At 40.4% G+C, this 144179-nt stretch overlaps 2 protein-coding genes across 8 annotated transcripts in view; both read right to left on the bottom strand.

The window, feature by feature from the left end:
- The window catches only part of TRIM14 (tripartite motif containing 14), a 10342-nt gene extending 5073 nt beyond the window's left edge, over positions 1-5269 (bottom strand). Inside the window, exons 1-3 of the mRNA XM_030237583.2 lie at positions 4937-5269; positions 927-1022; positions 1-25 (exon numbers count right to left, since the gene is read on the bottom strand). The exon at positions 1-25 is cut by the window's left edge and continues 209 nt beyond it. Coding sequence (XP_030093443.1) covers positions 1-25; positions 927-1022; positions 4937-5119 — 304 coding nt within the window. The 5' untranslated portion in view covers positions 5120-5269. The remainder of the gene's footprint in view (positions 26-926; positions 1023-4936) is intronic.
- Positions 5270-27509: 22240 nt separating this feature from the next.
- RNF38 (ring finger protein 38) lies at positions 27510-131106 on the bottom strand. 7 transcript variants are annotated; one of them, XM_050986680.1, is made up of 15 exons: positions 69033-69142; positions 66325-66442; positions 66176-66237; positions 65315-65534; positions 64508-64613; positions 51205-51398; positions 46104-46317; positions 43039-43206; positions 38888-39058; positions 37097-37258; positions 34142-34248; positions 32511-32595; positions 30910-31031; positions 30474-30573; positions 27510-28789 (listed from the first exon to the last, which is right to left on the bottom strand). In XM_050986680.1, exons 6-15 carry the CDS (start codon positions 51309-51311, stop codon positions 28727-28729), a joined length of 1299 nt encoding a protein of 432 aa, XP_050842637.1. In that variant the 5' UTR covers positions 51312-51398; positions 64508-64613; positions 65315-65534; positions 66176-66237; positions 66325-66442; positions 69033-69142; the 3' UTR covers positions 27510-28726. The 7 variants fall into 7 exon arrangements, with proteins under 7 accessions (XP_050842637.1, XP_050842633.1, XP_050842634.1 ...); XM_050986676.1 differs by lacking the exon at positions 64508-64613; XM_050986677.1 differs by lacking the exon at positions 64508-64613 and having other exon boundaries at positions 65315-65476.
- Positions 131107-144179: the final 13073 nt, after the last annotated feature.

Here is a 144179-nt window from a genome sequence, read left to right as displayed (position 1 = left end):
GCATTTTGATCATATCAGCATGTGCCTATGGATAAAGTAGAAGAATGTCTCCCCCCTGCTCAACAGACCATAAACATTTCAGACATTTCTCTTTGTGACTTTCAGTGATATGTTTTGGTTGAATTTTACTGATTTTCTCCATCTCTTCAGAAACATGTCTCTACCCCTTAAGGGAGCACAGATATGATCTACCTGCTGATGTCTGGATGGAAAAGAGTGAGGGAAGATTCCAAGATGCCTATTTATGTCAAAAAATCTGTTTTCAGATAGAATTAACAGGGTACCAATTGCAACAAGAAGCAGACCTTGCCCTTCAGCAGCAAGATTTTACTGCTTTTAAAGCAAGCTAGAGACAAGTAACTGGTAGGAAGAGAAAGCCTCCAAAAGAAAGTGGCATCAGACCAAGTCTCTAAAGCTCCCTCAAGCTCTTACTGACATTTCTGTAACAGAAGTGCCTAGCAATGCTCCTTAGAGCAGAAGCGATCTCCTGCTCTATAAATGAGGTGCAGCTTAGCATACATTCCCATTCTTAAGACAGAATCAACAGAACTGTTCTTGTGTTTACTCAACTCTGAATCCAGAAAATTCAATAATGCAGTTCAGTGCATACCATACAAGATACATAAGGGTACCCAGAATAACATAGGCATATGGGGCTACCTACTATTCCTCTGCATAAAAATTTCACCCTTGGTCTTCCAGAGATGTTCAGCCGATCAAGGAATGAGGACCGGGTCTTTGGAGACTCTCCCTCTTCTCTCGCTTTGGTAGTGTAATATATTGTGATGAATACAGGGAATACACTCCTCTCCTGAGAAGTAGAGCAGCCCCCCAACAGATGGCTGGGTCTTTGAATAACTGCAGAGAAAACGAAACGTCTCCCCTTGGAAAATGACCATCCAGTGGAGACAGAAACTACACTTTACCTTCACATCATTTACAGCCTGCTCTATGCTCCTTCTGTTGCCATCTTCTTCCTCTTTTCTCTCTTCTAGATTCTTCAAGGACAATGTCATGAGTTCCTATACAACAACAAAATAAAACACTGTTTCATAATAACATCTGTAAAAACCAGAAACAACTATCCAGCTTGATTTCCATATAGGGGGTACTGAAATACTCTGTTTCAGAATCAGAATATTCTGAATTGGAAGGTGAAACTCTTAAATGAATTGCCTTTTATGAGGCTTATTAAGGCCACTGTAATGATGAACCATAAGGATTTCAGCATTTCACCTGATGGTTATACTGGTAAGGTTTGGACAGCTGGGCAAATTAGCACCACCTTCTTAAGGCACAGGGAAACCCAAAGTGAAAAAAAACCAGACTCATCTTTAAATCTGTGGTGCTGCATATTTCAAGTACGTGCTAATGCATTTAGCAGCTGAAGGGCGACGAAGTACTTTTATTTAGAGGATAAGTGAAAGGCTCCATTTAGACTAAAAATCCAGTGAATGTTGAGGATGCTTCCCAGTGTACAAACGACCGATCAGATACCCCACTATTGCCCCAGTGATGCTGTAGTCTGAATGTCTTCAACAGCTAATAGGGTAACCATGGCTGGTAATCAGTCACAGTATCTGTGACACTTCTCAGATTATGGTGTGCCCAGCACAGCTTAATCAATGTTCTGCTTATATCTCGCTCCAGTTTCTCACCTGCAGCCCTCTGAAATTGTTTGCCCTCTGCCCAGCAGGTGGAACAGTCTTGGTGTGCCTGCTAATGCATTTTTTGTCATTAGTAACAAGAAGGATATAGGCAATGCTGCCCCACAGAGCTCTCTCAGTGCACTGGTACTAAAATACGCCCTCAGTAAATAGGAGGTAAGCTATTACCAGCTGCAGCTGCTATCAGTGTTCTCTTCTGCAGCTAAGACCCAGTCAAGAACACCTGCAGGCACATGTGCCAGGTCACTGCAACAGCCCCAGGGTAGCACAGCATTTAAACTCTGCAGCATGGACAAACAGAGCATGAAGTGTTGCTTCCTGAGCAATGGTTTGCACTTCTGACATGTCGCCTTAGAAAACACCAGCAGGTAGTCATTTGAGTATGACAGAGCCAGAAGAAAAGAGGCTCCCAGCAAAAGCCAGAGACTCTGCATCTGGAAGGCCCTTGGCCCAGAAAAATCCATGCAAGCAGGTAAATGTTCTTGCATAGAGCAAGACACTCATGCTGTTTATTCCAGACGTATTTTCTAGTCTTGTCCCTGAAGAACCAGAAGAGTTCTACACCACTAGAGGATTCAGGAATTCTACCAGGTACCAGCCTTCCTTAGTTTATTTTGCAGCCTAGACTTCATTCCTTTCCTCAAAGACTGACAAAGACTACAGCAAAAAAACCCAATCTTCCTTCTTTGCTAGGAGCACACATCACTTTGTGCACTCACAACAGTGACCATATGCAAATACTTATATTAATTGCAAGCATTTCTGGTTAAGCATTACTTTCTTTACAGAGGTACATGAAAGAGCTGCTTCCTACCAACTGAAGACTGTGCCAGTATCCCATCCCTCTTCACCCTGAGGAATCAACTCCGAAAATTTTCCTTTAGGGATTGCCTGGGTGCTTTAACTCATTCAAGTGAAAACACTGTAAAATCAAGGATTTCTGAGATGACACTCAGAACTCCAGTCAAGCTCACAGGACACATATCAAGTGCAAAGAATGCTGATCCTCTGTGCTGCATTCAGGAGCACAGGGAACATCCTTTTTGATGATTTTAAACAATCTCTGCTCCAGGGATGAAGCAGCTGATGGATCTCGCACAATGGTTTTCATGTCTTCTTAGCACTCAGAGCTAGGATCTGCTGAAAGACCTGTGGAAGATTCTCAGTGCAAGAAGTGCTGCCTGCCTGATGTCACACTACAAGGGCTGTACTGAATGACTGCTCACAGCAAACAAATTCACTAGTCAAAATACCCATCTCTTAGGCTAAAACTATTGATAGCTTGCACCTAAAATCTCTGCGGCCCTAAGCCAGTAGATGTCAGTAGATACCTCCTAGGGACAGAGGGTCACGCGGGAGTACAAGTTTCTACCCCGCTCACTTCCTGATTTAGCAGAAACAAGTCTTTAACAACAGCACATGCTTCCCTCTGTCCATCCGACGCCCAGGGATCAGCACAGTTTGTAGATTTGTGCACTTTGCCTCAGATCAGGCTGCCACTGCACAATACGTGCATCACCCGCCCACTGCCCTCCTGTCGTGAAGGGAATGCAAACACTGTAGTGAGTTCCCACCTGCAAGAGGGACACTTTGGGTGGAAGCACACCGGCAGGCAGGTGCAGTGCTCTGCGTTGCTCAGACGTCTTAAACAGTTTCACCTTTGTGCTGCTGTTTGCAGCAGCCTAGTGCACAGCCCTCTGCCCTTGTAATGCTCTCTAATATCAAGTGGAACAGAATGCTCCAAGAGTTTATCATGACCTGTGTACCGGCTCACAATCTGTGTGAACTTCCAAGCAGGAAGTTCTGTAGGGATTGCTTCTTCCTAGTGTTTTCTGCAGGAAACCTCCTAGTAGCACTCCTATATCACAAAAGGAGTGGGAAGAAACTTTCTGAAGTTGTAGAGAGGAAAAAAAAAAAAAAAAAAAAGGAAAGAAAAAGAAAGAAGAGAAGCTCCTGAACATCAAACCTCTGTGTTACGGTATTTTAAGTCTCCCAGGTTAGCACCACAGCATGCAGGCCTTAGTAAACCTCCTGGCACACTTTCCAAGTAAAACAGCACAAGCAGGAGTATTGTCAAGCTTGCAAAGCTTTCTGAGGGTATCTGGGGAACAGCTACACTGAGATGAAAGAAAAATTCTTAGGAAAGAACCCCTGGGCTGGCTGTGGCTGAGATGGAGTTAATTTTCCTCGTAGCAACCCTTGTGGTGCTGTGTTTCGGATGTGACTATACTGTGAGCGCGCAGAAGACTAGAAGGGGACACAAGCAGGAGATGACTGATCAGAGGTAATCCATACTATATAATATCATTTCTGCAAACTGGAAGAGAGCTGTTTAGTTGGGCTAGCTGTCTTTTGCTCAGGAACTGAATGGTGAGTGTCCACCTTTGCATCACTTTTGTTCTTTTTCTCTTCCCTCCACTTCTTCTTCTATTAAACTTATTTTTATCTCAGTCCATGAATTTTCTTGGTTTTAGTGTTTCTCTTCCCCTGTCCCACTGGAAGGAAGGGGAATAAGCAGGCAGCTGTGCTGTGCTTAGTTGCCTGCTGGGGTTAACCCACAACATCCCAGAGGAGTTATCAGAGGACTGTGCATGGGCAGTCATTGTGATCTAACCAGCTACAACGGTGGGGCCAGGGGGTAAACAGAAATGACCTTTCCCCTTCCCCTGAGGCATCTGTGTTTCGGTCAAAGGTTCTTCTTGCCTGTCAATAAAAACAAATTTCCTGGGACGGCCACACTCCTCTGATTTCCACATACAAGGTCTGAGGATAAAATGCTGCTGCATGTGACCTAACAGTGAAAGTCACTTCCTCCTTGCCCCTTGATTTATACAACTGCTTTGTGGACGCCTGGGTGTGACTGATTGACTCTTTCCTTTTCCTACACGGCCCGCATCCTCGCGCAGTGGCATCAGGCTTACCCTGTCTGTATGGGGACTACAAAGCACTTGTTGAAGCACAGAAAGTACAGAAACTTTGTTCTTAGTTAACACAGTCTACAAACCTTGAACTTCACAAGGTGTTTAGAAGGCAAGCAAAGCAAGGCTAAAGGCTGAAGATCGGCTTAGTACTGTGGCACTGCACTAATACTCACAGATACCACCATCACGCTCTAGCCAAAGAAAACCCAGCGGCACACGTTTCAGAAAGGAGGGGACAAACCGGCTAGACATGAAATCAGGAAGATCTTGTCTCAGCTCCCGGTTTCACCCCCCTCTCCGCGGCACAGGGCCCCGGGCCGGCGGCGCTCCGCGGCGCCTGGCACTCACCTGCGTGCGGCGGACGGCCTGCGGCAGGAGGCAGGCGCGGTGCCCGCGGTGCGCGCCCAGGGCCGGGCAGAGAGCGCACACGCAGCACCTGCAGTCCTCGCAGAACAGCTCCAGCGGCCGCCCGGCATGGACCCCGCACAGCCGCGCCCCCGGCGCTGCGGCCCGCGGCTCCCCCTGCGCCATGCCGGAGGCGGCCGGGAGCCTGGGGAGCAGAAGGATGCGGAGCCGGCAGCCGAGGGAGAGGCGGATACGGGGCAGGCGGGGGCAGGGAGAGGCGGATGCGGGGCAGGCGTGTGGAGGGTGTGCGCAGCGGGCGGCGCGGTCGCTCTTTGGGCAGGCGAGCCGCGACTGTGCCCGTGCCCGTGCCCGTGGCTGTCCCGGTGCCCGTGGCCGTGACTGTGCCGTGCCCGTGCCCGTGGCCCCGCCGCGCCTCTTGCCCTGGTCACTCGCCGCCGGAGCGGGGTCCCGCAGCGCGGCTGTCGGGCAGACAGTGCCGGCAGGAGCTGTGCCCTGCAGAGAGAGAGCCGGTGCCCTGGGAGCTGCCTCCGCCCGGGGCCCGGGCTGGCAAACTGACTAATTTGTGGAATTTCAGCAGCGTCGGTGTGGGGTGGGCTTCAGTGCCATGGCTGAGCAAAACACTTCCCTGATGCAAAAATGTGGAGGGAAAACTGTCTTCAGGGTATGTTCTGTCACTTTCTATTTTTCATGTAGAATTTTGTGCTTTGAATGGTCTCTTTTATAGAAATCAAAACAGAGTGCTCATGCTCTTACAGAGCTTGCACACTTACCTTCACTGGCTGTAACTCTTACCTACACATTCAACCAAATTCATACTAGCTTTTTAATATGCTTTGTTCTTCCTGTGAATAAAAGCAATGCAGAGTACACACACACACACACACAACACATGTGCACACACACAAGATGTGAAAAAATAGAAAGACATTTAAAAACCAAGCATTTTGGTGCAACATGTGGGAGTCAGATTATGTATTAGTACATAAGAATGTGGAGTATTGAGGAACAAGGGCAGTCTTACTGAAATTCATGCATCAGGCAGAATTTCATGCCTGCAAAGACGCTGCTAACACAACCAATGATTTAGAAAGTGCCTTTTGTACATAGAAAAGTCAGGTTTTTTTCTTGGAAAGTGTTTCCTACAGACCTCGGGCTACAGTCGTGAAATCTTAGGGATCATCATTATGTATATCTGTAGATTGTTTTCTCTTTTTCTACCCACGCAAAGAAAAGTGCTAATGCCTGCTTTAATAAAATAAGAGTTTCACATCCTCTTTGATGCAGTTTCATCTGCTCTGGTGCTTGACCAAACTCAGAAAGAAAGGTTTTCCTACTGTCAATCAACATTTTTCTCATTACAACTGGAGCCATGTTGTTTCACTGTGCCCTTCCAAGGGGAGTTTTAATCTCATCTTCTCAATCTGCGCCCATACAGGAGCTGTAGACAGTGCTGAGTTCTCTGACAGAGGCTGAACAATTCCAGTTCTCTGCTTGTGTGCTTTGAAATGCTAAGCTTCAGCTCCACTACTATGTTTGCAGCTTCTGCAGGAGGGTTTGCCTGATGGAGTCTGTGTGTGTCCTGTCCAGAGGAACATGTGTGTTCAGTAAACATTCCTGTGTGACCATTCAGGAGCTCTCTGTCAGTCACACCACCAGAGACTGTAACTGCTGGGACTGAGGCCCCTCCACAGGGGTATCTCCAATGAGCCAAAGGGTCCCTGCCTGACCCCTACACACCCTGCACTCACACAGTCAGATGAGGCTTCCTGAACAGTTCAACCCCAGGTTTCCAGTACCAGAATCTCAGACCTCTGGATTTTATGGCTCAGTAACAGAGTAACAGCTCCAGCTGGTGCCTCAGGTAGGAATCCTGAACAAAGCATTACCCGGACTTTTAGACACTCAGTCTGGGGTCTTCCTGCTGGGTCCTCGGCTCCTGCAGTGCCTCAATGTCCGGTCACCTGGCTGGGTCACATGCCCCCGTGTCCTGTGCTGTGCCAAACATGGGCAGTTCCTGGCCTCTTGCCTCAGGCTCCCAGCCAGATTCAACCAGCAGCTCCCACTGCAGCTGCACCCCGAGCTACCTGCACAGAATGTTCATCCCTTTTTTAGGACTGAGCATGTCTGCTAACATATTAAAAGGGGAAAAGAGAGCTTTCACAGCATTTTACACTGCCCTTACTCACAACATTATTACAAGTAACGGAATTAAGGCTAACATCGGGTAGAAATTATTATCAAGACAAGATCACGAAAGATTCTTGAAACTCATTTATTGTCCATCTTCTTATTCATTCACTACTTGTTGGATATGAGACTGGTATATCCACTTTTTCTAACAAAAATTTTAACAGCAAAATAAGGACACAGAAAGACAGCATATAGTCCCTCCCATTTAGATTCTAATTTTACTTTTTGTGAGAATGTCTTGCTTAGCACTACACTGCAGGTTGTGTATAATTTACTTCTATTCTATTTCAAGTGGGCTGGGCTGATACTATTGTGGATACTTTCTCCATTCCTCTAACCCTTTCTGTATTTTATATATAAAATACTGGGTCAGGTATTCTTTTCCATCCAGAAGGCTGGTCTTAGCTGGAATATAAGTTCCTGACGTAGCTGAGTGGCTTCCAAAGAAACTTTCTGCCAGTGCTTCAGCTTGTGACGGACCATTCCAAACATTCCACAGCACCAAATTTAAGGTTTGTGGGCATTTCAGATAAGTTCATGGGCATATTTTTGTGTCCTGTTCATCCCCTCTGCTTGTCCTGAAGATTGTGGGTGATACAGCTAGATGTAATTTTTTCTGTATTTTCAAGGACTTACACAACCAATTGTTTACATTAGCTGTAAAATGAGCCCCCCTGTCTGATTCAATAGGCTCTGTAGAACTCTGTATCTAGGTTTAACTTGTTTAAGCCAAGGCCTTTTGTGCTCCTCTTGTGCCAGCCCTTTTTATTGAAAAGGCTTCTGCCCAGCCTGGTAGTTGATCTGCTATCACTGGCAAATGCTTACACACAGCCATATGCATCCACAGAGTCTATTTGTAGTCACTGAAAAGGGAAGTAGGCTCATGGTTAGTCATCCTCTCTCTGAGTTTGGTCTGATGCTTGAGAACTTCTGGTAGGCTGGGAAGCTGTCTGTGATCCTTCTTGCAGTGGTATAAATTCCTGGAGCTGCCCATTTTTTTTTCTTTTTTTTTATTTAGCTAGCTGTTGCCTCTGCATCTCCACCTACTTTATTGTGAAACCTTCTAAGCACACAGATTAAATATCTCTTTGGAAGAGCTGGCTTCCCCTCTGTAGACCACATTCCATCACAGTCTTGTGTTGCCTCCCACTTTTCCCACTTTTTCTTCTCTTGAGTAGTCCTTCTCATACATGGTCTCAGGGTCTCTCAAATTTGGCCATTTACTCTGGCCAACCAGAGCCACAACAACACATTCTCTATTATCAGGTAGAGGCATTGGGCTCATTGGATTCAAGGTGTTACATCTCTTTAATATTATCTGCCATTGTGAAGATCAGCTCAAATCTATGTGCCCATTGCAGTATTAGTGCTTGGGCTGCTGACTGTCAGCACTCTCTCCACACCATGTTGGATATGAACTGTTTCAGGATAAGGGGAACAACAAATTTCTAATATTTTTGCTATTGTTGCCACTGACTTTTAGGCTGGTGCTCTTGCTGCAAGTGAAGCTAATTTAAATGAGTAATATGCAAATGGTCTCTGATGGGGTCCTGAATCATGCTTTACCACTCCACTGGTTATTCCTTTACATTCATGTGCATACAGATGGAAGGGTTTTCTATAATCTAGGAGCCCAAGACGAGGAGTAGGCAGACACCAGAGCTCCTTTTATTGCTGTGCAAACTTATTCTTTCTCCAGGGCCTGTGCAATAGACGTTTTGTCTTTGTCCCTCATTTCCTCAGTCAGAGGCTTAGTCAATTCCTCTACCACAGGAATCTATGGCCAGCAAAATCCCACAGCTCTGAGCACACCTGGTACATGCTTTTTGTGACTGGATGTGGGAGCCTAATTATGGCCTCTATTCTTTTTTGACCTGTCGTTCAGCACCGCTTTCCAAAGTAAAGTGTAAATATTTAATTTCTTCTCTGGCACAGCTGAAGTTTGGATGGAGATGCAGGCTATTCCCTCTTTTGGCAATACATAAATGCATACTGTGTAATATATAAACACCCTTGTCACAATTAGCCAATGACCGATCACCTACACATTGTACAAGAACCAATATGCCCAGTAATTTTATACCTTTATTGCAGTTCATTAAGTGCCAAAATTTTCTGCAGATTCAGTGGGTCTAACCTTCTACAGCCTGAAGACCATAACAGAACTTTCAAACCTTTTCATGTTTACAAGGTTGGTTTTTTTTTTAATATACACAGAATTATCACCATTACAAGCAAGTACTAGTCCAGAGGAAATCTCATATGTACAAAAAATAAAGCAGTGTTTCCAGCTGACCTAAACTTTATGCAGAACCTGCTCTTGGTATTTTAAGTTTACCCCAGAACAATCAATTCAAATAGTTTCAACAACACACAGTCTGAAGATGAACATTTCTTTACATGCAGATCTCCCTGAATCCTCCATTTTGAAGAGACACCATGTGCACATAATAGCAATAGAGAGTGAACTGTTCTATGTGGTGTTTTGTATACTCTCCAAAGACATGTTTTGTCTGTGCAGGAATTGCCTCAAAAAAGAACTGTCAGGAGATGGACAGATCACCGTGGAGATCTGCTGTGGATGTGGGTAAAGCCCAGCACAGACTGGGCTCCCTCCCCAAAATGGCCATGGGCAGTGAGAGCTCACCAGGCTCTGTCAGAGCTCTCCCCAGAGCTCCTGATCGGTTGTGGCACTGCACTGGGTGCCCCATGACACGCATCTCTGCCAGTCTGGATGCAGGGATCTGAACCCAACACCTGACTGACTGGTGGAGGGCAGGGCAGTCATTGCTCATTCCTTCGGAATGGCACTTGCCTGTCGCCAGGTCTCTGGTTACAAGTAATTTAATCCTAGTGAAGCAAAAGAGTAAGGGTTCGAGCTGGTGCCTCGAGGAGAAACCCTAACAGAGGATTACCTGGGCTTTTATACCCTCACAGTTTGTACCCCAGAAAGTTTGGGGTCTTCCAGGAGTCTTTGGCTCCTGCTGTGTCTCAGTGTCCAGTCCCCAGGCTGGTGCCACAGGTCCCTGTGCCCCTTCCCGTGCCAAGGGTTGGCAGTTCCTGGTCTCCTGCCTCAGGCTCCCATCCAGAGCTCAGCCTGCAGCTCTCATTGCAACTGCACCCTGAGCTACCTGCACTGAAGGTGTTCCTCAACACATGGCTGGTCTTCATCATCACAAAACCACAAAATGCTGATGGAAGATACTCAGCTCAGGACTCTAGTTTCTTTTCTGGCAAAGGTAATCCCCAGCCTGTTGGTGCCCAGTCTTAATTGCTGCAGTCACTCCATGGGTTGGATAAGCCCAGACACGTCTTGATCTTTGTGAAGTTCATGCTGGTGCTTTCTGCAGCACCTCACAGTCCCTCAGAAGGCTGACTCTGCCTGCCACTTAATCTTTCCTCATCCTCTGCTTCACACCCTCCTTGTCTGTAATGACAGCAAGCCCTGAGGGCATATTCCATCCTCTTGCCCTGATTGCTGATAAGAACATTAAGGCTCATTGGGCTCACCTTCTGTCACAGGGGAATGGCACTAGTACCCAGCTGGCAGTTCAGGTGTTCTAGTCCTTGAATCCAAACTCAAACATAAGGTTGTCTGTAAGGACATTTCAAGGCCTATTGCTTGCAGCATTAGAATTTGCAAATTATTAGTACCTAGGGCACTTCCCATTACAGATGAACAAACTCATTGAGCTAGATTCTCTGTGTTTTCGAGTGTTTTAAATTGTTTACTGTAGAGAAGACAGTTGTGATAAAACTAAATAATGCTTGTGTAAACAGGTGCTGCTGTAATGCACCAAAATGAGATGTAATTTCTTGTAATTTCTCCCCAGTACTTTACTAATGCTGGGGGAAAGTGCTCCTGCACTGTGGTTGTGAGAGGTCTGAAGGTTCTCTTTTCATCAACTCCCACATTCATCTCTCCGGAGGGAATACCTAAAGTCTTTCAAAACAGATTTTAAATGACTCAGAGTGTGCCTCATGCTGTTTTTGCCAAGAAGAATCATCCTCCAGTACAGCAGAGGAGAAAAGAGTTAAATCATGAGAAAACAGGAGTAATAATGTTTTCTTCATTCAGCACAGTCTCAGTGTGAAAGCCAGCTGAGAAAGAGGTGTGGGTAGAGTGTTTTGGTAGGGTCAGAATGGGCCTGAGTCTTCATCTGTTAGAGGTGAAGACTCATCATCTGAGGTGAAATGATACTTTCCTTCTGCTGATTTGGATCTAATCTAAGCCTTCTGCAAAATAGGGGTGCTTTTCTGCAAAATTTCAGTGTTTCTGCAAGTTGGCAGCATACCATACACAGAGACCAGTTTTTTTTTGGATGTAGCATTCTCTACTTCTTTGTACAGAAAATTTGTAATTTTCTAATACAAGCTCTGATTTCATCTTCGTAGGTTTGTGTGAAGTATGAGGGGATAAAGGAGGAAAAGGTGGGTAAATGGGTAAAGGAGGGAAGTCTGTTTTAGCATACAATTTACAGGTCTTGGTGCAGATCTGGACATCTCTGGAGCCATCTACAAAAAACCAACCAACCAACTCAAAACCGAGTGGAACCACCACTTCAGGAAAGACATTGAGGACTGTCACTTGCATGGCACTAACACACCATCCCTACACACTGAACAGCCTTTGGTCACTGCCTCACCGGGGATGAATGTTAAATAAGGTTGAACTGAAGAATCCTGTATCAAAGTAGTCTGTTTTCAGTAGAAGTCACCCTTCCCGCTGGCTTAAGAAGAGAAATAATTTTTACTACAGAGATCTGAGTTTGTCTTGGTTTTGTTTGCCTCAGAGCTACCCATTTCCAGTGGGACCACATAGGGAAGATCTATTTTATTCTGAGTCAAGAGAACCTTCTGGAAACATATGCATACATGTGTGTTTTAAGTATTTTAATTGTATGGCTAGAAAAATATTTTAGCAGTGCTGTGTGAGTTCAGTTTTCATGTTCAAGTATTATTTTTCCTGAAAAACAAATAAAATTTTGAAACTCCTAATTTTACTGGCACTGGATGCTCTCTCTTTTGACATTTTCATTAAGAAACTAAATTAAAGTAGGAATTCTTTGTGGCTTAGCTACCCACTACTTAATTTAAAAAGACAAAAGATCATTTTAGGCGATAAAAAAAAAATCAATGTCTATCTTTATTTCTAATTTTAGCAGAATATATTTTCAAACTCCTTTTCCTTTTCAAATACTTTTCCAAATACACTTTCTGCAGTACTGTGCAAAGGTAGTATGCATTAAAGAAGTGTCAGAATTACTTCAAACTGACATGAAAATTTTGTCTTTCCTTGTAGTATCACTGAGTTGGCTGTGTACTAACAAACCCTTTCAACACACACATTTTAGAGCACTGAAAAGTATCCCAGGTAAAGAGAGGTAAAGAAAAAGTAAGTGCATTTTTTTATGCCTCTGTTTTTAATAGTGACAACAAACCTTGTGTTGCCTGGTCCTCAGAGTTGGGAGTTGGGAGGACCATGAAGTGGGAAGTGACTTTCCATTTACAGACACTGAAATTGTCAGGGACCTGCTGTACCAGTTGACAATTTGCAGGTTTTTTGTGCCCAGACTGGTTTCATCCCAGAAGGATGAAGGAGGTGGTGGATGTCCCACCAGTAGGTTTAGTAGGTGATGAGAGGGGTCCCTGAGTAGGACCCCTCTCATCACCTACTAAACTCTTGGGAGTCTGGAGACGTGCATGCTGAGTGGCATTAGTCAGTGTTAGCACAGTTTACAAGGCCATGAAGGATGACCCAGGGAACTACAGACCTCTTAGTCTAACTTCAGTACCTGAAAAGAAATTTTGGGGAGGATCCTACTGGGTGCTGTTGAAAGGCATTTAAAGGATAATGCAATCATCGGGCACAGCCTGCATAGATTCATAAAGGGAGAGTCCTGTTTAATTAATGTGCTATCCTTCTGTCATGATGTCACCAACTAAACTAGGGGATGAAGGGAAGGCAGTGAATGTAGTTTTTCTGGATTTTAGTGAAGCTCACTGTCCCTCACAGCATCCTTTTGAACACGTTTGTGGCTGTGAGATGTTCAGGTACCCCCTCAGGGGTCAGTGTCAGGAGAATGCTGTTCAGCATCTTTGTCAGCAAGTCGGGACCCTCAGCAAGTTTGCCACTGTCACCAAGCTGTGTGGGGCAGTCAATGCACTGGAGAGAAGGGATGCCACACAGGGGGACAGGCTGGGAAGGCACTGCTCTTAGGTTTTTTACTCACCCGCCTGGTACTGCTGCCTTCCCTCAAGGCTGGGGTCCGACACAATTACTTTCAGATGGTTTACCAGAGGGAGATAAGTTCTTTTTAGGCAGCCCAGATTACAGTTGTTTTCCTGGGTTGTAAGTGCACATTGCTGGCTTGTATCTAGTTTTTCATTTACTGATACCCCCAGGTCCTTTTCTGCAGGGCTGGTCACAACTCATTTATCCCCCAGCCTGTACTGATAGGAAGGATTGCTCCTTGTTTTCCTTTGCTTCTTTGGATGGTTCTTGCTTTCCCTGTTAAACTGTCTTTATCTCCACACACAAGTTTTCCATCTTTTACCCTTCTGACCCTCTACCTTATCCCTCTGGTGTGGGAGTGAGCAACTGCTTTGGCCTTTGCTGATGGCTGGAGTTAAACAAAACACAGGGTAAGGTGCCCTCTGGGAAAAGCCAGCGTGGGCATAAACATGTTCTCCCTGGGTAACCACAGCCTCTAATCCTGCACTATGAATGGATGCTGATTGGATTGCTGTCCTTCCCCAGAATTTCTCACTAATCCAAATCCTTCCCTATCACAGGGGAGCAGTATTGACCTCACACATCTTGAAACCATCCAGAATCAAAGTTTCTCAATGACACACAATTAGCTGTCCATGAGCTTGCACTTCTAGGTTCCTGAGAAGTCTTGGGCTGCACCTGGGCAGGGCACTTGGGCAGACCCTACCTTAACTCGGGTCCCAGAGCTCTCCCAGAGGGGATCAGAGCTCGAGGCAGAGCAGAAAAGGAAAAATGAGCTGCCATTGCTCCCTGTGGCAGAAAGAAAACAGACTCATTGTCATTCTGACACAAGTTCAGGTACTCCTTGATAAGTAACATAGAGAATAGAAATTCTCAGCTGCCCTGAAGTTGCTAAATTGAGCTTAATGAAAAAAAAAGAGATAAAAGGATGTAAAGGTATGCACAAAGGATGATAAATGTAGCTAAGTGTAGGAATCAGTGGAGAAACAGATAAACAGATAGGCCTACAGTGACTTTTTAGCAAGTTATAGAACAGGAAGGTACAGCGCATGCCCGAAGAAAAAGTCTGAGGGAAGGTCACCTTTGAAGCATTTGATATTGAAGCATTCAGGGAATATGACCACCAAAGACCCCAGGACCTTACTTGCCTGCTTTCTAATGCTTCAAATTGTGTTAAATTTTTTTTTTGTTTGATTTCAGTATCAACCTGAGCCATGGTGAGACACTAAAACATGGCCCAGGAGTATTTTTTCCCTGCAAGGTTTAGGGCTAGAACATGTGACAGCTTTGCTCTGTGCTCCAAGCACATCTGCCTCTGTTACAGAAGAAGTTGCTTGCTTTTGAGGGGTGGGAAATATTCTTCATGTGTTAGAGAAGTGCAAATACAGGCTCTTGGTTCTGGGGCAAGCATGCTGGTAATCTGGTTTGGGGAGGTGTGGGAAGCAGAGACAGGGTGCCCAGCAAGGGCAGGAGGGTGGGTGCAAAGGTCTCCTGGGTACAGCCAGAGCAATTGCTGGCAGGGCTGGGGCATCTCGGCACTGCAGAGCCCCAGTGAAGCCCCTAGCAGCTGGGAAGGCTGGGAGCTAAAGGATGGCCCTAGAGAAAATCCCTAGCACTGGATGCTGACCTGCAGGTGCCTGCTTTGTCCTTTCAGTGGCCCTTTGCTGGCACTCTCCAGTATGTCCATATCTCCTTTGTCCTGGGAAGCCCACAGCTGGGCTCATTAACAGCTCCTTGAGCCCTACAGCTGTATGACCCTTTCAGATGCTGCCACCTCAGTATGTGCCATGTCCACTGGCCTCACTGAGCTGCTTCTCTGGCTCCTTGTGCAGAAACAGGCACCAAACACCAAAGTCTCCCAGTTTTCCAAACACCATAAGGTTGGACATATTGGTGGAGACTTGAAAACTTTTCCTTTGAACCCCCAAGCCCCAGTCCATCACCTGGTGAGGGAGGAAGGGCAGAAGATAATAACTTCTGGAGGGGAGGTAGCCCTGCCTGCAACTGCAGCCAGCCACCCTGTCTAGGCAAGGGTTCCCCAAATGCACTCTGACACACCAGCACTTCATGCTCATTCAGGGTGGGTGAGGGTGGAGAGCAGCTCTCTGGCACTAGGCTGACACCTGGGAATACATTCCTAGATGTTCCTTTCCAGCTTTCCCTGAAACTAGTAAGGGCAGAGGCATCCACTGTATGATTCAACAAGACTTTCTCAGCCTGGGCAGGTTGCTGGCAGCACAGCCACCTCAGACAGAGGACAGGAAATTAAAGACAGAAAAGGGGAGAAAGAAGAGTGCTAGGGCTTGGGATTAGCTCCCACCTCCTTTGGGAGGCAGCACACATGCAGGGAATAGGGGCACATTAGCAGCCTCAGCTGCATCCCCCTTCTCTTTCCCTGTTTTGGGATCTGATTAAAAAACCCTCCCCAGCTAAATTTAGAGGGAGATACTGCTCCATCCTGGGCTACCCTGTGTCAGCAGGGGTTGGGTTAACTTTTGGGTATCCCTGAGTGTCCCCAGTCAAGTGTTCAGCATCTCAAAAGAACACCTCTTTGTAAGCCTGCTGCTCCTCATCCCTCTTCTTGCACCTCCCGACAGCATAAGGCACTTCTGTGCTGACAATGGACAAGTGAACGTCTCCTCTTGCACCTGGGCCACTGGTCAAGCCATGGATTTAGCCTTAGCACTGTCTGTCAGAGTTTATCCTTGGCTTGTGCACTGAAAGCTTTCAGAGCAGGAGGAGCACTGTCCCAGACCTCCTGTGACACAATGCACTCAATACTTACATAAAACAGACCAATTCTAATTCAGTGCTTTACTTCAGGTTCAGTGCTGCAAGCAAACACTTTTATTACACAGGCTCTCTGGTCTCCCAGCCACCTTTCAGAGCATGCTACCACAACTGAAAACTAGCTGACAGGAGAGAATTAAAGTGGAACTGGCTCCTTTCCTTCCTCTTCAGTCACATGCTCTTGCTTCCCACACGACACTGCCCCAGCGCCCCTATAGACTTCCTGCTTTTTTGCCTTTGGATGACAGGCAGGAGTTTCAGACCCACCTGCCCCCACCCAGTGCAAGGAGTCCCGCGTCCCCCAAGTGCCTCGTGTGGGCAAACACAGCCTGGAGCACAGGAATCACTCCTCACTGACTGGTGTGAGCTGAGGGCTGAGAAGATGACATTCTGCTATGGGCAACTCCCAGGTTCAAGGCAAACAACTCTCAGCAGAGCCCTCATGATGCTCCTGCTGTCACAGGCAGGAGAGGGATTCTCTAGCACCTGCTGTTCCAAGTCCCAGACAGGATCGAAGCTGCATGTCCAGCATGGAGATGCTCAGATCAAGGAAGACTGGTTTCATGTGGTTTAGTGGGAAGAAAACAGCTAGGAAGAGACAGCAAGTTTCAATGTAAACACACAGTCTAGATATGCAGCTGGGAAAGGGATTGCCACTTATGGACAGGAAGTGTAGAATTCCCGCTTGGCATTCTTATCTATGCATCCCACATGCCCACTCACCCTATTTTGTACTGAGTTAATTTTATTTTCTTCTTTTCTCTTACTTTTTCTCTTACTTCAGCCATGGATTCTTTCTGTGACATCCTGTTTGCCACAGAGAACGCTCTAAATGGCAGTAAGGCAAAAATCTTTTTTTCCCCTGTATTATCTTCTCCCATCTACCTCTATTTATGACAATACTCAGATTTCACTTTCTATTTTTTATTTTGCTTGTTCACCAGGTTATTGATGAACATTAGCATCAAAAACACTCTCCTAGGACAGCCCAGCAAAGGTAGCACTGAAATCCATCTGCACTCATTGGGAACTGAAATTTTCTTAAAATAGTTGCTCTCTCTGTCCTCTGCTTACCCATATTATCCTGGTGATCAGTTCTTTGTAATACTTGCTCAGCACTGCCAATTGCAGAGCAGGTGGTTCTTGCCTGAGTAACAGATGGTTGTCTTTCAGGGGCCAAGGTGCAGCAGCTGAAGATCCTACCCAAAAGGAATGTAACACATCTCCCCAGAAAATTTCCAGGGAAATAGAAACTGGCCCACCAAGCTGTGGCTGATAACAACTGCAGATTTTTGGAAAAAGAGTCCAGGAATACCAGCAGCTAAGTAGGTACCATTTATGTACATCTGACGTTCAAGAGGTGAGTTACTGCGTAAAAATTGAATTATTCTATAATAATAATTTAATTATTACTGTGAAATAATGGTAGCCACAGCTGTATATACATACTTAGCCCTGCTTTACTTGTATTCAAAACCAAACCAATACATCTACACCTCAATTGCCATAATTTATATGCCCTGTCAATGAAATTATGCCATTTATTAACCACTCACATGGAAACCACCCTTTCAAAATAAAATATGCTCCTACACACCACTTTCCTTTTCACAGAGTCTGGCTTTCATGGAAAATGTTGGTGCCTACAGGGCAGAGAGGATGCCAAACAGAAGACTCCCTGTTTGAGGACTGTGCCTTACACAGTTTGCTTGCAGTCCATTTGCAGCCCATTTCTGCCACAGTGACCCTGTCCCTCTGCACAGCCCACCGGGGAGAAAAGCACTCCCAGTCTCATTCCCCTAGCAGCAATGCCAGCAACATCTCTGAGGTGGAAAGGTATTGCCTAATGTAATAATGTCAAGGCTGTGCCACAGAGCTTCAGCAGGACTGTAAAAGATCCAACACTTTCTGCAACAGCCTCCATAGCATCCTCCAGAGCTCAGAGGCTGGTTTCCCCCATCAGTACCATGTGGCAGCAAGGCTGAGCTGTCTGTACAGCTCACAAGGAGCTTTGTCACACTGGCAGCAATATTGTCCTTAGCTCTACAATATTGCCCTCTGTCTGTTCTGTGCTGTCATTGTCACAACAGGCAGGAAACTGGTCCAGTTTGGCAACAAACCATGATCCTCCCACTGCTGAGGGGGAAACACACCATGTGAGGAGGTGGGGGAAGACAAAAGGGAAGGAGGAGGACTGGGAGTGTGTAGAACTCGCGCTGTGTTTGAACGCTTTGTGTTCTGAAAATGCAGCTCTGAGAGGCAGCCAGATGCACAGGGCAGCGGAGGCAATGCCCCGTGCAGAAGGGAATTAGTTGTTGAATTGCTGCCATCTGCAGTTCCCAGGGACACTGGAAGCCTTCTGCTGGTGAATGTACTTTGCCTCATCCAATGGGCACAGAGCAGCAGGGGCTTCTTTTCCCTGGGTACAGTCTTCTGAACCTCTCTTTGGCTCGTTTTTTTCCTCCAGGTCCCAAAACAAGAACTAAATGGAAGTGCATATTTCCATTTCCACTCTCCCACAGAGCCACCTACCTAACAGTCCATGAAATGAAGGCAGAAATTCTAGCCAACAGACTCAGCTCTGAAGCTCAGGGATGCTGTGATCTGTGACACTTGCTGCTGAGATTCCTCCTGGCATCAGATCATGCAAAATCCATCATAAGCAAAATTATGGACTCACTAAAACAATGCCCAGGAAGACCAGAGCCCAGGCGTAGTTGGTATTTCCTTAATCAGCAAATTGTATCCATCATTCAGCAAATCTTGTCTGTGCTCTGAATTTCTCATACCCTGAGAAAGATTTACCAAAGCAGATCATTGTTTCTTTTCTTAATGGATTCTGACAGATTGTACCTTTCAGGTATGGCACTTCAGGTATGGAGTTCTGTCAAAGTAGCACTCCTACCTGCTACCTCAGGATGAATTTAGTGGCTAATCATTCCATATGACCTTTAGTTAACCGGAAGGCTTTAGCTTCTGGCTCTTATCCCTAGCCCTCCCTCCCCACCCCCCCCCCCCCCACCCACCCCCCACAAACTGAAGTCGCACAACAATTCTTTATCTGCATCACTCTTCTTCTATTAGTAAATTGATGGAACTTGACTTGTTGAGGACATTACACAAAAATGAGGGTACACAGAATTATATGACCATACAGAATCATTACTGTGATTGTGTTCCCTGTGACTTCCTCAGCATCTAGTAATGATACTTGTCAGCAAATGTCAAGCCCTACAGAAGTTGTATGGTTTCCTGTCCTTTCATGTCCTTAATGATTGTGCATTGTGGAAGCACATTTGTTTGTTGAATGAGACACCCCATTAAAAACAGACAGATGGTCTGATCAGAGAATTCATTTTAGCATGTTAGTGAGCAACCATCCAAGACCAAAACTGACATCTTTATTTTTTGATGCTGTGTCATTTCTAGTATTCAACTGCATTTACTCCTTTTGTGGCAAACTGATCATTCTCCATGCTGAAGTCTTAAAGGCGAGGTGCAATCACTTCTTTTCATGCTCTGCAACTTCCTTTCCCTGCTCTGTTTCCTTAAATCTGTTCAATGCAATGGAATACGGAGGAAGATGAAAAGCAGTTTGCAGTAGCTAGTTTTTAAATTTGGCCCTGCTCTTCAGGAGGAAAAGACATAAGGCCAAGCAAAATGAAATCATACAGGCACTAAGTGCTCCTGGCCCTGCAGGCTGGACTAGATCTGGGTAGAAAGGAAGTGTATGTTTCAAGAGAATAGTAATAACCTCTGTACACAGAAGGGATATGGTCTCTGATCAACAGCAGGTCAGTAAATTGCAGAGCAAGAGCAAGCTGAGAGAGAGAACCAATAATTCAGGTATTGCAAAAATACGTGTTTTAGCAGTACCAGTATGCATAATTACTTCTTTCAATTAGCATGACTGTTTCATGAATTTTTCCAGAAATACTTCCTTATTACTATGCAAAACTATCACAGCTACTTGCTAAGGATTTTTTTTTTGAAGATGGTAGAACATATAAACATTACAGTCTATGGACCTCATTTCATTACTAGTCTGTTGCACATAAAAAAAAAATATTTCCATTCCTTGTTTTGAGTATAGTTTCCATCTCATTTCTCTTGTTGAACTCACAGATTTATCTTCAGTTTTTAAATAAGACTATATGATGGCCAAAGCTCCTAGTACTCAAATGAGCTGTGAATTGCTTCTTAACTTCTCTCTCCATATTCTTTCCTTAAATGCCTCTCAAAAAACATTCTCCTAGCCTTTCCCTTTGGTGAAAATGATTCTCCTGCACACACAAATCTATGGGAAGAAACAATGAGACAGAGGAACTTGGTAGGCTATCTCCCAGGACATTTACCATAGAGGACTGTGCTGGCTTGGGCATCTGCACAAGGGTTAGCTTTAGACTCTTCTAGTGGTGCCAGGATGAGCCTTTCCAAGATGTCCATTTCAAAATGAAGATTTGCTGAATTTTGTTCCAAATAGAAGTGTGATGGTACCGGAGCTCTTTCACAACTGGAAATCGCACTTTGAGACACACTGATGTGTTAAGTGGCACAGTGCAACCCACTGCAAAGGCCAGCATGTGAGACTGTGTTAGGCAGAACGGGCATTTCAGAACTGATGGCCCACAAATAGAATATTTGTGTGTGTGAAAAAGCACAGGGCTTTGTGGATGCAGCAATTAACAAACTCATAGAATACGATGAGTTGGAAGGGACCTATCAGGAGCATTCTGTGCAACTCCTGGCCCTGCACAGCACCATCCCCAGGAATCACACCATGTGCCCAGGAGTATTGTCCAAACCTTTCTTGAACTCTGTCAGGCTTGGTGCTGTGACCACTTTCCTGGGGAGCCTGCTCCAGTGCTCAAGCCACCCTTTGGGTGAAGAACCTTTTCTGATCATGCAATCTAAATCTCCCCTGACTAAGCTTCATGCCATTTCCTCATGTCCCGTCACTGGTCATGAGAGTCAAGAGATCAGTGCCTGCCCCTTCACTTGTGAGGATGCTGAAAATCACACTGCGGTCTCCCCTCAGTCCTGAACAGCACAAGTGACCCCCAGCTCCTCCTTAAACGGCTTCACCTCCAGACCAGATTCAGTGCCACCCTTTGAGCATTCTCCAAAAGCTCAATGCCTTTTTTATACTGTCATCCAGAACTGCCCCCAGCCCTGGAGGTGAGGCTGCCCCACTGCAGAGCAGAGCAGGACAATCCCCTCCCTTGCCTGGCTGTGATTCTGTGCCTGATGCACCCCAGGACATGCGTGGCCCTTCTGGCTGCCAGGGCACTGCTGGCTCATGTTCAGCTTGTCAGTCAGGACCCCCAGGTCCCCCTTTCCATGGAGCTACTCTCCAGCCTCTAATTCTTGTCTATACACACACACAGTGTTGCCATGTCCCAGGCACAGAATCTGGCACTTTCTCTCACTGAACATCATACCGGTGATGCCTGCCCAGCCCTCTCATTTGTCTAGGTTTCTCAGCAAGGCCTCTGAGGAAGCAGACAGCTTTCCCGATTTAGTGTTTGTAGCGGTTCATGTTTGTTTTAGTTTATTGTTTAATGGCTTGTTCTGTTGTACCCCTGTGTTCTGCCCAAAGTTGGTTCAACCCTGATTTGTACCCTCCCTCAATGCTGTCCCTCACACCTGTCTCCGCCCTCTGTTCCAGCTTCTTCCCTTGCCCGTCAAGGCAACCCAGTCCCTTTTTCCTGCGCCTTCCCTGTCACTCTCCCCTTGGGCCAATCCCTGATTGTGGCACCCCTTTGGAATGCCCCTAAACCTCGACACCCTATTGGCCCATGTGACTTACCCTCTCCTCCCATCAGTCCTGATTGCTCCCAAACCAGCCATGTATTCCCCTCAGTCCTCCCCTGAAGATTCTCCATTGGACAATTGTAACCACGCTCTAAGTCAAGGCTGTTTAAAATCCCGCGCAGAATCGTGCTTGGCGTTCTTACCTTGCTCCTTCACTGGGAAGAAACCCTTCCCTGTGGAACCTCAAGATGAAGAGCCTCCTCTTTTCTCCTTTGCCCACTCCCTGTCACTGTCTCTGTCTGCACCGGAGAGCAAGAGGCTCTTCAGGTTCAGCTGTGGGCAGAACCCAAGCCCTGCCGGATCCCCCCTCTTGGTGCAGCGCCAGAGTTCAAAGAGCTAGCCTGGGCTCCAGAGGGCTGCTTGAGGTGTTGTTGGCAAACTTACTTAGCATCCCTTCCAGTCTCGTGTCCAGGTCATTTCTAAAGCTGTTGAGGAGCACAGGGCTAAAGATGGAGCCCTGTGGAACTCACCAGTGACAGGTCACCAGTCTGATGTCACCCCATTTGCTGTAACCCTTTGCACCTGAACCCCGAGCCAGTTGCTCACCCATCATGTGATGTGTTCATCCTGGTGTGTGTTAGATGTTTTGTCCAGAAAGACAGTAACAGAAAGCTTTACTGAAATCCAAAAAGATTACATAACCCGGCTTCCCTTGGTCAGCTTGCTGTAGAAGCAAGCTTGGGTTCTCTTATGTTGCTGTAGAAGGAAATCAGGTTGGACAAGCAGGACTTTCCTCTCATCAAGCTGTGCTGGCTGTGACTGATGACTGGGTTGTCCTCCAAGTGTTTTTCAGTACTCCCAAATGAATCTTTTCCACAATTTTACTTGGCAGTGAAGTGAGACTTCACTGTAGTTTTAGGAGTCTTCCTTCTTTTCCTTCTTGAAAACTGGGATAACATTCACCAGCTCCCAGTCAGCTGGAACCTCTCCAGATTCCCAAGACTGCTCAAAAACCATGGAGAGGGGCTTTGTGATGACATCAGCTAGCTCTTTGAGGATTCCTGGATGAATCCCATCAGGCCCCATAGATTTGCAGGGATCCAGATGGAGAAGATCCTGCACAAGTCCAGGGTCAAAAAGAAATTGATCTTTCTCACAGTCATGGTCCTCCAGCTCAGGGCACTGAGACTCTCTTGGGGGCCCATCATCCCTGGCCTGTTACCTGTGTTTAAAACAGAGGCAAAGAATGCATTTAACACCTCTGCCTTGCTCCTGTCCCTGTTTGGGAGGTGACCTTTCTCATCCTCTAACAGGCTGATGTTACTTCAACACTGCTTTTTGCAATTAATATATTTGAAAAGACTGTTTTTATTGTCCCCATTTCTGGCCAGCTTCCACTCCAGTTGAGCTTTGGCTACATAAATTTTCTCACTACAGTGGGAAGCAGCATCTCTGCATTCTCCCCATGATACCTGACCTTACTTCCATTGGACATATACCTTAACTTTTTGCCTTCTTTCCAAGAGATGCCTGCTTAGCCAAGCTGGCCTCCTGCCTCACCTGCCTGACTTCCACCTTTTAGGAATTGCCTGTTACTGTGCCCCTAGGTGATGTTTAAAAAGTGACCAGCACTTATGGACCCCAACATCTGCCCAAACATTTTTCCAGAGGATTTTACTTACTAGCTCCCTGAACAGTCTGCTCTCCTCATGTCCAGAGCTGAGGTTTTGCTGGGATTTTCTCTCACATCAACAAAGACTTGAACCACAAAGTGGTCAAGATGGAGCCAATCTCCACCCATGAGATCCTCTCTGTTGACAAGCAGTAGGTCAAGGAGGGAATCTTTCCCATCTGGCTCCCTGTGTTCTGTAAAGCTGTCACCAAGGTTTTTAAGTATTACGACCTGGGTTGTACCAGCTGTGTGATGGCTCCCAGTTGATTTCTGGAAGTTGAAGTCCCCTACAAGGACAAGGGCAGCTGAATTGGAAGTGTACCCCAGTTCCTCAAAGAACCATAGATAAGGGAAAATCCTTATGCTGTTAAATAAATAAATCTACACTTACCAAGGTTAGCAAGGGCTAGAATTTGACAAAAGCTGCACAGCAATGCCACTGCTCCTGAAAAGCCAAGCCTCTCTATTGCACATGTAAGATTAAATAAGAAATGAGGAACTCCATCTTTTCTTAAGCGTGCTGTCATTCCTGAATCAGTTGATAAGCACTGTGGGCATGCAAATCACAAATTTGCAAGGTGAATCAGTTGCAAGGGAATACCACATCTAAAAGTCAGATGGTCATGTGCACCACTGTGTGAGCTGTGGGAGAAGGAGGGTTATAGCAGACACATGAGACAGAGAAACTAGAGCTGTAGGCAGTAGTTCAAAGCAAGAAAGGAAAACAGAATCACAATGGTGTACACAGGATGCAGTATCGGGGGGTAGTGGTATGATTTACTAAAAGTCAGCAACAGAAATTGTCAGCTAATTAATGAGAATGGCAGGAGACCCTCAAGGAGTGGTAACACAGGATTGTGAGCAAAGCCAGCACACGCTGAGGAAGAGACTGAGATGCTGTGACACAAAGGTGGGGAGTAGAGGCCAGAGATCAGGAGAGAGAAGCAGGGCAATTCTGTTCTTCAGCCTAGGACTGGTCATGGCCAAACTACTGATAATGCTGGAAGCTGCTCTGCCGTTTACTCAGGTGCAAAAAATGTGACTTTTTAAGTATCTGAGCTCACAGACTGATTGATACGTGTCTCTTTTCCAACATCTCCCAAACCCAGAAGGTATGTGTGTGAACCTGCATAAAGACTCTCAAAAGCATGAATTAATCTTCAAATATATCTGAGTACCTAGAACACCTGCTAGAGATGCAGCTAAATGTCTTGTGAAAATGAAAACCTCTTACAAAACTACATCTGTCAACTTAGTCATCTTGAAACCAAAATCACACAATTCCTTTTTTCTTTCTTTCTTTTTGGTTTTGTTTTACTATCAGTTTCTTGTGTGACCCTGGCTAATGAAATCATTATAATTCAGGGTGCATCACTTACTACTGTTAGGGCACTGCAAAAGTGTAACACATCTCTTCAGCTGATTCACAGCTGAATATTGCAAATAGTATGCCTAAGAAGCACCTTCATCCCTGCAAAGTTTCTTCAGGCTAAGTAAAAAGGATCTTTAGAACACAAGGCTTTGAGTACGATGAATTCTCACACTCTGAGAAATATGGTACAGCATTTCAGATCAGTTTCTGAGGCACTCTCAACATAAGAATACAGAAAAAGTTGTGTGCTACAGTTAAGGTGGCAAAACACCTACAACACAAGTGGCTGTTGCCAGTAATATTTCAATTTGCATGATGATGCACAGAAATATGCCCAGTAATAAAAGAAAACCATATACTTCTCAGAGAAAGAACAGGACAAAATTGTGTAAGTGTACATCATACATTTATTACCGAACAACGCTCTCAACTCCAAAATTGGGCACAGGGATTAAAAATAAAAATTCATTGCACTACCTAGTAAAGCATTACTAGTAATTCTCATAAAAAATGTACAAATTTTGTTAAAAATTTATCAAGCCTTCAAATGATTTGGTTACAGATATTTATAATACATTTAAAACTACATGTTAAATGATACAATAGCATATGATTTAAAGAAAACACTTAACAAAATATGATTCCAACAAAAACCATAAGCTTTCATAATAATTAGCAAGTCTGAAACACAAGTAGCAAAATGAGGTAACAATGTACCAAAGGAAAAAAACCACAGCTTTTACAAAGGCCCAAAGATAACTCAGTTGAAACTCTTTTCTAAAATTAAAATTAAAACAGTTGGTATGTCTCATCCCAAGTATGATGCACTGTATTAAGAGCTGTGAAGTCACATTCAGAAGCCTCTACAAAATGTTGTACAACACACGGTCTTACTTCTTTTTCTAAAGAAAGACAAAAAATGAGACACTGGAATTATCTGTAGGCCTTGATATCCACCAAAATGTCAAATTAAATTGACAGTTTATGCAAAAAAGCACAGCAGTGCCAATATGATAAAGCATATTGGAGGTTGGATATTTTTGTTTTTTTGGAGAAAAAAAGAGTCATTGGATGGCAGAAAGACAATGAACATAAAAGAAGTGTTGCTGAATTCAGGTGCTGTCAGGCACCATGGCAGCTGTGCATAATACATGGCAGTAAAGAGCTGAACATAAATCCCCTGCCCTTGACAGCCACCACAGAAGATGTGGTTGTAGCCTGTCTGAGCTTCAAAACATAAGCATGTGTGCTCTTTGTACACACTAACCATGAAAAGCAAGTCCCCATTCATCCAAGCAAACCGGAGAACCATTCCAGGAGAGATGAGCCGTAAGAGTGCAACAATTAATTGCAGGATTTCACCAACTTAGACCCTCCATCTCCTAGATCTCCCATTGTCTCACTGAATTTTAGTGGGGGAAAAGGGACATTTCTCCAGTTCCAGAAAGAGAACTACTTTCCCTCAGATTCAGAAGTATGTGTCTTGCTCACTTGTATCAAGTTTAGAAAAAGTACCCTCTTTCCATGCTTTGAACTGAGTACTAAACACAGAAATGTTAGTCATGTTTAAATCTGTACATGGATTTTTTTTCTTTTGCAGTTATATAAAAGAGGCTAAGTTTTGTAAGACATACGTGGCATATGCTTTTTAAACATGATTTTATTTATTAAAAAAATAAATTTTATTACATGTAATTTAACCTGCTAGGTGCTATTGTGAAAAGCCTATTCTTTAGCTCCACTGGAAGAGAGGAAAAAGAAATTCTAGTATTTTGAAGTGGAAGTAACAGCATTTTTGTTTATTTAGTGTTCCTAAGCAAGGACAGGTACAGAAAGCATCACTGTTTTTGAGAACTATCTGCATACCTAAACAGAGGGAAAAACATCTGAAACAGGGCAAAATTGTGCTTTTATTTAGCTGCACCAAGAGCTGAGACTGGTCTGCAAAATCTTCAAAGAGGAAAACAGCATGGAGAACATCTAAGACTGTTTGAAATTTTAACTGATACTAAAGCATAGCAGCATACAAAAGCATCAGAAATTATAAAGAATGAACTTAAAGCTGAGACTGGCAGCAAGTTGTAGCAATACTGGTAATTGTGCCACTTGTACTGCCGCTGCAACTAAAGAAATGACACTGAATTTATGAGAAGAGTTTCCTTGCAAAAAGTGCATCCTTTTAATAACTGTGGTATGTGCAGACCTAAATATTTTGCTAGAACACATCAGAGATGTTAACAGTGTGAACATTACAAAAAAAGCTCATTTTTTCAACGGCCCAAATAAAACGTTATTCAGAGCACTTGAATAGACATTATCCCCTTTTTTCACAGCACTGTTTGGAAAGTATTCCAGATTACTCCTCTAGTGGAGCGTTCTGGAAACCTGATTGCAAAAACCTAAGGAGTTCCTTCTTCCTATTATACTCATCATGAAGTAAGGAAGGGAAAGAAGCAGCATCAGGGCAACTGAATTCTGCAGGTTATGACCAAAACCTACCTCCACTTGTGACAGGGTGAAGAAATATGAACTTTTACTTCACTGAGAAAACACTAAAAAATGTATTTTATTCATGAAGTTGCAGGAATAAAATTGTAACCTTTTACAAGTTATTTTAGTTACATACCAACTTCCTTGCAGATGACAAAGAACCAAAAGCCAATGTTTATAAGCTATAAGATGATGCCCTTAGCAAGTACAATGGGCAAAAGTTAAGAGCTGTTCCACAAGACCAGGACACCCTCAATGTACTTCCTGCTTCCTTTCATGAAAGAAACACATAACTGGTAAACCCAGCTAGAAAAATTAAAAAGGAAAACAGAAAAACATTGATATATTTCAGCAACTGAAAACATTAATATTGCTAAATGTGGTATTGTGACTCTACAGTGAAAAAATAACTTGTAAATCAGCCATTAAAAAATCCAGACTTTGTAACATACGATAAAACACCCAAGGTTACCCATGTATGAAGAATCAATGCATTCTTTAGTGGTACATACTTAAAGCCTCCAGTGAAGGGGAAGCATAACAGCTGTTTGAATAGTAGTAGGTAGAAAGGTCTTTACACCTGTAAGTACGCTGGGGACAAAATACTAAATGTCTGTAATTGCTGCACCCATCGCATTCAGTGTGCAACTGCAAACACAAGGAAAGGAACCAGTGTACAGTACTAGTACTGTTTAAATAACACACAAGATTATACATTGCAGCATAATTATTACTACACACATACGTTCTCAGTACATGCTGGTATATAGGTTCTCAAAAATACAGGCATACCCAGTCACAAGCACACTTCACTCACCCTCTCTCAGGCAAACATACACACCATTCATCCCCACTCACAGTATCTGAAGGCTCTATATAAGGTAGATTGCTATATTGTTTGGAGCTACCACTTTTTTTTTTCCTTTTTCTTTTATATAAAAGCACATGCTAAAAGATCACATCCACAGTAATCTCGCAGCAATACTTGGAATGATCACACAAAACCCAGGGAATGTTAGTGCACACAAAAAAATTAAGCTAAAAAAAATCTTTGGAGTTCCAATCACACTTGTTAGTATAACAATCCTGTAACTGTGAAGACTAGTTATAAGCTTTATAATTGATTAAGTCACACAGTGCAAAGTAAGGTCCATTGACCCTTTTGTGTAAAGGGTAGGCTGGAAGCCACATGGGTAGGTAAGTTCAACAGAGAGTTCATATATACATGTGACCAGGAACACCCAAACCAGATTTGTGCTCTTAGATTGGTCATTCTGAATCACGATGCACTTCTGAAGCATCAGCTCTACAAATCGGGCAGGTACGATTTGCCTGTAAAACCAGAAAGACAAAAGAGGGTTAACCAGACTGACAAATACATTGTTAAAGTAACATGTATGTGACATTGAGATTTGTGACCATGTAAGAGCAATTCAAGAAAAGACAGAATGCTCTTATGGCTTTTCTTGTTTTGTTATGCTTGAATGGTGTGGTGAGTTTGCAAATTCAAAATTACATTTACCAAAAACAATTATGCCTTTTATCTTTAAAGCCAAAGCAAGACAACAAAAAAGGCTCTAGCTAAGTGATGGTGGTTTCATTACTGCAGATTCACAATATTGTATATTGCAGTCAGATGGATGCAACTAACTACCCGTACTGTATGAGGAAGAGAAAACCACCAAAACAAACTGAGACACCTTGGGCTTAAATAAACATTTTGTGTGAGGATGTCATATTGTCACAAACTGTACTGATCAGGAATGACACCATTATTTGTTTATTAACACCACTTTGTTTATTTGGTTATCATCACAGAAAAACATCATATAGACTTGGTCAAAGCTGAAAGCAAACCGGGGAAAAGGGAGGGGCTTTTAGTAAAGGGGAAGGGGAATAAAAAAAATAAAAGAAAGAAAAGATGACCCAACCAAGCAGATATCCAAGTAACACACACCAGCAAGCCTATATTTAGCTCTTTAGTAAAGCACATATTGAAAATATGTCCTGTGACTCACTTATTTTTCTAGCTTCTTTAAAAAGTAAGACATATAAGAAGTAATATTTCTTATGCTACTGGGAGAGTATTTCTGCCTTCTCATCCCCCTTTTCAAATACTGGCTAATTTCATTTTAGCAAATAATGAGAAAAAGCCCCAGAAAAATAAATAACATCTATGAGTCAATACTTTCCTTGCAAAGGTAAGAGTGATGAGAGCTCTTTCCTGTCACAAATTCTCTATTTCACAGTTACCAAAACTGCAAGACCAACCGCTGTACTCCAAGTTTTCTAAGACAATCAGATTTTTCAATGAAAATACAAGTGAAGAGCAGCCTGTAGAAATGTCTGCCATAATCTACTTGTATTTCTTGTTCATCTCACCTTCTGTACATCTGCTATTTAATCAGCGCTCTTACTGGGTGGTCCTGACTCTTGAGCCTTTCTTTTTTGCTCAAATCCTCTTGGATGGGTAAATTATTTTGTAAAACTGTAGTTTCTATATGTATATACTACATTTCTGTATATATGCATACACATAAACGTACATATGTAACCCACTTTATTTGCCCCAGAAACCAACATTAACAGCAAAGTAGGGAAGGAAAATCTGTTGGTACTCCTTCTTGCTAGGCAAGCTACATAAAACAGCTGAAGCCACCATCATCACCAAGCTCTGTATCATACCTCCTATATTATTTACTTTTTCTCAAGTCTTCTTTAATGTTGTGTAATACTCAAATGCACAGTTACTGTTTTAAGCAAATGGAAAACACAGTAAGTGCTGTCAATGAAAACAATTGTATTCATATTCATTTTCCATTGTGCCAAATATTATGAAGAAACAGTCTTCATCAATTATTAGAATAATATCCTAGGCAGTGATTCCATTCTGCTGGCTTTTTAAGTATCAGAAACACAAAACAAGATGAAATGAAGCATAACAGCAAAATATCCCCACCCTCTCCTACAAAACTACATAATCAATTTAATCTAAGATAGGATTACTTTTTCTTACCTTCAGCCATTTATCAACACACTTGGCATGGAACTCGTGGTTACAGGGTAAGACTCTAAGTAGCTGCCTTGACTCAAAATCACACATGCACACCACACATCTGAAAAAGACAAACAATGAAGTTCAAATGTATCTGCTATGTAAGAACAACAAATGTGCAATTCCATACAAAACCTTAGAGGTATGATTGCAACACAGTAGCTGTTTTACTCCTTCAGTAGCTACAGTGATCTACATCTGACAATGGAAACTGAGAATGACTGTGTGGTTCTATAGGTGTTTTGTTGTTTTTTTTTTTTTTTTTTTTAATTTACTATGCTTTCACATCACGTATCAAATATTCTTGGCTCTTCTGACCTTGCTGTGACTGCAAGTGAAAGAAATGAAAATCAAGCCACCTAAATTATGGATTCCTGAAAGAGACCAATATACTTACAATGTCTGCTCTGACTGGTGATTGTTTGGATTGAACCTGTAGGATGGAAGCTGCTCAATGTCTGCTTTTGTTAATCCCCGTGGTTTGGCTTCTCCCAGACGTTCTGCCAAATTCAGCAGTGCCTGCAAAACATGGAAACCAGACATATAAAAATTCACTGATCAAACAGGCTCTGTTTCCATTAGTGTTGGGCACTACCATCCCATCTCACTACACCAGCTGCTAGCACAAAACACCCTTCTATCAATATATGTTTAGAACAATAGATCTCCCACAAAATACAAGCTCCTTGGAAAGTCTTTCAGAGCTTAACCATCTTTGTAATGATGTAAGATATTTTCTCTGGGATTTCAAAACCCACCTCCCAAGGACCCAACTTCCAATTAGTCCTGTGACCGCATGCACAGCTCAATAAATAATTCACTTCTGAGAGATCACCTCACCCTGCTATGAAATTAACAGTGCTGGTAACCAGAAAGAAATTGTCAACTAATTTCCTTCGTTAGAATATGTGAATTTGGTCTTGTGAGAGAAATCATAAATTTAATGGGACAGTTTATGATTCCCATTCCATGTCTTGGGCCAGCTGAATTAAAATATGGAGATTTTTATCCTCAATCTGGAAAACAAATACATATCATCAAACCTTAGGCGCTTTTTGGCTGCTAACTTTTTTTGTTAATTTTCTGTAAGTCAACGATTGCAACTAAAATCCTTTCTTGTATTAAAATTTGCAATCTGTCACGTATTTAACTCACTCTCCTTCATGAGGGGCATAGGAAACAACATCAGTGTGACAGACAATTAATGCAGAGAAAAGACACTATGAAAGCTGCAAATGGTATTGATTTCTTACACTACTGAACCTAGGGCTCAAGTTCTCAGAAGACATTGCTGCTTCTGAACCACCACAGAAGTTACTGAAGAAGCATTCATTGTTAAACTGAAGATGTGCAACTACACAGATATCTTAATGAGAGCACAGCCAAAGAGACGCAGAAGTCAGGGTTAATTATGACTAACTCAAGAGAAATCAAATGGAATCCATTAGCTTCAGAACCAGCAAAGAAACAACAGTTGGAACAGCCCCATAATTATTTAGAACATTTAAGAGGGTTCTGCATCTCTAGATGTGAATTATCAGCCCCTCCAGAGGACAAGAAGAAAAGGCATTAAGGCAATTTTATAAACATTATGTTTAGATTAATTAAGCCTATGATATTAAAACTATTCTGAAAGTTACACTCATAAAACCAGTAACTTACCCTTTTCTTTTGAAAGTGCTTCACTTCTGTTTGGTATTTAAAATCAATTAAATTTTAAAAGGAGAAGAGTAGCAAGGAGAACATAAAAGGTGAACAATTTAATGATTACTAGCCTGGAAAGGTATGTTCTGGGAAAGAGCAATAGACAAGAAAGAAAGCTAAACACTTCTAATATTCAGTATTCCAAAAAAATCTGAAAGGACCATATTTCGACTCTGTCTTCATAGTCACTACATGTATTTGAAAAGCAAAACCAGGATTAAAAGCAAATAAAATAAAATTTTATCTATTGCTTGAGCTAACACCTTTAAAGGTAGTTGTAGTTCACACACCAACCTCATAGTTTTCTACCTCTCCATCTTCAACATCCAACTCAAAGCTGAAAGCTGGTCCAACTGCCGGTGGCACTGGGAGCATTGATCTACCACGAGAGCAAACAAGGATAAGGTTCAGCATCTTGCTGAAGGAAAGCACAGAAACATCTGGCAGAGGTAAAGTAACCTTTCTGATGCCTCTCAAATCAACTTGTTCTCAGAACTGCCAAAAATGTTATGTTTGAAGTCAAGAACAGACATTTGAAGTGAAAGAGTCACAGAAAAATGCTTTTTTGGTTAACTTTCTGATATTGGGAGTGCTGAGGTTTTTAAAACATGTGTGCTCCACTTGATACTTTTAATAACCAAGCTCAGCTTTATTACAAAAAGTAATCTCTTAATTATCACAAACTATGGAGACCTAAAACTGACAAAAATTGACATTCTGCTTTTAAATATGTTTTATTCCCTTAAGCGGATAAAAGACCATCAAAGAGGAATACTAAGTTTAGATCTCCAACACAAAAATTTTGCAACTTCTGCAAGGCTAAAACACGAAGCAAAATAGGATTTGCTACCAGACAAGCCCATCCTGAAGGCAAGCACAAATTCACTTTCTCATGTATTGTGATGTTGGTAAAAGCAGAATCCCTTCAGAATGAGAGATCAGAAAAATATTTATTTTCTGCTTGTATATTCACTAAGTCTTTTTACCCTCCCCCCCAAGATAGTACAATAGGTCAAAACTTCATCCATAGACTTGGAAATCACAAATTCAAAGCAGTAATAAGTAGAATCAGGAATTACTATGCCACATCATGTCCTCAATGAACAGGCAAGAAGCTATGACACTACTCTCAAACTGCAAGACGAAAAGTTGAACAACTTTGCTGAATCAGATTTCTGGTGCCATTTTCATGCCACGTCTGATGTTGCACAGAGAGAATCTACAGATCTGGTGTCAGTGCTTGACTATTTCCTTGTCAATGTCACCTTTGCCACCAGAAACTTAATATTTGTTTTCCAAACATTTAATTCTTGCATCTAATACAGAACACAGAAGACTAATACATCTCATGTCATAAACCCAAGCTTCTCTTCCAGAGAGTCTACCATAACACACTACAGAAAATTCCTAAATGTTAACTGTCCCACATCTTTTCCAGAAATGGCTACTCAGAGGCAGAACAGAAATGTGACAGCTGTGACAGAGGAGCACTTAAGCCAATAAAGAGTAACACATCACAGAAGTCTCCACTCCTGTGTTTTACAATTAAGAACGAAACCAAATTAATTTATTCTGTAAATGAAGACTCCTACAACTTGATCCTACAATGTAACTATGCCTCTGTAAGAGTATCATAGAACTATGATTTAAAATCTGTGGAAGATTTAACCAAGAGTTCAGAAACAAGAGGCTACTGTGTGTCAAAATACCTACAAAACTACACTGGACAAAAACTGTTCACTTGCATTTTTCCTTGCTTAGTGGTGTTGGTCATTAAAAATAGGCTGAAAAGTTTACACAGAAATGGAAGTTTTCCTCTGAGACAGGTGAAATATGCCTGGTGTCTGGTAGAGTCCAACCATAAAAGGTGCCAAGATGCTGACTTCTTAATAGCCTACATGGAAGCAAATGTACTTTTCACTTACAGCACATAAGGTAATAGGCTGGGATGGTAAGGGTGTGGTGGTATTGGCTGCTGGGATCGGTATCTGCTGCGCCCTGTGAGTCTTCGAGGCATAAAAGGTGGGTAAGGCTGCAAGAAAGAAGAAAATAAGCTTCAACTGAAATTTGCAGAACTGGAACTTGTTTCCAGTTCTGGGCTCCCCAGCACAAGACAGACATGGACATACTGGAGAGAGTCCAACAAAGGGTCACTAAGATTGGACTGGAGCATCTCACGTGTGCAAAAAGGCTGAAACAGCTTGAGCCTGTTCAGCCTGGAGAAGAGAGGGCTCAGGGGGATCCTATCAATGTATATAAATACCTGAAGGGAGGGTACAAAGAAGATGGAGCCAGGCTCTTTTCAGTGGTGCCCAGTGGCAGAACCAGAGACATAGGGCACAGACTGAAATACAGGGGGCTCTGTCTGAACATCAGGAAACACTTTATTCAGAGAGTGACTGAGCACTGGCACAGGTTGCCTAGGGAGACAGTGGAGTCTGCCTTCCTGGAGATACTCAAAAGCTGGCTGGACACAGTCCTGCACACGCAGTTTTAGGTGGCCCTGCTTGATCAGATGACCTCCCTTCCAACCTCATTCAGTTTGCGAGCCCATGATTCTACATTTCTATTCTTAATCAATAATGAAATCATGAAATCCACTTTCAATAAAGCATTGTTTTAAAAAAATTCAGCCTCTCCTAAAATCCAACAGAATCTCAGCCTCAATTTGAAATTACTATTCCCATCTATAATATGCAATCCTACCAATTCATGTGAAAAAGTGGTAACATAAACAGAAATCCCTACAAGTTCTTGTGTGTTTAGTCTACAGTCAGTACAGCTTGGGAAACAGGACATCAATTGCTGAACCTCTTCTACATATAAAAGGCTCAGGCACTATTACGCAGGCCTGAGCATAAGCAGTTGAGTAAAAATTATCTTTAAAAATGAGAATAAAAAAAAAATCTCTTTAAAAAACCTCTAACTTTTAAGCAGTGGTATATATTTATATTTAGGCTTAAAGGCTTGAAGCCTTTCAGGTATATGTAGAAGGTTTAATCAGTACAACTTCTGCAGCTGGACGACACATAAGAGAGACATTCAAGCCCAAAGTTTCAATGCATTCTTTCTATGAATAAATCAGGGCGCTTTTTGTCATCTTTTACTAAAATGTTTTTGTATTGTCTAAAACTAATGTTTTTGAATTTTCTACAAAATTAATGTATCCCTATTAAACTAATATTTGAGGGCCTTAAGACTTTTTTTTTTTTAACAAAGAACAGTCTAAGCCTTTACCAACAGGTTTTTCTTCTTACATGTTTTAAATTTAAAAACACGAGAGCTTAACACTCCCACTGACTAACCTAAAATCCCCTAATTTTACAATAGAAACATTATAATTAGGTAGCCATGGTCATACATAAAATTAACTTATGAATATGAATGCATGAACAATACAAAAGAGCCAGGTTCCTTTTGGTTGGAGTCTCAAACTAGACATATGAAATATTAATGTTACTGCTTTGTGAATTCTACAATCCAAAAACCATAATTAGAAACTGTTGTGTTCAATGAATGAAAAAAGAATCAGAAGTGCATCTATTCCATAGCATTACTTTATAAAAGGCCACATGGTTACTTGTAATATGTCTCTATTCCACTCTTTACTGATAAATAACAGAGCTGAAGCATCAGAGGACAAATGCTATGATCTGCAGAAAATGGTTATTATGTTCCTTATCTACTTCAACAACCAAACTTAAAAATTAAGAAGTCTGACTCCAAGCAAAACATGTATGATTAGACTAATTCATCTAACAAGCATACTGAATAAAATACAAGCAGTTTATAGAAGCTTTCAAGCTTTCAAGATGGACTCCAAAGCGTCTCATAGTGCCCGAAAAACTTCATTGGAAATCTGTACACCTTTAGATTAGGAGTAAGTTGATCACTTTTTGAAATGGTGGACATTTACTTGAACCTTTATGAAAACTGCAAGCAACCATTTGACTAGGTTCTGTGATTTCAAGAAGAGTAATTGAAGACAAGGTATCTGTATACTCTGCAGCTGCAGGGCCTAAAATTTAATTATTATTTAAAATTTAAATAACAATGTGCCCCTAAAACCACTGACAACCTGATGTACATGTCAAACAATAAAAAATTTCAGCTAAACTTGGGATCTAGCTATTTCTCCCAGCATCACGGAAAGGAGAGGGGTATTCTAGGTTTTTTAAAGAAGTGACCTGCACAAAACAATCACAACAACAACAACAAAACCATGACACATCTCAGGACTAGTATAACCACAGACTGAAGTACAAGACAAAGATCCTAGAACTATCACCACTGGACACACCACAGAGGCACATGATTCAACAAAATTCAACAAAGACTTTATCCTGCAGCACTTTTAATTTTATTTTGTGCTGCTGCAGTTGAACTGCCTGCTGATCCCCTGAAAGCTGAGTTAAATCAAGCTTTATAACATGGCAATCTTTATAACATATGGTGTAGTCTAAATTATGGAAGCACTCTACAACTGCTTAAAGAGAACTGTTTATAAAGCATTCTGGCTTTCCTGAGCTGTGGAAACTCAACATATGATGAAGAATTAACTAAAAGTGGTAGCAGTTTTTCTGAACTGTACTAACCAATACCTGCAGTAGAAGTCCTGAACTATGTGACAACATGGAAAGTGTTCTAAGTAAATGCTGCTGCACTCTGCAGATAACGTTACTGGAAATAATTTGCTGGTGTCATTAAACTACTCTTAATTTGATTAACTTAAGCTTAAAGAAAATACCACAATATGCAGCTATTCCAATAATTGAGTATGATTGCAAAAGCATGACTTTTCAACAAAATGCACTACAGAATAAAGATCAAGAATATCAATGCAGTGTGAAAGAGAATGTAGCATAGAAAACAACACTTACTACCCCAAATGACACCTCCTGGTGTAATGGATCATGGGCTAAGAACTGAAGAGGAGCTGAGGGAGGCAACGTTGGTGGATGGGCTGAGGGAGGGTATGTAAAACCTCCTACAGGAAGATGTTCTCCAAGCAATTCTACATCATTTTCTATCCTTTGAAGTGGCTACAAAAAAAAACCAGAGATAGTCTTTGTTGCAGTAACAGAGATGAAATTTTTTTCCCCAATAAAGAATTGCAGTCCCAGCTGTATATTCTGTGCTGCCATGATCAATTTTATAGTAACTCTGTGAGCAATTCCTAGGTCATTAACACTACCCAAAAGAGCAAAGACGACACTACACATTTGCTATAAATTCACCTTTTCCAGCTAGCCATGCTTATAGACCAGGAATTTATGCGATCTAGCAAATATAGGAGTGGCTGTAATTTCCTGTATCTTGCATTTTTCAGGACAAATATTTGTTCTCCTTCTTGCCAGGCTGCTCTCACTGTATAACTATGCGAGAGAAAAAAATAAACAACCATAGACAAGAACTGAAATTGTGCCAGAAAAATTGAAAAGTGGAGGGGAATCATGGTGGTTCCAGTAGATGAAACTGATAATGATATCCAGAAAGCAAGCAGATGCTTTCCTAGGAGGGTCATGCAAGCAGTGCTAACAAGCAGTCGTAAGTTTCAGAAGCATGGGATTCCAGATTGGTTTTGTTGCTAGTCAAATCTATTACATTAGTCAGGTTCAGAAGTGCCCAAGAAACAACCAGGAATTCTCACTGTTTCACAAATACACCATTCTGTTATTGACACTGAATTTCACCGTTTCAAGAAATTCAGCTACAAAAGCCACCTTGTGGAACCAAAGGAATATACTCTTTTTCTCTTATACAGAACAAGATATTCTTAAATCACTACGATGCAAGCTTTTTGGCAAAGCTCAAAGCAGACAGGCAAGCCTAGTTAAAAATCTAAGTAAGCAACTCAAGGTAAAACCTGAGTCCATAAATTTTCTAAAGCTAAGTCTCACAAAGATTTCTACCACAAAGAACCACTTTGTTAGGATGATGGAAACTGTTCTCCCATCACTGTAATGAAATGATCACAATCCTATCCCCACCAGTGACATGGCATGAAGGAGACTCAGCAGTGTTTGCAATAATAAAGCCATAACCTTTTTCTCTCTTATATCTGAAATTACCTATATCTTCCACTCACCGGGGCAAACAAATGGATAAGTACTCAGATAACCACACAGAAAGAGTGGTAGGCCAGAACAGTAAACCTGATTTCCCCCTAAATCCAAAACAGGGTCACGTTTTTCCATGTTTGTATAGTCCATTTCACTAAACCAAATCTGCTTAAGCAACATCAGTAACTTTCGTAAGTTACTGATGTAAAGAAAATGTCCTAGGGAAAGGACTAGTTATTTAAAAATTAATCAAGAAGTAATACAAAAGAAACTAAAATAAAAGCAACATTGTGCTTTTTTTTTCTGCTAAGCTTTTCTCTGAGATGCCTACTAGGCTCACACAACTCCTCTGGATTCTATTCTGCTTCCTGGGAAAGAAATACCTGATGGTGAAGGAAATACCCATCTTTCTGAGAGAGGTAAAAGCGTATGGACAAACAGCACAAGCAATGATGAAACCTGAAGTGAAACACTGAACTTCAGAAGTATTTTTTCATCTTCACACCAAGCGGCTACAATTTGAAAGAAAATCCTTGTTTCCTCAATCAGGTACCAGTGCCCATCCAGCCCACCAGTTCTACTGAGAGTGGGGTAAGAAGCATTACTTACCGACCGTGACTGTTGTGCTTGGAAAGGAACAAATTGTCCTGGAGGAGGTAAGTGAGGAGGGTGGTGTGTAGAGATATGAGAAGGATGCAAAAGGAATGGGTCACTAGAAATGAGGGGTGGAAATGCTGCATATGGGACAGGTAGGTGCTGGACTGAGCACGCCTGAAGCATCTGAAATACAATGAAAACAATACATTTTTGTAGCACAAACATTCCCTACATAATGTTCCATATTCTATGTATTTATTATGGAAAGATATAATTGTAAGCAAAGAGTTCTTTAGCCTTGTTGAAAGTGCCTCCAAAATAAACATAAATAATAACTCATTCAAATACCCAAGGAACAGTGATTACTACAGAACAGGCTCTAGGAAGTAGCATAGTATGACATCTGCTACATGCTCATGAGGTCACCAGAAGACTGGATTTTCAATACTCCAGGATCAGACAGGCTCCTAAGTGATGGACAGATACAGTTATCCCAGTAATTTTATTTTTCCCACATATCATCAAAACAACATACCAAAGCAATGGTCTTGCAAGCACTATAAGCTCTAGAAGCAGATGAGGGACTCAGCTGTCAGACTGTACCTAAAGACCTCTGTTGCTTCACATACTATAAATAATTCAAATAGTCTACTTCATTTTGCACTTTTGGGTGAATCCTATGCTCTAAAAGCAGCTTCCTAGTGACAGATACTACAGAAAATAGCTCTTTTTCTCTCCTCCTTTAAGTACTTGACAAAAAAGCAACTTTCGGCACTAATGTTTGAACAATAAAATGCTCAAAGCACTGTAAGGAAACAGGAATGTACTTTGCGGCATTGCTCAGTTTTACTTTCACCTTTATATACGGAGGAGCAAGGAACCTGTAGTCTCCTTTTTGTTGCACTTTGAAAAGTTATGAGAATGTCAGGCATTTCTTTTACACTTTCAACAATTACAAGAGCATTTAATTAAGATATTCATTATCAAATATTGAAAAGAAAGATTACCCAGTTTTGATCTCTCACCTTTTTTTTTTATTAGTAATGTCACACAGCATACATTTACATATTGACTCTAATAACATAAAATAGTAAAAGGAATTAATTTAAAATTAGATTTCAGTAGTGGAGGTGAAACTATCATCTCAATTTGCTAGGATCATGACCAAATATAAACCTCCAAATGCACCAAAATACTAGTAGATTAATTTGATCCAACTACTATTTTTAATTTAAATGCTGACTATTCTTTTCCCTCATTACTACATCATTTTTCTAACATATAAATACCATAAACAAGTGTTTCTATGCTTATAATACATTTTTATTGTATTTTACTAAATTGAAAACTGTCCTCTGAAATAGCTGAAGAAAAATTTGCAGGTAGAACATACCACAGTCTCTTTGGGAAACACTGAAATAGGATTCTACATGGTAAAGATTAGCGTAACTCCTATATATGTTTGGAAATGTTTGATTTGTGCTATGCCCATATCACTTTTTAAAGTTAGAGCAAACGAGGTGACACAAACTTCCAGGCAGAAAGAAATTAAAATTACCTGTTTATTCATTCAAGCTTTTAAAAAAGTTCTTCAGTTTGGACGTATCGTAGAATGATCTGGGTTGGAAGAGAGATCCTTAGAGATCTCTCCTTAGAGATCCTTTTGTTCCAAATCCCCTGCCATGGGCAGGGACATCTTTCACTAGACCAGGCTGCTCAGAGCTTCATCCACCCTGGCCTTGAACATGTTCAGGGATATGGCATCCATAACTTTTCTGGGCAACCTGTTCCAGTGCCTCACCATCCTCACAATAAAGAATTTTGTTTTCCTAATATATAATTTAAACCTGCTCTTTTTCAGTTTAAAGCCATTCCACATCTTGTTCTGTCACTACATGCCCTTGTAAAAAGTCTCGATCCACCATTCTTGTAGGCCCCCTTCAAGTATCTGAATTAGATTACCCCAAAGTCTTCTCTTTTCCTGAACAAACACAATTCCCTCAGTCTTTCATTACAGGACATGTGCCCCATCCCTCTGATCATCTTGGTGTCTCTCCTCTGGACTCAGTCTGACAGGTCCGTGTCCTTCCTGTGCTGGGACCCCAGAGCTGGATGCAGGGTTCCAGGTGGGCTCTGACCAGAGCAGAGCAGAGGGGCAGAATCCCCTCCCTCCCCTGCTGCCCAGGCTGCTTTGGATGCAGCCCAGGACACGTTTGGCTTTCTGGGCTGGGAGTGCCCATGGCTGGGTCATGTCCAGCCTCTCACCCCCAGCACCAAGTCCTTCTCATAGGGCTGCTCTCCATCTATTCATGCCCAGCCTGTGTTGGTACAACCCAGGGGCAGAACTTTGTGTTTGGTCTTGTTACACCCCATGAGATTTCACATAGGCCCATTTCTCAAGCTTGCCCATGTCCCTCTGCCATCTTCATCTTTAAAGAACTTTTAAAATTGATGAAGGTATTTAATAAATGGCATTTGTGTATTTCATAGTTACACATGCAGTGAGACAGAAAAATATTGTTAAAATAACAAAAGGAAATTGGGAAATTCACATATGTAGCTGGTGAGCAATGTGACATGCTGGAGGGCACGGGCTACCTTGAGATGTACTTTTATAGGCTAGAGATATTGGCCAACAGGAACTACTTAAAGTTCCAATGCAAATGTGAAGTCTGGCACTAGAAAAAAGTAACTCCATGGGTCAGGATACTCTGAGACTAATTGGTTGCAGTCAGATTTGCAGCAAAACAGTGGGGTTGTGGTGGACACATATATAATACCCATAGTGTACTCAGCCAAAAAGGCCTACAGCATGCATGGCTAAGAAAGCAACTGGTGAAACTAGAGAAGTGATTCTGCTCCTCCCTTCAGAAACTGTGACATTTATCTCAATTCCTGGGCCCAGTTTTGCGCACGCCAGTGCAAAACACAGACAATGAAAACATGATGACCAGGTCTTGGTGAAAGTCACGATGACCAGTGACTTGGAGAGAACTACATAAAAGAGGTGGCAGAACTAGACTTGTTCTTTAAAAAGAGAAAAGTTAGGAAATACCTTACCCCTGTGTCTAACTACTTCCTGAGAGTGGACAGGAAGAATCCAAGAACTCCTCAAGAAGCAAAGTGAAAGAGCACAAGACCAGTGGGACCAAGATGCAACAGAGAAAACTCAACCAGAATACAGAAGAAATTCTTCGTCACAAGGACAGTCAAACACTGAAACAGAAACTTAGAGGTGTTGTGAAATCTTCATACTTGGATGTTGATGCTGCAGCTGTGAACATCACACAACCTCCAGAGTCCCCTCTTAACTTAAAACTATTCCTCAATTTTATGCTTTAACAGAAGAAAGCATAAAGTCTGCCTGCTAATGCTACAGAAACCTATTTATATTCATTTGTACTGGATCTATTCTCTCAACACACTTGATTAACTGTTGTACATTCAAAATGAAAACCAGAGCTTTACTCCTATATGTATTAAAAGGACAACTGCATTGTTGAATTAGAAAACTCTTTATGAATTGCACAGATAATATACCTATTCAAAGCATAGGGTAAGATTATTAGTATGCGTTGGATGGACTTCCCTATGCTCCAATACAGTTTCAGATTTTTCTCTGTTGTTTCTTAGGACATGTTGCTTTTTTCCTTGCTGAATTCACTATGTAAATATTGTTACAGTCTCTGGGTACTTCTTCTGAGAAGTCACCATCTCCACTAAACAGAAGAAAAAGCCTGTCTCACGCTGCCTCAGGGATACACACCAGATTACACAACAGATTTTCACCAATTTTACAGGTAAGGAACTGATCCTCACAAATAATCCAGACTTGCCAGCACCGTGCTGCAGACCTTGTTACCTCTCATGGGGATAAATGGTACCTGGGCATGATAAAAACAAATTACCCTTACTCTTCAATGCGCAGCCTGAAGAAATAGATGGGTCACATCAAAGGTTTTGTTTCCGTGCCGCACAGGCTTACTCATGTCACAGAAAGCATCACAGGAAAAGCAAAGTTATACACTGCTGGCAGAGACCAACATTAATTATACCAACATCAAAAGCATTCACTAGATGCTGTATACAGTACTGTGTACAACATTTTAGATTTGTACTAGAAAAACAGATTGAAGCTGGTGTAGTTAGAGAGACCTACTTACTGGTGGAGGCACACTGCATACTGGAAGGTGCTGGCCACTGAAAACCACTGAGCACCCTGGGACCTGCTGCGTGCTGCAGGCTGGAATGTGCTGGCCTGTGCAAAGTGGTATCCCATGTGGAGCCACAGTTGTCACTGTATATGAAACAGGAACTGTGCCCTGATGGATCTGCAGCAAAAGGAAAAGAAAATGTATTTAATAACTTACAGTAAAGTCTTAACACTGTTGTACAGCACAGTAAGACAACAAGCTTTTATTTTACACATCAGAAAAATAATATATTCACAAAGGAAGTGCAATAGGAGGTGCGTGGCTGTAATTTCTGTTCATTAAAATGTTTTAATCAATGGAATGTTATTTATTGATAAATAAAATTCAGAATTTCTGAGCAAGACGGATCTCACAACTTAACATGTTAAAACTTCAGTGGCACCTTAGTCACTCAGAAACACATCAGACTATTAAGACTGCCTACCCTCCCTTCTCTCCCTCAGGTTAATTATGAAATTAACCTTCTTATGAAATAAGAAGGTGGTAACTCCCACAAAAAAAGCTAATCTACAAGCAGCTAAAGAATTTTCTCAGTTCTGAAGGGACTGATTCAGTACTAATACAACAGACTTGTATCTTTAAACAACAAAATAATTTTCTAGATTTTCTTTCTTCCTAAGAGACCACTCTCTTGATTCACTTTCAGGCAATCATTTAAGCTAAACTCCTAACATAACTAACAGAACAGCTAACTAGAAAGCTGAAAAGGAAAAGTTAACATGACTAAGAGACAGCAGACCCTAACTGACCAGATTAATATTCGGAAACCATGTAACCCAATTTTCTAACTAGTGGCACTCTGTAAAATTTAATCATCAAATCAAGATCCAAAGGTATTCTGCACCTAGAAACCACATGGGATGTTTGTTTGTTTGAAATTTATTGTTGGTTTTGTTGGTTTTTTTAACACTGAATGCTCTTTTAACATTTTCATGCTCTAATAAAACTGAAAAGGCTTAAGAGTCAGGAAGCACAGATTAACTGAAAGTAATTACTTCAAAGCTCTCTCTTCCTTCATGATCAGCCAAAACAGAACCTTCTAATTTAAAACAGAACAAGAGGAGCTCCTCATGAAGGTGAGAATGAGCAAAGAGAGCTAAATTCATGATCAGCCAAAACAGAACCTTCTAATTTAAAACAGAAAAAGAAGAGCTCCTCATGAAAGTGAGAATGAGAAAAGAGAGCTAAATTACCAAACTGGTAGTGTACAACCAGATAAAGAAACCAACAGAACACAGATCACTGAACACTGGTTAAAATCTCAAACAAAGAATGACAGAAACCAGGCTCAGGAAAGACACTACACTTGAACCAGTTCTGGCTCTGCTAGAAAAAGCTGGGCTTAAGTGCAATGCTATATGTGATCCTGAAATGTTTGTTGCTCATAATAATAATGAAAAAATGACTTGTCAAACTGTTCATGCTACTGAATTGGAAAGTAACACCATGGAAGACCTCAGTCAGTCTGGAAATACATCTAATCGCAGAAGGCGTTTGGCAGTGGAATGGAAAACTTCAGCCTTACTGGTCATGAGCTTACAACATAAAGCAAGAGCATTTTTGGATCTCCAGCAGAAGAACTGTTAAAAATATAAGTTTGTGAGACTGCTAGAATGGCATCGGCTTCCATCTTTTCACTTGGTCCCAAATGCAAATACTTCCCTGCTGAGAACTGCTCTGCACACATAGTGTGACACACTAGTGCTATGCATCTGCACTGAATGCAAACCAGCCTTTAAGCACAGATGTTACAGCTGCATTCTGTGTGTGCGCAGCTTCCGATGTGAACATCTACGATCTATTCGTAGCTATGTCGCAAGCAGTGTACTTGTGCTATGGCCTGTTTATTTAGCAGACAACAACAAAGTTACTTCAACAGGATCACAGAGTCATTTAGGCTGGAAAAGACCACTAAGTTCATGAAGTCCAACCATTAACCCAGAACTTCCATGCCTAAATCACATGGGTAATTGCCACACCTATGTGTCTTTTAAATACCACCAGGCATGTTGACTCCACCACCTCCCTGGGAAGCCAATTCCAATGCTTGACAACCCTGTCAGTAATTTTTCAAAATATCCAATCTACATACACTAGCCTTCTGCAATTTCTTCCTGTCCTGTCACTTGTTACTTGGGAAACCAAAGCTAAGGTTAAAACCTCCTTTCAGGTACTTTTAGAGATTGGTAAAGTCTTCCCAGAGCCTCCTTTTCTCCACACTAAACACACCCAGCCCCCTCAGCCACTCCTCATATGATTTATGCTCCAGTCCCTTCACCAGTTCCATTCCTCTTCCAAGAACATGTTCCACCAACGCAATGTCCTTGTAGTGAGAGGCCCACAACTTCTTTTACAGGCTGTCAATTACAGAATTCTATACAAAGTGCTGTCACAGAGAGGAATTATTTACTTTCTGGACCAACTCAAATAAAATTTTTTCATATAATTTAAGGAGGAGACGATTAGGCTTGGACAGTTAATTTAGTTATGCAACAATACTGTGATTTCTGCTGCTATGTAGACAATCAACTATAGGCATTGTGAATTCTACCTCTAAATAATACATTTTAACTATTTTATGACTCTAAGCTAAGGTGAAGCATTTAATGTGAAATAGAATACATAATAATATCACATCTTTATTGCAAGAAACTAATTACAAAAGCAAAATAACTGCATTTCAAAGGTTCGAGACACAGACAGAGAGAAATATGCCCATTTATGCATTGACAAATTGTTACGTATGATCTGTTAAGTATCAATCTTCTTTATTAAAAATGTGAACTTTTTGGGTTTTTTTCACTGCCTACTGCAATGCTTCATAGACATAATATTCAACAAAAACCACCACTCGGTAAGAAGTGAAATAGAAATTAGTGCTCTGTGACTTTCACTGGCAACCTGGAGATGAGATGATTTGGTGAGGAGAGAGATCTTGAAGATGGTGGGAAAAACCCCCCAAAACCAAATGCCACCTCTTGAACAACCTTCTGATTGTGCTGTAAAAATTTTACCTGATCATGAATGTCAACCATCACTGCGTTCTGCTGTGGTGGGTGAGCAGCTGGGTGCAACATACGAGGAGATACATTTGGTGGGCGAAAGGCTCGAGGCTCTTCTATTGCTTGCTGCTGTCCATAGGAGAGATGGTGATAGTTTTCATCCTGGCTAATAGAATTATGTCTAGACAAACGATCTCTCCTTGCTCTCTGACGTCGAACAGGAGGACTGGAAAGGCATTAAAAAAATTTGAGGTTACATAAATGACATAAATTCTTCTTAATAACTAAAACCTCAAGAGAATCAAATATCAAGGAATTTTTTAAACTGGAAAGTTTTATTAGAGCAAGTTTATTAGATTGGAATAATTTTTTTAACTGACATAACTTCTAGAATGACACTTTTTTTTAAAATGACACTTTTTTCAATATGGAAATGCTTAACAGAGCATAACAATGCTGTTATGGAAACCAAGAGGAGAACTCCTATGTAAATATTACCTTATTAAAAAAATGACACTTGGATTGCCACAGTAGTGCTCAAAAGTTAAGACAGCAATCTTCATGATATTCCCATGCCTTTATTCTATCTAGGTAAAAATCCTTCATGAAATGATCACAGATTTACCCAGGGTCTTTGTTTCAACCACACCACAGAATGACTGCTTGCTTAGTGACAGCAGACAAAGCAGTAGACTTCTTTGAAGAAACAAATTAATTTTTCAGCTGTCACATGTTCACTACATAACTGAGGGCATTCTAAAATTCTCTCCAGGAGGACCCAGAAAATTATGACTGTGGTATTGCTTCTTTTCCAGAGTGGAGAACTTCTGTAGACAGACCACAACATATACCTGTTAGAGCAACTGATCTAGAGGTGTAGGATTTCATTATGTATTCTTATCTAATTGTGTGCAAGTTCTGAGTAGACCTGCAACTATCTTGAGCCAAAACTTCTAGAAATCAGAGACCACTGGCTCAGGTTCAGCACCCAGAAAGTGGTGCACACAGATGTGATAAACTCACTATAAGAAGTTTTGAACAAGTCACTTCTCATTTATTTCGAAGGGGAAAGCACTAAGAGCACAAAATGATACTGCAGTACTTTTAGCACATGCTTTCCAATCTCCACAACACACACAAGTAACAGAAGGTCCCAGAAGCAACAGCGTATTATAGCTACATGGGGTGAAATGAAACCCCATGTATTAAAATTATGAAACAGGCTGAAGGACCTAAACTGCAGAAAAGAGACAAAAGAATCTGTGATCATTACTAGAACATGTCCTCTCCATCTGCATGGAACAGAACTTCTGCTATTACCAAATAAAAATCATATAAACCTGAAACCTGTTGGCAAATCCCAATACTTCTCAGGCTAAGTCCAACTTTTGTGCTGCATGAAACAGACATACTCGTGGAAAGTGAGACCACATCACCAGCTACCCAGATGGAACCATAAGCATATGATACAAAGTCTCAAGCCACTATTTTTCCACCCTACCTCACAGAGATTTTTGACACTATTGCTGCTCTCAGAAATGAAACAATGGTAATTCTCAACAGGTAATACAGAAGGCATAAGGCCAGGCTGTAACACAGCAAAGAAAAACCCGAACAAATTTAAAAATGCATAGCCACCTTTATTTTTATAAACTACCATGGCAGAACATAGAAGCTGTGTTTTTTCCAACCACTGAGAACCTAAATTTTAGTTCTTACTAATGTATTTTAAATCCAGTTTTTTTTCCTGAAGTTTTTGCTGCATGCTGTATTGCTTTATTACTAATATGATACAACTGCCACATTCTCCTTAGGTAAAACTGGCATATATAATTTCTAATCATGGAACTACTAATGCAGAAGATGTTCTACTGTTTGGAGTACTCAGTTGTTTGCAATTTGCTGTTTCCTGCTATGAAACAGAAATGGTCTGAATATTTTAACATAAAAATACCTATGTGAGGATTTTTCTTTGGAAAAGCTTCAAAAATAGAGAAAAGTTACAAAAGACAGCACCAGTGCTTCAGAACAACAAAAATTCTCTTAACTGCCACCAGCACTTAGACAAGGTGGGTTCTTAGACAAGGTATTTCTCATAAAACTAGTCTTGCCTCTGTCTTAGGTAAAAGGCCTGGTTTTATTTTTCCATGAACCCAGAATTATGAAAAAGCCAACAAAGGCAAAACTTCTGGAGTGTCTTTTAAAATGAATGAATAAGTATCATTGTTTGGAAAAAACGAAAGCTGTATTTTTTCCTGTGCAGAATTATAATTATACTATCCTTTCAGTCACCAAAATTCAGAACATCTGGATACACAGCTTTATTAGCTTCTAAATTATTGAAAATTACTTCAGAATAACTGTCAAGGCATGGGTCTAAGCTATTATTAAACTTCAGTAAAGAATTTGTACTTGAAGTCTTTAAAACAGCCACAAAAAAATCCTCTGTTACTACATGCACACTATAAACATGGTAAATGCCAGGTTAAAACAAAGAGACAGGATGAAAATGGTGAAAAAATTGCAGGAATTCCTACCCTCAGGTAAGAACAGTCATCAAAAGGTATCCATAACTGCAGAGTTAGTATGTGCAGATCTTAGTATTTCTAACAAGGGTGATTTCTTTGCAGTAAGACATTCTTGAATCCCTTTAGTTTAGAATTACATTCAGGACAAGGAGGAAGGAAGCACAGATGAAAGGTAAGGCACAGCAACAGTAGAGATCCCCCCATTTCACAATGACTGATAAAGATAATTGCAATGGCCTCTGTTTCACATAGGCATGCATTAAGCTTTTACATTCAGAATTTATCTGCACTGTATTTAAGTATCTAGACAAAAATAATCTTTCTGCAAATTCACACCAGAAAGCTATCTTTACTAATGCAGTATTTGTTTGCTTACAATGAATCAGAATAAAAAACCATAACAAATCAGGGCAGTCTTGTGTTAGGCACAGTACAAAATCATTGATGTCAAGAGGAAAGGTCAAAATAGTAAGGCAGGTAATTTAAAAAAAATCCAGGTAATAAAAATACCCAAGACAGACTGTCCTGAACAACAGGAGTCAACTGGTAGGACAAAGGAGTTAATGCTGATGACACTAGGGCAATGATGTCCACAGCAGACACACTTCAAAGGTTTTGCCTGCACTTGCCCTAGCCTGTTTCCATGAGTTCAATGACCATTTGCAGCTGGAGTTCACCTTTCATCTTATCTTAACCTGAAAACCTGGTGAACCCTGAAACCATTCTGCAATGAGAAGAGAAAACAAAGCAGAGAAAACAAAAAATTTCTTTCAAAAGCATAGGCATAACCTCACATAAAGCGTTAATAAAAGATGCACTCATAATGATCTTAAGGACTCAAGCTTTTGATCTATGAGAATGGCTATTAGTTCTTGTTATGACTCCAGAGCACTCTCAAGACTCAGAAAGACTCCTGCAAAACAAGAAACATTATGTACTGTTCTCCCTAAAAGCCCTGGTTCTAGAAGAAACTAGGTACAAGGTTATTGTGGAACTGACCTGGAGCTAGCTCAAATGCAACACTGCACCCAAGCTAAAAATGCTCTGACCCAAGTGCAGGGAAACCAAGTACTGACACATTCAAGTGTCTCTGATTAAAGCAAAACTTGTGTTATTACCCAGGAGCAGACAAGCTGGCTCTAGAAAGAGTAATGCTCATATTCATAAAGCTGTAGCCAACCTAACAGTTCTTGTCAGACTGAAGATGGCTTTGCAATGAGGTGTCTCCCTCTTCGCAAGTGGCTTACTTGCAAAAGTCACAGGCTACTACTTCATTAGCACTTGACTGCATCTGAACAGCAAGACACTTGTCCCGTGCACATTCAGCCCTTACACATTCTTATTCTCCATCCCACAGTATATTAAAACGGTCTAGATTCTGCTGTCTAGCACTTAGCTAGACAACCAACCAGATAGTTAAGCACGTTGTTTAACTCTGCAGATGTTAATGAACACTGCAAAGAAATTTGTGTAAGCTGACTGGACAGCAAACAAAAATGACTGAATGCACAAACATTTGAGGTCAAGATCATTTTGTGGGCCAAATGCCCCAAACAGAGCATTCTTGTATCAAACTATATGAAAGGTCTGATCTTCTGTCTTCACAACAACCCTTTTAAGGTCACAATTTAACCTCTTTCCTAAGTCTGACAAGCTGCATTGAGAACTGCACATTTTACAAGCCAATGACTGAAGGCTTTAAAATTATTGAAGTTGAAGCAGATACAAAATTAGCATGCCCTAAGTTCTCTTGCTTCAAAACTACTGGCCAATCATTGCTGACAAATTTGATTTTTGGAATCTGAAGAAAATTAGCTAAATAGATCTTAAGCCTAAATTTCATATTAATGAAAAAGGACATAATTATTTTTTTTTTTTTTAGTACAAACCAAGTTAAAACATTTCTTAGACGCAAACAGAGACAGTGTGTTTTAGCTTGCATAAGATGACTTAGTATATCTGAGGCAGAATGTGAGGCAATGAAAGCCTCTGTTTTGGATAATTTGTTTAACTAGAATAGCAAAAAAATCCATGAGTTCATGTTTTGCTAGAGTATCATCCATCCAGGCCTCAGTTCCAATTTCTCTATTCCAGGACCACTCAAAGTTATTTCAAAATCTCTGCTTTGAGAAGTTAATGAGCCACAAGCTAAAACCAGCATGAAAATCTAATTACTACTACATGTGAATCACCCACCTCAGCAAACATTTGACACTATGCTAAACTTCTCATCTCCCCAGTTGGTCTCATCTTTATTTTGATTGGTTCTAAGTACAAAAATAATTGTGACTGTAAGGAAAATGATTTTTACCTCAGTGCAGAGTAATAGGGAATTACGTTCATAATAAAAGATGTTTGGAGCACCATTTTCCTCAAGCTGACTTTTCACATAAATTACAAGATGATGCACAAGCCCGAAATACTTCCAGTAGCCTTTTAGTCACAACTGCATTATCCTACAGCTCAAAGGAAATGTTAACATGTTTACCATGTGTAATGTAGTCAGTGCTACCCGAAACACACCTTCCTTGAGCTAAAATCAGAAAGAACAAGAACTCATTTTCCAAGCTACACAGCTTGCTTACCTCCTCCTGTTTCGTGCAGGTGTGTTGCATCGTTCCCCTGAGAAGTGGTGTTGGTTGGGTCGAGCCAAAGGAGGCTGCCTATTTGATGTCATCTCCCATGGTCGCATTGGTGGTGATGGGGCTGGTGATGCTGCTGTGTAGTCAAAGACGGAATGGGAAAGGCGTTGTCGCTTGGGACTAGGACTGTCTTCGCTCTAAGCCAATGCAAAGAAAAAAACAAAACCAACCTCCAGATGAGTGAATTGCAATCCATACTTCAGTACTGCTTTGTACCTAGCATTAAGAGTGACTCACTGAAGACTGAAGACACCATAAAATTCAGCACCTACAAGTATTCACCTTTACATTTTGTTTATATAAATAGATTTTTTTTGTTGTTCCCTAACCCCTAGAAAAATACTACTTTAATTATACTTTAGCAGCACTAAAATATTAAATTCCAACATCATGCAAAATCAAAACTCTATCAGAAAAGAGTAACATGAAGAAAATAAGGCATCACCTATTTTATATTCCTCCTGCCATAGCACTTAAAGAAGCATGGGAAGATGTATGAACACAGTCTTCATAGCAATGGAATCAGTACTAGTCAGTAAGCAGCTGGTACACAGAGCCTGCTCTCTGCATTGGACCTCCTTCCCATCAGGTCTGTACCTAGCTAACCTGACATTTGCTCTGTACTGCAGCCTATTTTAATTCTGCTAACTCAGCACAGAGATGCTTCATCCTTCTAGTTATTACATGACACATAACCTGAAATAAAAATTATCAGTCTCCAGTTAAAACTTAAACTTCATTAAAACTCCACAAGGCCTACTCCTTCATAGTGCCTGAAATTTCCAGTGCTAGTGATGTGAAGGTCATTCACTTCCAAGCAATGTTTTCCCAGTTGGCTATGAACACAACTTTCACTGTGCGTCCATGCTATCCAACAGAGCTGTCATTCTTTTCAGAAGCTCCCACCAACGCCTATGAAGTCAGCAGAAAATGCAATGAACATCCCTCCACTCCATCCCACTATTCTGCCAAAACTGAAATACATCATGCTGCTAATAGACACAACAACTGAAAATACAGAAAACTACGCATCATATTGCAGAGATCAGCAACTGAACAAAAAACTAAAACCACTGGAACTACCCTTGAGTCTAAGCATCACGTGAACTTCTCTGACAGAATTCCTAGTGCTAGCAAACTTGTAATATTTAGTTGCCCTCCAGCTTGTCCAGTCGCTCCACCACTTCTGTTTCAGTCCACCACGGCACTATTGCAATTACATTTGCGTGTAACTGCAGATAATGAAGCAGAGAAAACAACTTGTCTGCAACAGCTTTGTGCTCCAGAACTGGCCCCTCCCCCTAGACTGTTAGCAGTCTCACTTCAGACTTAACTGTACACAGGACTCTGGACCTCTCCTGGCTCCTAGCTTTACAAGAGCATTTTATTTTCTGAACTGTATTTAGTTGCTTGTTGGTAGGTTTACATCAACACATAGTTTGTACTCCAGCATTCTTTGCAGTGCAAGGACACTCCTTTTAATTTAATTTAAGAATGAGAAGTTTTGTCCAGGTGTTCAAGAGACAAAAGGTATTTTTCCTCTCTTTTGACTTGTGACCATTTTTTACAAAATTTTAGAGCTTTTCAGTCTCTCGTCTTCAAATACTTTAACACAGATTGTAGTTTTCCCCTACTGTATCTTATCTAAAACAGTCATCTTCCCTAGAGGACCAGCCTGATAATGCATGCATCTGGTTGTTGCACAATCTCTTTTGAACTCCTTAATTTACTGCACTTTAATTTTTTAGAGAAAAATAGGTCAAAATGCAGGTATGCACCTGATGGTTCATGACAGTAGATGTCCAGGTAAAGGGAGACTCTTCCAGAAGGCTGCTGGCCTTGTGAAGCTCAACACCAAAAAAAAAGGAAAACTGGAAGAGATACCCAGTAAGTGCCTTGACAGCACAGCTTCTGTGAAAACACGTATTTTATCAGATTTCAGAGAACACTGACAAAGGACAAATCTTAAAGGAGCAACTACAAGAGTGAGAGAAGGATAATTTGTGGCCCAACTTTTTACACCATGATGACTAAGCCTATTCAAAGAGAAAGGCAGGTAATAAAAGTGATGGTAAATTAGGTATGCTGGGAATTTGTGAGTGCAAAAGAAAACGGCAAATGGAGGAAGAAAAAAAAAGTGGATTTAGTGAAGCTGGCGGAAAACAAAACCTTGAAAGAATACCACTTCTGTGGAATAAAATAACCACTTCTGTCCTAATACAATCTATACGTGCCTTTGGCTGAGGATCTCCCACTGCTACTGCCCTTATTTAAATGTGACACCCTTCACAAGCATTAACACTAATACACCCTGCCCCGTAGAATGCAGTCTACTTTGCAAAAACAGCTCTTCTATTACTATTTTTTTTCCTTTTGCATCAGGAGTGCACCACTTCAAAGACTGTGGAGATGTAAACTGCTAAGCAGTTTGCCTTCATCACCACTCCAGATTACTTACTCTCAGAGATATTTCAAACTCTGTAAGTGCTAACTGCCCTCTGCAGTAAGCAACCGTAATTTTACTCAAAATTGTTTCCCATTAAAAAGAAAATAAAGGTAAAATAATTTTTTGGAACTACATATACAGAGATTTAAAATGTAATTGTGTCTTTTTCTGTGCTGAAAAAGAAGAAACCTAAAGCTAAGCTCAACTTATTTGCAAACAGACTCTATAAAACCCCAGTATAAACCTGGTTAATTGAAGAATTGGTATTTTGTCTTAGTTTTTATTAAGAAACCAATTATCATGTGGTAATTGTATCAAGATAATACTAGCATGCAGGAAAGTACAAGGAGCTAGTAAGAGACATATATCCTGTGTAATTTTGCTTTCATGTTATTTTCAATCAGCATGTGGAATAACTATGTATTGACAGCACTTTAGACACTCTAGTTTTTTCAGTCTACATTATTATTATTGGCCATTAAGTAGTTTATTTGTGGAATATACGCTACTTTCCACAATGACAAGAAGTCTCCAAATCTCAAAAGGCTCTTATTGTTCCTTGTTCGTACTCAAAATATTTTCTGGCACTACTGCTAATTTTTCCAGCCATACATTATGTAGTTTTCTCATGTCCAACATGCAAGAAGAACATAGTGGATGGCAGTTACCAACAACACTCTACCTAGCTCTTAAGTAACAAGAGATTACTTAAGATAAACTCACTGCCCTTCTTTGAAATATACTGAACCAAAAGAACACGATTAACAGAAATACATATTACTCTGTATTTAAAGAAAGCAGTATCAGGACAAAGTCATCAGACTGTAACTAGTAATAGAAGCAGAATATGTCAGGCCACGAAAGCCTACACTCTCATTTCTAAAAGTTGGCATTTCACTGACATTCCCAAAAGTCATTATTTCACTGACATATGTAGTATAGTTGTCTCATTATCATCTGCGCACCCCGTAACTATAATGGTAATGAAGTTGAATAGAGTCTGCCTGTTTGTAAAAAAACATTTAAAAGTGTTTGTTCTATTGCTGCATATGTTTCTTGTAGTAATGTTTTATCTGAAAGCTTTTCCATTTTATTTGGGAAAAACAAGGTACTTTCACCAAGCTAACACCCTCTGAGGTGTGTTTTTGCCACTGTACTTTTCCAGTAAAATTATAAATACTGCAGCCACACACTAATTATTAACCATCACAGAGGGGAATTAGTACCAAAGCAATTACTGCAAATATCTGAAAATCATTTTCGTCTCCAACTCCCTACATATTTCCAATTAATGGTCCTGCAAAACTACTCCATACCCTCCACTTCAAATTCAGAGAATAAACTACATCTATCCTGTAGCCCACCAAAAAAACCTTGTATTTTAAAAGCAAACTAATACTTCAGGAGTATTCTCATGTGTAGCCCACAGAAGGCTTTAAATAAGGACAATCTGATGGGCATACCCTATAAAACTCTACCACAATCTGACCAGAAATCATCAGCGGCATGTTTCCTCTTCATGACTGCATACTGAAAAGGAAATTATTTTTTCCCCATGACATTGAAGCCTTAAGTTTTAGCTTTCATATTTTTCAGATTCTGTGCTGCCTAGGTATGTAGTTCTGAGCTTCATATTAACTGTTGGTAAGCTCTCTTCACTGAGTAGGTAGTAGACAAAACAATTCTTTTTCTAGCTTGGGACCAAGAACAACTGTTAACAAGTTTCAGGCCCTAGAACATAAACAATGGTGAACTGAAGAGAGAAAACAAGAAGAATGGGACTTCATAATCTGAAGTTGTAATCGGACAATTAACCCCAATATGCAAATAGACCAAAACTAAAGGAAGTGTGGGACCTCATAATCGGTCATCGATTTGGTGACCATTCTGTGTTCATCTTGGGTGTAGCCCTGGCCAGGCTCTTACACTGCCCAAGGTGTATCCTTTATACCTTTTAATAGATACCTACTTTATTAAACTCTTGCCTAGCCTCTGTTCTAGGTCAGCTTTCCCAAGGCATCAATACAAGTTGGTAAACATCAACATTTATATGGAGTTTCAGTTTTAACTATAGGCATCTAGTAAACTATTCTATATCCTATCTGCTCCAACAATTTTAATTACAACTGTAATTTGAATTACATTTCAACATTTCTGGCAATCTAACAGTAAGTTCTTGGGCTGAACAGACAGTTACATCCAAATGCAGTAGCTTGTTCATAAACCAAGACCAAACTAATCCAAAGTACATTTTTTGGCCTAGGTCGAGTAAGCTCTGGAAGAGCTGTGCTCCACAACCCTAAAACTAAGGCAAGTGAAATCACTTATGCAACAGACGGAGCCATTTCAGGCCAGATGGCTTTGTAAGCATTACTGTCTTCCATCTCTCCCACAGAAAGCAGAAGCTGCAGAAGTTTAACTTTGGTGTGGCGTTACAACACAAAGTTTACAAGCTCACGTGACTCCCCTGTAGCTGGCACAGTAAGATACAAATTCAACAAAATAATTCACATAGCTACAGCCCCTCCAGCTCCTTGCCACCAAGAACCTCACTCACTTCTACCACTGGCACTGCAGACCTCGCTGTTGCCAACATCTCCAGAGGGACTCCAGCTGCTGGCCTAGTTTCTACTCAAGCTGGTCTCACTTAGCCCCTGCAGCCCTCACACACATGGTACAGAAAGTGAAATTACACAGAGAGGCAGTTAAGAAAAGATCTAATAAAACAAGACAGACTGCAGAGATCAGGCACAGGGCTCAGCCAAACAAGGGTAAAGACTGGCCACAGTTTACCTGCACCATCCCTTTTTCTGTCTGGCCTCATTTTGTCCCTTTTCCAACTCCCTTCCCTTGCAAATCACCTTCTCAGATGGCACAGTCTCACTGACCTGCCCCAACATCCTCTCAGGTTTGCATCCTTATCAATCACAGAATCCTTGTTTGTGTGCACATTTCTGATAGCTCACCAGTTAATGTGACAGACCAGGTTTTGTTTCTTGTCTTTGTCTCCATTAAGTTTGCTTGGCTGGTTTGTGTCTCTCTCCCTATCTTGTTTATGGCTCCCCCCTTTCTCTTACAATGCCATGTGATGAGGTCTACAATCAAATAATCTCACTGAATTAAACATTGCTACATTCCACATACCCTCTTCAATTAGTGACTGATAAGGTTTGGTGCTTTTATCTACCTCCCTAATTTTCTGGTTCAACAGATTTGTGCCTTAAAATGTTCCTATTTATTACTCAATTTCTTTTTATCCCCTTACGGCATTCAAATATTCCTTGACCAGATACAACTTACACAAGCTGATGGTCTCTCCTTCCATGTTCCCTTACAGATCACAAAACTCTTTCATGAACAATACAGAGCACAACTGTAACCACTCTGTCCATCCAAGAAGAGTGAAACGAAGATTACTTCTGAAAACAGTAAAAACTAAGGAGAATATGGGAATAAAAAACAGTCCTTCACTCTTGCCCTAAACAAGAATATTTAATGAAAATCAAGGGGTTCCTGTAGAGCGTGCAAAGAATTTGTTGTGGTAAACCAGGAAAGTTTGTTTCTCCCATCCAGGTATGTAAAGTCCAATGGACATTTTATCTTCTTGCCATGATAACCCAGGATAGTTCACACACCCCCATCTGTATGTACTTTAGTATCCATGACAGATGCCAGCTGCAGATCTTGGAATCCAGACAGCAGTACCTGCACTCATCAGCCAGTTCCCTAACGGGCAAAACAGGACACTGCATATACATTGTGTACTAATAAGCACAGGTTTTATCATCCTTCCCTGTGGTGCTTTCCCATGAGCTTCACTCCTGATCAGGTCCCCATCTGATCAGCACTGGTGTCCCACGGCTCCCACATTGCTAACTCTCCGCTCTCATGAAAGCCAAGCTTTCACATGCTCATTGTCCTGCCTTATTCTTGAGGGATCCACATCTATGTTTTGTGTAACAGTGAAGGAAAAAAAAAAAGAACAGAATGAAAAGGGGCATCATATTAACTTGTAAGCTGACACATGAAAAGTTCTTGGGGACCAAGAAGTTTGACATTTCCTTTAAATATATTTTTAAAATTCTAGCTTTAAATAAAATCAGAAAGGAGCAACTATAAGAAGCAACAATGGGGCAGTAAATTAAAAGCCCTGTGCCACAAGTGGCAAAAAGTAACAGATTTTATGAAAAAGTGGACTATTTCCAAGCCTAATTGGTGTGCTTTTTTCAAGACAAAATAAACGAGGATTATCCAGCAGGACTCAAAGCTGCATGACAAAGGACCTGTCCATGTATAAAGATCTGCAAGCAGAATCATGCTGTAATGACACACATCTTTCAGTGGCAAAAGCTCTTTAGAGGAATTTCAGCTAACAAAATAAACACCAGGAATAAGAATATTTTGCTAGTATAATTGTATTTGCCCAAAGAATTTTGCTGGCTTAGCTGCATTGGCCAACATAGTGGTATTTTTCATCCTGCCCGCTGTGTGCCAGTCAATTTAAGCAAATAACATTGCTCGTTCAACTTCTGCAGGGTAAGCAGGACTCAGAATCTTTGCTTCAACTCACCACTATTCACATAACCACTATACCTCTTTTTATGAATAAGAGAACATCTGGAACAGATACAGTGACTTCTCTAGTAAGAGCTGCAAACTGTTAGAACTGTTGACGATGAGCACAATCTTGGTATAACATAGTCGTGAAGTGAAGGTAAATGGGTACATGGTGAGAAAATAAAAATTCTAATATTGATGTCCTTGCATCCTCCAGGCACTAGACAGAAATCCTAGAATGTAAATAATGCTTCATGTGTTAAAAAAAAAAAAAATCAAATTTTACCTAAAAACCTCACTCTGATTATTACCTCACAGTAATAACCAGAGCCTTTTTTTTTCTAGCCAAGCTTTTATTTCTTAAGTTGTGACCAGGACCCAACTTGGAAACTTGACTCTCTGGGCACATGCTAGACAACTTCCTGATGAAGGAACAGTAAGGGAAATCTGAATTTGGTCTAATAAAAAATTGGCAAAGAAATGCAGACCTTCCCAAGTCTGCAAACGGTTTCAATAAAAGCAGGTGACTGAAAGGAAGGCCAAAATTAGCCAATTCTTCTGAAAGTCCTAGAAGAGAGCATCTGGAGGACTGTGCGCAGTTCTGGGCTCCCCACCACACAAGAAACACTGACATACTGGAGAGTCCAATAAAGGGTCACAGAGATGATGAAGCACCTAGGGCACCTCTTGTGTAAAAAAGGCTGAGACAGCCTCAGACTGACTGAATAACTTAGAAAAGGGAAGGCTGAGGGCTGCCTCATAAGAGAGACACAGCAGACTACATCTGAACATGAGTAACTTGAGCACCAGTTCAGTTTCATGGAGGCTGTGGAGTCTCTCTCCCTGGATCATCTCAAAAGCCATGGTCTCCAGAACTTAGCTCTACCTAGCCCTGTTTTAGTATTAGAGCTGGATCAGATGACCTCCAGAAGTCCCTTCCAACTTCAGCCACTGTGATTCTGCAGTTCATTTTCATGTAATGCTAAACACAAGCCTTTTGGAAGCCTTTTTCCTGTGAAAGAAGCAAAGTGCAAAAGTGCAACTCATAAAGGACTTCAGGGTACTTCAAGAAGTACCCTTGAGATATGAAGTATCCCTGTATCTACAGTTCCCCACTGAACACTAGATACATCTGAGTATTCAAAAAGGAATATAACTTCTTTCTGCACTTCAGAACTTTTTTCTTAATTTGTCTTAATTGTTACACTGTCAAGAATTGAGAAAATGAATCTGTAACTAGCTAGCACTTGGGATGAAAATTTCACAGAGACCAAAAGACATTGAGTATGACATTATTCCCTATAGTTGCAGCAAAATCTTAAAAAAAAAAAAAAAAAAAAAGGCACTTAAAAAAACTCATGCTCTTGGTGACATCTCTGTTAATTTATGAAGAAAGTGTATCAATTCGGACAGAAGAGTGCTTAGCAAGGCACATGATTCTGAAAAGAAGCCTACAATATTTTAACTTGCTTTTGACATATGATTATGTGGTAAGAAGAAAACTAGCCACTACATCTTAAAATGGAAACCAATGTTCAATAGCCATGTCAGGTTGCTGGTACAAAAACTTCCGTAACAGCTTTATATATAAATATCAGGTTTCTTAGTAATTTTTGTGCATTTAAGAGTCCTTCTGAGAGTGGAACAGCAGAACTTTCCACAATATTTAGTAAAAGGAACACAATTTGTAAAACAAGAGCAACATTACCAGACGTGGTAAAAAAAAGTGCAAGTTAATCTCTTTTTTTTTTTTTTTTTGTCTTTTAACACTATGATGTTATATAACAATTAAGTGTTACATCAATTATAGCTGCAACAACTGTACCAAGACCATGTCTCAGTAATCTTTCTGGCCATCCATAATTCAGTTCTGGCTAACAGGATTAATTCATTATTTACTGACAGTGGGCACAAAGGCCAATTTGTTCTTCAGCAATCAGAACTGACAATGAATCCTTCATGCAAAGTTTATCTGTGAAGATCTGAGGCATGCAATAGCAAATCACATTGCAATCTACAGAACTGTTTCAGAAAAAAAAGGTGTCTGACAGAAAGGCCAAAATGAGAGAATTCTTGCATAAGTCCTAGGAGATAGCATCTGCAGAGTACTGCGTGCAGTTCTGGGCTCCTAATACAAAAGAAACACTGACATACAGGATAGTCCAATGAAGACTTGCTTTACTTACGATCAAAACACCATTAATAAGATGAATATTTGATTTGTTTGTACTTATTCTGCATCAGACTGAAACTTATGTGTTTTTCCAGTGTTTTCTCCATATCAGTTTCTTCTCTGAAATGCATTTCTCACTTAACTGAATGTTTAGGATATACAAAGAACAACATTAAGAGACAGCTATATCTGAACTGCTGAAGTTTCACACAGTAAGTACTTGAAACAGCCCTAAGAATTTGATTACTAGATATCAAATTTTCATTCCAAACACTGGAATATTACTTTGCTGCACATTAATTTAAAACACACAAAGGCATTAGAAAAATGTAAAAATATTAGCATCATATTTAGCACTGCAGAACTCAATAGCATTTAAAAAAAAAAGAAGGAAAATGTTTTAATAAGACAACGTTTCTCATTTTCAAACTCTACTGCTCATATAAAATGGACAGTATCACAACTGTAGCACCTCCTTTTCTAACAGTGAAGCAGGTTTAAGAACCAAGGCAGCACACAACCATCTCAAAGCTCTTCATATTAAATTTAATTAGTATTTGCAACTGCTTGCAGTACTTGCTGAATGCAGTCAATCCTTTGAAATAGAAAAGGTTTTGCAATAATTTTTTTCAGGAATGAATCAAAGCACTTTAAATGTTCCAAACTCACAAAGATGTTAGCAAGTATTTATTTTTGTATCACATCATTGTATTTCTTCTGAATGGGAATCTTTAACTCTCATTCCAAAAACACCAACCAAACATCAATATGGGAAGAAACATCAGCTATACCTCCCTATTTTAAAAAATCCAATTGCTGGAAGAATATTAATTTTACCTGAAGATTCCAATTTATGTCAGTGGTATATGTGATAGAAAATGGAAAAAAATTGTGCTATTTCTGCAGATGTTCCCTGCAATTAGTATGTACTATGACAGAAAACATTTCAAGCTTTCTTAAAACTGAAAATTGAAAGAGTTATGCAACAAACAGTACTGGTATCCAAAAAGACTTTGAAAAAATATTTTCCATTGATAATTTCTATCAGTCAATCTCCAAAATGACCACCAAGATCTGAGGTAAAGTGTCCATGTTTTGACATCTACACCACTTTACACAATATAGAAAGTGTTATTTCAGGTGACAGTGTTAAAAGCTATCTCTGGGCCTCCACAGAGTTCTGATCCCCTCTTTCATATGTAAGCAGAAGATAAATTTTAAATTACAGATATAGAAAGAGAACTCATTTTCCGATATACAAAGCTGAAACACATAAAACTTCGCACATGTACCATTAAAATTTATTCATTACTGTGAAGAAATTTCCTTAAATGTCATAAAATGTGCTGAAATTGACATGCTTAAAATAATGCCAGGGCAAGAGCGAAGTGGGGAAATCAAGACAAGGTGTTCAGGTAAAAGTACATCTGAAAAAGATCACATTTTCAATTTTAAACATAATTCTGCTCTTTCTGCTTTGATGGGACCAGGGATCTGAAGAGATCTGACTCAAAACTGCTGAACAGCAAAGTCTACTCTACCCATAGTTTGCATATTCAGTGTGTGTTCACTAATGATTTTGCCATTTAGACATGTGAAATTAACAATACAGTTACCTCAGTGGAGACAGGTTAATTAGGACATTCATTACAAGTAAAAAACCAAAATCATACTCTTTCCACTTTAAGATTTTTTTTCCCTGTATTAAACTACACATATATAGATGCACACAGGTATGCACACACGTTTATGAAACACAATATACGTAAATGGACAAGCTAGCACTTAAGCACTAAAGACTGAAATCTTTTATTTGTGTTAATGGGTGTTATACTGACCGTATTTGATGACATAGCATCAAGAGAACATACAAATGTTTACATCAATGAAAACATTACTCACACTAATATAACTGATATTTGCAATAGGCACAAGGACAAGTCAGCATTTGAAATCCTTTCCTAATAAGAGGACTAAGGGTATAATGACTCAGCCTCTATTCTGGTAACGCATATTTACACTTGGTTGCCTTCACTGTTGCTGCTTGTCATCACAATACTGAACTGCATTACAGGAAGATGGAAGTATCTGGTCAGCACACCATACTGTTAAAAATTTCTGTGTGTAATGTAGTTTTACATGGTCTTAGTTCATACAATTTTCTCTCTACATTGCTTCAGTCTCTCTGTATTGTTAGAAATTTGAAGCCCCAACAAATACTCTCCATCTGTTTTAGAAACTACACAATGAATCCACAAAAACCTGTCTACCTACCTAATGAGCACAACCAAACTATCATGTTAACAACAGAATGCTCTTCAATATACTCACACTGGTATTAGTGGAAAAAAACCAACCAAACAAAAAAGCAAGAGAAGCAATTCTAAAGGACACAGCTTAAAAGAGTTGTATTTAAACACAGGCTTGAAAATTCAAAGGTCAAGATACTTAATTCTAAGAATAAGGCACTCTAAGTTCAACCTTCCTCAAATTCCTTTTTCTATGGAGATGCCTTTGAACGAGGGAGAAAACACACCCCAAATGGCACACAGTATAACTGCAACCCTTGAACTTAACTGTTACAGCAACCTCCAGCACCAAACCTCTCACCCTGTGCATCAGTTGTGTCCTTCTATTTATGATGCTTAATTTATTAATTCCTTATTCTACAGAATTTTATATACAAAAGCAAATTTTCACAGGTGAAATAAATACCAAGACTTTACTCTGCCCTTCACACAGTTTAGGACAAGTAAACTCTTTCTGATGATTAACATTTTGTTAGACTTTTCTAAAAAATGAATTTATTTACATTACAGAATACTACACTGCAGAAATATCCTTAACAACAGTACAGTCCAGGACTCCAGGTCATGGCAGCTCATGACTGAAAGAGATGTCCTCTCTTCTTGGTAAAGAACTGGGTGAATGGCCCAGAAAATTTTGGAGAATGGAGTTATATCCACTTGGTGTCCGATGACAAGTGGTGTTCCACAGGACTCAGAACTGGGGCCAGCGTTGCATAACATCTCTATCAAGAAACTGGACAAGGCAATCAAATGACTCCTCAGTGAGTTTGCAGATGACACTAAGCTGGCCAGGAGTTGACCTGCTGGAGGGTAAGAAGGCTCTGCAGATGTATCTGGACAGGACGTACCAAAGGTCAAAGGATGCACTGAAGTCAAAGTACACAGGGTCAAGTGGTGGGTCCTGCCAGTGTGTCACAACAACTCCATGCAGTGCCTGGAAAGTGCCCAGCAAAAAGGATCTGGGGCTTCTGGATGACAGCCACTGAACATGAGCCAGGAGTGTGCCGAGGTGGCCAAGAAAGCCAGTGGCACCCGGCCTGTGTCATCAATAGTGTGGCCAGCAGAACCAGGGCAGGGATTGCCTTCCTGTACTTGGCACTGGTGAGAGCACATCTTGAGGGCTCTGTCCGATTCTGGGCCCCTCCCAACAAGAGGGTTCTAGCACCGAGGTGCTGGAACATTGTGGGTCTGGAGCACAAGCTTCATGAGGAGCAGCTGAAGGAGCTGGGGTTTTTAACTAGGAGGAAAGGAGACTCAGGGGAGACCTTGCCTCTCTCCACAGCTACCTGAAAAAACAGGCTGCAGAAAAGTGGGAGTTGATCTGTTTCCAAGTGATAGGACAAGAAGAAATTACCTCAGTTTGCACCAGAAATGGTTTAAATCAGGTATTAGGAAAGTTTTCCTCACAAAAAGGATTGTCAAGCATTGGAACAGGCTTCCAAGGGAAGCAGTTGAGTCACCATCTCTGGAGACAATAATAAAGATGTATAGATATAGGGAGGTCATTCAGCGCTAGACTTGACAGTACAATGTTAATGGCTGGACTCGATGATCCTATGGATCCTTTTCGACCTAAATGATTCTATGACTCTTTTCAAAGCTCATCTGATTTAGACTATGTGCAACATAATAGAGACTACTTGATTTAAACATATACACATAATTTAGTTTTTATTAGCAGCTTGGATAAATTAGTAAGGGTTGCTTTAAAAAGCTTAGGGGAAAAAAATGTTCTTCTCTAGAGCTGGGATTTAAACACACCTTTTACCCATAGCAGCTTGCAGAACTTCCTTTTCTACATGTGCCAGACCCAGTAAAGGCCCTGTAAACATATAAACTACTGCAGCAGTGGCTGGTTCCTCTGCCCCTGCAAAACACACATATTGGGAGGCTGTCATCAAACAGGTCACGTAATGGGTAAAGAAGTCACTCCTCAAGATAAGCAACAAATTATTTGAGACGACAAAACGAAGAAAGAATTGGCATTTTCTGATAAGTTAACCAAAACAAGGAACATAGGAGGAAACACTGCAGGTCCTCAGCTTCAAAGAACAGCCTCTACTTGTGTAGATCTGTTCATTTACTTTATAAAACAAGATGATTCTCATATGAAGTCAAAGGAAGGACAACAACAAACAAACCACACAATACACATTAGATGATAGGCAAAGGAACATGAGCCTCGCTCCCCAAACACACTCAAATAAGCACGGTTTGCTGACTCACTTCTTAAACCTTATCCCACACCTTTTATAAGGAGAAAAAATAGGCATTAAGAACTTAAACCACAAAGAAATTTGGTGAGATGTGTCCTTTTTAAAAACACTCTCAAGTCCTACCTGATGTTGAACAAAACAGGTACACATAAATATTCACTTATAGAAAGCACACCCAAAGAATACAAACACTACACTAGGTCTCTGTATTTGAATTTGAGAAAGAGTGCTCTGGCTGTTCTCTGATACAGTGAGGAAATTAAATAAAGAGGAAGAAAGCTTCACATATGATCTGTAACCTATGCTCAGCAGAGCTTCACATACAAAATGCCTAAATGCCTATTGGTCTTACCATGTCCTTTATGCCTGTATCTGAATGTTTTTCTCAAAGCCATACTCATGGACTTGGAATTCACTTGTCTTCACAAATGCTTTCAAAGCACTATTTTAAATGAATTTTCTAGTCTTTTATGTCTCCCATCTCTTCATTTTCCATCTTGCTTTGTATTCAGTTCTGATGTTTTACCAAGACAAACACAGAAGACAGATCAAAAAATGTCCTCTCTCAGTACCTGCGAACAAAATAGTCTTAAATCTCTTTGCAAGAGATTAATTTCCAAGAATTAGATTTTGAAAATGCAGCTCATCAAAAATATTCATCACACCACAATTTTTTTAAAGAACGGTCCCAACAAGTCATCTAATAAGTTCACCTGAATAAGGAAGAGAAGTCCTGAATTTTTGTCTAGAAAGCCATCTCCTAAAGCTTTCATGAAGACTGCCAGACAGAGAATCTGCTCAGCAGCACCATAAATTGTGCCATGAATGTTCTCATCCTGTCTCACACAATTTACAATTACTGCAGTGTGACCAAAAAAAATTTAAAAATTAGCCACTTCTGTCAGAAATTAACAAAGCTGGCAAAGACAGACCACAAGGCTAAGGCAAGAGATTTAGTAGGGAGAATGTAGCTAACTTAGTGCAATTTCTGAATTTTTCTAGGACAGAGGTGTTCATGGATTTTGCAAAGGAACAAAACTGCAAGACTGATGAGACGAAGGAGCTACTTAAACAGAAAGTAAGCAAAGCACAGCCTATGTAGTGGTGCTCACATAAAGCACTGGTTATTTTTTGTAGCAACTGAGGTACTAGTGGGAAATACAAAATAAGCAAAGTTATTGAAAATAAAATAAAAAATTCTGAGATAGCAAACCTGGAATGTGTTTACTGAGAACCAGGAACTGCATACATTAAAGAAAGAATGTTCTTATTTTCCTGAGAGGAGAAAAGCAAAGGAATCAGTATTTCTACTGCTACAATTACAATCGAAGACGGTATGCAAGTCAGACATATGCTGCTTACCTACTTTTCTAGCAGGTGAGGTACAGTTCCAATGCAATCCAGTTAGACTGGTTGAAGGCAAAGAGCAAAATTCTCAAGGGGTGAAAGGACTTCTTTTCTCTCTTTCCCCTTCCCACTGCTTTTAAAGAGCAGCTGTTGTTAGCATTCAGTGCTATTAAAGGCCAAAAACAGCACCAGTTTTCAATGTTCCAACAAACAGGCATCAGTAGAGGGCACCAGAAAGCAAACCAAGTTTCCTCATCTTTAAAGAGCTTTAAAGAACCGACCCACTCCCATGAGGAGCTGAAGAAGAAAAAAATTTAAAACCATCCTTTTAAATCACAGACCTCATCAAGTTCTGCCCACAGCAGAATTTAAATACTCTGTATTAGATAACTTAACTTCACAGAAATTCTTATATAGAGAAGGAAACCACAAGTTCTACTTCCATATGAACTGATTAATTCATGCCTGTATCTTCAACAAGTTTTCAGATACACTCTTCCACAGTCAAAACACCATTTCTGACTAAAATCAGGAAAAAAGAAGTTCTATGTCTTTCCTCTACCCTTATTTCCACCTTTCCCATCCTTCTGAAGCAAGGTGGGGATGGTAAAGCTACACACAAAGACTAGCTGAGAACTTTGTAACTCAAATTCCTACTCTGTACAAATTCTCATTAGATCCCCAGCAATTCAGTCCATGTAGTCTCTACAAACAAACATGTATGACATATTTGATTTATGACAAGACCACAGTTTCATAGTACAAGACTACAATTCAATAGCAGGTAGATCTGAAGAACTAACTTCCCTCCCTAACCACACAATTTTTATATTTTAGCAAGACGTTGCAAAAAAACCATCACAACTCCAAAAGACCTTTTTAGCAAAAAGTTGAAAAAATAACTTGACTTCCTTGACAGTCCACTTTAAATCATAAAATTTCTCTCTTATTATAATATCAATAAGCCTTATTAAAAAAACATATTTAGAAAAGCTGACACATAAATTTGACAAATCACAACAGTAACGATTCAACTAGTATCAGCTTCTGAGCCAAATCCTTCTATTTCAGAAGACAATTGCGTACTGTGACTTCCACACCAGCACAGGTATAAAGCAAGGACTTAACATCATGCAACTTCAATTCAGTATTTATTATACCTTGGTTAATTGTAAAAACCCACAAAGCAAACCACATAAGAATCAAATGAAGTTTAACCTACTCTGTAAGTCCATGAGATAACCAAGTAAGATTCACAAAGGAGATCAAGAAATCCTTACTTTTAAAGACCCTTTTGTTTACATACAATTTTTCCCAATTGACACTTTTCACAAGTAGTATAACTCCAAATAACAATTCCCTGAAAACTTTCTTCACTTATTATTCTATCTACACATATGGTTCATTTTTGCCCAGAGATTTGGTGATTAAGGAAGACCAAAACCATTATGAACTATCACTAGCCATGACACCTGCGACAGAACCTATCTGCTCTTCCATCGCAGACTGAATAGTCTAATGGCTGCACCCTCCTTTCTCTTACTATGAGAAAGAGAAAGGAGGGTGCAGTGCGTGCACACTAGTATCCAAAAGGAGTTTCTTCCTCTCTCAGAGCAGTAAGTCTCTAGTACCAGACCCCCAATAACCCCTTGACGGTAAGAAAGGTAATGTAACATAATGCTGCAAAGCAGTTAAGGAGTCTGCTGGGTCAGCAGACAGCAAAATCCCAGGGATGTAGATAAATACCATAAATTTGGCAAATGAAACCAAAGCAGTTGCTTCAGTAAATGGCATTTAAGAACAAGCACGTCATCAGCAACACCACATCAAATTGTAATGTAATTCAGTATTTGGCAGACTTCAATTAATCCTTACCATTCCGGCTGCCCCACTCTACAGGTGAAGAATTTATCAGAAAATGCTGGTCTGCTTCAAATACCACTCTCAAAAATCTCTTTCAAAATGCAAATGCTATACATTCACAAACATTGTCATGACTTCCAATTAATGAACTTCTGTGTAAATAATAACTAAGCTACTTGCTCTAAATAGTTGCAATTTGAGATGGGTGTCCTCAGTTAAGATCTCAGTGCACAGGCAATTTAAAAACACGCTTCTTAAGGAAACAAGATATAATTTTTACAGTTCAAGCATTTTAAAAAAAATCCCGTTTGTGTTCTTGAGGAACAGGAATTAACTCACGCACACTAAAAAATACCGAATGTCCTAATGTATATGCTTGCTAAATCAGTGTTTCCTTAAACAGCTGTTCTTTCGACTAATTTAAGGGGATTGCAGATACTTAAAGATGTCATTTTACTACACGGATGGGAAAACGTTCAGTGCTTCAGAAACACTTGCTAGCGCCTTGCACATTAACCTGCCTGTCTCGAAGACAGCACATAGCAATTCAGTCCTGGAAAGTCCGGTAATTTTAAGGTTCCAGTTCTGCCTTTTGCCAAACCAGATAAAGCAGCTTTAAAACATGAGGCAATTACATCCCTTGCCCAGCTCTCGTCCTCCTCGCGGGCCGCCCACGTTGAAGGAGCTCGGGCTCCCCGTCGGCCCAGGCTACAAGGCCTCCTTCACCCTCTACCTGTACGGAGGGCGGCCCGGCGCCGCCGGGACATCGCCCCTTCCCCTCCCCGGCTGACGAGCCGCGGGCACCAGGCGACGCCGGCAAGGCCCCGCCCCGCGCGCGCCGCCGCTCCCCGCGCCGGTACCTGCGGCCCCGCCGCCTCCGCCGCGGCTCCCGCGGGGGCTGCCCCGCCTCAACCTCGGGGCCGCCGCGGCCGCCCGGGGCCGGGCCCGACCCGACCCGTCCGCCAGCGCTTCCGGAAGCGCGGCCCCCGCCCTCCGGGCTGGTGACGTAACTGCCCGCTGGCCGGTGACGTCACACCACGCCGGCGCGAGGCGTCTTTTGTCTGCGTCGGCCGCGGGTCCAACGCGCCTGCGCGCCGCCGTGAAGGCGCAGCCTCCCCCCCCCCCCCCTCCGGGCCGGCCCCGTGTTAGTTTCGGTTTCACAGGATCGGGGAGCGGACAGCGCTGGGAGAGACCTCCGAGGTCTTGCGGGCCAGCCTGGGGCTCTTCATCTTGTCAACCAGACCGTGGCACCGAGTGTTACGTCCAGTCTTTCATTAAACATCTTTCGCGACGGCGACGCCAGCGCCTCTCCGGGCAGCCCGTTCCAGTGTCTGACCACCCGCTGAAAAAATCCTTCCTCATGTCCAGCCCGAGGCCTTGAGCTTGAGGGCACGTCCTCTGGTTCTGTCGATTAAGAAGACCGATCCTCATCTGGCTCTAAACCCCTTTCGAGAGTCACTGGAGAAACAGGATCTGCCTTCTGCTGACGGTGCCACACGGGTACGGACTCGGGATGCAGCCCTGATCAGCAAAGGCAGCAAACGGAGCCTGACAGAACTGATTTATGTGAGTTGTTCCCCTCAAATAAGATATTACCGCCTTACTTTTCACCTTTCCAACATCCCCGCACTTTCTACCTTAGCGTAATTAAAGTTTTTCCCAATTCTGATCCAAGAAAACAAAAACCCACCTGCTGTAGGTATAAAGAACTAACGTTCTAAATCAGATGACTCGCTATGCATGAAAGTGGTTGAAAATTGGTAAATGACATCCTTATAGCTGCCAGAGGTGAAATGAAAAAGGCGTAAAGCTGCTCAATAAACTCAGAATTAACTAGGACTAAGAGTGTGTGGGCATGTGACAACAATACATAACATGAAGAATGAATCTGACCTGTCCTAATTGGACAAGAAAATTTTCCAGTTCTGAAATTGGAGGGGACAAAAGAAATTCCTCCTGATATTCCCATTTTTCTCTACTGCCCCTCACACATCCCTATAAGTGATGCATGTAGTCCTGTATAATTCATCATATACAAATAAATGTGATGGGTCCTTCAAATACCTGAATTTGTCAATCACTTTTTTGTTCAGGTGTATGTGAATTTTGTAGGCTTATGCAACTGCACCATCCAAAGAGGAACACAAAGGAGTAAGTTTTACTTTAGGATTAGTACTTAAAAATACTTCCCTTCTCGTGAAAACATCTTTTTAATGAGTTGACAGGCCTCTATATCACAGACTGAGTACCTGATGTCCATGACAATGTCATGAAGACAGGCAAATGAGAGTAAGTTCATAGAAGCACAAAATTGTTAGGGTTAGACAGGACCTCTGGAAATCGTCCTATCCAATTCCCCTGTCAAGACAGGGTCACCTCGAGCAGGTGACACAAAATGTGTGTGGAAGATGTACCAACTATAGCTGGGAAATTTCAAGTTTAGAAAAAGTAAAATAAATTATGTAGCTATGTATTTCAGTCATAAGTATCAAAAAGAAAAAAAAATCTTTACATATTGTGAAAGTAAAATAAATGAAAATAAGCTAAAAAAGAGAAAAGCAAAGTATAATTACCAACCCCTTAGTACTAGAAAAAAAAAATTCCAGAGGACTTTTCCCCTGGAAATTTCCCTGGAAAAAATTCCACAGTCTTTTTTTTTTTTTTTTTTTTTTTTGCCAAATTGGCAACCGAGTAGTCATTACTACTAGGTTGCCAATTTGGTTTTTAATTGCATGGAATAGGTAACTTGATGAGATCTGTGAAAAGAGATGTTGCAAGACTAGTTAAGGGTTGCATCTTTGGACTTTCTTTTCAAGATGAGTCAGCATTCTTTAACAAAAGCACACCACCAGTGAAACAGCCACCCAAGGGACAAAAGTATTTTAAAAGCTAAATAAACTTGGTACGATTGAAAGCCTCTGAAGATGATATACTGCCAGAGTATATAGAGCTATATCTCTAACTTTAGTAGAAATCCATCACCTAAGCATTAAAGTTATATACTAAGGAATACCAGTTCCTTCTTACAAGTATCTTTCCCTAAATGCTGTGCTCAATAAAGAGACTCATTCACTTCTTTTATTTAATATGTATACTTTAAAGCAAAAATCAAAGAAATTGCAAACAAGAAAAAACAGTGCCCCGACTCACACACTGAGGTTTAAAAGCTCCCACCACCAAAGCAACAATTTTTAAAAAAATAAATCTCAATTCTATTCTATTATTTGTGTACTTTACTACACAAAGTAAAACGGGAAATGTATTTTATACTTATGCTATATTAGATTTCTCTGTAATACAAGAAGCACTGTTTTTGGTGCTACAAAATTAGACAAGTTCTTAGAATACTACCAATAATGCTCTCAACAATGACACATCCTTCTTAATGCAGTGAGTCCACACATGAAAAATTGTACACTTTGGTTTCCTGCTGATGTCACTGAACATGAATTCAAGATTCTCATGTGCCAAGTCAACAAAATCAAGTAATTGGGGTGGAAGCCTGGGAATTGTTTTCATTAAGATTGCAACATTTCTTTAGCATGTGTGGTGTGGAACTTTTCTCATGCTGTTGTCCAGAAAATGACATCTGGGCTTGTGGAGAAACTACTGTAAAATATATGTGGATTGCCAGTCAAATACCAGCCGTTATACTTCTTCTAAAATGCAAAAAACAGTTCTGCGCTATCAGGCAAGAAGTAGTAAATTATTTTGCTGAAATATGCCTACTGATTAATTAAAGGTATGTCAAACTATTTTAAATGCATTGCTTTTCATAAAGTTTCTAGAATGAATATAAAAAGGCCCAACAATTAATAAATTTGTAGATAAATCAATTAAATCCAGCATTTAGTATCATTTAAATTATATTCATACCAAAATGAACATGTGGTATCTCTCAGTAATAGCAAAATACATCAGAACCTGATTTTCAAAGTAATTCACAGTGGAAACAGTGACCAAAACTAACACAAGAATGTAAGAATATATGAATAAAAGCAAGGAGTGAGGGGGGATTGCAACTGAACCCTAGCACAGGCTACTTGTAGGAAGCATTATTTATGATTTAAAAAAAGTCTATCCATATACACAAACCCTTTGAAAAAAAAACCCAACAAACCCCAATCACTGGGCATCCAGAGGGCAGTGGCCAAAAGCTCAGAGTCCAAATGGACATCAGTGACTAGTTGTGTCCCACGGGGATCTGAATCAGGACAGTGTTATTCAATACTTTTGTTAGTGAAACAATGAAAGGATCGAGTGCACCCTCATCAAATTTGCAGATGACACCAAGCTGAGTGATGTGGTTGACACTCCTGAAGGACAGGATGCCATTTAGAAGGACCTGGACAAGAGGACAGTTCATTGTTTTTCCAAACAAGTGGTTATTTTAATCAAGGAATCAACTAGAATTTCCTATAAAATCCATGTCAGACAGCTTCACATATTCTTATAGAAAAATCAAAGCTCTTACCAAATAAACCTGACACCTGGGGGAAAACATGTCTCTTAAACAGACCCAAAACCACATTCTTTCTGCTTTTTATACTAGTTCTACTTAACTAAAATTTACAGTAGGAAGTTCTTTCTCAGTTGGTGCAGAATCAACCCTAGGGAGAAAGATTGTTTTCCTCCACCATCTCTAAATATGTAAAAAATAACATTTGGCCCAATTCCTCTATTAATATGGAGGCAGGCGGTGTGCCAAACAACTACTCCTTTGAAATTTATACCAAGCGAGCTGCCACAGCCCTTCTTACTCCCTTGCCCCCAAACCTAACAAACAGATTTTCCAACAAGATTTAAGCCAGTTTTAATTGCCTTGATATGAAATAAAACTAAGGAAAGACAACCAGTGTAACACAAGAAATGGTCTTCCATATAATGACTCGCAAAAGAAAAATGGTTAGGTTGGCGCACCAGGATGACTCTGAAATTAAATTTCCCCCCACCCATTCCTTCCAGTGCAGAGTACACAAGGCCCAAAAAACAAAGCAGTGAATACTGTTAAATATAGCTAACAAGATAATCAAGAAACTTAAAATAATGTTAGGCATGCATGTTTGATCAATATCTGTAGGATGAACCAGTAACCAAATCTAGGATAGTACCTAAAAATAAAATTAAACTAAAATCCTAAACCACACCAAAAAAAACCCAAAAAACCCCAAAAAACCTAACAAAAACCCTCCAAAATAAAAAACCCCAACAAGAAACAAAATACACATACACTAGAAACAAAAGAAAAAAACAACCCCCCCCCCCAAAAAATCCCAAACAAAAAACCCTCAACAAAAAACACCCCAAAAAAACCCCAAACAAACAAAAAAAAAAAAAACCCTAAAACCCCTACAAGACAAAACAAAGAAACAAAAAATTCCCCATAAAACTAGAGGAAGGAGAGTGAGAGACGAAAAAAAAAAAGATAGTAAGGCAGTAGATCACTAAAAGAAGCCCATTCTGAAAACAACTCCAGCTCTAGTATAAGCTGGAACAACTATAAAATTAACTTGTTCCATAGTTTCAAAGCACAAAGACTAGTGCACTTATTAAGGGAGCGCAACACAGGCTGCATTTCACTTCCCAAGAAAAATGATTTAGAATTTGACTAATACCCCCCTTTCCAGACATGTGAAGCCAAGAAGTTAGTTTACTATGAGGTGTCCTACTTGCATACAAAGTAACACACATGCTGAACTAAATTTAATCAGTTTCCAGTATTTACAGACCATAAATCTTAAGGTAAAACCATCAACAGCCAGTCTCAAAAGCAGTTCATTGTCAAAACTACTCCTTTTTGTATGCCACAATTACAGTAGTGATCCAAGCATCATTGAACATTTATTACACAGCACTCTACTGAGCCCCAAGCGAACTGATCTGCAAATATGCCAAAAAAGGATTAGGGAAATGCATGCAGATGACTAGACAGGTTGCTATTTTGAAGATGCACCACCGAAGAAGAAATATGTAAAAGCTAATATGTAAATGCTTCAATTCCCAATTCAAAAGCAGAAAAATATGGCTACTGTGAACCGCCCCCCCCACCACCCAAAAAAGATTTGAACACTTAGCTAGGCTCTAAGCTCTGAAGTCAGAAGAGACAAGACATCCTACCTTATTTAGACATTGGCAAAGCCACTGCTGTTATTTATTAACTGAGGGTGTCAATATGGCAAAGGAATACATGCAAAAATAAAAATACAGTACTAAAGACAAATTTCTCATTAACTGTCTGAAAGATTGGAGAAAAATATATATCTTACTATGACAGAGACAGTTGGAAAAGTAACTCTGTAAACTGACTGCTCTATCTGCAAAACAATACATCTTTGTGTAGTAAAAACAATATATAAAAACCCTGCAATGCATATTCATCTTGTGAATGAAACATTCACATAAATCTCACCTTGTCACTGTCATCAGTACAAATGTGATCTTGATGGATTGAGTGGCATTGAAACGCTGTACCAATACTACCTGGAAAACAAGGAGGGAAGGGAGAAAAAAAATAACTAAAATGATAATCCAATTTCTATGAACACTAAAAATAAAGATGAATTTAGCAAACTTTCTTTTCTCTAAGAATTAGTTGCCAAACAGCTAGGTTTAGATAACAGAACAAACATCAGAGAGACATTTTACAAGTGTGTCTTCACATATATATTTTTTTAACGAAAAATAATAAAATTATAGCTAGCTCATCAACCCAAAACAAACAAATGCACTAAAGTACATTTGTGTGTATAAAAATAAGGAGAAGCTACCCAATTCAAATTTATATACTGTACTACAGAACATTTTTAGCACCCTGGGTAACAACAAACCAGCAGCCTCATTCCAGCAATACATTAAGAATAACAGAGGAAAATTCCAAGGTCAAAGTTTTAATTGTGTCCAGTTTTCTTGGAATGGAATTTCTGCCTGCTTAATGTTTCTATACAAGTTTCATTAAGCCTAGGAACAAAAGGGACAGTACACCCCTACAAAGGCTAACCCCAGTCCTGAGAATATACGAAAATATTTTATAAAACTTCTTTCTGACTTATCACTTCAGAAAAAAACATTATTTTGCCATAGGAGTCGTACTGGTATCAACAGTAGTAATGCATGATCATACTGTGTATTTTTTGTAGGAAGGGAAGGCAAAGAAGAAATCACTACACAGCTGAAGTTTCAAGGTGAAAAGGGAAAAAAAGAACCAGTTTTAAACTGTTTGAAATATGCAGTGCTCCCCTCGCACTCGATTTAGACTTATGCAAACCACAAGTGTTTCACTACAAGCACTCCACATGTTTTCTTGAACTGGAATCAGTTCAAGCTCAAAAGCAAGCTACAAAACTCAGGAGAGCACAGTGTTAAAGGTAAAGCTCAATATCTTTCTGACCATTACACCAGAGGCAGAATTGATTTAAAATACAACCTTTTGAATTTGTCTAAAATAAGAAAATAGGCAACAAAAAAATAGATAACCAAATTATAACAATTACGTATAAACTTGTTTCAGGCATCTATGCATGTGGATAATGAAAAGAATTTTAAGAGGTTAAATTCCTAAGACTTACTCCCTAACAAATTAAAATTCATAAATGTGGACCTTGCATTACAGGCTATATTATATACTTTATAGATAGGTTTTTCACAAACCGTCATCACATGCACTATCACAATGATAAGCTAACTTTGCTCTAGCTATAACAGATATCAGCACTAGCAATATAGCTCCAGTAGCACAGGTTCCAGTTAGTTAATGCAATATAAGACACCGGGGCAGCCCATCAGTTTTCATGATGCTATACCTTCAATTCTAACAATATCCACATTACAAAAAAAAAAAATTCTACCTTGGGTTTTATCTACATGTTTCAGTCAAACTCAACTGTTCTGCAGTTAGCAGAGAACCTGCTAACCAACCAATCTGTTCTGTAGTTTGCAGAGAATATGACAATGTTTTCCTCTAAATTCTTTTTTTTTCCTCTTAACAGGATTATTCATGGCCTTTATGATATATTTGTTTCATTTGCAATCAACTAATACCCTACAGTACAATAACATCATATAAGACACAATCCCTAACTGCAAGAAGTGAAGGCATTACACACATCCTGGCTGCTCTGCACCAGTGAGCTGGCTGACCCCACCAGCAGCCTCACCAAAAGCTGCCTTTGGAAAAGGGTTTACATCAAAGGCAGCATTGATAATACAGTCCCTTGAATGGGCCAGCAGAGGTAACAGATCTGAAGACACTGACACAGCAGACTATCAGCTAAAGGCTCTTTTTCATGACAGTGCAATCTGGAATGCTGAGTTCAACAATGGTCAGAGAAGTCCAGTAGGACTTCTCTAATCTTAAAAATATTATTTATATTTAAACACATAAAATATAAAAGCAGTTTTTAATAACTGAGTAATGTTTTTAAAGCATTTTCTTTCCAACAGATTGCACTGAGACAAACCTGAAGATAGGTTAATCACATTTCACCTACCTTCAAGGAAGATCAGAGTCAGAATCTCAAAAGATGACCTCAGCAGCTTTCTAGTCTGTGTCAAAGATTTTTCAAGTGTTGTTTAACTGTTAAAGATGCCCAAGGACTGAAAGGAACAAAAGCCAATTTGCATTGCATAGAATGCAGGGAGTGGATAAAAACTCTGTTGAACTACCTTCATATCTCCAAATTTACAGGAATTTCAGACCAACTCAAGACCAACTGCACTCCAGGGCTAGCATATGGAAGGGCTACTACAATCAAAGCTTTAATTTTGAGCTGGACAAATGCCATCAAGACTCCTACATAAGGAGCACAATGTGGGCCACTGCCCACAGCACCTTCACCAAATACACTTCCTCGCTACTGTGTTCAGGAGATGCAAGTGAGAAGTCTAATGCCCATCATTTTCTCAAGCCTAATCCCAGTTTGAATTTCCTCTCTCCCTCTCCTCCTCCAAAAATTTCTATGCTGTGCAAGTAACAGGGCACTTTGTAACAGCCAGTAGGTTTTATGAGACTCACAGCTTCTAACACCTGCGTGACAATAGAGTAGCCTCAATTTATGCTGAGACACCACCAAAACACAGCAGGAATACGTGCAACATCAGATCAGGCATCTCTTCACCATACCAATATCAGACAAGGTAGAGAATAATGCCCTTCAATTGATGCACTATAATTGATGCACTATATATATGTATATATATAACCTCTTTAAACACAGTTAAATTCTTTTGCATACCCTTCTTCAAATAAAGTGAGATACCCAGTTTAGTACTATGACTTGCACTCCAGGAAAATCCATTCTTTTGGGACAGGCAAGAAGAAAAGAGTGCTGTACTCCCCTGCTACCACGAGAAAGGGGCTGTTTTTCTTCTAAACCCTGGCATTAAACTGAACAGCAAAAAGAGTCTTCAGAATTTCATGGACTCTGTCTAACTTCTGCATTGTAATAAAGAGAATCAGTATCAGGTTTGAAAGGCCTGCATCATGCTTGTCAATTTAAACCATCCAAACACACACAATGCTGGTCCAAGGGAAAAAGAGGTCTGAATTAAAATCTTTTAATTCAGTAACTTCAGCACTACTGGAAGTATCTCATTGCTTAAGTGAATGACACTGATTAATACATTCACTGACTCCAGTTCCATTAGGAAATTGTTTGTGTATAACACCTGTACTATTACATCTACTTTATCTAGAGTGAACCTGTTCAATCTTACTAACTTGCATGAATCACACAAATTCTGGACTGTGTTTGATTTGCAGATTAAAGTTTGGAAAGTAGGAAATGCATGGAAATAAAGTCTGAATTGGATCAAGCTTAGACTCTTAATTAACTTCTCTCTTTAAAAAAACCGATGAGTTGAATGGAGTATATATACTTATCTGGTGAGATACAGCCATGGATGGCTAGTCTACTTGAAAAGATACAAAGAAGGGCGGTTAAATCTGTGATCTAGGAACCTCAACTTCCAACAAAATAATGCAAACCACTCCTGCAGATGATTATAATGCGCTAGTCAACAATGTTCCTCTACATGTGGCACATTATTTAGATTTTACACGCACCTTCTAATTCAAGAACATTTCAAACTGCAGTGAAGAAGTTACTCAATGGGTAAACAGAATACTCTGCTGTTACAACAGAAAAATTAGAGGTGAGTTCAAAGAAGATACAGCTACTCAGGTTGGTAAAGAAAGAACAAGGCTGCAAATTAAGTATATTATACTACTTTTAAACTTTTTTACTTATGCATGAAAGTCTGACCACAAAGAAGAAACATGATAGGCTAACTGCATACAATTCATACTAGGATTACCATTCTTCCCTTCTTCTTTCCACTTCTTTTTTTATAAACTCCAACAAATTGAAATTCCCATGGATCTGTGTCCACTTTCACTTAGTTTGTTGAAAGAACTTATTACATTCTAGGAAGAACTAATGTTTTTCAGTTGCATGGTATGGGACACAACACTGATAATTTAAAGCAACTCTTCAGTATGGAGTATACCTGGCTAAGGCATTGTGATAAAACTCTGGAACACATTCTAGCCAGGAAGCAGCCTAAAACCATTAAAGCAGAAAAAAAAAAAGGTAAAATGCCTCCTAAACCTCTCTCCTTCCTCTCTTCCTGCTTCCCCTACTTGTAAAGAAATCCATGCTCTTGTCAAACTGCAACCAGCATAGGTTTGCTTGTGTTTTCTGAGTTCTGGTGTTCCCTTCCATACCCTGGCCCAGTCAACCTTACTGGTTTCCCCACCACCGGGGAAATGCTCAGCCAAGGAGTGCTGTTCTCAATTCCACACACCCAGTGAAAACTTAGGTATCTAGTAATCATCGGGGAGCATGGTAACACTCTGCAAGAAAAGCTCTCTCAGCTTTTCCTTTTTCTGCAGCTATCAGAGAAACACATAGCATGCAAGAAAATGCAATAAAAATGACACAACTGAGAATTCAAAACAAAATCTGGGCCTACATTAATTGCATTTAAATTAAGTGTATCTTCCAGTCAAACTTCTGACTGTATGACACCTCCAAGACCCTTTTGGAAAAAAGGAGAGGAACCTAAAGGGTTCTTTGTATTTTAAAACCTTGAAGTTTGACAGATTTTTACAATACCAGAGCTTAAAAAAAAGAACAGACAAATTTACTTTAGTACAGCAAAAAGCCTGAATATAGGCCGGCCTCAGCTTCATAAACAAAACTCATCTAAAAATCAGAACTGAAGATCTTTTTACCTGAAGTTTCTGCTGTGTCTCTACAAGACCGCATAAACACTTCAAGGAACATATCATTTAAATTTACAGGTACAAACTGGATAGCTTACTCCAGGAACTGTCCACAAAATGGCCCTTATAGCAGCCATCTGAATATAACCCCATCTACATACTGTTTACCTTAGTGCTGAAAATTTTATATTTGGAAGTAGATATCAGTAGCTTGAATTGTTAGGATGCAAACTGAACTTTATCTGAATTATAAGGCTATGTTGTGTAAGTTGAAGAGGTATTACAGTAAAACCTGGCACTAAAAATCTGAACATTATTAATAGTTAGTAAAGACAAACTTAGCAACTTAAATATTATTTTTAAATAAATAGCTAGAGTACATGACCCTAGATTGTGGTTTATGAACTGTAACAACCATATTTCAACACAGACTATAAAACCAACAGAAACTCTCACCAAAACCAACCTGAGATGGTGTGAAGAAGACAACATGGCAACTACTTGGTAACAAATGATGAACCGATGAAGAGCAAGACCCCAGACCTTAACACTGCTATTTGTCCAGACTGTTACATGAGAGATGCCCAATAAACCTATGTAATGGAGATGAGAACATTGTGTCCAAAATTTCTTTAACACTATGCTTGCACACACACTTATAATAATAGCCCCCTCACCTCATACAAGGAGGTACTGTGGCCTAGCAGTTGCCTCCTTCCTCCTCCACAAACTTTAGCAGCTACTTGTGTTTTTAGTGAAGAATAAAAACAACTAAACTTCAGATGGCCTGGTAACCCACAGAGTCAACCATACGGTTTCATCCCCTCCACAGCAGTCTGGGACAAGGAAAGAGGCCACTGCTTTGGCAGCCACCCAGCTTCATCTTGCAAGGTCCAAATTCTGAAAATATTTGCATATTTTTAAGCTAAACACATACCTGCAAAAAAAAAGTGAGTCACTTTCAGGTGATAAAGTGTCTGAAGGATTCAAATCACCAGTAACTTGCTTCCCCACATACCCTACAGCTCAAGTCAGCTATCAAGTACATCAAAAGATTTTTTTCCTGAACTAACAATGCAGCATTACCAAATAACCAAAGACTCAATAACCATAAAGTATTCTCAAATTTGTAGTTCATATCTTTACAGTGCACATACAAAAACAAGGAATGTTTTCCATAGATTTATTGACAGCAGTTGCTTTGCTCTGGGGATCATTTTTTCCTGCTTATTCAAGGAGCTGTTCAGCAAGAAATCATCTGGTGAAAAAATCTACATCATCAGTAAACCTTCAGGAAATCAGCTTAATGCAGAAACACTACTATACCTATAAACACAGTACCAATATTCTACTGGTGCTCTTAACACTCAAAATGTCAAGACATGAACTGTATCTGAAGAGACTACACAGCCAAGCATCAACAAAATGTTAGCAGGGTGTTAAGTTTGGTTCCCAACAGGTCACAATCGGAGAGAAAGAACTATATAAACAAGTACGGTAAAAGTACTATTTGTGTCAGATAAGCTACTTAGACCATTCCTTCTCTGTTACCTTCGTATCCTCCTATTTCTGATGAACTGAGTTCATAAAAATCACACTGTTTCCAGCTGCCTCATGTGAGTGTCAAACATGGAAGACTGACAATAAATCAGGACCTGGAAATCATTTAAGAACTTTGCAACCAAAAAACCTGCACCAGATAACAGTTCAAGTCCACTGAGAAAATTCACTGCTCGTTCATTAGAGTACAAGCTAATTTCAAAGAATCATAGATCCATTTGAATTTTAGGGAACCTTTAAATACCAGCTAGTCTAGCTATCACTAGACCAGGTTGCTCAAAACACTGTTCAACCTGCCTTTATTATTTTCTGTGATGGAATTTCTACAACTTCTCCACAACATCCACATGTTTCAGCTCCAGTGTTTCTCCACCCTCATTGTTAAGATTTTCTTCCTTCTATCCTCCTTATATTCCTAAATCTATCCTCTTTCTGTTTAAAACCACAAAGAGCACAGAGCTGGATGCAGTACTATAGACGGAGGTCTCAACAGAGTGCACTAAAAGGAGCAGAATCACCTCCCTTGACCTGCTGGCCATGCTTCTCTTCCAACAGCTAAGGACATGTTTCTAAACTGTGAGTTCTAAACACACACTGCTGGCTCAGGTCAGTGTTCATCCACCAGTACACCAACAGTCTTTCTTTGCAGGGCTGCATTCAGTCAATTCATTCACCAGCCTCCATGGAAATGGGAGATTGCACTGACCCAGGGGCAGGACCTTACACTTGGCCTTGTTAAACCCCATGAGGGTCACATGGCTCAATGCCATCTAGTAATGTATGGCATCCCTTTTAACAAGCCTATCAACTGCACCACTCAGCATGGTGTCATCCACAAACTTGCTAAGGCTCTGCTTAATTATTTATGCCATTGATTAAGGTATCAAAATGTATTTGTCCCAGTAGAGACTCCTAAGAGACACCAGTCATTACTGGTTTTCACATGGATCCTGAAGTGTTGACTGTAATTCTGGGACATGGACAGCCAGCCTACGTCTTATTCATCACACAGTATATTCATCAGATCCTACTCCTTCCAATTCAGCAACGACAACATCGTGTGGGACCGTGTTGAAGGTTTTGCAAAGTCCAGGGACATATCTATAGCTCTTCCCTGGTCTACTGACGCAGGACTCCACCACAGAAGGATGTGAGATTAGTCAGGCATGGTTTGCCTTGGTTCGTGAAGCCCTCCTGTCTGTCTCCAGTAACCTCCATGTCTTCCTTATGATTTGACATAGCTACCAGTAAGATCTGTTCTGTGATATTGCTGGGCACAGAGGTGAGGTTGACTGGTCAGTAATTTCCAGGGCCCTTCTTTTTACCCTTTTAAAAAGGGTGTGTCTAAAAGAAAGCCAAAAGTGCCTATGGGATTATTGATTTTAGGTACATGAATCTCAACCATCTCAACTGTTCTAAGGACATACAGAAATAATACCTAATATATAAGCCAACCTTTGTGTGGGGAAGGGAACCATTTTACAAAAACTGATTTAGTCCCACAATCAGTACATGTTTCTTGAGGGGTAATCTACCTGTACACTCTGCAGATAATTCCATGCTGCTGCAGACATGATGTACAGATTCAGAAGAGATTACTCCCATGGACATGCTATCAGGTACTTGAACCAAGCGAACAACACAATCACCAGTTCCTCCCCCTCTAAGCTGTCATTCGCTTTAGATCTCCTCTCATGACAAAATCATTCTGAGGTTATTTTCTGAAAAACTGACATAAACTTAAGTTGCAGCTTGAAACATATGACCTCTGCAGCTAAAGGACAAAAACACATTTCCTCTTAACTGCTGTACTACAGGACTTTTACAATACCCACCTAAGAGAGAATACTTGAGACACAAAGCTTGATGCTTTAAATCACAGAGATTAAAGGCAAGCAATGTTTTATTTTCCATTACTATTTACAGTAAGATTCACAGCTCCTACACTGGAGTAATCTCTCCAGAGACATAACAAAAATAATTAATAGTTTATTAACAAGCTAAAAGGAAACTCCCTTTCTGCATTAAAATCCTGCAAGAGAAGGACACTATTGCTAAGAAACTCTGAACAACATCTCCAATTTTTGGTGCCTGGTCCCTGTGGCTGCTTTGCTTAGTAGCTAGTCACAGTTTCCTTGCTGTTCCCTGAAGGCTGTTTCATTGGGATTGCTTCTGTGCAAGCGTAGTCTAGTGAAGGATGCTGACAGCCTTCAATGCACATTTACTGCAATTCCAGAGAGAACAGTAACATTCATTTATAGACAAAGAGTGTAGTGAAACTCACCACAGAAAATAGTACTGAAGGGCCAAAATATAGCAGTGCCTTTTCATAAGGAGCGTCTCCTCAAGGAAGTTCAGTATCTACTTAAAGAAGAAAACTTTTTGCCTGTTCTTGTCATCTTTCAAAAGGAGGCTAATAGCAGTACCATAAGCCCAAAAGGCATCCACACACAGTTACTATAAAGCATATGCAAACAGCTAGAAAGGAGAGAAAACAGGTATTTCAATAAGTCAAGGCTGACTTTTACTGAAAGTAAATCAATTGTAGAACAAAGAATAAAACTGGCAAGCCACAAAGCATTTTAAAAAAGATTAAATCTTTTAATCTTGTCCTGGAATTCAGTTTTCATCAACCACTGTGTGGGAGCTGAAGCAAGAGATGCAAATACCAACACAACTACATTAAAGGCCTGGTATAAGCATAAAAGATCCCACAGATATCCTCTACACTGTTCTATTTCCATCTTTATAGGAATTTGAATTACTGGTTTTGAAGATTCAGTTGTCTTGAATTTCTGAGCCTCCTGAATCTAAGTTATTTTTCGAAAGCTACCTGAAATATCAAGCCATTTGCTCTTCTCTATTTGTAACTACATTATTAAACTGATTTTCTTGAAATTAAATCTTTTCTTGAGAATTTCATTTAGTCTCTAAAAAATAAAAAACTGCTTATACAAACTTTCCAGATGCAATGAATAAAGGGCTTTCTATGGCTTACGTTTATCGTTACCAATACAAAACAGCCATCATTACCACAAAAAAGCCAAACAGGCATCAAAGCACAATACTAACTCTAAACCTTAGCTTGTTGCCCCCTGCCTGTTTCTTTATGGTTTCACTTATGAAATCTAGCATTAATTTGAACAAAGGCTATGGCAGTTGTTTGTTTGGGCTTTTCAGTTTTGATCAGGTTTTTCTAATAAGAGCCTTAAAGCTCTCATCCAACCTAGCCTGGAGAAGCTGGGAGAGGCATTTTACCATTGAATGCTTCAGTGGTAAAAATATTGTTGGTACCAATTCCTGTAGTCTTTGACATTTATAGAAAAGAGCAATGAAGTCCAATGTCAATGAAATCCCAGAAACAAAATTTTAAATGCACCTCAATTATTTATTCTTTTGTCTTTTATTTTCACTGTATATTCAATCTAACCATAAAGCAAAGGTAATAAAGAGGCATTTCTTACTTAGGAACTGACTTTGCAAATATCTGTTTGAAGCATAATTAATTCTGAAAGCATGGTTAAAGGTCCATGATCAAGCAGCCTCTAGGAAATTGTTTCAAACGAGAGCGAGCCCAGGCTCCCTCCAAAGACAGCTTATTTAATGAAATGTGAAAACCTCAACACAATCAAAACTGGTCTAAGAGAGAATCCAGAGAAGTGTGAGTTAAAAAGTGCTCTGTTACTGGGTACATGCTCTCCACATCCCTCACCTCCCTGCAGCCCATTAAGTGCTTACAACTGCAACTTCCATTATTAATCAGTATGGAATGACTTGCCCCAACAAAATGAAAAAGTTAATTTACATTTAACAGGCCATGAAATAACTTTCTCTCTTCCTGTCTTTCTTGGGTTTGTTCCAATTAGTTAGCATTTGTCCCAGTCTGTTTCAAAGAAAATCATGTTAACAAATCAACATTTTATGTCTTTTCTCATACGTGCAGAGTATAAGGCCATCAGCAGCCTGAGACACCACACCAACTTCTCAAAAAAATCATAGAAAATGTTTAGTAATATTTCTTCCCCCTGAATAAACCAAGCTATGATGAAAACATAGAAGTTACTTTGGAGAAAAAGAACAGAAGGTCAGCAGAACTCCTCTTTTCACACAGTGTTGCTTGTAGTAAATTATAATAGAGATTTCAATCTCAACTTGGTTTACCACAAGCAGCAGTCTCGTTGTCATCAATAAGAAAAAGTTTCTGAGAAAATAAGAAGAAAATTTGATATTTACATATCATCAAATGATGAATGTTTCTCTGAAAAAGCAGATTTTAAATTACATTAAGCTCTACAGAATAACAATTCTGCTAATTCTGTCATGGGGAATTCTTTGCAATTCCTTTTTTTGTACTCTGGCTTTTAAAACCAAGATGCACTACCACTTACTATGTCCAATCTTGGTATTCCTTTCCCAAGATGCCTAGGCATCTCCACAGCTCCCAGTCTCTGTCATCACCTATATCCCACTTGCCCTTGTCTACATCCTATGGTAATTTTCAAAACCTTTTTCTTCTGCACTGCCTATCCCGAGGAAGGATATCAACTCGTTTATAATCCCCAGTTTTAGTTCTGGTGCAAATGCAAGAGACAGTTATTACGAGCATAACCAACAGGTAAAACTACAAGTAATACAGCCAGCAACCAAGTATGCAGAAGGCATCAGGTTTCTTGCTTTCAGTTTCCAGCCTTTCAGAAATCTGGTTTCTTTTTTGATGATTTTGAGTTGTAAAGGTTAATTTAAAAGGACATCCATAAGGAGAGTAAATCAGAACACTGGCATAGTGTTCAGTGAACAGGAGATCAAGCCTGTGCCAAATTTGAAAGCTGAAAAGCAGGTAACTAGAAAATTTTCAATGAAGAAGTATTCTGACAAACTCACATTTAAAACCTTTGCTCCCTGTCCTGTCACTACAAGCCTTGGCAGTAAATCTCTGTTCATATTTCAAACCTCCTTTTGAAAGGTCACAGTAAGGTCTTCCCAGAGGACTTCTCTCCTCCAGACTGAACAACCCCAACTCTCAGGCTCTCCTCCAAGGAGAGGTGCTTCAGCCCCCTAACCATTTTTATGGCTGACCTCTGGAGCCATTTCAATAGGTCGACACCTTTTGTGTACAGAGGAACCCAGAACTGGGTGCAGTATTCCCTCTGAGGTTTCGTAAGAGAAGAGGGGAAAAATCATTTCAGGATACAGTTAACTTCTTGAGCCAAAATGCATTTCTCTCTGTCCTGGATCCTGGAGATTGCAGAATGTATCTTCTAAAGTCCTCCCAGATTTAACACAGGAAAAATTTTTTTACCAGCAGACAGAAAAACTCTTCTGAAAACAACCATATGCTCTAGGATACAGGTGAAAACCTCCAGGGTTAAATATGTTTATTTTTCAGTGTAAGAAGAACACCCACACGCCCCTATTGAGTATTTTTACCAAATAAGGCAACTTTTCAGTATGGTTGGATCAGTCATTATTATTAGTCATTATTGTACAATGTTGTCTTTTCTCTTTTAAAAACAAAGAAATTGGTCTATCTACATTCCACAGGCTACCAGGTCTCAGCAAGATCATTAAATGTTAATGTAAGCACTCTTCTGGTACATATTCAACACTCAGATTAGAAACCTGTCAGCCATGGAATGAGTTAAATTTGGAAGTAGGAGCAAATGTTTACATTTATTTTACCTTTGTTAGACATTAATAACTCTAGTAAAGAAACTCTGGAAGCTTTGATACTTCAGAACAAATGGACAATCTTGTTGCAGTACCGGTCAATACCAATTCCGTCTGGAGAGAGCAGAGAAGATAACACCTAATTTCTCCTTACAGCCAAACAACAACAACAACAAAAAAAGCTCATAACAAAAAATGGTAATGGGTCCCTGGATTGGCAGGTTGCATGTGGATGGTGTTGACAAGTGAAAAGGGACAGATCCATTCCCCATAAATTTGCCCTATTCTCAGTCCTCTACTTTTCGTAACTAATTTAAACTCCATTGAGTTTTCCACTTCTGATAATCCTTGCATTTTCTAAAACTCAAAGGTTCTCAACAGAAAAGAATCTTTTCTCCTTAGAAAGAGCATTTTAACACAATTAGCTCCAACTAACATGCTGTTCTGAAATCACTGCAGGTAATATCCATCACAAAGGTAATTTACCTGTCTATTATCTAGTCAAGCAACACAAGCTGGATTGCACCCATCCATCTGTGTTAAATATTTGGAATCAAATGGTCTAATGTAGCCAACATCAAAACTAACAGGATCAGTAATACCAGGGGTAAAGGTTAGCTCCCTTTGGCTCTACAAAATATGCAACATACAGGCAGTTTCTCATTAATTCACAGCATACAGAATACACATACAGAAAGATTCTTCTACCTGGAAGTAGAAGAGATAGCCACACAGACCCATTTTTTGGACAGTACATTCTACTTGTATTTTAAAAAATAAGGTTACTGAGAAGTTCTCAGAAGAGCATTTCTAGTTCAAACCCTTTAATAACAAAGGGCAAAAACGCAGAAAAATGAAATGCCATAGTAATATGCTAAGAAAAATCATGATGGGCCAATATAAAAACTGTATGCACAACCTTGATTACAATCTATTCAAAGACTTCAAGGAAGTCTTTGAATATCAGAAACCAGCAGATAAAAACACATAAATTTAAATTAAGATACTGAATTTAAACTCAATCAAAGCTACTTTCAATTGTACAAGAAATTCAAACCTCAGCTGTCTAGAACAAAAACCAAAAAGTAATAAAATACTTCAGAGAGCAAAATTAGTCCTGAACTTTTAGGATCAGTCAAGTCTCTGAAGGAAGTTCTTGGCCAATCAAATGAAGTTAGAGATGTTTAGGGTTTTCTTTCAGAAGCTGATGCCTTTTGTTCCTCTTTCCTTCCTCTTCCTATTAAACTCTTGAAAGGAGTTTAATAGCTTGCTCATTCAAAGTTAGGAAATTAATTACAAATTATAGGAGAAAACAGTCTAATTTTTACGTATCTGAAAAAGAAGGCAAAGTGCAAGTGAATACTAAATCACTAGTTCTCCAAATACTACCTATCAAGAAAAAAATGCTTACATTTGCATCTCCCTCAAATAATTGTGTTTCCATTTTCCTGATTTCTCAAAGCCACTTTATTTTCAGCATACCAACAAAACACATCTGCCCTTCACGACTGTTTTAACAAGCTTGTTGTCTAAATTTAATTTATGTTTCTATTAAATAGAAGCCCATCATCAATTAAGAAATAAAAATTATTCTTATCAAGGAAAACAAAATAAACCATACCATTCTTCAAAAGTCTAAAACAAGCCAATATAATGTGCAGTTATATAAATTCCTTAAATGTGCCTGTAAGTTACCTCCTTACCTCACAAAATTTAGCAAGTAAGGCTTCAAATGTTGTGTTCAATAGGAAATATACTTATTGACTACTAAGACTAAAGTTCTCTACATGAATGCTCCAAGTTAAACTGAAAACCATGAATCAAAGAAGTATCCTAATTGGCAATTTAAATTAATTTAAACCAACCTAGCTCCGTTGCCCTGTGAAGGCATTTTTGTGGTGGCCTATGGGTTTTGCTTCATGCTTTTTTCCTCCCATGTTAAAGGTAAACAGAAAGCAAGCACAACCTTTATGAATTCAAAAGCAGCAAGATGTAAGGCATACTACCATATACATATGCTAAGTAAAAACAACAACAAAGTAAGGGACATCATATCTTGACTTACAATAGCATTTGTTTTCAAGGTATGAAGCTGCAAAACCTAAGTAGATTGTTTCTCTGAAAGGTAAAGTAAATTACTAATTTGTTACTGGGTTTGGGTAGTTGCTGGAAGCACTACTACAGATAAACATAAGACCTTGAATTGAACAATTATGAAACCACAATATAAATTATTTTAAAATAACTACAGGATGATTATTAAAAATAGTTCTGTAAAAATGTTTGAACTGTTAACTGTATCAGATATTTAACCCATAGATGCTTGACATCTGAGATGCCTTCCAATTACCAGCTTCCTCTCATACAGCTTGTCAATCCAATAGTATGTCAGTCCAGCATTCATGGCCAGGCACCACACACATGCTGAGCCTTTCTTTGCTACTTCACAACTCCTACAGCCAACAGCAAAAGCAGCCTAAGTCATACACAATGAGGAGAGAGATCCATGACCAAGAATGTGTACAGAAAATCCAGGATCTTGCAGCTAGCTTCCCTGATCAGTCTCCAACAGACCTGCTTAGTGACTCCTGACACAACAGTAGAAATACTCCTCTGTATGCATCCACAGTCTTCTCAGACATCCTTTAACTCCATGCTCAGAAGTCACTAACTGACCAAGAGGAGTGTTACCTGAAAAGCTGGCGTAACACTACCAAGCTCAGTTGGGACATCTGGAGTAACTTAGACCAAAGTTGCCACAATGCAACTCTCTCCTAGGAGCAGAAGTACATTCCCTTGCCCCCCCCTACTATAAACAGAGGTGTAGCATGAGAAAAATAACTTAAACTACTGCTCGTTTTTTAAGCATCAAAAGCATGATGGATAGAAGAAATTATTTATTTCTATCCTAAGGATTCCATCTACTTTAAGTCTATAACCTAGAGAAACTGACTAACAAAAGTTTCCCAATGCAGAACTGTCTTTTGTCATAACTGAAACAATCTTGTCACTTCACTGTACTTAGGAAAAATAAAGGAACAGAAAATCAAGAAGTCACAAATGCTCTATTCACAAAAACAAGCAATGCACAGTTTGCTTGTGAGTCCTTCCCAGTGCTGTTCCACCTGGCATTACAGGGTAACTAAACCCCAGTAAAACCAGGAGTAGCATGGTTTGTACTGATAGGCTTATCAGACATTAGACTAAAAGCAAAGTGCTATCACATAAATAAACTAAAATCCTAAATGAACCAGAGGGAGCTCATGTTTTTCTTTCTTTCAATCTGTGTGTATGCAACTATACCTGCCCGTTTGAAAGTTTGTAAAATCTGTGAGATGCCTCAACATAGGGGGACACAAATTTTAACTTTATTACTTTAACATCAGCTTTAAAAGGCCAAGGCAATACACAAACATGAGCATAATTTAAGAAGAAGTCATATACCTACTTCATTTCAAAAGCAATCCTAGGTTAAAGATAAAAAATATCTAGGAGACTGAGGCAGTTTTTTTTCAGCAAAATATGCTTTTGCCAATATAAACTGCCTCAGAGCTGTAACCTTGGTTTCCTAAACACACCAGTAAACTTATTCTAGCTAAATGTCATACAGCACCCCCACAACTCACTAGAAAACAAAGTATTGTTTCTAGTCCTATTCCAGCTTTCTCTCCACAGCCTACACACCATAGGCCACTTTTGAGTACAAAAGGTTCACCTGCACTTCTCCAAAACGGTAGAAGCTAGCAAACAAGACTAGAACTTGATGCAGAGCTGCCTACCATTATACGGTAAACATCTGCTGAACAGAACAGGCTTCTCTCAAGAACACCTTCTTGCTAAGTAATTCACAAATAGAGACCTCCTTTTAATCACCTGCTCGAATCACTGGGTCACTGCACAATGTCTGCAGCAAGAAGCACTGAAAAGAATGAAGAACAATGAGAAATGTGCACGCACTCAGATGGCAGGAGATACAGCCCAGGAAGGCTAAGCTTTGCTATCAGTCTCACTGGAATCAGAGAGAATGAGAGCACTCACAGACAAACTGAAGTTGCTGAAGTCACAGCGCTGTTTCTCCTGCTCCAACAAATTGTGTGTGTGCATGGTCTGTTTCTGTGTTTGTGTGTTTATAGGGAAGCATTAAAATGTATCCAAAAGGGTGTTTAAAAAAACCCAATACATTCTTGATATAAGCTTTACTGTTAGTTAACAGTAAACATTTAAGTTCAATTTTAACACTGTGTACATATAATGGAAACAAATTAGATCACATTATTAATTACCCAGCAATTTGTATACAAACAGAATATAGCTGCAGGAACTATAAATACCAGCCAAATCCACAAAACCTCTACTACTCAGAGTCTTTCAAATCAAAATGAAATGATGTTTTTAAATTAAAAAGGAACAAAGAAACCAAACAGTAGCATTTACTTGGACTCTGGCCAGGAATGCCAAATTCTATTGCCTGCAGTATGTTTTCACTGCAAAGTGATAAATCCTGCCACAGAAGAGATAATAGTCTGAGCAGAAATCTCTACTACAACCCTAGTAAGAGGAACTGCCTTTAACACATTTCATAAAACTGTTAATTCTTTTTTGAGATTTGAAGTTGGTAATCAAACTCTCTTCCTTTTTCTCTCTTTTCTTGAACAATCATCAAAAAACAAAAACAAAACAAAGAGCAGAACTACTGAAGATTTTGACAGGGGAGGTACCAGTGTTTGCAACAGGCAGAAGATAGTCAGCATGAATGGATATTATGCTTTCCACTTCCTTGCACAGCAGCATCAGTCAAGGCAATACATCAATTTTACCAGCCAAGTTACTTTCAAATTCACATTATCTCCAACTAGGAAGGGACACTCACAGATAAGTGAAGAACTGGGGAGTAGCAATAGAAAGAATAAAGGACCCTGAGTGACAAGAAAAAGAGGCACTTAAGCAGCAACACTACAGGCTGAAGGGGCCCCTGTCTGAAGTGTACATGTAACACATGCAGTCTGAAAACACACAGGAGGAGGAGGAATAAGAGCTCTGCATTCAGTCACCACACAACGTGACTGGAATAACTGAGTAGTGGCAGGAATGACAGAGCTGTGATGGACAAAAAGATGCTATTCAGGAAACGCAGACAGAGAAGATGAAGTTAAAGGGTGCCTTTATGCAAAAGACCAGTTTGGATTTATGAAGCTCTTTCAGTAGACAACAGGTGGGTGAAGGTTTGTGGATCCACACCAGAAAAGATGTCATAAAATGTGGCACATGACAAAAGACTTTTTTACAGACCTCCCACACAGACAGAGCAACCTAAACAACTTGAGGATTGCTTCTGATCACAACCTTGGTTCTTGTGAATGATGTTAATTTCCTTAACAAAACAACAGAGCAGGTGGGGACACATAGAATAGAATAGAATAGAATAGAATAGAATAGAATAGAATAGAATAGAATAGAATAGAATAGAATAGAATAGAATAGAATAGAATAGAATAGAATAGAATAGAATAGAATAGAATAGAATAGAATAGAATAGAATAGAATAGAATAGAATAGAATAGAATAGAATAGAATAGAATAGAATAGAATTTCCATAAATAGTATCTCCTTAAAATAGGTACTATACAAGCTAACCTGGGCTGGTGTACAGCTAAGCACATCCGCAATTCACTAGTTGGGAAGTACCAATTAAGGATACAAAAATCACTGCTAGCCTCAGTGGTAATGACCATGGCATAGGGGAATTCTAAACCCTGGGGGCAGAGAGGAAGGTGAGCAACAGAGAACAGACCATGGACTTTTGGAAAGCAAATCTGGGGACCGGTAGGTATGATCCCACTGAAAGCTGCAATGATGGTAAAGGATCATGAGAAAGCAAGCAGGTCAAAGGACATTCTCCAAGCACAGGAACAGTCCAGCTAAATTATGTGAAGTACACATATCAGAAGACCAGTTCAGCCAGAGAACTCATGGTGGAACTCCACTGCTAAAAGGCAGTGTACAGGAGGTGAAAGCAAGGTTAGGCTACAAAGGAAACATTTACATACATTGTCTGGGCATGTAGGAAGAAGGGCATTAGGAAAGGCAAAGCTCACCAGCAATAAGACCTGAAAGCATCAGTGGGATACACAAAGACTTTCTACTGAACAGTAAAAGGCTGACCTCTGAAAACATGGGATAGTTACTGAATGAAGTAGTTGATTTAGTGAACCCAGGAACAGATAAGAGAGAGGTACACAATGTCTTCTTTGCCTTTGTTTTTTACCCGCAAAGTACTCCTGTTCTTCTAGACAGGGTTAAAGGAGGTTCAAAGAATGGCCATCAGTTGACGATGATTTAGTCAAAAATTGCATAACAGAACTTGATCCATGGGATAAGACCTGCTGAACCCAATGGTACTGAGAGATGGGCAATGCAGTGACAAGGCTCTCTCTCTCACACACATCTAAAGTCATGTAAAAAAGCATGGAGACTGGGGAGGCCCCTAATGACTAAGAAAAAGGAAATGTTACACCAGTCAGGGGGAGAAGGCCAAAAAATCATGGGGGAACTGCAGAGTGGTCAGATTCACCTTGATCCCTGAGGAAATCATGAAACAAGTGAGTTCTCTGAGCATTTTTCAACATACAATTAGAAGCTGACTGTGAACAGTCAGGATTTGCTCCTGCAGTCCTCACTCCACCACTAGTCAACAGGCTAAAGTTAATATGGAATCTCATGCATATCAATACCTGCAGCTGAAAGCAATTAAATAACCATCATATGGGGGGACAAGAGAGGAGAATGAACAGGAGTCAAAAGCACCCACCTCTAATTGGAAACCTTCTCTTAAGAGCTGGCTATGGAAGTATTAATCCAGATAATAAAACTTACATTCACTTTGACCACCTTTTTTAAGCAAACAGATAAAACAACAATGAAATAAATGAGACAGATTTCCAGAAAAACTAGTTTTAGAGAAATAAGTTAATCACATTTTTTACAGTAAGAACAACAGGAAAATCTCCACTGGAAGCTCACAAAAAGTCTCAAGTTTTTAGGACAGAAACTGCTTTTTTAAATGCCAAACTGTCAGTATTATTGCAAGCCAATCTTTGCTACTGAAATCCACCAACATACAAACCCCAACACACCTTCTTAAACAGAAAGAATGGACTTTCTTTTTCAAAAAGAGGAATATTTGCAGGTGTTCCTGAAATTTACTATTTCTGGCAGCTGTAGGTAGCTCTGAAGAACTCAGCTAGAACTGAGATGCCCTCAGCATCAGCATCCTCCCAATTTTCAAAGCACGGCATGACAGCACTCCTTGTGTTCTGACACAGACCGCCCCTCAGAAGAGGCTTGCATTCTGCATTCTTGCAAATGCAAGCTGCTCCCTCATACAGTATCACTGTGCAGAAACATTGACTAAAAGCTTTTGAGCAATTTGCAGCTTCACAGAGATCCTCTCTCCTCTTTTCATCTACATTGTTCTGCTTGTGTTTCATACCCGGCTTAAAATTACTTACTGAAAACCCATGCTCATGTAACAGAACCTGTTGTACAATATCCTTTCTAAAGTCTCTTCCCTCCTCGTACCAAGGCCTCTTTCAGGCTTGACTCTGAGAAAGGAAAAACTGAGAATGAATGAAAACAACCATCTTTTCTCAAAAATACTGTGAGCACACGGTTACTTATTTTTCATTTGTTTGTTGGGGTTTTTTTGCCCCCACTCTTCAAAGGTTGACTGTAAATGTGAGAGGAGAAGAAATAAAAAAGACCAGAAAAAGTGCAGAGGCTATGTAGTAAAAGTAAAGTTTGGTACTTTGTCTCTCTCAATGAAGCACACAAAGATGATTTTTCTAGTAACTCTGATATGTAAAGAGATCTTCTGGTATACTCAAGAGCTATCAAGAAAACCCTGTAACCCTGTGTAGGGCATGAGAAAACTATACTATGATAACCCAGGGTAGCTTACCTCCCCAATCAAGTATGCAGAGTCAGGAACACATACTGTTGTTAGAGTAGGCTGGGACAGTTTGCTTCACAGCATCCCCAGACCAAGTATACAGAGCCGCAAGCATGTTTTATTTCCTCACAGTAACCCACTATAGTTCACCCACCCCATCTGCACATACCCTTGCACCACTTCACATGATGAAGGCCAGCTGCAGATCTCAGAATCCAGACAAAAGCACATGTACATCTTGGATCAAGACCCTCAAGATCTGAAGCCAACTTTGCAATTTTTTTTTGTTGTCAATCAGTAGGTGTAGATCATAAATAGACAGTTATGATTAAGCAATTGCATTGTGAACATTACATGCTTGGCTAGTGTCTGTTTCAGGGAAAAGGGAAGGCAATCCAAGATGAATGGCCTGTCTGGATGACAGCCACCAGCAGTAAGGTCAGGACTGAGCAGTAACTGGGGAGAGGTAACTCCAGCAGTGGACCACCAACTCAGTGACCACCTACTGCAAAAAGACCCCAGAGCCAGACAAAGGGAAGAACTGCACCTGCAGACTAATTAGCATGGCAAATAGGGGGTGGAGTACTAATTAATGAAAGTCATATACTCTGTAAGCAATGAGTGCTCATGCTTTGTTTGTTAAAATGCACAAATGCTGTTGAGTTTTGATGATTGGGAAGCCAGTCTTTTGTGGGCTAACACCCTGCTCCCTCCTTTGCACAAACCAGAAAAAGAGGTCGAAATACCTTGGCTGGGTGTGTGAGTTGGCGCTGCAGACTGGGAAAGCAGCCCACGGTCAGCACAAGTTTTTGGTAACCCAAGTGGGACAGACAGGGTGCCTTGCCCAGGCTGACTGGCCGCTCCAAGCAAAGAGGCTCAGTTGGACAAATTCCAGTGCACACCAGCCTTCTGACTGGGGACTACAGAAAACCAACTCCAAAGTCACAGAATCACAGAATCACAGAATTTCTAGGTTGGAAGGGACCTTTAAGATCATCGAGTCCAACCCATGTTCTAACAGTTCAACTAGGTCATGGCACTAAGTGCCACATCCAGTCTTTTTATGGACACATCCAGGGATGGTGACTCCACCACCTCCCTAGGCAGATGATTCCAGTATTTGATCACTCTTTCTGTGAAAAATTTTCTCCTTAATTCTAGCCGGTATCTCCCTTGGCACAGCTTGAGACTGTGTCCTCTTGTTCTGTCTGTTGTTGCCCGGAGAAAGAGACTGACCCCCAGCTCACCACAGCCACCCTTCAGGAAGTTGAAGAGAGTGATAAGGTCACCTCTGAGTCTCCTTTTCGCCAGGCTAAACAATCCCAGCTCTCTCAGTCGCTCTTCATACGAAGGCTCTTCACCAGCCTTGTTGCTCTCCTTTGGACACGCTCAAGCATCTCAATGTCCCTCCTAAACTGAGGGGCCCAGAATTGGACACAATACTCAAGGTGTGGCCTTACCAGTGCCGAGTACAGGGGAAGAATGACCTCCCTGCTCCTGCTGGCCACACTATTCCTGATACTGGCCAGGATGCCATTGGCCTTCTTGGCCACCTGGGCACACTGTTGGCTCATGTTCAGCCGACTGTCAACTAGCACCCCCAGGTCCCTTTCCACCTGAGCACTGTCCAGCCACACCGTCCCCAGCCTATAACGTTGCAGAGGGTTATTGTGGCCAAAGTGCAAGACTCGGCACTTGGACTTATTGAACTTCATCCCATTAGATTCTGCCCATCCATCCAACCGTTCCAAGTCCCTCTGCAAAGCCCTCCGTTCCTCTAACAGTTCGACACATGCTCCCAGCTTAGTGTCGTCTGCAAATTTGCTAATGAAAGATTCTAAACCCTCGTCCATATCATCAATAAAAATATTAAACAGAACTGGTCCCAGCACAGACCCTTGAGGGACACCACTGGTGACTGGCCGCCAGCTGGATGTAGCACCATTCACCACCACTCTCTGGGCCCGGCCATCCAGCCAGTTCCTAACCCAGCACAGAGTGTTCCTATCTAAGTCACGGGCTGCCAGCTTATTTAGGAGTATGCTGTGGGAGACAGTGTCAAAGGCCTTGCTGAAATCCAAATAAACAACATCTACAGCCTTCCCTGCATCTACTAGGTGGGTTACTTGGTCATAAAAGGTGACCAGGTTGGTTAAACATGACTTACCCCTCCTAAACCCATGTTGACTGGGTCTGATACCCTGGCCATCCTGTAAATTCTGCATGATGGCCCTTAATATAAACTGTTCCATTATCTTGCCAGGTACTGAGGTCAGGCTGACTGGTCTATAATTACCAGGATCCTCCTTTGCACCCTTTTTGTGAATGGGTGTCACGTGGGCCAGCTTCCAGTCATCCGGAACCTCACCAGTGAGCCAGGACTGTTGGTAAATGATGGAGAGTGGCTTTGCAAGCTCATCTGCCAGCTCTCTCATTACCCCAGTCAGGACAACTGCCACAACTCTTTACAAAGGTATGTCATCAGTAAAGGGGGATGACTGGGAACCAATAAAGAGGCAGAAGGATTTTGGTCTGGAGCTCTGCACAAGCTGCAGGAGCAAATATTTTGTTTCAGCACTGTGGTGACATGCATCTTGAATTTTTGATATTTTGCACATACATTTTCACACTTGTTGGTAGTGTGAAAACCTGTTTAAAGGTGTGTGCATTTGGACAGTTTATGAAACATTGGGAATTTCAGTACTGAAATGGGCTCCTCTGCTTCTACAAAAAAATTGCTCTCATTTGTTCTACCCCTGGATGCATCTTAAAGAATAGGAGTAAATTTCAGAGTGAGCCCATGACTCAAGAGAAACTGAAAAGATACCGAAATCAGTGGTGGCCTTAATGTGAAATAGATGATGGTGAAAAATGGCCAGAAAATGAGTCTCTGAAATATAATATGATTTTATAGCTGATGTTATTTTGCAGAAAGAAAACTAAATGAGATTAGGCCTATTATGTTGTTTTATTTTTTGCTTTAACAAATAATTGGGATGTAAGAAAACCACATCCATACCTGCTTTTCATGAGAAAAATTTCAAAAATAAGTATCTTCATCAGGCTGATAAACTTTCTTAGTTCTTATCCTTTTAAACCAAGTGCAAATAATACTTTCATCATCTTAAAGAGAAAAAAGGAGGCCCAAGATGAAGGCCTTCATGTTATCATACATAGCACCAAAGAAAAAAACTAGAAGTACAGTAGATCCAGAACAGATTTATTAATCAGAGAAATAAACTGGATGTCCAAACACAAAACTAAACCTTGTGGTATTGCAGCTTCAGTAGACTACCTGCAATGAACCATTCTTACCACCCTGGCTTGCTCAGAAAAGCTGAATGAAACTCAGCTAACATTCAAACCTTAAAATGACAACACTCCCACACACCCCTCATGTTAAACTAAATATAAAAGGAATGACAAAATTATATAAAGGTAAAAATAGAAAGGTTTCTCCCAGCAATGTACGGAACTTCTGTTAGGCTTTGACTACTACAGTGTATAAATCACATTTTTCAATGATTAACTGTATGTAAGGAAATCTCTCACACACACAAATATTGTTGCATGCAGGACATGCTGACCCTCAATATGATTTTTAATTATAACACTTGATGGACAATTATAAAATCACAAACTGAGTAGAATATTTTACTGGGCTTCATAAAGACAGGAAATCTAACAATTAACCTAACTTTTAGCTGGTAAAAAAACACTCTGTAAGGAAGCTAAACTGTATTTCCAAACAATTCTAAATTATATGGAAAGGCAGAGAATCACTTACAAAAATTAGCTAATATGGTGACTGAAACCAGTATACACAAGATTCAGGGACAACACTGCGGATAGTGCTTGGCTGTTTTTAGGTGAGGTATTTGCTTTAGCAAATGCCACCAGCATTCAGAATTGTTTTTCAACGCTTTCACTTTTTCCAAGTTTCCCCTAGCCAAAGACAATCCAAAGACATCTTCACTGTATAGCTTACCAGATTTTCTACTCAGCAGGAACAGCGAGACTGAAAGCTACACACACACACACACACACACACACACACACACACACACACACACACTCTCAGTATAGCCCAACTAACAAGTAAGCAAGGAATCATGGCAACATAGCTAAAAGAACAGGACAGAAACACATATGAACACAGTATACAGACAAAGGGCAGTAAGACAGATTCTGTCCAGACACAGAAATCCACTGAAAAAGCTACACCAGCACCTTGCAGTAGAGTTTTGTCTCTCAGTACTAGTCTAAAAGACCATCTAGCATGTGACAGGAGCCTTAAGAAACACCTATAACAATAATCTGGTTACCAGGTTTATTTCTAAGATACTCTCTTGAGGATTCAGTTCTGGAAATTCCTTTCTATGTTAATACATGAAACAGATAAAACAAAGTAAGTGAATGCAGCACCGTTACTAAATGACACCATAATTCCTTCTACTTTCTACAACCAGAACAGAATAGTCACGCTTCTTTCTGAAAGTCTGAGAGAATTGGAATTGTTCAGCTGGGAAAAGGGAAGGCTTAGGGGTGACCTGTTTGGAGTCTTCCAGCACCTAAAAGGAGTTTTCAAGACAGATGAAAAGAGATTATTTACAAAGGCATGTAATGACAGAACAAAGGGATACACCTTGAAATTGAAAGGCAGGAGGTTTATATGAGATATTAGGAAGAAATTATTTATTTTGAGGATGAGGCACAGTTTGCTCAGGAAAGTTGTGGATGCCCCATCCCTGTTCAAGGCCAAGCTGAATGGAGCTCTGAGCAACCTGGTCTAGCAGAAGTTGTCTCTACTCACCATAGGGTTAGAACTACATGATCTTAAGCTACATTGGGAATAATCTAATTCAAACTCTCTTTTCTCATCCCAACAGCCTTCAAGTAAGTATATACATAGCCTCCATTTAGAAAGCTATGCCACGTTTATTTAGTCTCCTTGGGTGAAAAATGTCCTCCTGCAATTGCCATTGAAGGGTCTAAGGATTCACAGCCCTCACAATGCTCCCTGCTGTGTATACAAGCAGCAGCCTCTCTGCTGGCAGGCACCTGTTGGTAGGCTGATAACATCAGTAAATGGGCCTGCAGTGACACCCACTCTTGACACACAGCTCAGGCAGCACTCAGGCACATGTAGTTCTTTATGATTCCTTTTTCAAACTTTGAAAATGTCAATGAGATCTGTACACCAGGATCAGCATCCCTTTTGTCTGAGTTAAGCACAAAGCTACATATTTCACTAGCTCTGTAGATAGTGAAACAGCACAGAAGTTTAACTCCCTTTCTTTTCAACAGTTAAATACATTTTGGCTATTAAAACTCACAGATCATACATCAAGACAGAACATTCGAGCAATTAAAAAAAAAAAAAAACCTAGGCCAAACTTGCTATGAAATTGGAGAAAAAATTAGTGAAAAACACTGTTAGGTTTTATGTGGGTAACTACACAGCTGTTGAGTGGGTTTCTAACTGTACATATAAGCAAAAAAATATCATTCTTCTTGCTCAAATGATACATGAAAGAAACACACAAAGAGATCACTGAAAAAGATCTGAGGAAGTAGATGAAAGTATTAAAAAAATAAGACTCCATACATCAATTGTCATCACATACTTAAAGTTAGCAAATTAGAAAAAACACTCCAAACTCTCCCAACTGCTTTCTAAACTTGTCAATTTTAAAGGTTACACATAACAGTTCATAGAAATAGTGCAAATAAATACAACTTGTAAAGGTCAAAGAAGCAACATCTGCATTCTATCTATATACCACAACAAAGGAGACACATGCTTAAAAACAAATAGGGAAAGAGTATAAAAGCCTCAACAGCAGTGCAATTTGGGCAAAAAAAGCTATTCTTTCCCAGGCTCTTTTCATGAAGAAGTGACATATGAATTCAAGAAGGGGTGTTATTTGGGGATTTTTGTTTGTGTTTTGTTCTGGGGTATTTTTGATTGCTTGCTTTGGGGGGCATTGTGGTTTTTTTTAGGGGCTTTTCTTTTGGTGCAGGGTTTTGTTGGGTTTTTGCTTTTTTTTCCTTACAATGACTGAACTTATTTGGACTACTTGATTCTTATGTAGTCTTCTTCCACCTGAATTGTGCTGTCACAGAGAGGCCCTGTCTCCACATCAAAATTACAATAGCATCTATCCTAAAATCAGTTTCAAGATCTGGAGATATTAAAAAGAATCCAAGTTCAGGACACTGTCCTGGCCAACATGTTCTAAATGACCCTGCTTCAGCAAAGAGATGATCTCAAAACATACCTTCCAACATCATGACAGAGCTTACTTCTGGCTAACTAAGGAAGCCATCTACTCCAGAAAAAGCTACACTATCCCAAGCAAACAGGTGGCATTTTAAAGCTTGTGACACCCCTTTAAGGACAACACTGTATGAAATGCCATTATTAAAAACAACAACAAAATTTCCAAAAAGAGCGAAGCTATTCTTTAAAATAGTTCATGGTATTCCCCATACAATCTAATTCAATTAACGATCATTCTCCTGCTCTATATCCAAGTACAAAGTCTGTACCTGTATTGTAGGCAACTTCATTGTAGACAGATTATTACTATAAATCCCTGCTCTACAGCTGCCTTTCCTCCATGCCAAACAAGCCCCAGTCCCTCAGCTTCTCCTCGGAGCACATGCACCCCAGATTCTGCAGTGCATCACAGTCCACTATTGAGCTCAGTCCAGTTCTGCCTCATTTTTACTCATACTGGGGCACCAAACATGGATGCAGTATTCCAGAAGCAATTTAACAAGGGACAATGAAAGAGAATCGCTTGGTCTGATTTCCTTGTTATGCTACTGTTAATACAACCCAGGATGCTGCTGGCTTTTATCAGTTGCAGAGCACACTCTGTTCATGCATGGCCACTGTCACCCAGGACCTCTAAAAGCTTCTCAGCAGAGCAATTCCCCAGCCATTTGGCTCCTATCTGAGGCAAACAGCATCTCCTACTGCCTGTGTCTCTGTTCAATTACACAACATGCCTGTTGGTACACTCTTTTAGCCTGTCTAGATTGTTCTGGACAGAAGCCCTTACTTCAAGTGTATAAACTGCAAACCCAGACTAGAGTCATTCACAGCTTTTAGTGATGGGCATGATCAACAGCTGAACAAGGAAATGTGAAGACATTAAAAAGATTTCAGCAGAGACAACAGCTGAACAAGGAAACGTGAAGACATTAAAAAGATTTCAGCAGAGACACCCGTGATATTATTATCTGGAGGCCAGTAGTATCACCCACTAACTATTTCTTCTCAAGCTCAAACATCTAACCAGTTTTTCACATACAGAATCAAAGAATTACAGAATATGCTGATTTGGGAGGAATCAAATCAGATCATTGAGTCCAACTCCTGGCCCTGCACAGGACATCCCCAAGAGTCACTCCACATGCGCAAGAACATTGTCTCAGTTTTTCTTGAACTCGCTTTTGCTTGGTGCTGTAACCACTCCCCTGGGGGACCCGGTTCCAGTGCTTTACCACTGGGTGAATAAATCTTGCCCAATATCCAACCTAAACATCTCCTGACACAACTTCAGGCCATTCCCTGGGGTTCCTTCACAGGTCACTACAGAGAGATTATCAGTGCTTGCCCCTCTTCTTCCCCTCAGGAGGAAGTTTTAACTGCAATGAGGTCACCCCTCAGTCTTTTCTTCAGCCTGAACAGACCAAGCACCTGCAGTCATTCTTCAAACAGCTTCCTTCAAGGACCTTCACTGTCTTTGTTACTCTAATCTAGTAGTTTTTCGTTCATCCAGACTTTACCATCCCAGCTTTGGTACAATGATGCCACGGGAGACTACGGCAAAAGCTTTGCTAAGAATCAAGGCAAATGATGGCCTCTACTCTCCCATCATTCATAGATCTTGTCATTTCATCACAGAAGATAATCATGTTGATGAAACCTCCTTCTAAGTGTACCCAGAAAAGATTCAAGAGACTTTATCCCACTTAGAAGAATGTAGTTCACGAATTTCAAAATAGGGACTATTGTGCTGTTTTGTTTCTTTCCTTAATTAATTAAAGAGCCATATCACAGGGAGAGAATGTACTCATTCTCCAGCCAAGGTGAAAGGAAAGCTGTAAATGTTTTATGAGACTTGTCTGATCATAAAAGTACATTTGTAATAAACTTATAGTAAAAAAATTTTGCTAAAGACACTGCTCACCACTGCCTTAGAACATCTAAGCCAGTTCCTCTGACAATTTCACAGAATCCATGTTTGTTGTTACTGCAGGGTTGGTATCTTCTCTTGGTGTGTCATGGCGACCTTTAATGATCTTGCTCTGCTTTAGTTTAATCATCTGCATTTAGAAGAGTGAATGCCTGCTTTTGGCCAGCGGACATTGCAAGTGAAGGAATTCACTCACAGCACTGGATGGCAGGGTTCAGCCATTTAATCCCCTCCCACACTGCACACATCTAGAACATCGGCTTGAAGTAACTCAAATTACTTTATGGAGCACTTTGGGGATATTTAAAACTGTCTAATGAAGTACCAGATCTTACCAACAGGTCTACAGTCCCAGGTAGGTCGCTAATTTAACGGCTCAGTTATGAGCAAGAACTCCTGTACAAGCCAAGACTGGTACAATAAATATGCATTTGATCTCTTCTAGTTTTTGGTTGCATGGCCTCCAAAGACAAATCAACAGTCTTTTGATTTACATAGCTACTACTGTCAAGTAGACTTAACTTTTAAACAATTCTGAAAAAGACATGTGATTGAGCTCAGCTTCTTCAAACTCCCATGGATCTTTCCTCTAAATATGTTTTTTCCTCATAGGGCAAACCAGTAATAAAAACCAAGACTTCTAATCAATACGAACAATATACAGAATTATGCCATTCCAGTACTCAAAAATACATATAAACCCACGGGAGAGTTACTAGCTTCAGAAGAGTTCTCTTAGCTAAGATTTGAATGATTCGAAGATTTTCCTGTTTTCTGCCAAGTAGAAAACAGTAACCTGAAGTGGGGAGGGGTGGAGGGGCAGGAGAAGGAGAGAGACAGAGAGAGAAGGACTTCAACAAAAAGTCCAAAAGCCTTAAAGGTTTGCAAAACAGTACACCTGACACAGAAAGAAAGCCCCACATGTTCTTTGAGGGACAATGGAAGTCAGTTACTGAAGTCAGCTGTTTGGGCTGACAGAAAGCAGAAGGGCATTAAGACAAGAAAACATGAATCATAATTTGAGGGTTAGGAGTAGAGCAGCCTAGGAAAAACTCAACATTATTTAAATTGAAATCTGCCAATTAGTCAAAATCATTTTGATCATTTAATTTTGACGATGTTTCAGTGAGTTCTGTTTTACTGTTGGGGAAACACCAAGAATTTCTGTGCTTGTGTCTAAATGCTAAACTGGCAACTCCTTGGTTGTTTGACAAAAATTTCGAGCACTAGAAAAAGCTTTTCCCTGACACAGACTAGTATCAGAAGCACCTCTACAGCAATGCAACCCATAGTGGTGTTTTTCACATACCAACACTTCCTAAGTGCTTCAGATATTAGACTAACATTTTCTAACATTTTCAGATGTTCCTTCTGTTGATGCAGAATTTTGGTGGCATGTTGTTGAAGAGCTCAAAGAAAATACCAGTACAACAAAATAATGAACCAATTCAGTCTGCTCAATTTCTGCTGTAGTAAGCAAGCAGTTTGATACGAACCTTCAAAAAGCTGTTGCAAAACACAAACATTTGTTTCCTAAAAACAATAAAATGCTTTAGATTACTTCTAACATAAATTCTACCCTCACCAACATTTGATTACAAAAGTTAGACAATATCAGAAAGTTGGAGCAGAGAAGCATAAGTCTAACAACCATATACACAAAAAAATCCCCTGTTATCTCCTCATGTTTTCTGAACAACTTTCACTGCCAGAGTAGCTGCAATGGCCAGTTACCAAACACAGGACATCCAGCTGATATTTTTTTGACAGTAATCCACAAAACAGCCAGGTCAGAAGTGACCACTGGATTTCCACAGCACGCAAAAAGTGTTCCCTTTATTCAGTAACACCATGTCTGGTAGCTCATGAATTTATTTATGAATTTGTTATGATCTCCATGGCTGAAAACCATGTAGCTGTTGCAAGGTGTGATGTGGCTAATTTCTCTGATGAGCTTCACTTTTGTCTAGCAGTTCTTTTGCCAGTGTCCTCTGAAAAAACGTCCAGAGTTCATTTCTGTATGAAAGCCCTGGTGAACAGATTGCTTATACCACCTCCAGATGGCAAACTGCTTCACAGACTGCCAGCCTGCCCCCCTACCCCCAGTAATTTTTAATGCTAAAACCTAAAATTCATATACACAGTACTTAACAAAAGCTATGTGGAGAAGTGACAGTTGGTAAAAGTTGCTCAACAGATCTTTTTGTCTTGTACATTACTCTGGAATGACATGAGGTTTTTTTTATGGCAGCTCTTCTTTCATATTGAAGGGGGAAGGTTCTTGCAAGGTAAAGTACTACCTCAGCACTTAATTAAAGAATAATGAACAGATTTTCAATTATCAGCAATTTTTACTGCTGACACATCTGAATGTGTGCCTTGGCTGGACCATCTCATCTATTTGGCACTCCAGAGGCAGAATATGGATTTTCGCTTAACAGACTCACAAGAAATACTTTGTTTTTCAAATAACTTCTTTTTTTCTTCTTTCCTAAAATCTCCTTTTATCAAGAATTAAAGAGCTTTAAGGTCTTGTTATCTCAATGGGAAAGCAAGCATATGGCCTTACCGTCAAAAAGACTGTTATAACAAAACAAGATCTTTCTGCAATTAAGCCAGCTGATTTGTTTTGGGATTTGTTTGTTTGGGGGCCTTTTGTTTGTGTTTTCATTTGTTTGGTTTGGGTTATTGTTTTCGGGGTTTTTTTGAGCTGGCTAAAAAGGGTTGCTTGGAGGGCTGCTGCTGTCCCAGAGAAGTAGTTCTCACTCTCACTCTGTATGAAACCTTCTTCTGTATGTCACTGCTTTTCTCTTCATTAAGTGGGAATTTTCCCAGTGGGTTACAAGTTAGACTACACTTGCTTACTGAGAAAGCTTTCAAGGGCTTATGCTTCTCAGCAACTTGAAAAGTTATGAACAGGATGACAAATTCAAATCAAAGCTGCTCACTCAAAGAATACCCTTCACCTTCCTTCATAAAATTCATCTGGTATGTTAGAATACACAGTCAGAAAACAGCATTTCTGGTCTCTAAAAAGCTGCCAATTCTTATTTAAATTCAAAATTAGTGCAACAGTTGACATAAGTTTAAATTACCAAATATATTACTAAGGTACAAATGCATTAGCATAAATATGTACTTGCTTCAGGTGTCCCTCTCCTCCAAAGAGTTTACTGTGGAAGATGCCTTCTCCAAAACAGAAGCTCGGATACTCTACCTAAACTGACTTTCATCTACAGCCCACAACTGAAACTTAACAAATATTTGATTTTTACCTTCAGAAGTTAGTATAAATCAACTTCTGGTAAAATGTTTTCATTTGAAAGGCCTCAGAAGTCACTTATAAGTATTGGAAAAGGAAGCACTTCTGGAACAAAGATAACATTTTTTGGAGGTAGGAACTTCCCATTTCATGCTTCAGAGAAAAATGTTGACAACTTTTTTAATGTGGAAGAAATAATCTGCCATCATTGCTGATTACTATGGAAACAAGTGTGCTGTGAAAAAGGCAAAGAATCACAGAATCACAGAACAGCTGAGGTTGGAAATGGAAGGGACTGCTAGAGACAGTCATCCTGTCCAGCCTCCTTGCCCAGGCTGGACTATCCAGAGCAGGTTGCTCAGCACAGTGTTCAGATGAGATCTCCAACCCGGAAGACTCCAAAATCCCTCTGCGCAACTTGTGCCAAAGTGCAGTCCCACTCTCCATTTCCTCATGTTCAGAAGGAAGCTCCTATGTTTCAGTTTGTGCTCACTACTGCTAATCCTCAATCCCACAACCAGAGCTGTCATAACAGAAGGGAACACAGCTACTACTTTTTCCTTTAAACTCAGCTCTTTTGGCCACTTCTCCAGATAGCATGCAACCCACAAATGAGGATGCAAGACATAATATATTATCTACTTGATTTAGGGCAAGAATATATTGAGGTCAAAGAAAATGAAAATATAAAATCATACTGCTCTCTGTCTTTTTGGAGAACAAGAAAACCCATCCATTCTTTTTTTTTATTTTCCATGTGCATTTGCAACCTTCTCAGTTGCAACATCAAAATAGAAAAAGGCATTTTTATCCTCAGTAGGAGGTAGTATACCAGAGGAAAAGAAACATACAGTAAAAGAACAGTTAGCTCCCCAACTACACACATTCAGACAATCAAAAGCCATGAATTTAGAAAACAAGCTAAATTTAAAAGCTAACTTAGAAAAGTTCAATGCAAGAACTAGAAATGACTGTGCCCTAACTCTTTCTTCCTCCTAAAAAAGACATCATTTGGGAGAAACTTGCTGAGTAAAGTTCTAAATCCACCATTTTAACAAAGCACAATCAATTAATTCTGGCATGTATGTGACAAGAAATAGGAACAGCTACAAACCCTGAACAGCAATACTTCATTAGAACCTGAAAACTTTTTAAAAGGTTTCCACAAAATGCTCCCTTTTTTCAGCTTGCTGTTTTTGGTGAAGTTTAAGAGCAGCACAGTTACCAAGTAGTGGACCCTACATACCTGACTACAAAACAAATTGAATGTAATGCCAAAGCTGTAATTATTGCAAACATAGAATTTACACACTTATTCAAATGCTCTTACAACAGAGCAATAAAGCCCATGGCATAATATTTTATTCATATTAAGGAAATTCATTACAACCTGTTCACTGTCTGTGCTCTTATCTGAAAAAGCTGTAATACAATACAGTGATCAAAACCAAGGACTTACTACTGGAAATAAGCAAATTAAGTTTTTTGAAGAAAAATGCTTCTCTTCCAAATAACCAACTATATGTACTGGTGGACTCTAGCATCAAAGATTCTGTTTCTTGTGAACTTAAAAGTCTGATTAACTTCAAAGAGAAAACCTGAAGATACCATATGCTGAGAGAAGAAAAAAGATAAGTTTCAGCACTGCTCAAAGAAGGGAGTTGAGTACTATTTGTTGCACACACTGATCGCTAGTTCATACTGTCAAAACTTTGTTGTGAGGTGACACATAAACAACAGAGACCTGGCCTTCACTGTTTATTACTAGGCAAAATGAGGAAAAAATTTGAAGTACAATGTGAATTTTGTTTACAGTCAGGACAATCTTTTACCCTCCAAATGATATTTGATACAGAAATGAAGAAACACAAAGAACCCAACTGGACAATCTTTCCAGAATGAATATGCTTTCTGAATCACTCGCTAAATGAAAAAATTGTACAATTAATGAAGCTAATTATCAAGGTACTGGGATGAGCACTTGTTTTTGTAACAGGTTATTTGCTTAGTGTTCAGTGTAGCATACCTATGCTAGACAAAGTCTGCTACCTTAAGCTAGGCTAGCTGAGGGCAACAGCTTACCACATTCACTAGGAGGCTACAAAGGCGATGCCAGAGCAAGGCTTAAAAGGTTAAGAGGGAGTAAGCTGGTAGCAGCAACACACTTACAGCATATTTTAGTTCCACACTAATATATTTCTCTTCTTCCCCAGCTTTCAGCGACTGAGGCGTGACGATTACAGGAGAGCTGAATTTGTAAAGGAGGCAGATGCAATTTGTAAAGGAGGCAGATGCAATTTGTAAAGGAGGCAGAGAAGCAAGAATCAAAGGTTACACTCAAAGCCAGAAGACAGCACAGTGGCATGGAGCAAGAATAATCAGGACATGAAGAGTTCATAAAAAGGCCAGTATGTTTTAACTTGGAGAAGAGGTAACTAAAAGACACAACACTTAAGCCTAAAAATATGAAGTCATGAGTATACATAACAGTATGAAAGTCAGTGATCAGACAAGGAAGAATATCTCTGAAGACTACAGGAAAGACACGCTGAAAGAGAAGGCAAAAGGTCAAGGGGGATAATGTAAGTTAAGAAGGGCAATTTTACAAAACTTCTAAAAGAAATTACCCAGAAGGAGATTTGACACAGGAAAAACTGCAAAAAGCACTAGGTGTATCTCACATGAAACAGAGATTATAGAAGTATATTGTTCAAAATTACATAACAAATATCACAGTAATTTTTGGGATAATCACACATCAGAATATTTAACCTGCCATTCCCTAGTTTACAGAAGATGTTTTAAAACTTAAGACTTTACAGGGACAAGAAGCTGCATGCGTTGTTCACAGGAGAAAAACAGCAGTGGAAAAACTTCAGGTAGCTGCCTGAATACTGAGGAGCTGAACTGTGATCATTAAACAATCTTTTCTAACTCAGAATGGAGAAACAGGAAAGTTATCCTATGTTTTCACGGCTGTAGCTGAACTTAAACCACACAACACAAGTTTTTTGAGTACTCTTGGAAGCTCATCCTTTAGGCATGCATGGTTCGGTATCACACGTAATTGCTTTAGCCAATCATTTTCCTACTCTCTTAACGCCAAATGTGCAACAATTCTTTGCTTCTATTATTAGATCTGCTATATCATTGTACAGAAATATCAAAACATTCATTTCTCTCACTGCAGCAGTTTTAAAAATTTATTTCACTCATCCTCCTTTGTACCTGAGGCATACTGCCAAATAATACGACTGACAACATGAAGTTAAATGTCTAGCCAATAATCTAGACCAACTAGCATGCTAATGACAATGTACATCTTACCAAAGATTTCTTTCTATTTGGAAGTGATAATGCTAATGTGAACACTTCAGCCTCCTCATCCATCAGAAGACTCAAACATTCACTAGTTTCTTAAGTTGGACAGCAAGCAGATGTTATGTATCAGAAAGCTTAGAATTCCAATCAAAGCTTATTTGGAAAACATGAAGAACATGGCTGGCACATGAAGTACAGCAACTCCCTAGGGTGAATCCTTTTGCCTTTTCTCTTCCCACCAGCTGAACTGCAGATGCAAGATATAAATACTGCCTCCAGCATTTGGACTACTGCAAAAGCCCATATGAGCTTAGTCCATTCTTCTTTTGTGACACTACCTCAATGAGAAGTCAATATATTTACGTTATACGTATATAACATAGGAACATTTTCATAACATAGTTCACTTTGCTTCTGAAAAACAAACTTCTAAGAACAGGGAGACTGTCCTAGGTGTACTACTACCAGTTAGTAGTATTAATAACTACTAGTAGTACTACTAATAACTAACAGTAGTAGTAATAGTAGTACTAGTCAATTATATTCAGGGTATTTTTTCCTCAATTGCATTGTTCAAATTTACTTAAGAAATGTAATTATTTACCCTGCAGCGTAATTACCACATATGTTTTGTTCACTGATTAGAACACAAATAAAGCAGACATGAGGCATACTTTTTGGTACTGCTAATTTCAAGGAAGCAACAAGTTGATTTAGCTAGTGGACAAAGCCCAGACTTCTCAAGCAGGTGCAAAAACACAATCTCAAATTGGAATACAGTAAAGAGCCGGAAGCACTCCTTTAAAATAAAACAAGATTTGTGGGGGTTTTGTAAGATTTTCCAAACTCCATCCCACTCTAGTGCAATTACAGCTTTGTACACTCTGGCTTATCAGCAAGATTTTCTATTTAGATATCTCTTATGAATGACATGGAAAAAAGGCAATCCCAGGAGTGGAATGTGGAGGAAACACATTCCCAGAAAGCAGAGGAAAGAGAGATCAGGAGATTCACTAAGTCATCTTGAAGAAGCAGCGATGGGTTACTATAAAAGCTTCCTAATTATTCATAGCAATTAAAAATCAAGGCTGTTGACCCAGTTACTTATCATTTTAAAGAGGGCAAATCATTTAAGTAACTTCAAAAGTAAAAGCAGGGAGAGGGCCAAAAAATACCTTCAAGGAGATGAAAGCAGGAGCAAGAAGAGAAAATCATGATTGAAATCAGAGGGAGTTACTCTGTGCAACCTTTGTTCCCATTGCCAGGGCACAGCCTCCACATTTCCAGAATATCCTCAGGACATGCCGTATTCAGAAGCGAGCAGAGCAGCACGCTGCCAGTAAAGTAAGACATGACCCAGCCAGTTCCACAGACAGGCAAATACGCTTGATTAAATGTGGGCAGAATTGTGTTTAGGAATGTTAGGAGTGTAAGGAGTCTTTATCCTCATCTGTCTAATATGGTTCTGTAATTAATCGACAAGGCCTTCAAAGTTTCAAAACAATCCATTTCAAAGCAATCCTCATTTCCTACTCTATTAAAATCAGCAACAGGTACAACCTGGGGTCAAATGGAAGAAAAATATACAACAGAATTATGACTGTATTTAACAACAGTAAGGGAGGAGCAAATAAAGTGACTGATGAAATTCAGGGCCAGTAACTACAAAAGAGTCCATGCAAGGAGAAAGATCATTCCAGCTACACTTGCAGACCTTTTGCCTTCTACCCTTCTGTAGTCCCCTTAAGACTACAGAACAAAACTGAAAAATACCTCAGGGTTTTCCAATACCTTGATAACTGCATTCTTAAGAATTCTGTAATTAGTCAGAGAACACTGATTATATAGATGGGTGTGGGAAAAGCAAGAAGACAGCACACAGACCTGGACTCTTCAGCTTTTAAATTGCTTGAGTGAGTATAATACTGCCAAAAAGAACGTTGATGAAGAACACTAACTGTGCCTCAAAAAAAGCCCACTGAACACAGTATGCCTGGTAGAACTTCCCCCTCTGGAAGTCCCTGACCAGGACTTCCTGAAGCTTGGTAACATGATGAGGCAGGTACAATCAGCTTGTATTTGTCAGATACTAGCTTATGACTAGCTCGTATCTGACGAAACAAGAACAATTTCCTCCAAAAACCACTGTTCACCTTTTACAGACATTCCCCTCCAGACTTCTAAGACCAGCTGTAGACAGGTTCCAGGTTTTGGAAAACTCTTCAGTTCTTCTGAGTGGTATTAGTAAAGCTGCAAAACCGAACAGGGCACCATCAACAGGACTGTCAGCAGTCCTTTTCAGGAGAAGAAACCCATTAATAGACATACTGCGGTTACTGGGGACAAGCAGCTGTTCACAGCCCTAGTAGTTCCCTGTAAGACTAGCAAGTGCCTGAACACAGCAAAAGACCATTCCTGACCCCAGGTCAGATAAAATCTACATGACACTTTCTCCTCACTCTGAAAGTAGTCTGCTTGATTACAGTTTTTCTTTTCTGCACCATCTGTTTGCAGCACTTTGCAAAATACAGCCTCTCTAAGCACAAAAGAAATGTAAGAAAAAGGATTCTTTTCTTCATCATGAAGAAAAAAGCATGCCATGTTGTTTCCTGGTTCAGAAGCCCAATACCAACCCTATGATTTTCCTGGAACATGACCAAGCGTCAGCTGTCAATTTCTAGCAGTACACAAGCACTGAGGGAAGGCTGAATTTCTTTAGATTGCTCAACACTTAGCATATGACAGACTCTTTTGGGCTCAGGTACCTGGAAATTGAAATCAGAGGGAAGAATAGCAGATAACACTAGAGCTACAGAAGACAAAAGAGAAGAATTTCTGGAGGAAATTATGGTTTTGTTTCTCTTCTTCCTCAAGACACCCAGAGGTGGTGGATGCTAAGAAAAGTTGTAACACAGGGAAATATTATTAGGAATAAGGATCTGAATATCAAGGAAATAAACAAGGGTGTGTGTGGCCAAGACTTAACAGTGGGAAAAATGGAACTGGAGAGAGCTCCTCCAGACACAAGCTCAACCTGTCTAATACTAGAAGACTTCCACTTCTTCTAATAGTGGGATGTTATAACATCTTCAAAATATCCTTTCAAGAGAGCCCAGCACAGAGCAGGAACTAAAGTAAGTGTTCTCGATATAATCTCTCAAAAAGACTGAAAAGCCTTGCTTAGTACTCCTAATAGACCTAGGTCCAGATCTTCTTTCAAGAGACACTTTGAGAGAGAAAAGCACAATTCAGATTATATAATTCAAGTATCAGTAGTTCGCCTCAATAAAACATTTAATTTAATATTATTTCTCCCAGAATCAAATGACTAAGCTATGCTCTGGATTTCTAGACACAGATCCTCACTTGTCGAAGTGCCAGTGTGCCTACATTATTTTCATAACAGAAGCAACACCCTATTATGGGAAACTCACTAAGTTTTTACAGGAAATTGTTTGTCTCCAAAAATGTCACCCATACTATAACTCTTATGAGAATGAGTAAGTTGAAAATAACTGTGATGCAAAAATGTTTTTCATGAACAGTTCATCTGGGTTTGACATGCAGTCAAACCCTTTGCTCCGTATGACAGGGTTAATAAATTTCTGTGAAATGATAACATGCTTCTGGGTGATAAGGGCAATTCAGGTTTTCTGCTTTTCACTTGATATGAAAGAAAAGCTGTCTAATATTCATTATATGCATTGTACATGGTTTACATCATATTTGCTTATGCATATCAAATACCAGACAAAAAGCAACAACCCTGTCCTATTACTGTAAAGGGGAAAGCACTGGGGCTACATGAGCAAACCATACAGCAGTCAGGTAAAAATTACATTCAGCAGCTGAGGTTGACATTTACCAGCCTGCAAGCTTATGCTTTGCAGTATTATTTGGGGTCAGGCAGGAAGTATCAGTAGCTCAAAGTGAGAGGTCTGTAGCTTCAGTCCCCTGATTTGTGAAGATTACTCAAAACTGCAGTTACAGAGAGCATAACCTATTGTCTTTAATTCATGAACAATCTGAATCACATAAATGAAGGTAAAGTTCAAAGAAATATCTGCACATTGAGGCCTTTGCGTGTCTGAAATTTTTCATTCACTTTACACTACTGTAGAACTGTACTCAACAGAAAAAATACTCTTCTTCCTGAAAAAAAGAAGTTTACTCTCTTTCTCTCTTCCTCCTAAGTTCCCAAGTATAGGTACCTTCCTCACTGATGCTATCTCTATCACTATTACCACATGGTGAATTTTTTAAAGAGCCAAAAATTAAAAAAATCACTACTTATTTACTTTTACAGAGCACTCCTTTGCTGTGTATATCCTAGTAGCCCTTTAAAGAGTATCAAAATGGACTGCAATCGGTACAATGGATGACAAAAGGAGGAAACAAATACCACCTGGAAGTTACTACAGGCAGAAAAAAAAGTGGTTGCAATCTCTTTGCTTTATTTTCTTGATCCCATGTTAGAGAAGCACTACCAATGAGGGAAATACTTCCAGATTTCCTACATACTGTAGGTATGTAAGAACACTCACTGAACCTGGACAAGCGGCTTACCTCAGTTAACACCTACTGCTAGTGTTAAATTGCAGCAGTACGTTCATTCATTTTAGGAGTAGGGTGGTCAGAAGCCAGGTGGTAAAGTGCAGCTACTTCTGCTATTCCTAGCTGCACCTTAAGAATACATTAAACTATTACCCTAGAAATACAGTTTTTCTTATATTCCTTATATTGATGCTACATAGCTAATAAAAGGGTAGATGCCTGATTCAAAGCTTTGTGATGTGAAGTAGAGAAAACACACATGCACAAGCCAAATGCTTTATGAACTCTGAAAAGGCCACGGCTGTCCTTATCTCCCTTAAGCACCCAGAGCCAACCTAACACTCAGAAACAACCACAAACCAAACCAGCTCTCGCACATGTCTTGATTTCATCTTATTTTTTTTGCTTTGTCCCAAAGGTCCACAGTATCACACTCAATAAAAGGGAACACTGAAGCACTCCCAGCAATGGATTCAGACGGTGTTCTTCAAAGAGACTGCGTATCATCACAGTAAAAGGTTCACAGAGGGAAAATCTACCAAAGAGTTTCTGAAAAGGCCCCATACTCACTCACTGCAGTGAAAAACTGATCCCTTCAAACGCAAATCAGAAAATATTCTTCAAACCATACAGAAGTCATGGATCACTTTGGAAAGGCTAGAAATGTGCACATTTTCACCATAGTACAAAATACAAGATGGGTCAGCTACAGCAACACCAGCTGATACTTTCAAATATCAGTTTTTCCTTGGTAAGCAAACCAAGTACTACTTGGAAAGGAGCACTTCCTTATAAGCACTAGGGCAGAAGTCATTTCCCGTTTCTCCTTACTCATAAACCCATGCACTCCTCCAGAAACATTGTTTCACTGCTGAGTAAAGTTTATTACTCTCTATTCCTGTCAACAACCTTGCTGACCTCTGTCCTCACATGAAAATATGTTATCAAAGCCCCCTCCATTCTTGTGATGGATGTGACTGATTTCTGAAGTTTACTCTGAACATCACAGCCACTGACATTTTACCAGAAGATGGCTATTAGATAGACATAATCCACCTAAAAGACTGCAAAAACACACTCAAAAATCTAGGTACCAGATTTACAAAGACAACAGAAAAAGTGAAGAAATTTCAATCAAATGGCAAAGCAGCAGGTCGGTCATAAGTAGATTTTACTGAAAATCACAGATTAGTCTGAACACTACTGTTTCCATTCCACTTATATAGCTGGATTATTTCTGCAGCTTTGTTAGCTCTGCAGTTGCTTTCTCTCTGATGGGGGGGGGGAGGAACCAACACACAGACACACCAAAAAACCAAAAAAACAAACAAACAAACAAAACCCCACAGATAAACACCCCCACAATTTTCTGAAAGCCTCCAAGGTTAAGTCAAAAATTTGAAATCCCAAAAAAGCTAAGCAAAAGACATGATACACGAATATCTATCTACATCAAAATGCAGTGGTTTAGCATTTCAATAGGCATTTCATTATTTTATTTTTTTTATAATTCCAGACCTCTCCCCAATGGCAAACTTAAAAGTACAAAGAGCATCTTTATTTCTGACAAGTGAGTAATCTAGTAGAATTCATAGCCGTTATCTAGTTCCTTCTGTATATTTATACTTCTTTTCTCAATATAATGGCTGCAATGCAGTTCACTTTCAATTTTAAATGCAAGGTAGGATGTGAAAACCAGAAAAACCTGCCTTTAGGGTCAATTACATTACCCTTTTCAGCTGTAGAACTTTTCTAGGCAGCAAACTCTTAAAGTCATAAGCAATCACAAACCAGAAAATACAGTATGCTGAATTCATTCTACTTCCCTGCATTAGCTTTTTCACCCAGTTCATCATACAACTCTTTTTGCACCAGGACACCCTATGGAAAAAACATTGTGTTTCCTTCTCCAAGCAACCGTCTTGGAGCTGTGACAAATTCATGACATGACATCATGACATCAAAATCTTTGTGTAGCCAAGTCAGATAACACATACATACAGGCAATATTTGTCTGCACGGGATACTTATGTGGATAATTTGAGATTATTTTCAGACCATCTTCTGTGGCAAGGTTTTGGTGGCTGGCTACAGTGGTAACTTCTGTCAGATGATGCCAGAAGATTCCTCAATGTACAAGAGCCACTGCAGCCAGCTCCAAAACAGAACCACCAGCGGCCAAGGCCAAGCCCATCGGTGACAGTGACTGCATCTCTACTTAAAAAGAGGACAAACCGCTGCATAACAGCAGCAAAGTAGACCTCAAGGTCAGTGAAAATTCTGCTCCAGGCACTGGAGCAGAAATTCTTCTGCAGCCTCTGCTGAAGACTATGATGAGGCAGGCTATCCCACTGCAGCCCACTAAGGTCCATAGTGCAGTAGAGATCACCTGCAGCCCACAGAGGACTCCACACCTGAGCAGGTACCTGAAGGAGGCTGTAACCATGCTGGAAGGCATACTATGGGAGTTCATGAAGAACTGCAGCCCATGGGAAGGACACATGCTAGAAAAGTTGGGAGGGACCTCACTGAAAGAATGTGAGGAACGAGGAGCAGCAGACAAGTGCAATAAACTGACCACAGCCCCCATCCCCATTTTCCTGAGCCACTCAGATGGAAGAGAAGAGCAATCTGAAGCTAAAGTTGAACCTAGGAAGAAGGGAGTGGTAGGTAAAAGATGTTTTAAGGTTTGTATTTATTTCTCATTATCCTTCTCTGGCTTCTCACTGGAAGTTAATTAAATCAATTTCTCTGAACCAAGCTGTGACCATACTTGCTGAACCATCCAGATAAGGAAGGGGAGTGATTAGAGTGGCTTTAGTGGGCACCTTATTTTTAAAGTTATTCATCACAACATAACCTCCTTTCTCCACTGAATTTTACTTTAGTTTCCATATTGTCTTATATGCTCTGCACAAATGAACTATACTCTGGAATTTGCTTCATATGTCCTAATTCAGTAACATGCTACAGAGGCAATGTGGACTTAGTGTTTCCTTCTCTGTAGTTGCCCATTCTCAGCTTATGATATCCTCTTTGACTTAGTAAGGTAAAGCATCTCATTGCTGGTTGATCTCGCCTGGCTAGTTATCACCCATTCTCACTCTATTGCATCAGGAATTCCCACAACCCCATCACACTCTTACCTTTCTCAAGTAAACAAGACCCAGCTCTCCCAAACACTCCTACTACCATAGCTCCTTGTGCTCCAACTGATACTCATGGTAACATCTGAAAGCAAAAGCAGCAACACAGATGCATGTCAGCCAATACCTGTGACATATCCACATAGCTCAGCAGTTTTCAGTTGTTTGTCTAGCAGCTTACCAGCCAAAATACGCCTTTGACATGAAAATTTTGGGAAAGTGGACGAGTTCCTGCAGTTATACGCAGGTCATTTTAGAAGACTAACTTCATTTCGTGGGGATTATCACCAGTATTTTTATACAACTGAACAAACTACCACTGTTGCTCTTAATGAAGACGTACCTCTCTCCAGTCCAGAACACAGGGCTCCCACATTTACACAAAAAAGTATATACACAGATTTAAAGATATATAGTCCAGTTTTCTTTTAAGCATATTTCAGCTGCAGACAAGATCTCAGTAAGCAGCATACAGAACTGGAAGAGAAGTTTCAAAGTAGCTGGGTCACCCAGTCCCAACAGCAAATCATTAGCTATACTACTGCATGCTGTCGACAAATTTCACAAAAAAATCCCTGTAAATTTACAATGCAGTCAACACACATAATTCTAGGAAACCATAGAGTCAGTTTCAGCAAACCTTTTTCTATACCTTACCTAATGCACTGAGGCAATCAGAAGTAGAGGACAGTGACCACTGCCAAACAGCAGATATTTTTAAGAGATACAGAGATGACTGTTTACAAATATGAGGTAAGTTTGTGTGTCCATCTGTGAGCATTTCCACATGCATTTGCTGTTTGTCTCTAGAAGCAAACAAACTCAAAATATGCATGTCAAAAGAAAAAAGGTTAGAACTTAAGACACTGGATCTAACATCAGTCATCTCATTCACCAGTTTTGAACTCTCAAGCCTTCTTTAAACATCACCAGAATGTTAATGAAAGCAATAGCCAGTGGAAAAATAGAGAATAGTCACCAGAAATATATATGTAAAGGAGACTGCAAATGAGTAACAACCTTGTGACTTGAGATATATCAATTTTTTGTTTCAGCACACTACCCTTTTCCATTTCAACAGCTTCTGTGTTTCAAAGCAAAACAAAGATTTCTAATAGCCTCTCTATAGTAATGAAGATCAGCCACTGGACTTCTGGAAGAACTTCTCTTGCCCTTCTCTTTACAAATACAGATTTCAGAGTGCAATAGCACATGACATGTTAAACATTGGCATAACGAGTGAAATCAACACAGACCAGTAGATCAGACATTAACTCATGATACTGATTTCACAAAGTTGAATCATGACTATTTGTGGTTGATGCTGAGAATTATGTCTACACTTCCAAAGGCAATAGAGCAAATCTCCTCAAAACCTGCCTCCATCTGCTCTGTTTCACAATGCTTTCTGGAAAGCAACATCTGCAGTGCTTGGGTGAGTAAATTTAGTATTTAAGCACTCACTGCCCAAGTATTTCCAAAACAAAATATGCTACAGCCAGAGAAAAATTCACAAGTACAGAATAACCAGAGATCAGACTGCCACATTTCTTTTAAATAACAACAACCAAAGTCTACTTCCCTTTCTTTTTTAAGTAATACATTCGTAACAACAGCAGCTGGCTTCATGTGCAAAAGTGTTTCTTGGTAACACCGTAAAGTTCTCAGACCAGTTTTGCAGTTCATATAAAATCCTCACAAGGAATCCAAGCAGTTGAATCAAGGCAGCATTTTGTTTACCAGAGCTGAGAATCTAGTGAATCCCAGAAATGTGTCTCCCAGGACATGATTCTTCACCCTCAGCCTGCTAGCTGTATTTTCCATTGAGCACTCTGGGCAGCCCTAGAAAAAAAGTGACCACATGTCCTGGTCTCCCCTCTCTTAAGACTTGTGATAGCTCTCCCCTTTTGATGTCACTGCTCCAATGATAACATAAAAAGCTTCAGTGGTCACAAGAATGCTGAACATAATTATCTGCAAGAGGTGCAATTCAGCCCACCAAAGATTTCTCACTGCACTTCAAAATTTGTTCCTCCAGCAATAGCCTTGAAACAGACAAGCTTAATCCGCCTCAGAGGTAGCAAAACAAGCAAAATGCCTGGACAGCCATATGAACGATTCAGGATGTTCCAGCATGACTATTCAAATGAGCTGAGGGGTGCACAAAGTTTTTAAACACAAGGAACAGCAAACTCAAGACAGCAAGTAAGGCAAAGGCTTAAACCACAAACATTTTATAGGAAATCACCTTTTCAATTCATCACATGGACTGACTACAAGGAAGACAGCTGCAAGGCAGCTGACACCCACACTCCAAACAGGCACCTCATAGGCCCCACCATGGCTGAAAATTTATTTTCAGTACCATACACAGCTGTTAGGAACTTGAAATTTGAAGCTGGTGGTCTACATAAGAAAACACACAAATATATTTGTTAGCGACAATTCTCCAGATGGACTGTGTCTACAACTCAAGAACAATGGGGTTATCAGACCAAAATGGTCGTACTGATGAGTTACCTTGTTTCTCAAAATAGGACAAACTCTCCCAGAATGAGCATTTCAAAGTCCCTTTTATGTCTGAGAAAACAATCCCTGCTCCTTCAGATATACTGACTGAGTTAGCACAGCATAACCTTCTAGCACAGGTAACCCCCTAAGCAACAACTCCAAAGATACTGCATAATAAATATCAAAGCATGTCAGTATGCAGATATTCAACAACAGTCATACCAACTATACTAACCAATATTAAAGTATTTTCACCTACTGCTCTCTATAGAGATCTTAAGATTTTTCATGGTTATGCTAGACCTTCCTCTTAAAGAGATGCAATAAACCTTATACAACATTTCTTCTTCAAATTGGGTAAATTTAGGATCTTTAGAAGATCAAAATTAAAATTAATTGCCACTCCAGGTGATAATCATTCAGGTATCTCTTTTCTGGACAATCAACCCTATTTTGAAAATCCATAGAGACATAAAAGGCCACAACTAGATCTGGTGCCTTGAAAACGAAGCTCTCATACAGCATTTTACAGTGGTAGAATGATCACCTATGTCTTGCTTTCTAATCTAAACCATCAGACTACTTCTTTACCTCTCTTGCTTCTTGAGACCAAAAAACCCCAAGGGGCTAAACCAGCAGGAAATGGAGAAACACAAAGGTGCAGAGGAACTAAGTTACTATGAACAGCTAACTCTCTATGACATCAGTCACAAACAGAACATGCAGCATTCAAAAAATACCCGACAGCAAACAAAAACTTGATGTAATGCAGAAATGTAATGCTACAGATTAATAAACAAAACAAATGACACTACTGTTTGTTTTAAAATGCTCTAAATCACTTTTGCCCCAACCTAGCTGAAGACTCGATAACTCCAGAACACTCTGGCATCCTCACTACCCACCCTGTCACACAGCCTCCACACAGCCCATAAACAACAGATACAGATGATGCTTCAGGTAATTTACAGTAAACAAGTCCATAACAATATGAGCAACTCACTTGCTTTGAAAATTCTCTTTTATGGCACAGATGTTTTAAGAGTGATCCTCAAAAGAAATCAGTTGTTACATGAACATCAGAAATAATGAAAACCTGCCTAAGTGAAATTTTGTTGTCTACTTTTATGTTTTCTCCCATAGTAAAACATTTTGCCTCCAAATCTTTACAATTCCCATTCCCTGCAATTAGTTTGGTTTCCCAAGCTCTCAAGACCCTCCTTTATTTCCTGTGTCCCTGTCAGAGAGACCATACACTGCAACTGTTTGGAAGCAAAATACTGTCTAACTGACCAACAACTACCTGTGTCCACAGATCAGTAAGTCAGACAAAACTGCATCAGATCTCTTCAAGCTGTTTGCTTGAGAGAACAGACGAATTTATCTGGTACTTAACCAGTGATTTACTAGAAGTTTTTTTAAAACACTGAAAAAGCCCCCCTAAAATTTAAGCTATTTACAGAGAAACAGGACTAAGGGAACAAGTATGGCAGCTTTACTTAAGAATGCCAATTTCACTTTTACATGGGAAGGCAGCCTGAGGAGGTCATATACCATGGTTTTTCACTCTTTTCTTACTTTTTGCTGTGTTCATATTTTATATTGACTAAATTCTTGTCTGTACCATTCTCCCTTAAAAATACCATAGAAAATGTATACACTAGGAGAGTCATCATATTACAAAAACTAGTTTGGTAAAGACTAACAAAAAAGGATAAGAATACATCAGTGAATATATTTTTATATTTTTTTACATACCATCCAAGCTTGGGAAAAAATCCCTCTCACTGCTGAACACATCTCTCAATTAATTTACCTGGCACTTTCTGAGAGTGTACCAGGAAAGTCAGGACCCAGCATCACCTACACTTCTAGGACTGAAAAATAAAAATTGAAGTGCACACTTTAGTCTGTCAGATGAAAACAGACTGTTTGCACGTAAACCACCAAGTAAATTAGGAAGAAGGAATGGGAGGCAGAAGTGTAGCGCTGCTTTAAATACAAACAGCTACTGATGCTTTATCCAGAAGCATTTATACATTAAATACCCATAATAAAAGGCACTTTTGGGTGTGTGGGGAGGAAGCATGTGAAAAAATCAAGGTTGAAAAAAAAGCAGTCTCACAAGATTGAAGTGACAGTTGTGTGCCGAAGCAAACTGAGTTCTCACCATCACTTCTGACCGTGTTCAACTAAACCAGTCCCAAATTGCTGTTCCTTCTCTACTTGCAATGCCTGAAGCAGGCGTCCCCAGGCTAAAGATAACATGCTCATTATACAGTAACAGAAAGTTTTTCAGGCTGCAAAAGACTGCTGAATATCTGATAATTCAATCCCCCTGCTCAGACCAGGCCAGTTTAGATCAGTGCCTTGTCTGGCAAAGTTCTGAATCTCTCCAAAGTTGTAAGGTCCATAATGTCCACAGTTCTCTGCTTCAGAGTGAAGAAAGATTCTTCATAAAATTATCTGCCAGATATTTAGGTATTTCTGCCTGAGCCCTATTCCCAGTGACTTGTCTTACCAGCATGCAAAAGTCTGGCATTATCTTTTCTTCATCTGCCATAAGAGGAGAACAGAGGCCATTGGGATCTCTCAGTTGGGATCACCCCCGGGCCATCTCTTCAGCCATGCTGAAGAGGTCAATCCTAGTGTCCTTCACCTCTCCTCACAGGTCCCATGCTACAGCCCCTACGTCAGCTTGCTGCCCTTGAGCAAGCGAGCTCCACTAGGTCAGGAGCTGTTACCCTTAAATGGGTGCTACCCACCCAATAATTTTTACCATATTTACTACTTTCATAGCTCTTCCCTAATCCTTCATGTTCAGAATGCCTCATAAAATAAAAGGCTGCCAAAATGTATCAAATCCTTTAAGTTATTTTTCCTCAGTGTCCAAATTCTTCATTAGTAATATTTTTTGGTATCTCAGCAAATAAAAGCAGAATCAATAATCTATGGGCACAAGAGACTGACAGCGTTATAAAAATTAAACTAAGTTTTAATAAAGAAAAGAATATTTTTCTATCTCATTCACTTTTTCCAACTCAGCAGGCACTTATGATGAACAACATCAAATACATCTTGACTTGAAATATGTCCCTGCAGTGTGTACCTCAGTTTGCTCTTCTTTACAAGCATAATCACATATTTCTTAAGTCTGAAGACACTTTGTCTTCCATGATAAAACCAGGACACACTTGTCATACTGGTGGCTAAAAGCTTCCACTTCCAAGCCTCCAGAAATCAAAATGCATTTCTGAAACAGCTCAGAAGTCTAACCTGTACCCAACCTAAAAAATAAGCTGCAAAAGTGATTTTCAGATAATATCATAAACACTTTATGTAAACTTGCTCAAAAACACACACAAACCACAATGATTACAGACTCACAGGGTTTCTGTGCCAAAAGGCTCAATATCCTACTACTAGATCTGCATGATAATTCTTTCCAAAAACTACTGCTTACTCTGCTTGGCTTTGGGCCATTTCAACTTATAAACAGGAAAAAAATGATGCCATGGAAAAAGATATATACAGAGAGCCCGTACACACTAAAAAAGCAGATAAACACATTTTTAATGGAAATTCAAAAAATCACTTTAGACTGCTGACTTGTAGGTAGGAAGAAAAAAATCCACCACGATCCAGATCCCACAAACATCTGCACAGGCTCTTGATGAAAGCAGAAGTATCCATGTGCCTAAAAGCCAAAACTTCACAGAGCAAGAACCCAAGCACAGAATAAACATAAATCTCCAATATTTTCACTCCGGATCCTGAATATACTTTAGGTGCCAAGCAGCAAAAGATAAAGTGGAGATAACTTTCAGCTGTGGTGAAAAAACAGGCAACAAAAGTTTCCAAACTATATGTTGCTGTTCTGTGGTGCAGGTTCAATCACACGGCATAGGAGTTGTTCCAAGTATTCTCCGACAGACTCAACTGTTCTATACACACAGCTAATAGAAGTATGCTTCTAGACATACTTCATGGTTTAACAGCCATTCCTTGGGCTCTTGCACAACTAGAAGTCATGCAAACAATTACAGTTAATGGTTTTTAGCAATTTTTAGACTATTTAAGGGGACTGTTCCTAACAGGGAATTTTCCAGGCATGCAGATTATGAACTATTTTAATAAGATTCACAGAATTCATACTTTACTCCTCCACAGGCTGGCAGAAAATTTATAACATCACTCCCCTCCTTGTACCCTCCTTCCAGAAAAATGGAAGAAGCAGCACAAAAATGGAAGAAGAACAAGCACAAATAACTTTTTTTTGTAAGTAGAGATTGGTAGTATTACAGGACAAAATGCAATTCCACTATTCATAAGGGATATCAGAAACAATCATAAATACCCTCTACCAGTTTAAGCAATATTCTTTACTGATACTGGCTGCACACCCTTGTGCTACAGCTGTATGTACCTTACACACAAGAACAGAAATTCAGTTAAAGACTACGTTTTTCAGGGGGTTATTTTGCTGGAATTATCTTCCCATTGTTGTCTGGGGGAGTTTGGGTTTCGTTTGGTTTTTGTAATTGAAATGCTAGAGTACGTTTCCTTTATTATTTTAACTTCCCATTTGGGATTGTCCTAGAAGCTGGTGACAAAGCCCAAATGCTTAGAGATGTGAGTTTTGAAATACTACAGTGAAGACTGGTTATTATAACAGCCCATGGTCAAGAAAACCTCACCAGCTGCCAGACAATGCAGCAAGCAACACAGATTTTTTGTCTGGACGCAGAACCCCAGTCATTACAAAAGACATTAGAGAAACACCTTGACACACTTTTCCACCCGGAGACTGAAAGCAGATGTTACGTTTTCATACACTGTGGCGGCAAAGGGCTTGCATGAGAGGGATGATGCAGAGACTCAACCTAAACACAATGCCTGGGATAATGGGAACAGCAACTCAGGAGCTTAGAGCTGGGATGCCAGGCTCTCCACTGAGAAAATCTAAAAAAGAGAGTTTTTAGAATGAACATTTGCAGCATGTGTGTGCATTTCAGAAGCTCAGAAAACACTGTATATCATGCTTGCTTAAAATAGTTGTGGAAATACCTATGGCTTTCTATTTGAAAAAAATCCTGCATCTTTCCTTAAGTAAAGTGCGCATTCTTTGCCCTACATTACACATCAAGCAACATCCTGAAGGAAGCTTTATTTTAAGTAATGACAATACAAGAATAGGACTATTTTTCCTATCAAGAATGGAGGATTTTTTCTTTATGCAGGTAATCCTAACAACGAAGCACTTACTGTACTTCACATACACAAACAAGAAAAGAAAGGTTTAGAATAAGCATAGAAGAATGCAACATGTAAAGAAAAAAAAAAAGGGCACCAAAAAAGATATAACAAAACAAACAAAACGCAGTAAAACAAAGGTGGGGAAAAGCAGCACTATCTTATTGAAATATGAATATAAAGGGAGCTCTCAGTGTGCCATGATTTAACCCTGGCTAGGTACCAGAAGCAGCTCTCCATCACTCTCCCCCTTTGCCAGTGGGATGTGACAGAGAATCAAGAAATGTAAAACTCATATCCTGAGATAAGACCAGTTTAGTAATTGAAATAAAATAAAATACTAAAACAACATTAATGATATAGTATTTTAATTATAAACAATAGGGAGTTGAGGGGGTGGAGTGACCTAGGAATAAAAACCAGGAGAAACAAATGATGCACAATACCATCCATCACCACACACTGACTGATGACCAAAGTGCCTGCCAGGAAGAAAATTAACTCTATTCCACCCAAAATCAGGGCACTGAAAAATTTGTAACATTCCCTCTTATTTTGGTACTGTACTTTCCTGTTAACCCATCCACATCTTGCATCACATTAACAGTGACAACCCTTATGTTTAGATGACACATCTCCATTTAAACTTCTGATATGAAGCAGATGCCATACGAGATCATTTAAAATACCTAGGGTGCAAGAACTAACAAAAAAACTGCAAAGCCATCCACTGAAAAAGATTTAAAGCCTATCTTTCTCAGGGAAAAAAAAAAGAAAAAAATTTCTTTTTTTTTTCCCTGAGAAAAAGGGAAAAAGAAGAGATTTTGTCTGCATGTGGATTTCATTTTGCCAAGATAATTTGTGGGTGAAAAAAGGGCTGTATAAGCAGCAAAACTAAACATTAAAAGGCAAAGAAAAAACTCCAAACCCCACCATTATTTTTTAATTGAACACAGCTTTTCCAAGAATTTACAGTGTTCTCAATCATGCTCATTAGTATTCTTTAAAGCAGTTTTTCATTTTAACCTTTCTGTGACAATGCAAATGTATTTTTCAAGCTCAGTATTTTGATTACTTAGACCAAAAGGATAATTTAGATTATTTTATAAGCAGATGTTACAAAGCAGAGCACGCTTTTCCAAATTAAAGACATATCTCTGGTCTTCTTGCTATTATTAAACTGAAATTTGTACTTTGGAGAATATTCTGAATTTTTAATTTCTATGCTTTTGCACATTTTACTTCTAAAATATACCAGATTAGACAAGGATCAATTTGTTCATACTCCCTGAACTACAATCAAAAGAATTGTCTATTAATTTTATATTCTACATTTTCTTTTAAAAAAAATTGTTTCAGTCTCTATCCTTAAATATTTATGTTGGGGGCAGGGGACGGCAGTATATCAACACTTGCTAGCTTCCACTTGAGCTGCCTTGATGCTGGCACCTGAAAGGCAACTCCAAAGAACAATTTCAGGCCGTAAAATCATAATTTCCAGTTTCTGTAAATACTACAAGTTAAAAGTAAAATAAGAATAAGAAAGTGATAGTCACAAAGCATGGCTTAAAATTAATGCACCTTATCTGAAAATAATTGTTAAGAAAATACATTAGTATTTATTTCCCAAATAAATATGCAATTCATATCTCCTATAACTAACTTCTTGAAACAAACATTTATTACATGTCTGTAAACATTAAATCTGTAATTACTATAATCTATTCAAAAAGTACAACTAATTTATGTAAAAACATAGCCTCCTATCTTCCTTTATAATTCAAAAGGAGCAAAACTAATATGCCTGCATTATAATAAACAATTCTGATATGCTAAAGGTAATTGCAATCTCATGTCCAAAATAGAATATGTTCAAACATGCAAAGTAATAGATTTACAATACTGTGGTAATTCTAGCCAAGAAGTAGCTTGAAGCCATTTCTTTACATCACATTTTGACCAAATTAAAATGGAGATGCTCTAATGATACTTTCTGGTTTCAGTGGGGGGTTTTTTATTTGTTTATTTTTTTTAATCTATCAAAATCAATTGTAACTCTTGAGAAGTCTCCACAGACTGAACATGCTTCACTTGTTCCTACCAAGAAGCTGTCTTTCCATCTCACTTTATTTTATATGGTTATAAATCTGTGAAGGCATCACCATGTCATAAATAAAAAAAACTAGCATCTATCACCAGGCATGCCAGAATTAAATATGACTCTCACTGTAAAGCCACATTAACTGCTCTCCAGTTCGAGAACAAAACCACAAGTACCACACAGAGATGGTATAAGTATGCACAACTGCTAAAAGCACAAAAATTTATATGTGTCAATATGAACATACAATTCTAGTGCAACTGCTCAGCATATTCAGAATTAAGCAGAATCACTAATAATTCAGCTTTCTACTGCACTTAACTGACACCTCATATAATCTTCACAAGAAGTCCAACTCCTCACATGCTTACAATCAGCTAGGCTTGAAAACTGGCAGTAATCCTTTCAACAGAAGTTTCAGTTTCTCCACACATAAAGACTTAGCAAACGCAGTTATCTGCCAAAATAAGCACCTTCCATTACCCCTTTTAATATAGGACTTAACCTCGTGTGCAACTTAAAAAACAACTAAACTAACTAAAGACTTAACAACAGAAGAAGAAAAAGCACTATTAAGTAGACTTAGTAGAGTTCGTCAGATGACATTCGAAGAGCTGATATGAGTACAAAGATATTTAAGAGAAAAGATGTTTTCACTGGTAATGTACATAACACCATGTGTAAATACAGCAAAACTTCCAAAAGCCATTTTTCCTTTCCAGAAATGAGAATGTCAATACAAACCTAAAAAATGAAAAACAAATTAACAAAAGGCAAAACCCAAACAAACAAATATACAAACAAAAAAAAAAAAAAAAACCCACCAAAAACAAAAACAACAACAACAACAAAAAAAACCTAAGACTTTCCACTGCAGACACACTTTTCCTAGCTGACAATCTTTCGTCTAGGTGAATTACTTATTTCACCAACGAGATGCAGGTACACCACTGGAGGCAAAATACGTTATGCACAGTGAAATGCCTTTTAAGATCAGGATCAATTTTCTAAATGAAGTAAAGAATCATAAGCATTTCTAGTCCAATATCCTTCCACATCTGACAGCCATGAATGGAGACATTCCATTCTGTCGATACATACTGGAAAAAGCCACAAAAGAAACAACACCAAAAGAGACCCCAAGAATCACGGCACATTTTTCTGCTGGGAGAAATGACATAGCAAACATTCTCCTAACCTTGCTTGTAAAGCACAGCAATTTCACTGCCCCTTGACATCTGAAGATTAGGACACAATACAGGTTTTTATCAAAAGTTAATATATTAGGATTAAGACTACAACTAAGAGGATGTTCAATAAGCAGTCCAAGTTTGGCCCTGATGCCTGAGTTTAGTTAATTGTTTTTTCCTCTGGTGACCAATATTTGACTGAAAAACACAGACCTTCATGAAGAGTCTTTTCCTTTGGAGAAAAGCAAGCAAAGAAACAGATATTTCTCATGCCCAATCTAGAAATCTCCTGGATTTGTCTGTAAATTATGACACTATTTTAAAATTATAGGATGAATCACATATCATACTATCTGAAAATGTTTTATGTATTTTTTAGACAATGACTAGTAACAAGCATTCAGCTGCTACTGTGACTTAAGTATACTGTAAAACTTAACCTTTCAATTTCGGTGTCTACAAGAGCTCTTTTGAGCAAAATCGTTCTGGCTGTTGCAATTGCGATTAAACACAGGACTTTTAAGGGTTTTTAAACACAGGAACTGTACTAGTGAATACCAAAACTTAAGAACAAACCCCAATAAAGCCCCTTTTTGAAGGAAAAAAAAAAAAAATCAAGTATTCCTTAATCTAACGTTAAGGTCTTTGTATACTAGGCCTGTGATGAATATATTGTATGGTAAAGGTCACAATTTTCTCCACCATGACTTTACAAATCATGGAAAATACAAAGCTTTTATCTCCCAGCAGTAGCATACTAGGTCAATTTGTCTCTAGGACTGCTAAGAGCTTAAGAAGATTAAGACGGGTTTTGAGATCAGGCTTTAAGATAAGGTTATCATCTATACCATGTCCATACAATTTAAAACAAAAGGTTGAAACATAGTTTCATCAGACAAAACCTACATTTCAAATAATGTATACTGGAAAAATATTTTTCTCCTAATATATTTCATTTGGAAGGCCTGGGAGAGACTAATCTGCCCCATGTACTCTGTGGTTTCAGGACACAGCAAAAGCTGCTTTTGAACTATATACAAAGGTAAAAATTCAAGTTCTCCCTCAACTTTCTGCACTGTAATCCTTTACTATGTTGTCAATCACGAATTTCAAGAGGAGCTTGTCTATACACTCTACTTCATTTCAGAAAAAGATTTCTATCAGTATAAACACCCAACTAAGTGCCCAAGGTATAAGCACCACTAAAAATACATTCTAAGAAAAGACTTAATTAGACACCTCATTTCTTCACCCTCCAGGCCCAAAGAACAGCGTCTTGTTTTCTGACCTTCTCTCATACCACTTCCTAATTAGTAACTTCATATACGCATAAACAACTTAATTCTGGCTGCCATTCACAAAGAGCAGCTTAGGAGAACATCTAAGGCCCTGATCCCAAAACCACACAGACACGCGTTTAAATATAAGCATGTGGGAAACTCCAGCACAGCCTTGGAAGCGGCTCTTGTGTTTGACTATAAACAAGCACATCAATCCATATGTTAGGACCACAATCCCAAAAACATCGAAGCTTCAGGATGAACGAACCACATGTTCGAAACCAACCAGCTCCTCAGAGGGACCCTGCTGAGGAGCGGTTTCTAAGAGGAAATCCAAAAACACGTCTGTGGAACTGACGATGCGAGCCCCGAAGACACTCAACAGGGGTCTCACAAGGCAAAAGTCTGACTTGCAATCACAGCATTTTGTAGCACCACGAAAGAACTTAGTATGACCGGTCACTGTGCTCCGTGAATTCCCGCAGTTACCGGCAGCCCGCTGCGAGGGGCGGAGCCTGGCTCCGGGCACGGACACGGACACATCGCCCCCTCCCTCTCTCTCTCACACACATTCACACACACAAATATCCTTCCAGGAGCGGGACTCAGCCGGCAGGCTGCGGGAGGCCGGCGGCCGCTGCGTAAGGCAGGGCGGCAGAGCCGCCGAGGTCCCGGCGCTGCCCAGGACACATCAAAGTGCGATAAGACGCAGGCGGGAGGGCGAGCGCACACGATGTCCCGCACAGCGCAACCCCTGGAGCTGCACCGGCGGGCAGGGGCGCGGGGCTGGGGAGCGCGGGCAGCAGCAGCGCGACAGCCGGAGGCGCCCGCCTGAGCGCCAGCACTGCGGGCTGCCCGCGCTTCGTACCGCCGCATCCCGACCGACCGTCGGGGAAAGAGCCATCGCCGCGCCGGGCACCGGCTCAAAGGCGGCCCCGAGCAGTCTGCTGCCGGCCGGGCGACACATGGCCTGCCGCCAGCCGTCGCCGCGATTCGCCTCGCCGCGCTCAGAACAGCGGGAGTTTGCCCTCCCTCCCGTCCAGTCCCGCCTGTGGCCCCCACCCGGGACGGACCCCGGGCGCTGCGGAGGGAAACTCCGCGGCCCTGCGGGCCAGCTGCGCTGCCAGCCGGCGGTGGGACGCCCGGACCCGCTCCCAGTCCCCCGGGGTCCCTCTTCCGCTCACCTGGTGGCGGGGCTCTGGAGCCCGGGGCGCCGCGGGGTGCGCCGTGCCCGGCGGGGCTGCCCCGGCCCTGGCTCCGCGCTCCCGCCTCCGGCAAGCTCGGCCCGTGGAGGGGCGGCGGCGGGCAGAGGGCGGCGGGCGGCGGTAAGCGACCGGAACCGCCGCTCATGGCGAGTCCCGTGAAGCCGGAGCAGGAGCGGACACGGGAGCGGGTCTGGGGGAGTGCTGGGAGAAGGGAGGCAGCCGAGGGGGAGGTGGAGGCGGCGACGGCGGCCCCACCAGCGGGGGAGGAGGCAACGGAGGAGGCGGGGGGCGGCGGAGGGGAGGAGGAGAAGGCAGGCAGGAAGGGGGCGGCGGAAGAAGCCACCCATCTGCCGCGCCGGCCCGCCTCGCCGGCCTGACGGAGGTGCAGCTCGTCACCGCTTTCCTCGCCGCGCGGAGCCGCGCCGCGATCCCGCTGGCGGGCAGGGGCATGGAAGCTGGCGTCGGGCTGCGCCCCGGGGGCTGCCGAGCGAGCGGCTACCGGCATCGCTGCCCGCTCCGGCTGGCCGGCTGCGGCCGCCGCCCCAGGAGCAGCCCCACCGCGGGGACGGCGGAGCGGTCAGCGCCAGCGGGGACGCGTGGGTGGCATGGGCGGTGTGGGGAGCCTCCGGCCGGGACGCAGCCCGCCGCCGGGCGGGGGGCCGGTGCCCAGCCGTGCCGGCCGCTCCAGCCGCGCAGCTGCTTACTGCTGTAGCCGAGGAGGAGGAGGAAGTCTCCCCGCCTGCTTCCTCCTTCCCTGCCTCCCTCCTTCCTTCCCTGCCTCTAGCCCCAGCGGCCCGCCAGCAGTCCGGCGCCTCCCCAAGGCCTCTCACCGCCCGCAGCAGCGCTGCCGCAGGGCGTGACGACCCGCGGGGCGCGCACAGGCGCGGCCAACCCGCACTGCGGCGGTGCCCCCTCGGGACAGCGGGAATGGGGTCCGTGCCGGGACCCCCGGCGGGCCGCAGCCGTCCCCGAGCAACCCTGGCGCGCAGAGCCCGGAACCATCCTCGCCCTGTCCCGCGTTCCGCCTCCGCGGGTAAGGGCGCCGCCGCGGGCCTTCGCCCTCGCTGTCAGGCTCCGCGCCCCGCCCCGACTCGGCACGAGGCTCTGCGGACGGGGACGATGGCCCAGGGCAGGTGGCAAAGGTTGCCGTCGACGGGTGAGCCGGCCCCCACAGGCTCGTGTAGGGAGCGGGGACCGCCCCATCTAGGCGTCAGCGGGGGCGGTGAGTACCGATCTCTCTCAGGGAGAAACCGCGCCTGCCGGTGTATATGCAAAAAAGTCAAGGATGTCGGTAGAGGGATAGGTTAAGGACAGGGATTTCCTTGAGCTATCACGGTGACGCCGGTAACGTTGTCAGACGAACAGCATTCTATCATATCCATTGACATGAGGAGTCACCAGGAACGCAGCCAAGATGCAGCTAAGAGTTTCTCTGAAAGTGAGGGAAATGCCTCTGCGTGCGTCCGTGCGCGTCTGCGATGCGGAGAAACAGCTGCGTGTGCGGAGTGAGGCCAGCGGGTTTGGTTCTCAGAAAGAATGGAATAGTGGGAAAAATGACACATGCATCAACAAAGAAAATGCATAGCAAAATTTACTAGCCAGAGGGGTGCGCTTGCTGTCCTCAGTGGAACAACAGTTATTCTCTGAGATCCAAATGTACAGACAGAGAATTTGTTTCATTTTGCACATCACAGCAGTGCTGCCTTCTCCTGTGCCATGCTGTGAGCGGGAAGCATTTCCACAAATCCAGCATTTGCCAGCATTGGCCCACTATGCCAGTTTTTTCCATCACTCTATGTCATTTGGTTGAGGTTTTCATCCCATGTGGGAGCAGGTGACCATGACTTCCCAGAGGATTAAAAACTCTGGGGTTTGTAGCAGACAATTGATGTGATTCTTGTGTCCCAACAATTTTTTAAGGTTATTCAAAACCTTTCTTGATTTGTTTGCTCAAGCTTCATGGAGTGTTTTAGGTCTCCAGCCCTGAGATCAGAAACAACTTCAACAGCTCCTATTTCCTGATTCTGTGAAACATGAGGGTCTAAAGTACTTTCCTTACACTTCAGCTTTCCGAGGTGTCTACTCTTCTTTCAGATTGCTGCTCTCTGGCATGCACATGCAGCCTGCCTGAAGCTCTTGGCAGTTCACAGCTGGCAGAAAGTGATGAACAGAGCCACTATTGCTTTTGTGATGATTCATTTTTCACTCACTTCCTGGTGGCAAGTTGCTTTAAAACTACTCCCATATTGAAGGTTATACCTAAAAGTGCATTGTGGCACAGACTTCCTTTTTTGTGAGCCCTCCAAAAATGGCAAATCTGAATACTAATTATACACTACAGGAAAAGGTGTGAAAATAGCACCAGTCCTTCAGGTAAGACAATCTTTCTGATATTTTTGTATGTGGATTATCTTCCAGAAATAAGCAAGAGGTATTTCTACAGTATGAAGTTACTTCAGCTGTTGGTCTAACACACACTCCAGACTACAGACTGACTGGAAGTTCAGGAAAGCTGTTTCTGTGCAATTTGGGGCAGGAGTCTTGCAGACATAACCTGACAGTTGGGGTGCACTGCACTTCATTTGCTTCTGGAGCTTTGGTGCTCCATTTTCCTGTTAGTTTTAGATTTAAATAAGGCCTTTTCAAGATTACATCGTTGCAAAAGCTAGATCCAGATTTTTTATTTTTTTTTTCCTGGAGTCATTTTACTCAAGTATGATAAGAGATACTACCTTTAGTCTAAAACCCTATTAGGGTAAGTGCTACATTCGGAAAACAGGCAACCTTTTAGCAGTGTACAAAAAGCCTTCAGATCTGCTTAAGGTCTTCAGGTAACTTGAAGACAAGGTTTTGTCTAACGTTTTAAACAACTGTTAACTCGTTTTTCTAAATGGAAACATACTGCTGGCTATCCAGAATTACACTCCTTAGTAGTTGATATCAAATTGATCCAGGGAAAAGTTATAAACAGCTTTTTTTTCTCCTTTGTTGTGATTTTTGTTATAAAGTTTACAAACTTGCAATGCTGCCTACAAAACAATAAAAAATTGGAGTCCAGGTTTCCATACCTCTCCCAATGGTCTGGAAGAATCAGTTATGTGTATGATTTTCAGGGTTCTTATTGTGATGCAATGTTGAAAACTGTGGGATTAGATATATTGTTTCAATAAAAATTGAAAAAGTCAAATATCCACTGTGCCCAGAGCATCTCTTAAAAGCTGATAGCCTCTGAAGTGGTGTTTAAGACTTTGCATAAGCCAGACTTTGCAACGGGATGATTTCTACCATAAGTCCTTCATTTTCTCTGTTTTGTTTCTGCTGGTGCTGCTGAAGTCCCTGATCATTAGAAAAAGAAAATTACTGCAAGTAATTTGCAAGGCTGGCAAGATTGAAAAACTGATAATGGAGCTTGAGAATTGGTGTGATAAATGACCTGTGGAATGCCCAAGAGACACTGGGGAGCATTCATCTGAAGGGGTGAGCCAATCTGTGGTGAAGTGAAGTGCCCATGCGGCGATGCCCACAGCCCACAGGGTAACAGCAACAGCTGGAACTGCTGTGCAGCTGGAACACTGTGGTCTAACCACTGTCACTGAGATGTGGAGGGACGAATTGCATGGCTGGAGCACTGCATCAGTGGCTATAAACTGTTCAGAAGGGACAGGCAAGGAAAGAGGAGTGGGCAGCAGTGGGGATCATGATACCCTCTCTGTGGAAAATGGATGAACTACAGAGAGCTGCCATCGAAAGGCAGCAATGAACAGGTGAAATGGGTAAAAATGTATAGGTAAAAACTGGGGTCAAACCAACAAGGGGAACCTCATGGTTGATGCTTACTACAGGCCACCAGACCTAGGGGAGGATGTTAATGTTAAACTTCAGCTACAGGGAAGTTTCACACTCCAGGCTCTGGCCGTGATGGGGGGCTTCAACTACTCTGACATCTGCTGGGAAAATAGCACAGCAATTTCTGTTTCTTGTAAGCAGGCCAGGAGACTCCTGGAGTGCATTAAGGTCTTAATCCAGGTGATAGCCCAACCAGAGAAGAAACTTTACCACAATAATAAGAATAATAAGGACTTCTGCAGGTATGTGGTCAGAAAAGGAGACTAAAGAAAATGTAAGCCTCCAATAAATAAGACAGGATAACTGGTCTAGTACAGAAAAGGCTGAGGTACTCAATATTTTTTTGCCTCAGTTTTCAGTGGTAAACTCTCTTCCCACATTTCTTAAGCCCCTTGTACCTAATCTAAATTAACCCTTCTTTGGTTTACAGTGACTTTTCTCCAATAATTTTTGATTTGTATGGAAAAAATATGCAGTTCAAATGAGTATGAGGAATAAAATGTTGAAGGGACAGTGCAGTCAAAAGGGTAGGTGGTTTCATCATGTATTTTATTGTATCAGTGGCAGGATGTTTCTCATTCTTTCAGTAGCTGCTCCGGATTAACCCTGACAGTCAGGCTCTATGTAGATGACAAGATTTTTGACCTGTGATGGCACAGGTTTTCCACAAGAAACCCAGGAAAAACAGCTTCAGTCATTCTAAATTTCCTTTACTCTAGTCTTCAGATACACTAAAATGCCCATCAAAGAGGGATGTTGTTAAGCTCTTCTACATTACAGTGGAGAATAGGACATTGTTTTTAGTAGGCAATGCAGCTTTATCCCACACTGTAAAACACCATTCATGCATCCCTCTGTTTCTGAAGAAGCAGTAGCAGAAATACAGATCAGCTTTTTCAAATGACTATTAGACATGGTGGCTAATATTTAAACCCAATGTGAAATAGCATGATTGTCACAGCTACCATGTAATGGTAGAAGAATGTAGCCAGACTGAAGGGAACATCAAACTGAAGAAAAGCAGACCTGCTATTACAGATTTAAAAGCTAACCTTTAGGCAGTTAGATTCCTGGACTATGCTCACTCATCTCCTGCTCTTTAGCTAGTGTGTATTCAAGGGACAGTCATGGATGGTCTCATGGGAAAAATGGAAAAAGGTGCACCCCACCCTTTGACTCTCATTTTGCTTTATGCAAATACATCCCTGGCTGTCAATCTGTTGCAAACAGCTGCTCCTTTATCCCATAGCAAGCTAGTTGACATTTCACGTTACAAGTTACCCTCGAATGCTCTCCACCCTGTGGATTGATAAAAGAATAGATCATTGAATTGATATTACTTTGAATTTATATTGATAGAAGAACTGATAGAGCGGGGAATTGTTACCAAGTCTTATTCTCCCTGTGTAGCTGCTGGTAAAAAAAAAAAAAATCTCATTGCACATGGTGGCTGCCAGCAGATTACAGAGCCTTGAACAATGTCCCTGAACTACTCACTGCAGCTGTTCCCAGAAAAGTGATATAGTTAATATTCTTAATGAATAAGATGCATGTACTGAACAACACCAGCAGTATACCTTAAGTATCTTGGTGTGGTATTCAGGAAATCAGAAGAGGATTCAACACCTATCTCTCAAAAAACAGAGTCACTTTGCTGAACTTTCAAGGGAAAGGAATAAGGGAAACTGTGAGAATTAAACTAGTCATTACTGAGGCTTGGATACAATCCAAGACTTCTTTCTCCTCCGCTAGGAACTGATAAATGAAAAAGTGAACGCCGCCATTCAACTTGCATACTGCAGAAAGTAACTATCTAGAAAGTATACTAAGTATTCCCTGGAACTTTATTAATGCACTGATGATGAGGTGTTATAACTGGAGACAATGTTGACAACATCTGAAAAGATAGGAAGCTTCGTGTGTTAGACAGTGCTAACCCTTGCATTGAGAAGTCTGGTATTCTATATTGTAAATCCACAAAAGTTGGTAATTGCTGCAGTAACTTGCACAGTGAGGTCCAAATATCAAAAAGCTCACATCAATGCTGGCAGAATTCTGGGTTTCAACTTGGCCTGTACCCTTAGGACCAATATGGAACACAACATGCTCTCAAATTGAAGAACTGGAAACCTGAAAAAATAGATATGAAAAACAAATTATGTAACAAAATCAGGTGACTATTGCAATCAACCCTAATACCTGCTAGAATTTTCTGAATCACAAGAGAAATTGAACAAACTGCTGGACATCATTGGTGTGATATATTTATGGGTTTCACACTAACTGTATCTGGCATATTACATTTTATATGCTATGATCATTGTAACTATGTTCTGTTTTATTAGCTTTTATATTCTTGTGCTGGTATATTGGCATATTGCTTTTCTCTGCACGTCAAAAATATATCACATTTAACACATCAATTGTTAAATCATTACCTGCAGTGAGAATACTGTCTCCTTCCTGATGCTGCACCGTAGTGTGCAAGAAATGTATGTATAGTCAATGGAAGACCTGCAAGGAATACTCTGAAAGCTAGGTTTGTATTTGCTTATTCACTGACAGAGCTTAAAGAGCCTGGTTTAAAGAAATAATCAGTATGCAGTCTTGAACTGTGGCCAAATTTAAAGGTTGGGGTTTTTTTCCATCAAATGCCTTTAAATATCATTGTGCCTTCCCTAAAGAATTAAAAGTTAGGGAGAACAAACAGCCATTTGATTCAGAACAGAAGTGTTATCAATCATAGTTTAGTTTAAACTGGAGTTTAGGTACAGAGGGAGAAGAGGACAGGCTAGAGTGAAAAGAGGACAGTACAGGCTTGAGCTAGAGCATTGACAGAATATTAGCACTGGTGTTTTTGTTTATGTAATAGAATTTATGGTCTGCCTTGTTTAATGTTTCACAGGCTTTGCGTGTAGTTTCCCATCAAATGCACACTGAAGTCATTTCTCCTATCCCAGGCTGAAGTTTCCTGGAGAAATAAAACCAGAAATTTAAAAAATAGGTTTGAATGACAGAACCCATCATTAGTGACTGTGTGGGTCTGAAGAACAAAGAGAATTTACAAGATGTCTACATTCAGAATTGACAGGCTCTGTCTCTCAGTGCCTCTCGAGGCTGCATTTCACTCTTAGGCATATTTAGCAAGAAGTAGAGAAATTATTTATTCATCCACCAAAACCAGAAAACACAACTATAGAGACACTGATTACACTGTGATATTTATCTCCTCGCTTGAGAGAGCTACATATTTCATTGATGCACATGCTTTTTTTCTTTTTTTGCTTTGACATGCTGCATTACTTTGGTGAAAAGGAAGGATTCTGCCAACAGAGCAGGAGAACATCTGTCTCTGTTAAAGGAGAACCTGTGCTGAGTTTCCTTCTTTTCTCCAGTGACACCCCAACACATCCATGCATACAGAGAAACAAATCTAGGATGAGGTAGCAAAGATCAACATTGCCTACTAGTCTTTGAAGGATTTGTTATTTACAAACTTCTGGAACTAGTGTGGGTTTCTCAAAGCCAATTCATTTTAGTGGGTTAATTTAAGTTCAGACTAAGGCTCGTGTTGGTGTTTGGTGAGTGTCTGTAATAGGGGGAGAGGATGTTGATGTGCATGCATGAGCATATGTGTATGTCCACGTATACAGTCTGGATAGCCATTTCCCATCCAGAATTAATATATGAAAAAACAAACCTCTTTGTGGATGGAGAAGGAAAAACTCCTGGCAGTTCCAGAATCTATTTTTCAAGGAATACAGAGGAAGGAACTAGAAGAAGACTTTGAGGTAAAGTATTGGCTGATATATGAGCAAAAAAGCTGATAATTGATCCTTGTGTTTAGGCAAGTATGACTTTACATTATGTAAGAATACACAGGTAATGACTATTTTATTTCATTCCTTAAACATGAGTTTTTACTTTAGTATAAAGAGATCTAATGTAAAGTGCCTTGGACACAGTTTTCCTGTTACTGATGGTTCTCCAGGGAGTCTACAAAGATGCAGCATGAGCTGAATCTGTGTGTACACTTGCACCTGCACCCACTAGATGATGCTCCATGAGGTGTATGGAGCACCTCAGCCAAGCACTGAGGTAATTCCCCAGCATCAGCTCTGTCTACCAGAGTGGCCCCTGAACACTTGAATTACATGATCCTGCAAGATAACACTGGAGCATTTATTTCCTCATCAGCAAGAGAATCTTCACTCCTCTGTATGGTGGTTGATCTGTTTTTGGTATTCCTGCTTCCAGTCAGCTAAACCAGTTCTGCAGTTAAATCTTCCTGTGAACTACACCAAGTAATTCCTCAGTCACAAATTGCCATTGCTGAGCCATTTCCATTTGAATTTCTTCTTCATGACAAAAACCCTTTTGGTTTGATCAGGGGAAATCCTCCACATGACCACGGAGTGTCTGTTTAGGGTTATGTAAGTGTTGTACAGTTGTATCCATGAGGTATGTACATAGCTCTGTGGGGTGGTAGAATGTGTTGTCTGCTATGACTTTCAGAAAGACCCCTCAGGTGCATTTAGTCAACATGTGGAGACAGTTGAGCAGTGAAGTGTACAATAGGTTAAGTGTGCTGTGTCTTACCCAGCTTCTTAATGGTTCTCTCTGTGGACAGCCCTTTTTCTTCTGTAAAACCATCTCCAGAGCAAGGTGCTGCAAATAGTTTAATTAAAGGAGGCAGGACAAGGCTCTAAAAGGAGACTCCCTCACTGGATGGCATGCTTGAGATATAATGAATATTTTAATTCCTCTTTGACTAAGATGCCTTTCCCTCTTGATCAGTACAAATCCTGTCATATTTCACAATAGCAGATTTTCTGGATGAATTTGGCCAAACAAATGCCTTTTTGCCTGAGGCAGCTGGAATCACAAGTCAGCATGTCTGCTCTTCTGCTGAGCCCTTTTGAAGCCACTCTGCTAACCAGATGAAAGGGACACACTGGAGGACCACAACTCCTTGATTAGTACCTAAAACAAAATGTCATTTGTGACTTTATCAGCTTAGCTTATGAGTAACATAATGTGATAATTGCTGGTGCTGAAACAAATTGAACAGCTCACACCCCTTGGATGTTTGTTAGAAGATGTTTGCTGGTGTTCGATTTGCAGCAGCCTAGAGTGACTGATAGTGCAGGCAAGGTACTGCAGTAACAGATAACAGACAGATCATGAGTCTGCATGCAGCAGAACTGGGAGCACGCAGGTGTCTGAGAGGGTTTTGTGACAGAACACACAATATATCCAGACACTGAGAAGCAAATACTCCCAAGCAAGAGCTTTTCACTTGTGTATCAATAAGAATACAAATCTCCAAAGGTCTCCAAAGGTCAATTTCCTGTTTTAGTGGTCAATAATATATCAAAAGAGAGTCCAGAATCCCTGCATCAGACGTATTCTTCACAGAGATGAAAGAACCTTGCTTAAATCAGAGATATTGAGAGGTGGCTGTGGGGATAGATGCAGGGAGGAGAGCTCAGTTGGTGTTCCACCTTTGTGGTGCCAAGACATCAGACTCACTCATTGTTTGCTATAGTGTCTGCCTCTCACATCATCATGTCCAGGATTCTTGCTGGAAGGTCAGGATGACGGTGCCCAAGATGGCATAAGAACTCTCTAGCCCAGCTATGAGGTAGAGCTAAGTCCCCCAAATCCAGCATGGCATGTACTTATTATATCTTCCATTATACATGCCTCACTGTACCTCACTGCCTGTAGAGAAGATGCAAATGTCAGGAGCTTGGTACTGGAACAAGATCCAGAATCGATTCAGACAGTCCTGCAGGAAGAGAAATTTTAGGAAACCCTTTTCAATTTGATTTAATAAGCCATACTCTGGAACTGCTGCTATGTTGGCCATGTATTCTGCAGGTCAAGAAACGATGAGACTTCATGTTGTGTCCCAGCTGTTTCCAGTCTCTAATCCCCACTCTCCACTCCAGTTCTTCTCTTCTACAGTTCAGGAAGATTTACAACATGGAGGACTATGAAGCCCTGAGGTACTGTAGTATAACATTCTTGCACAAACCAAATCTCTCTCCTCTTTGACTACAGCAAGCCAACTAGATTGCACTAGTGCATATTTTTCATCTCTGCTCTCACCTCATTTCTGATGCTACGCAAAGACCTTGTTCTCAGTGAGAAACTTCAGGACCTGTGCAGCTTTACCAAAAGGAGTTCTCTGAAGCAACTTAAAAATGTACAGGAAAATCCTCTGGGTTGCAAGAAGTACTGAAGAATTATTTGATTTGCAGCAGAAAAACTGAAAAAGAGGCAGGAGATGTCAAGGCTAGATGGCACAAAGAATGAACTACCATATCCACATTTTTAACAGGCGATATTCAGTTTTTTGACTAGCTTCCAAAAAAAACCTCTTTTTCTTTTTTTTTTTTTTGAAGATTCCAACATCAGATGAGATTGTTTTCCTGAGAAAATTGTAAGACAAGCACTAGTCTAAAGGTCCAATATTGACGTACTTGGAAGCCAAAGTTGAAGACAGAGCTGAGGTCTAAAGTGCCCACTCTGGTTTGTAAATCTGCAATGTGTTCACTAACTAATGGAGGTCAATTTATTGTATTGACAAGCAGTATCTGGAGAACAGCCACAGGCATTTGCTCCTCTATGTTTGCTTCTCTTATCAAACCTGCAGAGCTTTCTTGAGTTACACATATGACCACAGGAAATCCTGGCCTTTTTCTTGAAAGAATTGCACAGCCATCCTACCGATAATGGGATATACTCCTGCTGTATGTATACATAAATATGAAAATACATATATGCACTTACAAGTACTTGTAATACACCCAGAAGCATAAAAGTATGAAGCAAAAGATATGCAGAAACTTCATCATCTCTGAAAATGTCTCTGAAAATAAGATGTCAGTTCCTTTTTTTGTTAAAAAAAAAAATTCAAAACTTCTTTTGCCGATAAGTAGTCATAATCACTGCTAACTGGGTCATAAATCCCACTCTGCTTATTGATGCTTCTTAGCTCAACACTAAAAATGGCCCAAGCAGATGAGTGCTGCTCTCTGCAAAATGCAAATTCCAAATCTATACTTCTGGCTATAGTTTAGTGCTAGGAACTCTAATGCTGTTCATGCTTTCAGCACATAGAACATCAGCCATGTGAGTGGTTACTGTTACAGTCTTCATTTTGAAGGTGTGGGCTGATTAATGCAGTAAAAGCTGCTTATTCCCCCACCTTCTCCTGTCCTCCATTTAGGCCAAGGGAGATCAAGTTCAGATTTAGTGATGAGAAACTGGAAGTCATAGGACAACCCTCCTCACATGACAAGTTTATTAGTCTTGCAAACATCAGAAGCAGGACTGCACATTAGTTGACTAAACATGAGAGGAGTAAAAAGGTACAGATAGCTGGAAAATATCTATAAAGGAAATTTTAATTTAATTTTGTTTTGTACATTGGTGATGATTATAAGGAAAAGACGCATGATGGAGCCCTGTTTACCTACAGCCTGCAAAGGGACAGTGGTGAATGAATACTTTGGTTTCCTTTGCTTGCCTGTGCAGACCTTGCTTTACTGATTAAACTATTTTTATCACAATACATGATTTTTCTGCCTTTAAGCCTTCTGATTGTCTTTCCCGTCCCACTTGATGGGAGTGGTTATGTGGGGTTTAGCTGCCAACACCATCTGCCAACAGTAGGCTACTGCCATGGTTTCAGAGGTGGGGAGCTTCCCAGCAAAGAAAAAGAGCCATAAAACATGGATATGCGATTTTTTTTTCTCTGATGTTGCTAATTTTAACTTTTAATGCAGGCCAGTAATTTCTAAGCAGGAACTGTGGATATTGTCTGCAGACACTTGTGGAGTTAGGGTGACATTCTGGCAAACCACTAGTTCCAGATTCTTCAAGCAACGTCAGAGGTGTTTTCCTAGGTAAAAACACAGGCCCAGACTACAAAGTAGCATCTCCTCTTGCTTCTCTTGGTGAACAATGGCACACACACTCACATCTTCTTCATCAGCATTATTGGTTCGATTCCTTCACACATGCAGGGGACCCTGAAATCTAGCACTTGTGGCATCTGTTGAGCCTTGAGGCTCAGTGTGATTGTTAATGAAAATTCCTCAACTAGCTCCATGTACCTAGTGGGATTACTTACTTAGGATTCACCAAGAGGGAGCTCTATAGGCCTAGTAACCTTTTTCAAAAGTAAAAGATTTAGATGGAAATGCTTAAATGCCTGCATGACTCAGGCATCAAAGTCCTGTTCAGAGATGTCATGGTCCAGATCTTCAGTGGCTTTCATGGACCAAGCTGAGATTTGAGCACTGATTGTGCCAAACAGGAGTTCATCACACTGGCTAGACGAATGCACATTATGCCCTTCAGGAATCTCACAAGACTTTGTGAAACTGGCATTTTCAAAGTAAAAAAAAACGAACTTTCTACTACTTCTTTTCATGGTTATCTATTAGCTATCAGTATTTTAAAAATCTATATAGAACATCCATTCAGCAAAACAATGTTAAATGTTTACCATCTCCAGAAATCATGCTTTGAGGAGCTGTAACAAATGGAATTAATAATGTTGATTAAATATTTATGCCTTTAAACAGATTGAAAATTCAAGGCATGATTAAACTATTAATGACAAAATCCTGCAAAAATGAGCAGTGCAAAAATTTGGGAATTGATCTTTGCTAGCCTCAGCATTATCATGGAATCATGAAGTGGCATGGGTTGGAAGGGACCTTAAAAGATTATTCAGTTCCAACCCTGCCTACCATGGGCAGCAGTGTCACCCACTAAATTAAGGTTCTTAGGGTTGCATCTGACCTAGCCTTGGGATGGGGCATCCACAACTTTTCTGGGCAATCTGTTCCCCAATACCCTCTGAATAAAGAATTCCTTCCTACCATCTAATCTAAATTTCCCCACATGCACGCTTTTTTTAAAAAAAATATTTTTAAAGTTTCAAACCATTTCTCCTTGTCCTATCACTATCTACCTGCATAAGTTGCCATTAGAAGTGTGGTCTGCCCACCACTGACTTCTCCTTTGGCCCTGTACAGAAGGACATTGCAGCCCTGTCTGTCACTATAAGATGAGGTTTTTTCTCACAGACCATTAACCTTCTTCATCATATATGATGGACCTGCTAGGGGTGTGAATAGCGGTTTCCCAACCCCCCTACCCTTAAAAAAAAAAAAAAAGTTTATGACAACATGTTTGTCAGTTTTTACCATTGTTACACGAAACCTCAATTGTCTTGTTAAAAATATTAACTACACAATGCAAAACATCTGCATTGTCTTAATCAGCAGAGATATTTTTACACTTTCATTGAACGGAGAATGTCTTGGAGGCAAAAAACATTGTGACATTTATATGTAGCTGCTCAGCTGGTGCTGGAAGCTGTGCAAAGCGTTTTGCATTTCCTCTCCATCACCTACACCTTACTAAGGATGAGTGTTGATTATGCTGGTACAATTTCCCTTGGTGCCAGGTACTGCCTTTTCCTGTTTCTTTCTGGATTCTGAATTTTTTAACACCTGGTGTTGATTACAGAACAACGTTGTGTGGGCCTTCAGCACATAAAAAACTCTTGTGGGTGCCTTTGGTGGAACTGTACTTTTCCTTACGTGGGAGTCCAGAGATCAATTAATGAAATGATACTAAATGGGAGAATCAGAAATATTATTGAGCATGAACACATCTATATACAGAAGTATGTAAAGCTATTATATA

The sequence above is a fragment of the Serinus canaria genome, chromosome Z (assembly GCF_022539315.1).
Source record: "Serinus canaria isolate serCan28SL12 chromosome Z, serCan2020, whole genome shotgun sequence".
Lineage (NCBI taxonomy): Eukaryota > Metazoa > Chordata > Aves > Passeriformes > Fringillidae > Serinus > Serinus canaria.
This window is presented reverse-complemented; position numbering and strand designations above follow the sequence as displayed.

What these genes read in the sequence shown, in the direction of transcription:
- RNF38 (XM_050986674.1), bottom strand. Translation starts at nt 131,106, where the DNA reads ATGCCGGTAGCCGCTCGCTCGGCAGCCCCCGGGGCGCAGCCCGACGCC. An exon ending in GTACTGATGACAGTGACAAG is followed by an intron (nt 51,399 to 74,581) that starts GTGAGATTTATG and finishes GCATTGGCTTAG; the next exon opens with AGCGAAGACAGTCCTAGTCC. An exon ending in GAGAGGTAGAAAACTATGAG is followed by an intron (nt 31,032 to 32,510) that starts GTTGGTGTGTGA and finishes CATGTTTTGCAG; the next exon opens with GCACTGCTGAATTTGGCAGA.